General features: G+C 52.8%; 4 protein-coding genes across 4 annotated transcripts; 3 read left to right on the top strand and 1 right to left on the bottom strand.

Annotated features, from left to right (window-relative positions):
- Positions 1-4,485: 4,485 nt before the first annotated feature.
- On the top strand, positions 4,486-16,225 carry RP1L1 (RP1 like 1; the record flags this gene model as incomplete). Its single annotated transcript, XM_081269309.1, has 3 exons — positions 4,486-5,076; positions 9,608-9,749; positions 11,253-16,225. The coding sequence occupies 3 exons, from the start codon at positions 4,486-4,488 to the stop codon at positions 16,223-16,225; spliced, it is 5,706 nt and encodes a 1,901-aa protein (XP_081125435.1).
- Positions 16,226-28,641: 12,416 nt separating this feature from the next.
- PRSS55 (serine protease 55) lies at positions 28,642-83,687 on the bottom strand (the record flags this gene model as incomplete). The annotated part of the gene is made up of 7 exons (XM_081269308.1): positions 28,642-28,972; positions 66,350-66,609; positions 70,726-70,868; positions 71,487-71,737; positions 72,937-73,129; positions 79,021-79,137; positions 83,627-83,687. The coding sequence occupies 7 exons, from the start codon at positions 83,685-83,687 to the stop codon at positions 28,642-28,644; spliced, it is 1,356 nt and encodes a 451-aa protein (XP_081125434.1).
- A 6,808-nt stretch (positions 83,688-90,495) lies between these two features.
- Positions 90,496-92,251, top strand: PRSS51 (serine protease 51; the record flags this gene model as incomplete). Its single annotated transcript, XM_081269307.1, has 3 exons — positions 90,496-90,748; positions 91,597-91,739; positions 91,949-92,251. The coding sequence occupies 3 exons, from the start codon at positions 90,496-90,498 to the stop codon at positions 92,249-92,251; spliced, it is 699 nt and encodes a 232-aa protein (XP_081125433.1).
- Positions 92,252-99,412: 7,161 nt separating this feature from the next.
- Positions 99,413-104,792, top strand: LOC308635039 (serine protease 52-like; the record flags this gene model as incomplete). Its single annotated transcript, XM_081269306.1, has 5 exons — positions 99,413-99,594; positions 100,357-100,604; positions 100,778-100,844; positions 102,269-102,341; positions 104,526-104,792. 5 exons carry the CDS (start codon positions 99,413-99,415, stop codon positions 104,790-104,792), a joined length of 837 nt encoding a protein of 278 aa, XP_081125432.1.
- Positions 104,793-123,256: the final 18,464 nt, after the last annotated feature.

Here is a 123,256-nt window from a genome sequence, read left to right as displayed (position 1 = left end):
CCCGCCACGCCAGCGCTCCCTTCAGTGGCTGACTGCACTTGGCACAACATCCTGGAGGCCCGTCCATGCAGCACGTGGACAGGGTAGTCACCGTAGTCACCGGACGGTAGATCACGTTTCGCCCCTGGGCTCACCTGCTGGTCACCCTGGGTCTCTCCAGCCTTGGCTGCTGGGAACCTGCTGCTAGAGACGTTGATATGGAGACGTTCCTTTTGGTCCCTCCTTCCACGCTTTGCGGTTTACCCAGAAGTGTCATTGCTGGGTCGTGGGGTAATGGCCCAGGTGTTTTGAGGACCTGCATATCCTTGTCCTTAGTGGCTGGACCATTTTGCTGTCCCTTAATGGGTACAACTGGTGCAAAGCTCTTGGTCAGCCTGAAGGCACTAATGCACACGGGTTGGGGTTTGTGGCATTTTAATGTCTTTGAAAACGGGGTCACGCCTTGCCGTAAATGGCCTCCCTCCGTCTTGGTTGTCACTATTTTCCCTCTGGTTTTCTGATTGGTCCTTAAATTCATGGTGCTCCCGACAACCCGCAGCAAGTCTGCATGGCGGCAGGTGGTGCTGAGGACGTGCTGACCCACCCACACAGCGGTGGGGCCCCACGGAGGTCTTGGTGCCCCGCTGGTGATGGTGGCTCTTATTCCTCACCCAGGCGGTCCCCGGCCTCGAAGCCGTCCACGTCACTGTGGCTTCTCTCAGGGTCCACCTGTAACACCCACCTGCCTCGCACCGTCGCCCCTCCGTCCTGCTCGTCCTTTCGGTCTGGCCTTGGTGTCACTGTCCCTGGGCACTGCAGCTCCACCCTGCCTACGGACTTCTCTCACCCTCTGTCCCTTCCTGAATCTGCCATGCTTGCTGCCCGGCTGGCCCCTGGCCCCTAGCTCCAGCCTAGCCCCTCCCAGGACGGCTGCCAACTGAACCGTTTCCTCCGAGGTCCTGCCAGCTCCTACGCCGGGGCTGGCCACCTCTTGAGCGTTTCCTGTGACTTCTATTTTCTCTCCCTTTGCCCTCCCTCCAGCCAGCCAGGGGTCCTCCCAGCTCAGCTGTCTTCTCCTGTCCTGCTCCAGACAGGAGCCTTGAAGGGAGGAGTCCGGAGGGGAAGTAGATGGTGCCCTGTTCTGTTCGGCTGGTAGTTAGTGCTGTGTCCTGCAGCTGAAGGCCTGTCTGCTGGTAGGAATGGGCCAGTGGCCCCTGTGGACTCTGTGACGCACTGGAGATCTGGCAGGGGCCTGACCCCCAGCCCCAGCCCCTTCCTAACTCAGATCTGACTTCTGCCTCTGCGACAGGCCAGCGCTTGCTGCTGAGGCTTCCTGTGCCCACACTGTAGGCTCCTTCCCCCCCACATGGCAGCTTCCCAGTTCAGGTCCTTAAAGTGAAGGGAGCCAGACGCCTTGGGGCACGCCTGAAATCCCAGTGGCTCTGGAGGCTGAGGCAGGAGGATCACAAGTTCAAAGCCAGCCTCAGCAACAGCAAGGTGCTAAGGAATTCAGTGAGACCCTGTCTCTAAATAAAATACAAAATAGGGATGGAGATGTGGCTCAGTGGCTAAATGCTCCTGAGTTCAATCCCTGGTACCCCCCTCCAAAAAAAAAAAAAAAAAAAGTGAAAGTGAAGGGGAGTTTTGGCTCCTGTTCCTGGGAAGTTCACATGTAGGGTTGGTGCGCTTTGCTGCAGGTCTGCACCGAGTCTATTCAGTGGATCTGACTCTTGGGAACCTCAGACCTTCCCCCACCATCCCACCACCCACCCACCCCAGGCAGGCAGTGGTGGTGCCAAGGCCGTATCTGTGTGTCGAGCCTGTCCTAGCCTCTTCCACATTGTCCTGCAGTCCTCTCTGGAGCCTCCACGTGACCTCTTCCTAGAGGCCTCCCCAACTCACCTTCTCCCTGCTTTCTAACATGCCCTGCGTGTGGGGTCTGGATTGTTACAGTAGTGTGCATGAGCGTGTCCACTGTCACACTAGAATGTGGGGATGCTGCAGATGAAGCCATATCTTGTGGGTCACTCCTGTGACCCAGGGTAGAAGCTGAAGCTCAGTAGATACCTCATTGGCTGCGTGTGAGTGAATGACCACGTAACCCACAAGGCAGGTGGTCTCAGGGTGGAGGACTTGATTCCGTAAGCCTCTTCAGAGAGGAAAACCTTCCCCATTTGGTCTCCTGTCCCCTGGCTGCAAGAGAAGGCTGTACTTGCAGGTGACTCTGCAGGGACTAGGCTGTGCCTGTCTCTGTGTTGATGAGGCTGGAGGTCAGTGCCACCTCTGCCTGCCACCCGCAGTGTGTTGCTCGCGCATGCACAACCTCCCCAGGCCGGGGCCACCAGCCAGCCCTGCTCCTCCAGGCCTCCTGGGCCTGAAATCCCCTCTGAACACGTGTGCTTCTAAGTACATGGTGACCTGTGTGTGCATGTGTGTGTGGGGATAGGTATGAGTGTGCATGGCTGTGAGTGTGTGCAAGTGTGGATGGAGTCACCTCCATCCACATCCATGAGTGTGTGCCTGTGGGAGGAGTGAGTGTGTGTGAGTGAGTGTGGATGGGTGCGAGTGTGTAAGTCACACAAGTGCAGGCACATTGATCAGGAGGGCAGACAGGACTGCCCTCCACTCCTCAGGCTGCATGCTTGGTCACCTCTGTAGGGCACCCCAGCTGCTCTCAGCCTGATCTTGGCATTTAGGATCCCTTAGCTCACATGTCTCTTTTTATTCCCAAAATCCAGTTGAAGATCAGAAATTCCAGCTGGGAGAGAGATTATGCTCTAAAAGAATGCCAGAGGACAGGGTGGCTGGGACCTGGAGCGTCGAGGCCCACGGAGGGCCTTGGCCTCAGCCCCAGGCCAGCTCTGCCCTTGGATGCTCAGCAGAGCTGCTGTCCCCGAGGTCTCAGTCCAGGACCTCTGTGCAAGGCAGGGGTGGGCAGCAGGAGAAGTCCTGGCATCCTGGGGGACACGGTGGTGTTAGGGGACACAGCCTGCTGGAGGACATGATGATGCTGGGTGACATGATGGCATTTGGGACACTGTCATGCTTCCTTTCCCTCTGGGTCCCTTAGGAAGGGCCAAGAAGGATGCTCACAGTCACAAATAGAAGTGAAATCAAGTGGGAAGAAAAGCTGTCCCTGAGGGCTAATCCTCGAGGCACCTGATCAGCTGCAGGGACGTGAGGAGGCCTAGACAGAGCAGCTTGCAGGGATCAGTGGGGACACAGGAGGTGGAGGAAGCTAATTATAGAGCCGTGCCAGAGATGAGGGAGGGCTGCCAGGGGCCAGCTTGCCCATAGGGGCTCTCAGTGTGCATTTCCCGGGCCCCATCCTGGGCCAGCGCAGGGGTGAGTGCTGGGAAGAAGGCAGGTCCTGCCAAGGTGGAGTGGAACAGAGGGGTGCAGCTGGGAACGAGGACCTGCTGGGGGTTCCTAGGTGTGGGGGCCCAGGAGGGCTCACCCCATGGTGGGGCGCTAAAGGGTGGGCCACACAGAAGAACCCTGGGGTTGGAAGGAAACAAGGGGGCTGGGGGAGGTGGGCCCGTGGGAGAAGCCCTTGAAGTTGGGCAAGGCCTGGCCCTTTTCTGTAGATCCTGGGGAACCAGGAAGCTGGGTTTCAGGACAGCCTGGCTGCAGGTGCATGGAGCAGAGCACTGTGACCTGGGACAGGAGAGGCGTGCGGAAGGCTTTCTCAAGAGTCCTGTGTGAGGCACTGGGCTCCCCTGCCAGGGTGTGACGGGGCAGGGATGGCCTTGACCCTACACGGCTGGCCTGGCCTCTCTCCTTCCCAGTGGGCTGGGAAGTTCACCCCCAGGCCTCATCGGGCAGGTGCCAGGACTTGGTGGAGTGAGAGGCGGCAAGTGGCACTCTCCAGGGAGGGACACGCAGGGCTCCGAGGGTGCTTCTCTTGGGGTCGCAGAAAGAGCTCCAGGGCCCCTTGTCTACGCCACTGTCCCGAGGGACTGTCCCAGCACCTTCTGCTCCAGCCCTCCCACCTTGCAGCTGGACAGGGTCCAGGGAGGTGGGGTTCCAGGCCACAGGAGAGGGGGATGCCAGCTGGTCCCTGACTCCTCGCCCCGAGATCTTACTCTGTTTTAAGACCGCCGCTCTGTTTGCCCACCTCTTTAGAAGACAGACCACTAACCTGTTCAAAGTCCAGGGCTGGCAGAAGGGGGTGGAAAGGCTGCAAGAGGAAGGAAGGGAACAGAGACTTGGCACTCGCTCCAGGCCGGGTGCCGTGTCTGCATCAACTCAAGTTCACCATCGCGTTGCGCGAAACCGGAGCTGCAGTCACAGTAGGGGTGTCATTCCCCCCGGGCCACATGGGTGACCTGTCCAATGCCAAACCTTTGCCCTTTTGCCCAACCTGAAGGGGTTAGTCATCTCTGCCCGGTGGGGTGCCCAGTCTGGAGTGGGTAGGAAGCCCCTCGATAAAGAAGAGGAGACACAGACAACAAAATCCCTGACTCCCTCTACCTTTGCCATTCCAGCTGTCTGGGCCTCCGCGTCATGAGCAGCTCTCCAAGGGACACCCAGGGCCCAAGTCACCGGCAGTGCCTCCTGCCCTCTGTCACCCACGTCCCACCAGCCAAGAAGATAACCTTCCTCAAGCGCGGGGATGCGCGGTTCGCAGGAGTTCGCCTGGCTGTGCACCGGCGCAGCTTCAAGACCTTCAGTGCCCTGATGGACGAGCTCTCCCAGCGCGTGCCTCTCTCCTTTGGGGTGCGCTCCGTCACCACACCCCGGGGCCTGCATGGCCTCAGTGCCCTGGAGCAGCTACAAGATGGGGGCTGCTACCTTTGCTCGGATAGAAAGCCCCCCAAGACCCCCAGTGGGCCGGGCCAGCTGCGGGGGAGGAGCCCCTCTGCTCTGCAGTCCCAGGACTTGGACGGCGGGCGTGAGGTGCCAGGAACATCCTCTTCCTGGAAAGGACCTAGAGCCCCAAGGAGGATAACGCTGGTTAAGAACAGGGACCCCAGGTTGCAGGAGACGGTGGTTCTCAGCCACAGGAACACCAGGAGCCTGGCGGCCTTTCTCAGCAAAGCCTCGGATCTCCTGCGCTTCCCCGTGAGGCAGATATACACCACCAGTGGGAAGAAGGTAGGCTGTCGGGCCATACTTCCTTAACAAGGCCTCCGGACCTCAGGTCAGAGCCCAGATGGGACGGGAGGCTCCTCCTGACCAGCTCTACGCTACCCACAGATGGACAGCGGGAAGGCTCCGGCCAGGCCGCTGATGGAGCAGGAACTGCTCCCACATCTCCAGAGCCTACTCGCCGAGCACTTGGCAAGAGCCAGGCTCCTGCTTGGCACATTCTTTATTTTCTTCCCCAGTCCTCTCAGCAGCCTCCTTCCAGGAGAGTTCAGAGCCATCAAAATCATGTTTATATTCTCTCCTGAAGTCACCCCATACTGTACCCCTGTTTCGAATTCAACCACAACCCACATGGCATCCTTTATGTTAAGGTCTATTGAAGTCCATGCCCATCAAAATACCTTACTTAAAGTGGTGTTAAGAATTTGATAGCGAAAAGTAGGAAATTGGTTAATATAGATAGACCTAATATGGTTACTTGGCAGAGGTGGGGAGGAGATTGGCTTTGTCTCACGAGGCTGTTGTTGGTATTTAAAATCCCCTCCACTCCCCATCCTTGCTCCTTCTGCTCCCACCAGGGCCTACTTGGCAGAGGGAGCCACGCTCTGAGGCTGAGCCTTGGAGCTCCTGCCGGACGCGGCTGCCGCGGCTGTGTTGACTTCTCTCCCTGCCGGGGCAGCCAGACAGGCACCCCAACAGATTCTGTGTAACGGCGACCCACTTGCCCTTGACGATAACCACCCACCGCACCCCACACGGGAGCCCTCTAGTTGCCTGTCGGCTCATCGTCATGGGCAACTCCACACACCCAGGTGGCGGTCTCCACTTTCAGCTCATGGAGCCGCCATGTGACTCCAGGGGGGATTCTCCTGGGTCCTGGGGCCTCCCAGCCAGCAGATGCCCAAGTTGCTGGGATGGGAGCAAAATGTTTGCAGCCACAGGTGCAAAGAAGGGCACCTGATTCACAGGTGTACCAGGGCGGGGAGCCACTCTCACTTCCGGCCCGTAGTCCCCAGGTGTCTGCAGTTGGCTCTTGAAGCACTTGTCAACATCCTGTAAGGTAATAGTCAAGGGACGCTTCCTAGCTGTCTCCCAAATGGAGTCTTCCAGAAACTGTCCTGCTGTTCCCATGCTGCAGGTGCTCTGGGGCGGTGGCATATACCACCTGCCACACGGTGAATTCCACAGGGTGAAGCCCCTGTCCAAGTCTTTACTATAAAATCAGTTCTTTGGGAAGAAGTTTTCAAGAAGTCCACAGAAAGGGATACTGGAAGAATGATGGACAAGACACAAAACCTATCCAAAATAAGTGTCCATCTCAGTGATGACACGTGGCTGGCCATCTCCTAGACAGGAGCCCAGTGTCCTTAGCTCCCCACCAGGTGGCTGGCTGAGTCCCTCGGGGTACGATGCAGAGCATGAGGTTAGCCTGGGTCTCTGCTCCTGGCAGACCCAGCCCTGAGAGAATGTGGCAGCCAGATCTATGTGGACCAAGTGGAGCTGGCATCCTCTTTTGTGTGACTCAGCCACTCTGTGCAGGAGCTGACGGAGCATGCCTGGGGAGCTGAAGAAGGAGGGTGCCGGGCTCCACTGTGCAGGTCAACTTGTCCACGAGATGATCATCGCTCTTTGATGAACAAGCAGGACACCATGTTCTCTCCCTCTGGGCGGATCCTGAGAGATTCTTTCACAGATCCTTCTCTGCATTCCTCACCACCAGTTTTCCAGTCCTGATCCTCCCAAGTCCCTGATTGTCAGATTATATGGCCAACCACTGCCCATAAGTGGCAGAGAGCCTCTTGCCATTTCTCCTTCCAGGAAGATAGTCAACCAAATCACAGAGTCCCCTGCCTTTCCTTCCTCGTTGTCCTTCGTGAGGCTGCGCGGGTCTGTAATGCGGCCACACCACCTCCAGCCAGGTTGCCATATTCTGGGACCCAGAACCCAACCTGTTCTTCAGTGAACTGGTCCTAGGGAATTCCCCAGGAAGCCCCAGGTGTGTGCTGAGGGGGAGGCAGCTTTGCCACAGGTGAACTGCGAGTGGGAGCCACCTGCCCAAGCAACCTGGTCATGCCTCCATTCACTCTTCTTGAGCCTGACCTGGAATGTGTCTTTCTCCTGGTGAAGGAGCGCTGCCCCAACATCGGCTCTGCAGCTCCATGGGCTGCCTGGCCCTGGTCAGCTGTGTTCCAGCAGAATCAGTTTCTGCATCTGAGTTTTGGCTACAAGAGAAGAGAGATTCCTTGGCAGTGGTTGTGGAAGCTCCCAAGCCCTCGCGCTGTCCTCAGAGGAGGGTTTAGAGGTGGAGCTGCCAATTCTGAGGCTCGAGGCAGCATGCCCCCTGCTCAGTCCTGCTTAGTCTCCTGATGGGTCTGTTGTGGCAGCCAGGGCAGCCACAGTCCTGCTGTCAGTACACCACTTCTACCACTCAAGGTCACCACTTAAGTACCTACTTTGTCACTGTGTGCCAAGGGCTACCATGTCCCCTTGTCACCAGTTTATCATCACCTTCGAATCCAACCAGCCCAGATAACTAACCCCAGATTCTCTTCCTGAGGGCCTAGTCCCACGAACACCTCTGATAACACACTCTGTCAGCTGTGGCTCGGTATCTTACGTAGGGAGGAGTTCTGCACAGAAGAGTCACTGAAAGGCTGGAGGAGCCCAGGCTGCATTCCTGGAGAAGATTCCAGAATATCACCAAACTGATCTCTAACAGTCTGCATAATGGACCATTGGGCGACTGTCACTGGGATGACTGGGTTCAGTGTTACCCCTCCGTCTCTGGGGCCCAGCCTGGAGAAGGTGATCAGTGTCACAGTTGTCTGTCGATGCTCAGGAGTTGGTGAGTGGGCACTGAAATAATGAGTGTCACTTTTGCCATCTTTCGGCTCAGCCTCTCTGTGCCTATTGCTTGCCGGCAAGTCAAAAGGTGAAAGAAGGTGATCTCTGCTTTGCTGCCATGTTCCCTGTCTTGGGCATCCAGTGAGAGGGACCGATTCATGTGGAGAACCCTAGCTGCACGGGAGATCTGGAAATGGCTCCCAGCTTCTTGAGCATTCTGAGAAGCAGCCCAGAGAGGGTGTTTCAGAGATGGCCTGGTCCAGAGCCCAGCCTCTACCACACACACCCAGGGACAGCTAATGTTATTATCCCCTTTGGATAGAAAAGGAAAACGAGGCACAGAGGCTAAGTAATTTGTTTGTAGTTGCGCAGCTGTCAAAGGGCAGCACCGGCGTCCGTGGTTTCAAAGTCATAATGCAAAATGCTCTTGAATCATTGAGGACTTACTACGTCCTAGCATGTGCCACTTACAGAGACCACGAAAAATAGGTCCCTACCTTGGGTACCTTGGGTTAGCTCACACTCTGGAGGGTTTAGTGAGGGAGAGAACAGACTCAAAATACGTGAAAGAGATATTAGGATATGTTCAGCAGACTCCCGGCAGAGCTGTTAGCATTTCTGTAGACACCCCAGGGAAGGCTGTCATGACTTCACTTTGGGGTCCTCTGCTGGATGAGCTCCTGATAATGCCCTTTTGTTACAGACTCTAGATTCCACTCGCCCCCAGGGGTGAAAGCACCATTCAGATCTCAGTTGTCTGCTCTCCTGGAGAGTGTTTTCCTAGGTGTGAGGCTCCATCTATAAGCTGAAAGGCCTGGCTCCTGTTTGTAGTTTTGAGATGGACTAGAAATCTAAATCCAAGAAGAAATGCACCTAGAAGTTGAAAACACACGTCTAATTAACTGGGCTGAACCATCTGGAGTATAAGAAATTGGTGTCATTTGGGGGGAGACTAAGAGTTCTCTGCCATTTCCTTGCTAGTGAGAGTAAACTCTTCTAATTAGAGAAAATGAAAAAGAACACATTCTGCACTTTAAAGATGAAACAAGCCCCCTGACACAGCTAGTGCTGGCAGCAAGAGTGCAAACACTCAGGGGTGCAGGGCCCTCTGGGCCAGGTGAGGTTGTTTTCTAAAGCGGAGGCTGTTTCCAGCCTGCTCAGCTCTGACCCAGGCGTGGGCGGGGCACGCTGTGGTTGGTGCTGGGCCCAGTGGGGGTTAGGAGCCTGGACACCATTGCAGGACGGAGGCAGCGAGGGCTCCTCCACTACTTGGGCACAGGCAGAGGCAATGGGCTTGGATTACCCTAGAAAACTCAGGTCAGACACCAGAGAGGACTCTGCTTGGGAAAACGGGGGGATGTCGAGTCCAGGCTCTACTTGGGGCTGGAGGGCTTTCTGCCGCAGCCGCGTTAGGAAACACATTCTGGAGGGTGGACATGTGGGCAGGGTAGAAGCCTGAGGGCTCCGACCTTCTTTCCTTCCAAAGCAGGCTCACACCTGGTGGAGGGAGAGCTAGAGTGGAGGCCACGTGGGAGGAACCAGTGCTGGTCAGCAGGGAGCGTCTGGGGGTGGCAGGTGCTGCTCCGGTGTGATGTGAAATGTCAGGAAGGGCTGAAAGGCTGATCCTTCCCCCTTGTGCCCCCCGAGCAGGGGGTCTCTGCATCGAGGTCTCTGCTCACGCTGTCCTCTGCAGGTGGACTCTCTGCAGGCCCTGCTGCGCGGCCCCTCCATGCTGGTGTGTGCTGGGAACGAGGCCTTCAGACCTCCAGCTCTGGAAAGCGCCCAGAAAAACAAGACTGAGACTTTATCTGGGATGACTTCAAGGAACAAACACAGTGAGTTTGCTTTAGGCTCCAATCTGATTTGCACTGCGTGGTGGGCTGGCAGGGCTGGGCAGCTACCTCTAGGCACCTGGCCTCAGTTCTGAGGTGTTCCAGCCATGTGGAGGGTCTCTCCTGTGTCTTTCTCCTCCTCATAATCGCCAACCTTAACTGGGCTGAGCATTTTATGGGGATGGGAGAAGGCAGCATGAGGTATTTAAAGAAACGGGAATTAGGAAATCTTGAGCTGGAAGTTTCTAGGGTCTAAAGAACTTGCGGAGGGACACAGTGGGCCTGGCCTCACGGAGGCAAAGGGCCTGGTGTGTGCAGATACTCGAATCCTCTGAGAGCCCTGGCTGTCTTAGGCAGCGGGCGGCTGCAGCGGGGCCACTAGCACTGAAAAACCCTGACCAGAGGTCACACGCCTGCACTGGTCACGGCCGAGGCTCCGTTATCAAACATCACACCACTTAAAAGGCATGATGAATAGAGGTGAATAAAAAATCAAACCAAAATGACTGGTATGATGACGAGCAAACCTTAGCAAGTAAGCTAAGGAAACACCCACCCTGGTGCCATGCTTGGGCCAGAGGCACAAGGCATCAGCCCAGGCCCCTCTCAGAGGAGCCCTGGGCTTCCCTGATGTGCCCAGATGTGCTCACAGGGTCTGCCAGGCTGGCCATGGGCTCAGCCTCTGCCCGCCCTGCCCAGTCACCATGCCTAGCTCAGGAGATGAGAGGAAAAACCCCTCAGTGGCCCATTCTTCCCGGGGCCACTTTCTATCCTCACTGGCTCCTTCTTGTTTTCCTGGACGGGGTAAAGGCTGGGTGACCAGGGCCTGAGAGTGTGCATCGGGACCCTTCCTGGCCGTCATTTATCAGCCCAAGAGCTCGATAAGGGTGAAATCAATCACCACAAGTAATCGTGAGCCTTTTCCAGTGTGAGTCGGGTTGCCGGCAGCAGTGTGCTGAGGTGCCTCCTGGCCTGCAGCTGAGGAGCCCGGCACTGACCCCTGCAGCCCTGCTGGCTCCGTATTGGTAGCTTTAGATGCATGGCTAGCCACACGCACATCCTCAAAGCAAGCCTCTCGGACCTGTGCAGTTCTGCTTCTCTCACAGTTCAGGAAAGAGTTCTGCCCAAAGCCACCCAGCTGGTGGCCAGGAGCATGGAAGATGGACTCCTGGTGGTGGGTGCATCAGGGTTGCCGCTCAGGGAGGCTTTCTCTTGGGAAGTCCTGGCCTTTGCCTGGCTCAGGCAGCCCCCTCATGCTGACCACCCCCCTCTCTGGACTCCTCATGAGTCCAGCTCATGACTTCTCATGCTGCTGCCCCTCCTCTAGGGACCCTCTAGTGGTCCAACAGGCCACTGGGACCCTTCTCTGACGTTCTCCCTGCCGGGCTCTGCAGGCCCCTGTGGGCAGTCTGACTCCCTTCGTGCAGTGGGGAGGTGGCGGGTGCCCTCCGCGTTGTCCCCGCTGGCTCACTGCCCTCTCTCCTCTTACTCTCCACTGCACGCCAGGTTGCTGGGGGCCCAAGGCCAAGCAGAGCGTGATCCATTTGAGGTCCACGGCCAGCAGCAGACCGCCACAGTTCTCCGTGTCTGGTCTCAGAGACCCCTCAGCATCCTTGCATGGTGCCCCCCACAGGCACCCTCAGGACACATCTGGCCCGCTGCTGGCTGGTGACAACGTGGAGAAGAAGGTCTGCATGAACGAGGACGGCAGCCTGTCTGTGGAGATGAAGGTCCGCCTGCACCTCCTGGGCGAGGAGACGCTGCTGTGGTCCCACAGGGCAGGAAGGACCGGCACCCTCACGGCAGCCAGCGGGGAGGGCCCCGTCCTGGGGGAGGGGAGCCCCCTCTGCTGCCGATGGGGGGGCCACCCATGGGGCTTCTCAGAGTCAGGGGCACAGAGACCGGGTCCCTGCGAGGCAGGACATCAGGGAGCATTTGATGAAGGCCAGCAGCCACAGCCGAGCTTCGAGATCTGGAGGAACCCCCTGTATGTCCCCCAGGGTGAAGGGTCGGCTCCTTGGAGGAGGTCAGGGCTGGCCCAGCTCTCTCAATGCAGGGGCCGCTGGAGTAGAGGGGCCAGGAATAGGGAAAGACGAAGCAGGGACAGCGTCAGCCCTTCCTCTAGTGCCGGACATGGGGAAGGCTCCGAGCCAGACTCCTGCAGCCCCAGGACCCCCGAGGGTGGCGTGGGCAGTGACAGCCCGTGTCCAGCCTCCACAGCTGCTTCCCAGTGCGGAGATGAGAGGGAGGCTGGTGAGGGCTCCTGCCCAGGGGAAGCAGAGCTGGGTGGCCAAGGACAGCATGGCTGCCCGGGACCAAGGATCCCAGGTGCAAAGGGAGCCCTTTCTGACTCCTTGGCCAGTACCGGGCCTTGTGAGGAGACCAGCAAGTGGGATGGCCAGCGTGAGGGCTGCCTGAGCCCAGTGAGGGTCAGGAATTCCCGGGAGAAGGGCTCCCAGGGCAGTAGCACTGATGCTCCCACCAGGAGTCTCTCACCTCTGAGCATTGGGGACTCGCAAGCAGAGCAGTGTGAACAGGGCGCCACACAGCAGCAGGCTACGGAGGGACCCGTGGCGGGGCCACCGCTGGCTCTAGGCCGTTCCCACTCTTGGGATGCAGAGGGAGGCTGTCCCCGGCTTCTCACTCACGCCCCTGCCCAGCTGGGGAGGAGGAAGCGGCAGAGCCCATCTAGCGCAGTGTCCTCACCTGGTACTGCCGGCGTGGTCCAGAGAGGCCGTGCCAGGCGGTGTCACCACTGCAGGGACACCCACTGCCTGCCAGACTCCCCCACAGCCCTACAGATGCCCAGGACTGGCCCAGGTGGTCCAGGGCCACAGCTTTCTCAGAACTCATCCAGCACCAGAAAACAGGCCTCCAGGGACCTAGGACCCTCCGTCCCTGGCTCTCTGGATTCCCAGGACCTACCAGAGGCCAGCAGTGCCAGCACCACACTCCTGAGTAACTCAGACTGTGCTGCCGAACTGGCGGGGGACACCGAGGGCAAGGCGTGCTCCCCAGAGTCCCTGAAAGGGGGTGGCAGTCTGGGGGACCAGGCAGAGGACACCCTAGAGCCCTCCTTGCCCTTGGCTCTGCCAGTTGGATGTCCCGAGGGAGAAGAGCCAGGAGCCCACAAAAGCTGCTGCTGCCCACAGATGGGGTCCTCCCCTGTCCAGGGGAGCCCCAGTGATCCAGCGCAGGCTGCCTGGGGGCCCTTCTCTGAAGCCTGCTGGGTGTGCCGGGGCTACTGCCCGACTCCTCCCAGGGGCCGGCCCTGCGCCAGGAAGCACCCGACAAGTAGCAGTAGCATCAGCAGTGACCACCAAAGGGCTGACGACAGGGGGCCCAGCAGGAGCAGGCTGGGGGATGAAAAACTCCAGGTGGAGAGCAGGCTGTCCCCTGGCCCTGAGTCAGGGACCGTGGGGGCAACAGTCATGGTGGCAGGCGGGACCAGCCCTGGTTCTGGGCCCCAGCGTGTATTGCTGGGGACCAGCTCTGGCAATGGGGGTGGACTTGAGGAGCCTCAGGAAGATGGCACCGTGACGCCCAATGATCTGCCCCACTCCTCGCCGGACGCCATGGTCCGAGAATGGCTGGACAACATCCCAGAAGAGCCCCTGCACGTGAGGCATGAGATGGTGGCCGAGGCCACAGGTGTGGTCAGCACCATCCCAGAAGGCCCCCGGGAGGACCCTGAGGGGGATCACTCTTTGAGCAGCACTGGGGAACAGGCTCAGGCTGGACGGCAGGCCCTGGAAGGGGGTACCCATGAGCCAGACAGAACCCCTCCAGGAACCGGTGACGCGGGCTCCAAGCCAGGAGACGGTTCTCATCAAGGTACAGCTCCGGGCCAGGCATCCAAGGCTGCTTCGGAGGCTGGAGTGGGAGAAGGGGCTACTGTGGGCCCTGGCATGAGCCCGAGTGTCCTTCCGGGCAGAGATTCTGCCTCCATGCAGATCATGAAGGCCCTGATGGGCTCCAAGCACGGCCGACCCAGCAGCCTGCCAGAGGTGTCTAGTGCTGAGGCCAGGCGGCTCCGCCGCTTGGCGGGTGACCTCATTGCCTGTCTCGCCCAGCTCCACTTCTTTGATGAGGATCTTGGGTCTCCTGCTGGCAAAGTGAGACCTACACACTCAGCGCGCTACCAGGAGCTGCTGAACATCTCCCAGACCCTGTGGCCAGGGTGTGGCCTCGGGCGAGGCATGCTGGACTTGAGCCTTGGGGACCTCACTTCACTACAGGCCCCGCCGGTGACGGACAATTTCACACCCACCTCCTCCTCGGGTGTGGACGTCAGCAGTGGCTCCGGAGGCTCCGGGGAGGGTAGCGTGCCCTGTGCCACGCATGGTGCCCAGGTCCCCGAGAGGACGGAGCTGCCCCTGGAAACCTCCCAGAGGTCTGATTCCAGAACTTCGGGGCACCTCGAGGACCCGGGAACCCCGCAGCCAAGTGGTCTCCCAGCTTCTCCCAGCTCCCAGGTGTGCGCCTGTGCCACCAGCAGGGAAGGAGGAGGCGGCCCCGGGGAGCAGATGCTGGGCGATGGCCTGGAGCCATCAGGCAACAGCCCCGAAGGGTTTGTTGGAAACATGCTGCAGGAAGCGGAGGCCCAATCAGAAGAAACAGAAGAGACAGAAAGCCCCCCAGAAGAGGGCGTCGAGGAGGCGGGGCTCCTAGGAGAAGCGGGAGTCAGCGGGGAGGAGTCGCCAGGTGGGGAGGGCACGCTGGGAGACCCGGGGGTGCCAGAAGAGGAAGCAGGAGGGGACTCTGCTTCTGCAGGGCTGTGTCCCCCAGGAAGCGCAGAGGAACCCGCAGAATGCCCTCCTCGTCCTCGCAGTGAGAGGGACTCCAATGCCAGTGAGAGTCAGACTGGCCCCACATCAAAGTCCAGCTTGGAAGAGCTGTCCAGAGCAGATGCGCTGGGCTGTGAGCAAGCCCCGGCCAGGTTCACCCCAGGGACTGGGGAGTCCAGTGCATCTGCGGCCCACAGAGTGTTTCTGGAGCCTGACCCTGTCTGGGTGTCCAAGTTGCTGAGAAAGATAGAGAAGGCCTTCATGAAGCACTTGGCTACTGCCACTGCCGAGCTCCGCGCCCGCTGGGACCTGCAGGACGACCCCCTGCTGGACCAGATGGTGGCCGAGCTGGAGCAGGACATGGGCCTCCGGCTCCAAGAAAGCACTAACAAAGAGCTCCAGAAGATAGAGAGCCGGACTGGGAGGATGGCCCTGGGGCCACCCAGGGAGGTCATCAGGGGACAAGCGTCCCTGCAAACGGAGCAGCGCAGGCGTCGCCTCCAGGGTCTGCACAACCTCTTGGCCTTTTCTGAGCAGACCTATGCCCGGGCCCTCCACTCCCTCACCCTGGAGGACCGGCCCATCCTCCACGAAGCCCTAGGGGACCTGCCATGTGGGGAGACTGAGGAAGACGAGTTCTGTCCCTGTGAGGCCTGCATTAGGAAGAAAGTGGCCCCTGTGCCTCCAAAGGACACCCCAGGGGCCTCCAGTGCACCTATCAAAAAGGCCTTTGACCTACAGCAAATTCTGCAGAATCTGCAGAAGAAGAAAGAAGGGGGTACTGATGGAGAGGCGGAGGAGAGGGCCCCCGAGGGGACAGGGACAGAGCTGCCTCGGGACATCCCCGCAAGAGCCGGGTCTGTCCAGGGAGCTGATGGAAGTCAGGACCTGGGACCCACAGTGGGCAAGGAGAGTGAGGGTGAGGGGAGCCAGAGGCCCAGCAGAGACCAAGACGCTCAGCTAGAGGAGGCCGAGGAGGCTGGTTACCAGGAGAAGGCGGGGGACACAGAGGCCGGGAGAGCCCACAGCCGCCATGGCAGCACTGCGGAGGAGGCCGAGCAGCTGGAGCAGGCTGAGACTGAGAAGGAAGGAGCCATGGGTGAGCACTCTGGGGAGGGGGACGCCTCGGAGGCCGTAGGAGGACCTGGTGACGGTGTCGATGCCATAGAGGCCCAGGAAGCTGGAGGAGGCAGGCGGCTGGAGTCCACGGGAGGAAGTCAAGGTGAGGAAGAAGGTGGCCCTCTAGCTAGCCCAGGACAGGGACTGAGAAGGGAGGCTTCTGAAAACAGCATCACAGACCAAGAGGTGACCCCACCGTCACCTGCCCCAAGTGAGGACACCCCTCACCCAGGGCCAGACCCCCAAACCCATGACTGCTCCTCCAGAACCTTCACCCTGGGCAACTGCTCCCTGGTCTCCCAGAAAGGCTCAGAGGAGGTTCAAGCCAGCGGAGACCCGGGGGACGCTGGGGCCGAGTCAGAGCCACTTGCACAGGAAAAAGTCACCTCCATGTATCCAGAGAGTTCCACTTCTGAGCATGAGGAGCCCCCTTCAGACCCAGAGACTCTAGAGCAGGGGTCAGGCAGAGACCGTGGCGAAGGCAATGAGAAGGCCCCCCAAAGCTCCCCGAGTGCCCCGGCGGGTGCGGGGCCAGGGGCAGATGGCTTCCACCAAGAAGACCTGGACTTCTAGGCATGAAGCGGCAAGACGGCCTGAGAGTGGGCGCTGCTTTTATTCATCTTTTATCCTTAACCCTGAGCACGGCTCAGGCCTCAGGGGACTAAAAGGATCATGGGCAAAGATGGAGACTCAACAAGGAGGCAGCCTGGCCACACTGTCCCTGAGGTCTGCACTGAGGCTTCAGAGAGGAGCCCGGCCACACAGGGCGCAAGGAAGGCTTACCTGCTGCCCCTCTATTATCGGAGGCCCGGTTGTCTGCAGGGCCCAGAGGACGGCGCAGGCTGGAAATGTGCCAGGGTTTCGGTTGGCTTTCTGCTAGCCAGTGCTGCTGGGTCCCTTTCCCCATCGATCCCCCGTTAATTTTCTCCTTGGTCTCTCCTGGCACTAACCTTATTTGACTTTGAGAGGCTTTTTATTTTTCATAGTCTTGAATGTATTTGATGACTGCAGATGTAAATATTTGGGGAAAGCAGATAAATTTAGGGCATTGGATAAAGTTTGTTCTTAGCCCCAAAGTCCAAGTGTTTTTTCTTAATTCATATATTTTGTAAAAAAAAAAAAAAAAAAAAACCAGGAAGAAGTTCTTACTCCTGATCCCATCAACCAGAGGCAGCTTCTGTCAGTGGCTGGATATATCCCTTCTCATGTTTCCCAAGCATGTGTAGCTGAGATTGTTCTTCGTATAACATTTATATGCTGCTTTTAAAAAAAAGAAAAGGTAAGGTATGAATTTCCCTATTTGTCTCAAACATTGCATAAACCTACTTTTACACCTGAAAACCAGTGCATTGTGAGAACATGAAGTACCTCATCTTTACCTACTGATGTCCAATTTGGCTTCCATTATTATTTTCTTACAATATTTTTTTTCTGAGCTTCTGAGGCTTTCTTTAGGATAATCCCGAGCATAAAATCACTGGGCCAAATGATATCAATATTTCTAGGCTCTTGGAATACTTTAACCCAACTATTTTTCCAACAGTGGGTATATCACTGGCCTGGCGTGTGGTCATCAGGGTTGGCAGTGCCATTACAAATAAGAAGTCATTTGCTATTTTTATAGGCAAAGGCAATACTTCATTTTAATGGGGTACTATTTTAGATATACTTGATTACTAATAAAATAAAAAGCTTTAGGTTTAAAAATGTTTGTATATAGATTTTATGTGTATGCCTTTTACCTATTTTTCTATTGATGTTCTAGCCCCCCCTTTTTAAAATTTAATCACATGTACCCATCATCATTTTTTTTAAATTTACTTATTATTTTTGCGATTTAAAAAAAATGCCCTCTGTCCTCTTCTTCCATAGCAGGCCTTGGGCTGGGTCCTCTCTACGTAGGGAGCTCAGATGGGGCCCAATTTCTTTGACTAGTTCTCAACTGCTTCCATGTTCATAAGGACCATTTTTTGGTATCCAGATTCACAAAAAAAGGACATCTATGACATAGGAACAGGGTTTAGTCACTGATTTTTTAAACGTATCCACCAAAAGCAAAGATCTATGTGTGCTGTCTGTAGTCACCTACTCTGCAGACGGAGGAGATGTCTCAATAAAATGTGGCATGTTTTAAAATTTCTATGCAGGTGATTCCTTAAGGTTTTTGCAGTAAATAAAGACATAGCATGTGTCTACACACACATGAGTATTTATGTGTCTGGAGGGTGGAGTATTGAGCTGGTTTTCCAACAATCAATCAACATCGACTGACAGTGATACTGGCTGAGGGGCTGGTGGAGACCAGGGCCAGCCATCAGGCAGAGTGAAGCAGCAGCACCTTCTTAGATGGCCCAGTGGGACAGATGGCAGAGTGAGCTTGTCTGGATATGGTGATGTGCACAGCTGACCAGCTCTTGTCACTGTGAGTTGGCATGAAGCATCCAGCAGGCACCTCCTCTGTGATTTGAAGTCCCCAGTCATTCCCCGAGAGACTCTCCGGTGCCTTAGTTTCATTTCCTGCTGTCTCCCCTAATGCCAGAGTCCCTGCCACCCACTGACCAGGTGCTTCGTTGAAGTGGCACTGTCTCTAGCAGGAGAATGTGTGGAAAGAGCATGAAACATGGGGTTGGAGGGCCTGGGTCAAATCCTCAGGCCCAACACCTGTGCAATGGCTGAGGGAGGTTTTCCTCACTGCACTGTTGAGAAGCAGATGAAACCACACAAGAGACTGCGTTACCCACACATTGAGGAATATGGACATTTTAATTATCGATGCTCTGTGTTCAAAGCTCCAACTCTCTCAGGTACCATACTGGAATTGTCACAGAAATTATTCCGTTTCACCTTCCCAGCACATCTGCCAAGTAGGCACGTAGACGTTGTTAGGCCCATTTCACAAATGAATAAACGGGGGGTGGGAGGTGCATAGGAGATATAAACTTGCCTCCGCCCACACAGCTAGTTAGGGGCCAGGCCGACTCTATGCTCAGCTATTTCAGACTCTAAAGTACAAGTCCTTTTCTATTGTATCTTTTTTTTTTTTTTCATTGCAATTCAGGTCCTGTGAATAAGTAACTTAACTAAAGGGGGGTGACACTTTGTTGAATTGATTTACTGCAAAACAGTGAAGGCTTAGGAAAGTAAATTAGACGGGATTCTTTTGCTGATTGCATTGTCTTTAGTAGTGTTCTACTTCTGTACAGATATCAGGAGCAGGCGAAAGCCTGGGTTCATAAAGCCAAGGGTTGAACTGAAAACTTACCTATCTATCCACGGGATTCTCCTCTTAGTTACAAACTCACCTGCTTTAAGCCTCCAAATATTTCTGCCCTTTATGTTTTAAAAACCTGCTGTTAATGGACAACTCCGTGCTTTCTTCTGGCTTGGAGATAAGGAATCTCATGGCCATAGCTGAGGTGGGGATCTTGGTGTCCCCTCCCCGCCCCTCCCCACCCCTCCGCCACAGCAACTGTGCGGCTCATGCCTCTGCAATTCAGCATCTTTTGAAACGGTTTGTGATCCTGTGGTCTTAGCCAGCTCCTGAGTCAAAATTTGAGCCATTCATCCCTCCAAACTCTGCCCAAGTACTTACAGCATCAGTGGTGCAAAACCTCTTACCTGGTTGGGGAAAGAACCAACCCTTCCCCCCACCTTCATGTCCGGCTGGCAGAGAGCAGAAAGTCCAGGCTGTAAGAATCACCTTTCAGTGGCTGGGAACCTAAGACTCGTGTCCAGGCCCCACACCCAGAAACTGACTTTATTGACCTGGTTAGGTCTCTAGTTCTACTTCTTTTTAACACTTCCAGATGCGTTGGATAGCTGGTTGAGGTGGCTGGTCCCTGAGTTAGCCAACACATTCCTGACAGATCCACCTGGGAGAAGTGTCTGGCCAGAAAGGCCTTTCCCAGAGCTCCCTAGTACCCCTCAGCCAGAGGCAAGAGAGAAAAGCAGTAAAGAGCAAACTGCTCCCTGGTCCTCAGACCACGTGCCCAATTCTTGTGGGCCCCCACCTTCCTGCTCACCCAGATCCCTGCATCAATCTCCCCAAGGGCCCTTCTAAAATGACCAGAGTGAGGGGACCTGCCTCAGTCTGATAAAGCCCCCAACACAGTGCAGGCTTGGAGTGGGGTAGCCTGATGCAGGTTCCCAACAAATCATAAGCCAGCTGTCTTCCCCTCACTTTACCCTGCCTCGAGAAGCCTAGTAAACATACAGCTTGGCTCGTGCAAAATCCCTATCCAGGGAGTCTGAGGTGGGGCCCGAACATGCAGCTCAACAAGCACTGAGAGGAAACTGGCTTAAACACCAGATGCCTGCATTTATCAGTCAGACCCTCACCCCACCAGGACTGGGCATCCCCAAGGGGCTGAGCACCTCTCACCAGCCTCAGCCCCATCAACACACACACACACACACACACACACACACACACAGGCGCGTGCGCACACACACTCGAGGCACACACATGCACACAGGTTCCCATGCGCACACACACACATATGTGTGCACAATGCAAACATTCACACACCCATGCGCGATGCTCACCTGTGCACGCAGGCACACAGGCACTCACACACAGATGGTCTTACTGTCCCTCGTTACACAGTCTCCCCAGGGAATGCTGGTCAGCCCCAGTTGCCCTCTCTCTCCGCTCCGCCTCCTGAGAGGCAATTAGGTGGGTAAAGATCACCCTCCCTGACCCTCTCTCCCCGCCCCCACGTCCAGAGGCCCAGCAGGCAACATAGGCCCCTGGGACGTGTGTAAAGGGATGTCACCCAGGACACACAGACCTGGGCTGCCAGGTCCCTGGCTCAGTCCCCGTCACTGACCAGGCCAACCTCAACAAAGTGACTAATTTGTTTGTCTTGTGCCGCAGCCAGCCCTGGCCTCCTGGGGGAATTGGCATGGGGTCTTTAGGCTTCCTACCAGCAAAGTGCTGAGTCTGAACGGACCTGCACCCCAGGGTCGGGGCTGCTTTCTCATGGAGCGCCTCCTTGGGACCTGGCCCCCACCCTCCCCCTGCCTCCCCTCCACTCTGAGAGGCACCTACAGAGCCCACTAGGCCTGCATCCCTACAAGGCCTCACCAGGTCCACCTGGGTCTCCCTGCTCCCAGATTTTGAGGTCTGGTTGGGAATGAAGCGAGTCCAAGGCACTGGTCCTAGCTGAGCAGGTGGGTGAGGAGCCCCTCTGCTGCTGCCCCCGCCCCTTCCACGCAGTTCTTTACCTAGCTGCCCCATTGCACCCTGGGGGCAAGGACCCCTGATGGCTGCCATCCACTACCAGATGTTAGCTGCTTTCCTGCCACCACCACCGGGGACGAGTGGCTCCTAACAACTCCTGCCCCTGCTCTGGGACCATCTTCCCTTCTTGCCCCCTGCAGCCCAGTGCTGGCTCCTTGCAGGGCAAACACGGGTGTTCATTGCTGCCCCCTACCTGCAGCTCCCGGTGACTTCATCAACTCTATTGTTCTTCTACTACTTTGGGGCAGATGCTCCCCAGATCCAGGCTCCCACCAAGGCCCTTTCCAAGCTCCCAATCATCCTCCTTTGAAAGCCTGATCCTGACCCACTGCTCAGACCCAGCCCTGGCTGACCTGGCCTCTTCTGCCCACCACACACCTGCCAAAGCAGCCGGGGGCCTGGTGGTTCCTCCTCATGGTCACCCTCCCTGCTGCCCACGGGGTCTCCTCTGAGAATCTCACTCAACTTCATGCTCAGCCTGGGCCACTACCCTCTCGGAGAGGGACACCTCAGCACGTGGCATTTGTCTGTGACTTGCCCAGGGTGCCTCACCACACAGTCAAGGCCAGGTCCGGAAAGGTTGGGTGCAGCCCTCAGGCTCACTCTGGTGGGCTCCGTTTCCTCCCTTTCCTCTCCCTCTGCCGTGTCCCTCTCCCTTACCTTCCCTCTTCATTCCGCCATTGCATTTAGCAGCTGCAGAAGGCTGGGTTCCTGAGGAGCTGCCCTTGGAGGAGCACGTGTCTGAGCTACAGGCCTGAGGGGAGGACACCAGGTCCCTTCCTGGCCCACACCCAGAGGCTCACACTGGCTGGGCTTCAGGGCCTGGGCCCTGTGGAGCACCTAGCCCCATCCTGGATAAGTCTTCAAAGGCTAACTCGGGCTGTGGCTATGAAGCCTTTGCTCTGCAGACTACCTGGCCCCTGCCTGGACCTAAAATCCACAGACTCACACTGGCTGGGGTACAGGCCCTGGGTTCTAGGGAATACCTGGCCTTCTTCTGGGCCAGCACCCACTGGTTCACTTGGGACTGGGCTGGGAGGCCTTTCCCGCACCTTCCTGGGTGTGGAAACCTCAGGTTCACACTCACCTGACCCACGGAGCCTGCTCTCTGTCGAGTTCCCGACTTGATACTGGGCTCAGCATCCACAGGCTCACCCCGACCTGGGCTTCCAGGCTTCTCTCTGTGGAGTTCCCTGTCCTCTCCTGGGCATAGACATCATGGACTTTTACTGGACTAGGCTACCGTCCTGGCTCTGTGGAGTTCCCTGTTCCCTCCTGGGCCCAGGAAGCATGGGCTCCCTCTGGACTGGCTCACTCTGGCCTGAGCTGTGCGGCTCTCCCTGTGACAACCTAAACCTAGAAATGACAGGATCTCCCAGGGCTGGGCTACATACTGGCCTGTGGTCTAGGGAGCTCCTGGTCCAGTCCCAGGCCCAGTTCTCATGCTGGCTCTGGCCATAGGCCCTGTGCTCACTCAGTGGAGTACTGGCCCTTCTGCACCCAAGATCTCTCCCAGCCTGGGCCATGGGCCTTCCTGGCCATCTCTGGCCCACTCCAGTGCCTCGGCTGCTCTCACTGCCCCCTGCACAGCTGAAGAGGTGGAAGGTGGGAGCAGTGCATTTCTAGGGGTGCATGGCGGGGCAGAGGCAGGGATCCTCCCTCTTCAGATTTCTGACTCTTCCTGCAGCTTCCAGAAAGAACAGGATCACTTCCCAACATTCCAGGCTGGCTGGGAGCACCCTGCCTGGAGGCAAAGGGACAAGGGAGCAGGATGACTTCTCAAAGCTCCAACCATCATGCAGTTCCCGATGGCAAACCTGGGAGGGACAGCCACCTGCTGGGCCAGGGATGGGCAGGTGGGAAGACTGAGGGTTGGAGCATGACTCATTTTTGGGACAAGCCTGAGCCCCACATACTATTTCATTCTGCCCCAGCACAGCAGTGAGCTGTCCTTGCCTGGAGATCGGCAGGCCTGACTGGACAGGTGGCTCCAGTGCTGGTGACCTAGCCCATGTGTTCTGCCATGGGTAGCAGTTACCTGTCTCTCCTTGTCTCCTCAGCCTTCCAAGCTCACCTGAGTTCCCCAAGTGATACTGCAGTCCAACTCACAGGGACTTCTGAAGACTCTACAGGATAAACTGAGTCTGTTCCCACCTGGGCCCAGGCCTCTTCCCCCCAGACAGTGTCCGTTCATCCTGGTCTGCCAGGCCGCGTGGCAGGAGCTCAGGGTGCAGAGAGGAAGCCAGCACCCCCATGGTCCCCTGTATTGTATGTACCTGCAAAGAGCCCCACCAGGGGTTCACTGGCCTCCCCTTCCTGATGAGTAAGGGGTCCTGCTCCATGTGCCCACGAACCAGGGAAACTGAGGGACAGTAGACATGGCCTCAGCAGCAACCTCGGGTCAAGCAGAAAAGGTCAGGTGGTCCAGGGTCTCTGGGCAGCGGCAGTGGTGGAGTGCGGCTCCTCCAGGAGGCGTGAGTGGGGCTAGGGTGGGTCAGGGGTCATCAGCAAAGGCTGCGGGTCAGGGGTCACAGGATGGAGGTGATCCTAGTGAAGAGAAACTATAGGCAGGCTACGTGGCTTGTGTGTGTGTGCACACCCATGCCTGATGGGCCTGTTTGCATGTGTGTATGTGTCTGCATGTTTGTGTGTGTGCACATGGGGGTCAGGTGGCTCTGTGGGAGGCGGGTGTGGGCCAGAGGGAGCCACGTGACACAGGAGTGTTGCCTAGTTGAGGAGAGGGCTCTGGAAGGCAGAGTGAGGAGGGTGGGGGTGGGGACTCTCAAGAGCTTCAAAGAAGTAGGATGAGCTTCAGCAGACCCCCGGCAGGCCTGCAAGAGTCCTAGTGTGGCTTCTTCCTGGGCCATCAGCCAGCCCTGCTGGCAGCTGACCCTGGCCCAAGACCCACCAGGTCCCTAGGTGGGGGTGTGCAAGCCACCATGAGGGGTGTGGCCTCCTCTCCTCCAGATGTTTCTGCCTGAGGCCACACACTCTGCCAGCCACAATGGCTTTCCTCAATACACATGGCTTCCTGTCCTGTCTGTTCCCAGCCAGCAGAATGATCTGCAGGGCTGATGACCTTGGAGGACTCAGCCAGCCCTTCCCAGCTCTGAGAGCCAGGGTTCATGAGGTCCACCCTGTGGCTAGCAGCCAGGGCACAGGAGTCATAGTGAAGGACTCCCCACCTTACCCAGGAACACCTGCTCCCAGGCTGGTGACTGGAGCCTTGGGAATGCTCTGCTGCTTTCTCCCTGCTAGGAGAAGGAGCTTTCACACCAGGGGGCCACACCCCTGCTTCTGTCTCTCCTCTGTGGTCCACAGGCCCAGAGGGGTCATGCCCCTGCCCAAGGTCACACAGCAAGTCAATGTAGGAAACAGTTTTTCTCATGTGTAGGCTCCACCGGGCAAGAACATAGACCTCCCATCTGGCTCTCAGCGTGGAGCCCGGCGGGGAGGCAGCACCCCAGCCTAATTAGACGCTGTAGAGGAGCAGGGACATGGGGGCGTGCTCGGAGATTAGTGCCCCCTCCATAGATCATAGGCATGCCAAGGACATAATAAATAATCTGCCCAAAGGTTTTAAAGGTAAAAATCAGCAAACCATTAATAATGTCCCCGGAACCATACATCACGCTGAAATCTTCCCATTATGCGCTCCCGGAGCCGATGCGCATTTTCTCAGCCACAGTTTTTCTCCCCCTATCCAGTGTGTCTGCTGCAGCTCGAAGCCCCTCCCCCATGGCCCACTACTCCAGGAAGGGTGGGGTGTGAGTCCTTTTGGGGGGGGCATCTGTTGTCCCAGGCAGTTTGTGCAGGAGTGTGGTGGCGGCCGAGAGGTGGGGCCGGGGAGGTGCGCACCCCTTTTTTGGTACCCTCCACTCTGTTTCCTTCTAAGGTGGGATGTAGCCTGAAACCTCCGCCCCTCCCCCAGCTCCGAGCAGGAGTAACGCTGTGGCCTCCCTCCCAGTGACAAGGAGGTTTAATTAATTAACACAACAGGGTCACTTTAAATAGGAGAAGAGCTGACTGCTGCGTTTCCAGCCTGGGTGTGCGCTCTGCCTACAGCGAGGACAGAGGCGGGCAGCAGGCCCAGCCCTGGCTCCCCAGGCTTGCCAGAGCTGGACCTGTTTTAGAACTGAGGGTGACCCACGGTGACCAGCGAATCCCGAGCTGGAGGGAGGAGGGAGGAAAACCCGGGCAGAGCAGCTGGCCATGGGTCAGGCAGAACCAACTCTCCTGGCCAGCAGACCCAGAGCAGGTGGCTTGGCCGGCGACATGGGGGTGTGGTGACATCTGGTAGAGACCAGGCATCTCGTGGAGCCCCTCAGCACAGCTGGCGAGACCTGCCACACCACCCTGTCTGACTTCAGCTTCCTCCACGGGACGCAGGAGTGGCAGGCGGGCACAGGCGCAGTCTGAGAAGTCCGTCTTTGAGGGCCGAGGGCACAGTGCCGCTCTAACCTCCACGACGGGAGTGGTGGCCTGGAAGAAGAGTCCCACGGAGGCAGAGGAGGACTTCTGCACTCACTGGCTTGGCCTCCTGGGAAGCCCCCTGGGTTCCCTGGGAGCTTGGGAGGTGGCTTTTGGGGTCACTCTTTCGCACTAAGCCCGTGAGACAGTTCCCTCACCCTCCAGGCCGGTTTCCTCACCAGCTCTGAAGTGCTGGGTCCTGTCACCTCCCCGCACGTCCCTTGGGCTCCCTGGAGTAGAGCTGGCTGCATGCTGGGGGTCCTGCAGGAGCTCTGGGGTGGTCAGTGCAGAGCATGGGGACCGCCAGCAGTGGCCTGCCTCAACCCTGGCTGAGCGTGTCCCCTCCACTGCCTGGGGTTCTGTGCCACCCCTGCCCCAGATCAGAGGGATCCCCAGAGCCCACCTCTCACGTGCATTGTTGGCACATTTTAAAGACCCCCAGTTTCCACCGGCCTCTGAACAACCCAGAGAAGCCGCACACGGCCTCCCGTGCCATGTGCTGGGTGAAGACCGGAGAGATCCTCGAGGTGAAGGGTTTCTGGTAGAGATGCCAGCGAACCGGAGCCGTGGGGGCCCCAGTGACGGCGTGGGAGAGGAGGTTCTGAAAGCCCCCCTCCCCTGGCTGTTTCCGCCCGACTTCTCCTGAGGCTGGAAGACTTCCTGATCCAGGGCACCCCCTGCCCCCTTTCTTCACAGACCGTCCATCCAGCACCAGGTCCCCAGGCACAGAGTAGGTCTGAGGGGCTTGGCAGCTGGGCCCCCCGTCCTCCTTCCTTGGCCCCTGCTTTGCCCAGCCACAGCATCCTGCTTACCAGTGGCATGGTTGGGGCAGGTTACCCATTTCTCTGAGCCCCAGTTTATCCATCTTTCCACCTGGCCTCACCCCTGCTGGCCAAAGTGGCTGTGGGAACTCCCTGCTTTAGATACTCAACGCAGAAGCTATTTCTGTGACAGGCTGGAAGCCGTTTGACACAGAGGTGTCACAGAGGTGTGGAAAGCTGCTGGGTTCACCTGGGAGAGACGCACATGGCGTGGGGAGGCGAGTTTCAGCACAGGGCATGTGAGCGACCCTCAAGAAGGGAGGGCCTGAGAGGAGGACCCGGAGCTGGGGGCTCCAGGGCAGAGAACACTGGAGTCGCTGCAGAGGTCTGGGCACCAGCAAGGGTCCCCTGTGAGCAGAGCAGAGGCAGGCATGGGGACAGGATGGCTTTCTGGCTCCCAGGGCCCTGGCTGCGCTCCTCACAGAGGAATCAGTGCTGATGACAGAGTGCACTTTGTCCACCGCTGTCCTGAGAGACTCCAGCTTCCCTCAGTTCCCTGTCACTGTGACAGACCCTCAGCCCCCTCAGGACTTGATGGATGGCCCTGAGCTGGCTTTCATGCATCTCCGTCTTCCCCAGAAGCTGTGACACAAGTAATTGGTGTCACCTCTGTGATTGCCTGCCAAGTGCTGACAAAAGAGTCCTCCACGGGGGCGGCCGGACTCTGCCCTGGACTGTGTGGAGGAGGGGACTGCCGGGACCTGACCCAGTGCAACCCCAGCTCTAGAGGTGGGGGGTAGTCACCAAGGGAGTGGACACTGCCTTGTCCCAACCCAGAACAGAGCTGAATCCTCCACCGACGCAGCCCCATGTTGGGGATGGTGATTTGTCCCCCAGCTGCCCCGTGTCTGAGTGCCCGGGTCTGTGTGATTCAGTCACTAGCTCTTGGCATCCTGGGCACAAGGAGTTGGAGGGTCTTGAGAGCCACGGTCCCCTGACCCCTGCTAGCAAAGCAGCTGGTACTCCCCACTGTAGTGGATACGTCTAAGGCTGAATGAGTTTTGCCCCAAATAGATTGTGGTGTCGGAAGGGGAGGCTCAAGGGAAGGCCTGGCGGGTAAAGCCAGGTGACCACATAAACTTTGTGCGACGCTGGCCTGGACCTCCCGGACCTCCAGTGTGGAGAGGAGTGGGCTGGCCTCCGGGAGGCCTCATCTCCCACACAGAGGATGGCAGCCCCCACAGCTCAGCGCAGAGGCCTGCAGGAACCATGCACACGGCCCTGCCCACCGCTGCCCCGGCCTTGCCAGAGGAGCGCCTCCGACTCCACGCCACAGGACCTCCCCAGGGGCTGACCAGGGAACCAGGGCAGCTGCACACACCTCCACCTCCCCTGGTGCTCTGGTACCTGCCCCTCCCTGGAGCCCATCAGCAGAGAGCTGGACCACGAGCCGGTCCCAGCGATCCACCTGACTGGCTTCCACCTCAGCTGCTGCCTAATCCAGAGAAGCTGCCAGAAACAGCCCCAGGGCCACTGGCTGCTGTCACAGTGAGATGGCCCGGAGAAGACATCCACAACCTTACCCGAGGTCTCTTCATGAGGCCACTGAGAAACTTTTTCTGTTTGTTTCAGTATCAGAAATAATTTTTTGGGTTTTGCTCCTCCCATGGAGGTGTGCTGGATGGCGCTCTCTTCCCAGCCCCGGCGGGAGCTGGGCGTGCTGGCTGCACCATTTCGGACCCTTCCTCATGCCTGGCCCGCTTTGCCTCCCTTCCTCATTTCTGTTTCCCTCTCCCTTCCTTTGATTTACCTTGTCTTACATTGTATCCCTCGGGTTGCTTTAAGTCCTGTTGGGCATCCGCTGGGGCTTAGCAGAGAACCAACAGCACAGCCGTCTGGACAGGCACAGGAAGGGACCAGTGTTCCTCAGGGGCGCATCACTGCCCCCACCCTAGGGCCAACCCTCCTGTGGCCTCCAACTCTGACCAGGAAGAAGATCATACCCCCCCACCCCAGTTTACTCCAGACAGAGAGCAGAGGCACTCAGCAGGCAGCCTGGCCCCACAGAGGCAGCCCTCTTGGGGACCCCTCCACCAGCACCTGCAGGGCACTCACCCATGGGGACAACATGATCTAATTTATGGCCAAGCCCCCAGCCACCCAGCCTCCCTGTGCCCCCAAGGGCTAGCCTGCCTGAGTGGTTGGCAGGCCCCCACATCCCCGCCGTACTCCAAGGTGGGTGAAGGGTCCTCCTGCTGGGCAGGCAGCCCTGTGATGCCTGTGGCCTCCTGGGAACACTTGTCCTACTGTCTGTCCACTGGGGAGGCTGCCAGGGCCCTTCCTGGGTCAGTGGACTCTGACCTGCACCTGCCCCACTCATGGGGGAGGGGACCTGGGGGCTGGAGCAGTGACAGGGCTCCCTTACAGAGAGCCCTGCTCCCTGGGGAGTGGAGCCCTGGGCGCCCCCATGGAGCAGTCTCCGGCTTGGCCCCTGGGACCCGCAAATCCTTCCTCCCTCATCTGCCCAGCTTGGGAGAGTCCCTGCCGCCGCTCATTGTCCCACTGTTGCCACTTTTCCTCCGCCGCATTGTTCCCTTATCAGCATCCTCCACGCTGCAGCAGCGGCTGCACAGGAAAGCCAGGCTGTTGCCCAGGCGGGCGCGAGGCCGCACACCGGCCAGGTGTCCTGCCACACAATCGGTCCCTGCAGCCGCGTCCCTGGGTCCTGGCCGTCTGGGGTGCCAGGGTGGCGCAGTACCCAGCACAAGATCCTGCTGAACTGGGGGAGTACTGACCTCCATGCACAGGGTCAGGGCAGGAGCCTCAGGCCTGGGCCCCACCTTCTCGCTGTGACATAAGAAGGAGCGACAGCATCTCCAATCTCCCCACTGAGGCGACATCCTGCACAGCCTGGGGTCTCTGTATCTCAGTGTCTTTGATTAAGCATGGGCCTGCCAGTTCTTTTGAAAGGACCAAAGAAGGAGAGGCCGGAGGTGCTTTGGAGACTGTCCCTGTGGGGCCAGCAACAGGGTGGCTGGGTAGGAACGGCTCGCATCACCCACAACTTCTTCCTGATGTGAGGGGTTTAGACGGGGGCTGTTCCAAAAGGCAGCTTGTACTCAGGACTGGGAAACAGGGAAAGAGAGAAACAACCACTGGTGTCTCCACTGGGCACAGCGTTCTGGAGCCTCAAGGAGAGCGGGCGGCACAGAGGCACAAGATGCCTAGTTAAATTCGAATGCTTTTAAAAATGTGAATGTCTCATGTGATGTTTGTCACAGATATACTAAAAAAAATCTGCTCTTCATCCAAAATTCAGATGCGATTGGGTGTGTTTTATCTGGTCCAGATGTGGCAGGGGGGTCCTCAGGAGGTTCAGACAGGGTGGGGCCTGGGTGGGGCATCTTCCCAACTTGGCTTCAATTCCCTGGAGTTTCTCTGGAGCACTTTCCAGAATCTTCTCTGGGTTGGCTCTCCAGGGCCAGGGGTTGCTCCCAGGCCTCGGCCCTCAGAGCAGCCTGCTGCCTGCTGAGGTGGAGCCTCTTCATCAGCGCCTGTGAGGGTGGAAGGGGAAGTCTGCCCAGCTAGCAGAGGCCCAGGAAGGAACCAGACTGTGAGGCCCACAGGTGGGTGCATCTCGCCCCCTGCTGGCAATGGCAGATGTAACTGGGCCTGTCAATCAGGACAATCAGAGGCTGTCACCCACCAGAGAAGCTGGATTCAGGGGTCTGGTTCAACTATTTTTTAATCTGTTGAAAAACCTAAACTGTGGATTTTCTGTAAAGAAAAATTCACCCCACTGAGTCTTTATGACTGAAAAATTCCATTTCTTTCACTCCGATCCAGCAAGAATGTGGAGAAAAGAAAATGTAAAGTACGCTAGTTTTCTGTCCCAGATAGAATGAACTTGGAAAGTTCTAGAAACAAAAAAGGACATAGCAACCTTGAGGTAATGTCTCTCAGGTCCTTCAGAGGATGCAGCACAGGTTGGGAGGACACACAGATGCAGAAGGGCTTCCCATCTCTGGGGCAGGAAGCCAGTATCTCACTACTGAGAAGGAGATTCTGAGGCCCCGGCTGTGTTCCTGCCTGTGGAGGTGGGGAACTCTCTGCTTCTGTGATTCTCTTTGCTGTAACTCAAGACACTTCCAAGTGACCAGCCGTCTCAGTACCAGACTCTACACCCTGCTGGTTAGACCCTAGCCCACTCCCATCCATGAGGGTTGACATAATGTCCTGAAACAGGGAACTATGACACTTGCTCTCTCTGGGGACACTTACAATCTTGTTCCAAAGCTGGGGCCTTCCAAGAAACGGAGACCATGTGAAGACCCCCCTTCAAACCCTGATTCTTGAGATCAGGTCAGAAAGATTTCAGACATGTCACTCAGAAACCAGAATGAGCTTCTTGAAGGGATAGGAAAGGGGAAGGGGACACTTTCAAGGGGGAGAGAGGGTCCTCTCAGAGAGGAGAGTGACAGTGTGCCTCTCCTGCACTCCAGTTTTATTGGGGATCCCAGAGAAGTTTCCAGAGAATTCAGCTCAGGTCCACCTCTTGACTTTTAACTGACGGCAGGACAATTTCAGACTTTCAAGTCCCCACTGCCATGGTGACTATAGGTCACCTTGGCCCATGCTGACCAGCTCTAATTGGATTCTTAACCGTCCATTCTTACAGACTTTCTGGTTAGGAGAAACCATTCTTATCTCCTAGAGTTTCAGGATCTGGTCACAAAAGTGTCCTCCTTCAGGGCAACTTGGGGTCCTCTTATCAACATTATTTTGGGCCTGCATTTCTCCTGCAGTGAACAGGTAGTTTGCTGAAGAATGTGACATGTCCTGTCCACTGAGGCCAGGCAGGGCCTCAGGTAAATTGCTTCCTGGGAAAGAAAACCTGTGGGGCCAGCACCGTGGGCCCATGTATAGCACTATTCTCTCGACCGCCTGCTCCCACCGTCTGTTCCCTAATGGTCTGAGCAGGAAGATGGCAAAGTGGAAGTGCAGACCAACACATCCCGGCAGGCCATGCATCCTTGTGAGTAAATGAATCATAACAAATAGCACATTTAAACATAGACTTCAGGGGTGGGTTGTGGCTCAGTGGCAGAGCCTTGCACATGTGAGGCACTGGGTTCCATCCTCAGCACCACATAAAAATAAATAAACAAAGATATTGTGTTCCTCTATAACTAAAAAATGTTTAAGAGTAAATAAAAATAGAGTTCATGATTCAGGTCAGTTTTAGGTTCATGTCAAAGCGAAGCTAAAAGTAGAGATTTCCCACATACCCCCCACCAAAGACATGCACAGCCCTGCTCCACAAACCCAGCCAAGTGGTGCATTTGTCACAGCTGACCAACTTGCTCTGACATTGTTGGCACCGAGTTCACGGACCACACCAGGGTCCGCTCTGGGTAGGGTGCTTTTCCTGGGGTGGACAAATGCATTAACGGCACCTGTGCACCACGGTGGCGTCAGACAGATAGCTTCACTGCCCTGCAGGCTGTGCTCTGCTTAGCCATTCCTCCCTCCCTCCCCTGGCCCTTGGCAATTGCTGATCTTCTTACTGTGTCCATGGTTTTGCCAAACAGTGTATTGTTCAAAGCTGCAGACTCCACAGATGTCACCAGAGATCGGAAAAGCAATGGAGGCCAGCTTCTGGCTCTGTGCACTTTCCACTTGACACAAGCTGCCACTGCTGAAGCCCTTTGCTCTGCCACTGTCTCGCCAGCAACTCTTGCCCTGCACCTGCCTCAGGTGTGCCCAGGAGCCATTGCTACACCAGGGCAGTTAGCAAGTCTAACATCACACAGAAGCGACTGGGGTCTACACAACACCCCACTAAACCCAACTAAATAAAGCTTCAACTCAGCACCCCCCTATCCAGACCTTAAACATGCAGTCGCTCCTCCAATGCCAGCCAGCAACGGGCACCTCCACAGGAGGGGAATGGAGAATGGAAACAAACAGCAGGCTACTCCATTTGTGATCAGAAGAGCTTACTTTCGGAATCTCACAAACAAGTGTGCCTGGGAACAGGTTGCTAGGGTGCTCTGTCTAGCAACCAGGAGCCCCAGGGCTTAACCTCCACCAGCTTCACCATACACCTCCCAGTTCATGTGCACCAAGGCCAAGGGTCAACACAGGTAATGTTTATACAATCCACAACAATATGGCTGGATTTTAGAGAATGACATGATGGACATTTGAGTATTTAGGGGGCACTTCCAAGCAGCCTTATAAGAGGGACTTGTCTTCTGACTTGCAAGCCCAAGAAGCAATCAAATGCTCTTTAGCTACTGTCTGTAAAGTCTCTACATTCTGAACTCTCAGGCAATGTTACATTTAATCTGCCAATGTTCAACATAGGCCCAACCTGTACTGCCCCAACCTATCCCGTCCTCCACCCCAGAGATGCCTGGTAAACAGGAATAATAGAGGGAGGCATCTCAGGGAAGTAGCAGGATCTGCTGCACTGTGAAGGCGAGGTTCAAAGTGAGTGGAACAGAACAGGAGGAAATGTCACACAATGGATGCAGGTTGGTTTAAGGGTTTCCTGCGGGGGAGGATGGCTGCCCCCGGGCTGGGCTGGGTTCCTGGGCAAGGCAGGGGAGCTCTTTGTGAGCTGACAGCCTTCTCATCTACTCAGCTGACTTGGACATGGCGTGAAGACACGAGAAAGTAAGATGCCTACTCCAAGCAGCCGCAGAATTGTTTCTCTGCCCAGGTTCATGGTTGGACTTTAGGTAAACAGCGCCCTCTACTGCTAAATAGCTTTCATTACAGCTCAAATGGCAGCAGCTGTTCCCAAAGAGACTGAACCCGCAGAGGGACATGAAACAGGATGGAAATGATGGTACTAAGCATCTCCACCCAAAGCTGAGGTTCCATCCCAGCACCACACAGGCCTTCCATATCTGCAAGTTCAGTCCCCGAGGACTCAGCGAACTGCAGATTGCAAACACACTTAGGCCTACTGAATACACACAGACTTCTGTTGTCATTATTCCTTAAACACTGTACAGCAACTATCTAGGTAGCATTTATATTGTGTTAGGTATGATAATTAATGCAGAGATCATTTAAAGATTATGAGAAAATGCACAAATCCCACACCATTTTATATAAGGCACACAGTATCTTGGATTCGGAGATCCAAGGGGGATCATAGAACCTGCAGAGGATGACTATATTTAGAATTTAGCATCGGGCTGAGTTTTGACTTCATATCCCTTTAGAATTGTGTCAGCGTCAGGATACAAGAAAATTCAAATATCTGGATAACTCAAAAAGCAAAATACCCTTCCACCTGTTGAGGCTAGTGGGCCTACTCACCAGGTCAAGTTTTTGGAAGCAGAGTGGAAGGCTTTGTGATTCTGAGCCTATTCTAAGAATCAGAGTCAAGCACATGTATCCCTCCAGGGCCTCTGACTTGACGTAATCTGAGATCATTAAATCTCAGGCTTCATTAGAACTTGAAATAGCTCCCCGGGAAAGCCAGATCTTCTCCTAAACGTGTTTGTAGACTATAAAATACGTGGTGATCTAAAATAATCCAGGCTCGACCATTTGAGACTAAAGCTCTGAGACCACGTTCCCTTAGATCCTTGGCTTTCTGGGTTGGGGGGCAGCTGCTGCCTTCCTACCTAGGCCTTTGAGGGAGTTACTCTCTCCTCAGCTCCTCGCGGTGGCCTCTTCTGACTTCAGACACTTCCTGACTTCCCCACCTCCTCTCTTCTTGCCTGTAAAGTAGGGAGACAGATTGACCCAGATGGTGTTTCAGCGCCCTCTGAGATCTAGTAACCCCACTTTCTTCTCTCAGCTTCTGCCAGGCTCCTTCTGGGTGGAACAGTCACCTTCCTGGGACAGGGACAGAGGGTCCCAGTGGTGGACATCTAATGCCAGGAAGCCTCTGCACTCTGGGGTCCTGACCACTCTCTCCTGCGGTCACATCTGAAGGAAGATGTCGGCCCCCTCCCAGAGTGTATTCATGGGGTTAAGGAAAGCCTTCCAGGCACTAGGGAGGGAGGGTACGCACTCCACCTGACTGATGATCTGAGAGGTTGCGGCCTCACTGGCTCCAACAGGCAAGAATGCCTAGAGCCATCTGTGCGTATATTTCCAGGGCTTTAAAGTAGCTGGGGGGCTGTACGCTGAGGGCTCCAGGCTCATTTTCCGTGTAGACTTGTTTCTGAGGGGCTTCCTTCCGTGTACGAGCATCCTTCGGTCTCCAAGTTGGCAGCACCTGGTGCGCTTGCCCATGCCCAGGCCAGGCCTGGGGGCTGTGCCTGCTGAGCTCTGGGGAAGCTCTAACCACTGGGGTCTGCTGCCCAGTCTGTTCTGAAGGAGGAGACTCCACAGGGATCAGACTCTGCCAACTGCACCATTTGATTTCTTCTAGAAGCTCCCTGGCAAAGGGTGAACCAGATAAATTCAAAAAAGAAACCTGGGATCTCTAACCAGGTGCCTAGAGCGTCTGGAGAACTCCTCTGGGCACGGGAGACGCTTCAGAAGACAACAAACACCATCGACAGACAGAAACGGAGCCCAGCAGCTCCCCTTTGATCTGCTACTTCCTCCACAGGGTCTTGGCGCCTGGGTTCCACGGTGACTGGAGAGTTTTGTTCTCCTGTCTGTGAAAACAGAAGCCCCCACTTCCCCACTGCAAAGCAAGCAGAGGAGGACAGGAGGAAGCTCTCCAGGGACAGGTCCTGGTTGCCACCCTCTCCAGCTTCAGAAGTTCTGTCCGGGGAACCTGGAGCCCTCAACTGGGCTGAGGTTTGGGCGGAGAGCAAGGAAAGTGAAAAGCCAGGCTTGACCTTGATAAACACACACGCACACACACATGAGCGTACACACGCGCACACACATGAGCGTACACACACACACACACACACACACACACACACAACCACACACACCACCCTCTGACTGTAAATACAGGATTCAGCCTATAAATGAAACAATAAGAGCAGGATTCAATGGGGTTCCCCCAGCCAATGGTGTGTTTAAGGTTTTGTTGGGATTCTATTGTGTGGACTGGAGTTCCTTAATACAGTAGGACAGCAAGCAGCTTCCTGTTATGGAAACAGTCAAACACTGACATTCAGAAAGTCAATCTATATAGCAACTGGATAAACAACCAAGATAGCCATCAGCCATAAAGGGCACAATAGTCAAGAGGGCATTGCTCGGGGAAAGGGCTGGCGTGGCCCCAAGCAATTCAGAACGCAGCAGCGCAGGCCGGCTCTGGCTGACAATCCCCATTCACTGGACCCAGGCTTGTGCACCACCCTGGGCAGTGGATCAGAGGTCCATGCAGGGTCCCAGTGCTATTTATAGGCCCACTTGGAGCCATGTGTCTGGCTCCCTGGGTGAGGCTCTGCAGGACGTGGGGGGCACTGAGCTTTGCCAGCTCTGAGGTTGGAGCGAGCACGCCTGGACCTGCCACTCACGGGGCGAGCTTGACCACGCCCGGCCGCGAATCCCAGTCCTGGTTTCCCACCTCATAACCTGCTCACTTCTGCTCTGGTTCCCTCCAAGGGCTCCCAGAGGACAGTACCTTCTGTTACAGAAGGAGAACTGCAGACACTGCTTTGTCCTGTGAGGGGTTAGGTCATTGGTCTTTTGCAATTACAAGACTGGGCATAGCAAGACCCACCTTGAGCTCCCCAGCCACTCCAGCAGGAGCAGAGAGCCTGGCCCCCGTCAGCCCCTACTCTATGAAAGTCCAGCTGGCTAACCTGCCCGGGCATCGGCTTATCAGAGAATGACCCAGTCCTTTACTAGGTGATAGGCTCATCACCCGCGTCCTGTCCTTGAGGACTATAGAAGTTCTTTCAATTCCCAAGTCTTACTCCTAGCAGCCAACCTCTAGGTCTGAAATGAAGGGCCCAAACTTGACTCTCCAGGTTAAAATAAAATTGGGGGTTCATTCTGAGTGTGGCATCGTGTCAGGAGAGCCCTGTTGGAAGGAATGTCCTTCTTCAAGGGAGAGCCAGCCACTGGATGCCCCATGTCTAAATCTCCCTGTTAGGGGAGGGAGGGCAGATCAGACAAAGCCTGGGAAGTGGCCTTGACACTGTGGGCACTGACAGGTCCTGAAGGGATGGTCCAGAGTTGGAAGGGACAGAGAAGGCTATTCTTTCAGCCCCAGAGAGAGGCCTGCACAGTACCTCCCTTCAGCGCGCTCCTCGCCCGGCTCCCCCGCCTCCCAGGGGACCTTATCCAGTGCCTACGACAAGGCCACTCTCCAGGGGAAGAGTGGCCAGGCACTTTGCTGGAAGCTCCACCTCACGGACCACCCAGGGAGAGCAGGGGACAGCAGCCCAGGCCAGCAGTGATGACTTTGAGAAGGGGTTCTCCAGGCCAAGAACGCCAGCCCCAGAACTCACAGTGACATTTCCTCGCTACAGCACTTCACAGTATAAAAGCACTCCATCCAAAAACCCGACCTAGCATCCTAGTAGCCCAACTTACACACCCTCATGTGTCCCCAGGGCTCAGTGACAAAGTAAGTGGCATGCAGTGGCAGGAGGGAGGCCTGGGGACTCCACTCCTTCTCGTCTCACCTGGCCATTGCAGACTTACAGTAACACCGCTGTTCAGCTGCTGGGTCAGGCTGCAATCTCTGTTCCTGTTAAAGTTCTTAGAGTGGGCTGGGGATGTGGCTCAAGCGGTAGCGCGCTCGCCTGGCATGTGTGCGGCCCGGGTTCGATCCTCAGCACCACATACCAACAAAGATGTTGTGTCTGCCGAGAACTAAAATAAATAAATAAATAAATAAATTCTCTCTCTCTCTCTCTCTCTCTCTCTCTCTCTCTCTCTCTCTCTCTCTCTCCTTTCCTCTCTCTAAAAAAAATAAAAAATAAATAAATATTAAAAATTCTCTCTCTCTTCTCTCTTTAAAAAAAAAATAAAAAAATAAAGTTCTTAGAGTGAAACTCCTCTGGGCTCTGATTCTCAAACAGGTGGGTCTGGCATGGCCACTGCGATCCCAAACTCCCCATGGTGGAGAAATCAGCTGTCCACACCCACATAGAATAATGGAGACGTGGCCCAGTCAAGGACAGAGGCAAAGGAAAACCCCTGTCCACACAACTCCTCCAGAAACGGGTGGCTTTCTGGCCTCTGGCTTCTACTTGCTCTCGACCACGTCAGCTCTGGGGCTTCTGCACAGGCACCAAGCGCGACATGTGGTTCTTACAGGTCCCGGCCAGAGACCCCAAACTGTGCCATTCTCCTTGTGTTGCTGGTCATAGACTGGATGCTGGTGTCCCTTCAGGCCTGTTCTGGGGTCCACTGTGGCTCACATGGATCCAGAGCCTGCCATGGCCAACACCTGTGGCCATTCATATGTGGCCTCTGTTATGATGCAGGGTGAAAGCTAAGACAGGCTTCAGTGTGCGCCCTGATTCTGCAGCTCAGCAGGACTGACTGAGGCCGGCCTCTGACTGAGGCCTGCTCCATCTAGGGCACTCTCACCAGTCCTCAGACTCCGTGGATGTGAGGCCCTTCTGGGAAGGAAGCCCCAGCCCCCTGTCCTGGCCCTCTGCTCCTCTGCTGGCCTCCGAGACGGCCAGATCACCTGACTGAGGAATGCCGTTCCCACCTCCTCAACCCTCTCTGCACAGTCTCAGGGCAGAACTTTCCAGTGACTCTGTCCGTGCCTCTGCTTGCTTTGGTATTGGCATTGTGGTAGGAATAATTGGAGGAGCCCCTCATCAGTCAAGTCCACGTCTAAGCCACACAGACCTGGGGGATGTGTGCAAGGACGTGATGCTCCTAGGCTGCTCCAGGATCTGCCGCTGCTGGTGTTAAAGGTGGCTCTTGAACTTTCCAGGACCCACAGCATGGCCTGAGATCCCGTGAGGCCACTGCTAACTCAGGCCCAAAGGCTCAGAGCAGCCACCCCTAAGCTGCAGCTGCCCTCTTGCCTATCTGTCACCTAAGGGCCCCTTATCTGGCACACTGAGGCCTGCACCTCTGGGCTCTCCTTCCCCAGGCCTCTCCCCTTCTCTGTCCATGTCTGCAGGCCTTCCCCGTCCTTCCAGGACCAATCCCCGGGAGGACTCCTTTGGGAAACTTCCCTCATGATCCCATTTTGCAAACGAGGACCTTGGGGGTCAGGGGGCGTTGAATAACTTGCCCAGGGTCGCACGGCCAGTGAGTGGAGAACTATCTCCTGAGCCACGCCTGTGGGACCGGGGAACCAAGGGCCTTCCCTCACCCTCCCTCCCCATGAGGGGCTTGTGGGAAGGGCTTTGGGGCTCACTGTCAAGTGCTGGGTCCTGAAGCTGTTCCCTTTGCCCACAGCGCTCACTGTGACTCTGTCACCTGGAATAGGCCAGGCACATTTTGGATGCTCACGAAGTCTCCTCGAGGAAGACAGAGTCAATCAGGTGATAGCTGCCATTGACGGTCTTTATGGATGACACTAGCTTCCACTTACTGAGACCCAGCTGTGAGCGGTGCCCTCTGCTAACTTCTGAAACTCGTCCGCTCAGTGCCTGTCCCACTGGGGTATCGAGCACGGTCTGCACTCCCAGAGGTCTCGGCTCAGGAAGCTGCTAGAGCCTGCAGCCACCCCATCTTGTGCCACTTCTGGTGACAGCCGTGAGAGGTGTGGGCATGTAGGCATGTCCACAGTACCAGGGCAAAGCCCAGACCAGAGGACCACTCCTCCCTCGGGGCCACTCTACTGCCACAGACAGAGTCTGAGACAGTGGAGACCCTCTACACGGAGCCTGTGTGGCCCCGATGTGCACAAAGACCGTGGCCTTTGGATGACCTGAGTGGGGTTTCCATTGTTTAACGTAGTGGAGGAAAGGAGGTGGGAGGTGGGGGAGGGCACAGGCCCATTCACAAGAGAACAGAGCATCCCGAGGAAGACTTTGCGGAGCCTGTTGCTGCTTTCAAGGGACAATGAGGCAAATCCCATCTGATGCCCAAGACAATCAGCCCAGGGTCCCAAGACCTGGGACGGAGTCCTGGCTGTCTCTGCTGTGTGTCGTAGGCAGACACCCTCTGTGAGCCTCCCTTCCTTTAACTCTAACGTGGGAGGCCGATGGCAAGGACTTCTCTTTCACTGGTGCAGTAGGTCTGGTACCTGGTGGCTGGCAAGGCCAGCTCTCCCGGAGCCTCCCTGGGAGGAGACGCCAAGAGCCAATGACTCGCAGAACAGTGACCACTGGTAGAAGATCACAGGTGGAGAAGGAGAAAGGCAGGGGAGGGTGGGCCAGGTGAGCAGTGCCACCTGAGGGTGTCCCTCACCCTGCCCGGTGGGACCCAGGCAGAAGGCTCTCCACTGCCTCTTCCTCCTCCCTGGGCAGGACCGTCTCCATCCCGTGCCTCCTCTGGCTCTCTCCTTCCCTGCCCCCGAGCAGTGACAGCATGATCCTGATAGAGGTCCCTTCTCTCCCAAGGGGTGCCGTTATGGCTGGGATGATTGGCAGCTCTGGGAAGTGTGGTTTTGTGCTGGTTTACTCACAATGCAGTCCTGGCAGCAATGGCAGGTCCAGTCAGAAACCCAGGTGCCAGATTGTCACATCTGCACCTGTTCTCGGTGACCGGACCCTCCAGTTCTCCCTGTCTTCCTTCCCCCAGCTTTTGAAAGGCATAGGATCAGAAAGAAACTCACAACTAGCCCAGGCCGACCCACAGAGTGGCAGAGACTGGGCAGAGGAGCAGGGGGACTCTATGGTTGGCACCTGAAAAGTAGATCTGACCTCAATTTGGAAATTGCAGAGGTGCTGGAGGTGTGGTGTGCAATGCCAAGGTGGGGGGCAGCACCCTGGAGGGAGGGCGCAGAGGCAAGATGGGGTGGGGAAGGCTGGGCCCAGCTCCTAGGAGTTGGTCTTTCACAGCAGGGTCTTGCCCCAAAGGGTGGCTGGGATTTGGATAGGGAGCAGACGGAACACCTTCCGCACTCAGAGGGAGTCCTGCTTCTGGCTTCATTTCTTCTTCCCCATGAAGGGTGGCTTCAAAGCAGCCTCTGCTCTATGGCTTCTAGAAGGTGTTAGTGGTCCCCAGTGGCTGGGAGCCAGTCTAAACAAGTCAGGAAAAAACTGCCTCATCATGGAGGTCATTATGCATAACTCTGGCGATCACCTAAGGCCTTAGACCACTGACCAGCATGGGGACTGTCCACGGGCAGAACCTGCACGTGGATCAATTTCAGCAAGAGGCTGCGCTGCTCCCAGCAGGGTCTTGGTAAATATGGTTTCCTCGGCTTTCCACCCTCTCCTGAAGAGACTACCAAGAGAGGCCAAGGGTGGGGGGAATTTGGGGCTCACAGGTGGAGGTTCCTCCCCCTGCCACAGTGATGCTGTGACAGCAGATGGTCCCGGTCATGTTCCTGGTGACCATGGGGTCAGCTATCCATGCACACAAGGCAGTGTCTGCTGGAAGGGCGACAAGGCAGGGTGTCTGGGGGAGGGAGCCTTCTCACCTGGCTGGGGCAGGAGCCACCAGTCCTCTGAACAGGGCCAGGCCGTGGTGGCCCAGGATCTCTTATCAGCTCAGCTCCTGTGTATCATAAACCACCTGCCACATAACGGGCATGGAATTTGTGATGTATTTTCTATCTCAAGAGAAATGACTCCTCCCGCTTCAGAATGACAAAGCTCTCTGGCTGGTGCGGCACGTTTGTGAATCTGCTCGATTAAGACAGCTAAAACACACACTGACATCTGATCTGGCAGCTCTCCAGCACCTGATGATAAGGCTGGCAGGGGACAGGTGTGTGTTCTGTGGTCCATGTCATGCTGTGGTGGCCCTGTCCTCTCCAGTCCCCTCCCTCCCGTGGTCTTCACCAGGTGCAGTTTGCTCACCTGGGTGTTCTTCCTGGTTAGTTGGGCGTTTGGGGATGGGAGACTCCTTCACCCTTTGGTTAGGGTCACTCCTGGGTTAGAAGCTGGTTCCAGATCAGGGTATATGGCACAGGATGAGCACCCACTCCCGCCCTCTCACCTGGGAACTAACGGACAGCTTTGGTAGTGTCAGACACGCTCAAGGTCACAGGGCAAGTCAGAGGGGGACATCAGGCTTCTGACCCTGCTGTTGGGATGCGAACCTTGGCCCTCCTAGAGGATGGAGGGTCCTCCTCAGCTTCCAACACCTGTCCTCTCTGCTGCTGGGAGTCTGCTGGCTCCTGTGTCTCTGCCACTCATAGCTTGACACCACCGTGTCCGTGTGCACCTGGGTTTCCTCTTGTAAGTCCCCCCTGTGGAACCCAAGGGGACAGCAGACCTTCTGGGGGAGCAGTAATCTGTGACCCCCTTCTCCACCCCTAACCATCTCCTTGGCTCTAGAACAAGTTCCACAGAGTTGGGGCCACAGGGATCAGAACATGTCTATCACAGGGTCCCACGATCCCAGGCCCAGTGGCCTGTAGTGGCTGTGGTGAGGTCAGGGGCGTGGAGCAAGGGGCCAGGGTCGGGTAGGGAAGATCTGGCCATAGTGGTCATCCCCAGGCCTGAATGAATGGAAATCCCGGCGGAAACACCTGGTGGTAACGGAAATCCAGGACAACTTTTATTATCCCTGTTCACAGGTCCATTCAGCCTACATTGGGGGCTTCCTATTTCCTCTGCTAGCACTTCACACTCATTCATAACAAGAAAAGCCATTGTGCTCCTGAGTTATGGGCCAAGGATCCCCACGGGGCGGGCACTAAACACATTGGCCCTAAGATTATTTTTAAAATTGCATTCCCCACTGAGTTGCAGCTTCTCATTTCTACCTCCTTCCACAGTGAAAACCACAGAGAGTGGTTTTCTCCAACTGCAAGAACTAACCATGAGCAACCACCGCAGTCCCCTCCGACTCCCTCTCCACGGTCCTCGGGGATCCTGGGATTGGGAAGGGAGGTCCCCTCAGCTCCAGCTCCATCCCAGCAGGGCTCTGCTACACCCTGAGGCTTGGTGTGAAGAGAGGGATTCAGCCCGTTGGTTCAGTTCCCAACTGTCGGGGGAAGGAGTGGGCCAGAGCCCCGGGATGGCCCGGGCTGATGCCTGGAGCTGCTGGGTTCAACATGGTGGTGATCTCCTCCTGGATTGTGCCCTTAAGTCACCACGAGCTGGGCAGCAAGTAAAACTCAGAAGCAAACACCTGTGTTCACAGATCTCCCACAGAGCAGAGGATCATCTTGTTTTTTGTTTGATCTTATGACATGATAAAGAACAAGCTCTCCGGATACCTGTTGGGATGATAAGGAGCAGTTTCCTCAGGTCCCTCCTGGTGGGCGTCAAGATGATCACAACAGGGAGGAGCCGCCAGGATCAGCTCCAAGTGCAAGAACTAGGGGGTCTTAGAGCCAGGAGCGGGTTAGGGGGTTGGGGCTGGAGGCTTGCTAAGAGGAGGCTGAGCCCACCTTCAGGGGTTCCTGCCCCAGGCAGCCCAGGAGCGCAGACGTGGCCTGGGGATGGCGGGTCAGGGGTTGGACCAGCTGTCGAGGTGGGCAGATAGGAAGGGAGGGAAGATGGTCTCTAAACTGACCTCGTAGGACTCCTAATGAAGCTGGACTCAAGGACAGACCCAGAAGCCCACAATAGGCCTAGTCAAGAAGAGGGCTCAGAAGAGTCCACCCAAAGTTTGGTGAAGACAGGGTCTTCGCTTTCCCCTACCCTGAGTGTGGCAGTGGGCCCCAGGGAAGGCCAGGACTCCCGGGTCTCCACCCTGAGTGGACCGGCTCTTCTCTCCCACCTTTTCCTGGCAGGGGGAGCACCCTTGCCTTGCTGGGAGTGGGGTCTAGGTCCCAACCCAGTTGTCCTCTGAGTCAGAGCCCATGATTGGAGAAGTGCTTCCGGAAGGATCTGGAGCCCCAGGGCTGCTGGCCTCCTTTTCCTCCTTGGTCTTGGGCCACTTCAGGATGCTGGCTCTCCTTCCTTTGTCTCTTTTTCTTACCCTGTTGCTTTATCTGAGGGGCAGGGGGCCCCTGGCTTTCAGCAGGAGGACGGGCTGGCAGAGACAGTGCCCAGCCGTGTGCCCTGCAGCTCATCCATGCTGGCCCCGTCCAGAGTGACTCCTGAGTGGGCGGCTGAGGGAGAGGAGCAGGAGGGGAGATGCTGGGTGCCTCTCGCGCACCTGAGCTCCAGGGGTGGAGCTGGGAGGCTGTGATGCCCTCCACCCCCACACCCCACACTCTGAGAAGGGTTCAAGTTATCCTTCTCTGACTTCTTAGTTCTCATCTTAGTGGCCGGTTTAGGAACCACTAAAAGGGAAAAATGGAAACGAAACTATCTGGCAACCTTAACTTCCTGTTAGTCTCAGACCCCAGAAGGTCAGATTGAGACCAACCTTGGGTAGGACAGCCCAGCAGAGGTGCTTCTTGTCCCCACCCAGCTCTGCCGTCCATGGCCCTGGCTGGAGGGGAGCAGAGACAAGAAGGCTCACCCACCCCTCGGGGAGCTGCGCTTGAGCTTGACCCACTTCACCAACTTCCAGGGAAGTTCTTCAGTGGGCACTCATGCCACCATCGTGTCTGGGGACCTGGGGGTTCAGAGAGGCTCGCGTCACCCAAAGTCACGCAATTGCAAAGCCAGGACCCCAGCCTTGTGCCCCACCAAAGCTGTGCAAGGGGACAACACTGTTTCTGGCCTTGATGCCCCTGTAAGAGGCTTTGGGATGACCCATGGCACTCCAGCTCAGAGAACCCCTGCTCCCTCAAGCTGTGACGATCCCTGTCACTATAAAGCGAGGGGCTTCCTGGAGAAAAGTGAGCAGTCCAGTCACAAGCTGGAAGGAAGCCCTTGAAGAAGCTGGCTGTGGGAACGGGTCCACCTTGAGTGGACCCTGCAGTATGATCTGCGACTCCCTCTCCTGGGAGTCCACCTCCCGTATCCACCTCATCCGGGCACTCAACCCCTCACTGTGCACAAAGGCAACTTGCAAACCCACATGCACGTGTACAGGCACACATGTGCACACGTCCATTCATCCACGCATACGTACACGTGCCCACACATTTGAGTGTGGTGGGGTGTTGGGGTGCATGCTGCACCCATCAGGGGGCACAGCATTCCTATGAAAGCTTTTGCTGTTTTTTGAGTGGTCTCTAAGGGATGAGATTAGCAGTATTTCTGGGCATCATGGACCCCTAAACATCCAATCTCATGCACACTCCCTGCCCAGCTGGACCTCTCTTCCCAAAGCACCATCCATTCTCCAGAGTGGACCCAAACTCCATATAACATATTTCCATTAGTGTCACAAATGTCATGGTGCCCAGGCCTAACTGAGACCATAACCAAAAGTCCATGGATGGCCATCCCTCTCCTGGGAGTCCACCTCCCGTATCCACCTCATCCGGGCACTCAACCCCTCACTGTGCACAAAGGCAACTTGCAAACCCACATGCACGTGTACAGGCACACATGTGCACACGTCCATTCATCCACGCATACGTACACGTGCCCACACATTTGAGTGTGGTGGGGTGTTGGGGTGCATGCTGCACCCATCAGGGGGCACAGCATTCCTATGAAAGCTTTTGCTGTTTTTTGAGTGGTCTCTAAGGGATGAGATTAGCAGTCTTTCTGGGCATCATGGACCCCTAAACATCCAATCTCATGCACACTCCCTGCCCAGCTGGACCTCTCTTCCCAAAGCACCATCCATTCTCCAGAGTGGACCCAAACTCCATATAACATATTTCCATTAGTGTCACAAATGTCATGGTGCCCAGGCCTAACTGAGACCATAACCAAAAGTCCATGGATGGCCATCCCTCTCCTGGGAGTCCACCTCCCGTATCCACCTCATCCGGGCACTCAACCCCTCACTGTGCACAAAGGCAACTTGCAAACCCACATGCACGTGTACAGGCACACATGTGCACACGTCCATTCATCCATGCATACGTACACGCGCCCACACATTTGAGTGTGGTGGGGTGTTGGGGTGCATGCTGCACCCATCAGGGGGCACAGCATTCCTATGAAAGCTTTTGCTGTTTTTTGAGTGGTCTCTAAGGGATGAGATTAGCAGTATTTCTGGGCATCATGGACCCCTAAACATCCAATCTCATGCACACTCCCTGCCCAGCTGGACCTCTCTTCCCAAAGCACCATCCATTCTCCAGAGTGGACCCAAACTCCATATAACATATTTCCATTAGTGTCACAAATGTCATGGTGCCCAGGCCTGACTGAGACCATAACCAAAAGTCCATGGATGGCCATGGATGGGCTTCAGACACCCCAAGTGCCACCAGGTTGGGCCCTGAAGACACCCAAGGTGGGATGGGAGCAGCTCTTCCAGTGGATAGTGGGGCTCTAGGCCTCAGCCCCCACTCTCAGGCCTCACTGCCCTTCCCCCTGTAGATGCTCTACCTCTCTGTAGAACAGAAGCTCCTGGAGGTCCTCTTGAAGACAGCAGCTAGGTCCTCTGTTAAGGGCTGAATTGTGTCCTTCCCAATTCGCGTATCGGAGTCCTGACCCCAGCACCTCGGGAGACTGTGTTGGAAGATTGGGCCTTTCAAGAGTTGACGGAGGTAAGTGGGGTCATCAGGAAGGCTCTCATCCATAGGACTGCTGTCCTCACCAGAAGAGTCAGGTCCCAGTTACACCCAGAGGGAGAGGACACACCTGCAGCCAAGGAGAGAGGCTCAGGAAGACCTGCCCCTAGTCCCACCTGAGCTGGTCTTCCAGCCTCCAGAGCGGTGGGGGGTCTCCCAGACTCTGCTGCTGGAGCCAGGTGGGGTCTCTGAAGGGGCCTGAGCACGCTCACATGTCCCCTGTGCATGGACCACTCAGGGGATGCCTCATGAGGACCTGGGCCACCGAGGATGCTCCTGTTGTGGTGGCTTCTGTGAACATCTTGGAGGCCTGTGGCTCCTTGGGGCAGGGCCACCGTCCTCCCCATACCCGGTCACAGCTCCAGAGTGCACAGGTGAGGTGAGGCTCTGTCTTTACAAACTTCTAGCTCACGACCTGGTGTAAACCTAACGTTGGACAGTGCTCGGGAACGCTGGGGCGTGAAAGGTGTGGGCAGAGGGCTGTGCCTGCTGCAGAGGACAGGGGAGGGCTCCAGAGGTCAGAACCCCTCCTGGGCAAGTGGCTGAGACAAGTTTGCCTGGTGGGCTCATGGGTAGTGGGGCATGAGTGGGGGCAGAGAAGAGGTGGACACCTCCAGGACAGGACACCTCCACCTCCAGAGACAGGGACTCAGGGTCCAGGAGCCCAGGAAGCCCATGGATTTTCTGAGCAAGGGAAGAGCAGGAGGCGTGAGGGGCCAGTGAGGGGAAGCATCCCAGGAGCAGGGTGTGAAGGGGGAGGGCGAGGGGGGGCCTGAGCTGTCCTGGGCGTCCTGCAACCTGAAGCTCCTGGATCTGCTTCCTTGAAGCTCTCCTGGAGGGGCTCCCAGGCTGGCAGCCAGCCTCTGGGTGAGTGCCTGAGGGAGGAGGCTGCTCCGGGGTCCAGGCTCCTGGGTGCCCTGGCCTCCCTGGGCAGTCTGAGCTGGTCCCAGGATGAGGCTGGATGAACCTGAGCTCAGCCTGTGAAGCTGGTCTCCACGGTTCCTTCTCAGTGGAGCTCCCTGCTTTCCCAGGGTGCGGTGGGCCTGACACTGGCAGGAGCTGGGCCTCCAGGACCTTCCATCCAGCTCCTAGTCCTGCCCTTGAGCTATTGGGATTAAACTGCCCTGATGTTCCTGACAGCTCCCATCCATCAGGAGCCCCCATCTCGGTCCCTGGTCTTCCTCAGGTCGGGCCTCAGCTGCTCGGATTTTTACAGAGCTTCCAGACCTTTCCATGCTGGCAGCCCCCCCACTCCCTGAGGTGGCAATGTGCCTCTTAAAGTGTGTGTGTGTGCACGCATGTGCGTGCGTGCATGTGTGTGTTTGTGTGTGTGTGTGTGCATGCCCATGTGCACTCACATATCCCTGTTGCTGCTCAAAGTCCGCTTTCTATGGTCACCCCAGCCCCTGACACTACCTTCCTGCCCCTGCACCCCCTCCCATGTCCCCGCAGGCTGCCTTTCAATATCTCAACCCGTGATTCCCCCCAGACCTCCTGCCCATGCCCTCCTGGAACCCTGTGCTTCTGTCCCCACCAAATTCCAGAAGATGGGAACCGGTTCTCAGGCTGCCAGCCAGGGTGGAGGGGAGCCCGCGACTCCTGCTCTCCTAAGGGTTAACAGGCCAGGGTAGGAAGCTGGCTCCAGGGAAAGGGGAAGGATATCTTGCCTTTTATCCGGGTTACAATGTTGACAGTGAGCCAGTGGGGGCAGGGACGCAGGCCAGAGAACGGCCACCCCCAATAAAATCATGAATGGGCCGCTCACAACAATAAGGCTGCAGGAGGGGCAGCCTGTTGACAAGCAGCAAGGTCAGGGCCAGCGCCTGTAAACAAGGGCTCACAATGCCCCTTTCCTCCGGAGAGGCAGCTCCTCTCCAGCGCTGTCTCCTGGGCCCAGCCTCCCTGTCCCTCGTCCCTGGGCAGTCTGTCACTGCAGAGCCCCTGCTGCTTCCTCAGGGAAAAGCCCGGCTTTGTAAGCCCGCACTTCCTCCCCCGGTGGGAACCGCTCCTGGGCGGACATCTGCCTCCCAGCGGCTTTCTCAGGGGCCCAAGGTGGGAAAGAGGAGGGCCTGGCGGCAGGGGAGGGGGCTGCAACCTGGCGGCTGTGATTGTCATCAGGGGCTTGGAGAGAACAATGGGGGACCCGGCTCCCCCTGCCGGAGCTTTCCTCTTCCCACACGCTGGCTCTTTTGTGTGTCTGGGGGGGCTGGGGATTCCTTTGTTTGCTCTGGTTTCCCCGTTTTTCCTTTGGCCTTTGGCTAGCCCCTGGGGTCCAGGAGTCTGGGAGGGGGTGGTGTGCCAGCAGGGGAGGGCTGGCCGGCAGGGGCAGTGTGGGATTTGGGCCATCTCCTGATTCCTCTGTGGGGTGCTCTGGGCGCTGAGAGGAGAGGAGGGTTTGGGCAGGGCTGGGCTCGGCTCCATCTTACCTTTTTCCTTTTACCTCTCACTTGAGAGGGGCGTCCCCAAGCCTGGGCAGATGCGACACAAATGGCAGGTGCCTGTGGCTCTTGGAAGGCAGGTGGGGGCGCAGGGCCAGGAGCACTACCTGGGGGAATTGGGAACAGCTGGAACGTAAGAGGTCCACTGCTCCTGGCTGCTGTTCCACGACTGGTCAGACCTGGGACAGACCCGCACCTTGTCCCAGAACACCGAGGGAGCCAGAGAGGCCACCCCCAGGAGAGAAGCTGCCTGGACTTTGGTTCTCTAAGCACTCCAGGGTGAGGCCCAGAGATGAGGAGAGGGCTCCCTTCTGTAAAAACCCACAGGTCCCCAAGGGTCCAGAATCAGTGGTGCGATGGGGACACTGTCCTGGCTGCACAGCTCGGCCGGGTGCTCCAGCCAGCTGGACTCAGGCCCCACGGCTACCATTAGCTAAACCCCACGCAGATGCCAGGCAAGTGCCCTGGCTCCCTGGAGCTCATACCCCAGAGGACCAAGTCCTTCAGTGCCGCAGTCTTGGCTGGGCACAGAATCACGAGCCACCACACAGCTTTGTAGATTCAAACAGCAATTCTTTATTCCCGAACTCACACCGGCCTCCACACACGTTCTGGGGCAATCCCGTTCTGCTGCCACCCAATTCACCTCCTCCACGAGGCTTTTTTCCCAAAAAATGCTCTCTGAATCTCACGAGAACTCCAAGGGAGCTCAGGCAGCAGGAACGCCCTATTTCCAGCAGCAATAATCCTCAACATCGAACTTCCCTAAAACCCAAGGTCTTAAACTGGGAACGCCCTAAACCCAAGGACCGGGATACTATACTTCCTCAAACTGTAGGATACACCCTAATCCTGGATCCACCCTGGTCATTTAGCAGGGTCACCTTTCTCAAACACACATGCAAGGTCAACAGCGAAATTAACATGGGGTACGCTGGCAAGGCAATTTCGATGCGTCATTTCTACTTGGTAATGGCCCTCAGCACTTCAGGAAGTTGAGGCGAGGGTCTGCTTCAGCACCTGGGCAATGATTCTGGAAGACCTTGACAAACTGAGCTCTTGAAGTCCCACCTGGATGAGGGGAGGCCCTCAGCTCAGGGGCTGAGGTTCCGCGGCACCTGGAATCCCTCCCTTGGCCTCCAGAGCAGCACTCGGAACTCACCTGGGGCACTGGGAGTTACAAGGAGTGTTAGGACAATGGTGAGCGGCCACCCTGGCACGGTTTGGCAGCTCCTTATAAAACTTCACGTGCAGTTACCATGCGACCCGGCCTTTGCCCTCAGGGACATTTATTCCAGGGGATCAAACAGTGATGTTCACGTGAAAACCTCCCCGTGAAGGTTCATGGCCCCTTTATTTGTCATAGATCCAAACAAAACAGGTCAGGTGTCCTTTGAGAGGTGGATGGTCAAGCCATGGCAGCTGTCCAGCCCACTGAGGACCGGTCAGCAATGGAAACGAGGTAGTTTGGATGCATGAAGTAACTCAGGGAGATCTGAAGGGAATTGGGCTGAGTTAAAGTAGTCAGCCTCAAAGGTCACAATTCATGGCTCCATTCATAGGACGTTCTTGAAATACCAAAATTTTAGCGATGCAAGACTAGGGGTGACGGGGGCTAGGAATGGGGTAGTAGGAGGGGCTAAAGGATTAGCTGGAGGGATCCCGGGGGAGATGGAACAGTTGTGCATCTCATATCTTGTGGTGTCTCCATAAAGCCACATGGGACAAAGTTGCACAAGGCCACGCACATCCACACCCCTGCCACCAGAGTGAGGATTGTACCAACATCTCAGTTTTGGTGTTGTGCTGTCGTTATACATTATGTTCCCCTGATGTCACCTCTTGCATCTTGTTCTGCAGTTTTGGTGATTTATAATGATTTAAAATAGAAAGTGAAGACTCACACCCAGCACCCCAGGTTTCATCCATCGAGTCAGAAGTTCGTAAAGCACACAGTGAGACAAGGCGGGGCTCAACACAAGGGCCACTGTTAGGGACAGCGAGAAGACACCTCAGGTCCAGCTCCTGGCGAGCCTTGTCCCACCTACCAGGAACACCACCAGGATGCCACCAAAACTGCGGCATGGCTGCGGGACGCCCCGCTGCTGAGGGGTCAGCTCCAGGTGGTAGGAGGGTGGTATGGACACTGTGTCTCTTCTGAGTGAAACATGGAGGACTTCCCACACTTCACCAGACCCAGGAGACAGGGAGGACGGCGGGCCTGGCCTCGCAATGGCTCCGCCTGGGTTCCCTCGGGCCACAGGCTGCTCTGCCAGGACCCAGGCCAGCTGTGTAGGCTTCCGTGAAGCCGGGGAGGATCTGTGGAGGTGGCCGGGGGCTGTGACAGAGCTGTTCCCCTAGCACTCTCTCAGAACCTAGGCACTGATATTTTTGAAAGCCTGCCTGGTGATTCTGCTGGAAGCTAGGGTGGAGATGTCCCGTCCAGCGAGGAGGAGGGGCCAGGGGTTTGCCCAGCGGCAGGCCCTCCAGGAATCCAGCACCCTGGGTGGTTCTACTTGCCTTTTTTTTTTTTTTTTTGAGGATCCTCCCTAGTCTTTTCCACAATTGTCGTACTAATTTACATTCCGACCCATAGTGTACAAGCCTCCCCTTTCCTCCCGCCCTCGCCAACACTCGTGATCTGTGATAGTAGCCACCCCAACAGGGGGTACGAGGTGGTATTTCACTGGGGTCTGGATTGGCATTTCCCTGCTCATGGTAATGCTGAGCATTTTTTCATAAACCTGTTGGCAGTTTATGTCTTCTTTTGAGAAATGTCTCTTTGGGTCCTTTCCCCCTCCCCCTTTCCCCTTTCTGGGTGTGAACCCCTTGTTGACGTGTGGTTTGCAGATAGCCCCCCCCCCATTCTGGAACCCGCCTTCTCATTCTGCTGAGGCTTGTCCTGGCTCTGCAGCTTTTCAGTTTGTCTATTTTGCCTGCTGCTCTTTGGGGTCCTCTCTGAGCCCCCCGCAGAGAAGCAGGAAGGCCTTCCTGGAGCCCTCTAGCTGTCCTCGGTTTTGTCCTCGTCACCTTTGCAGGATTTCTCTCTTAAGCGAGTTCCAGAGGGCGTCAGCCAGTCCGAAGCCGGCTCCCAGGGGGTTCCAGCCTTTTCCCAGTGGATCACAGCAGCCAGGCGCTCCCAAAGCACAAAAAGACAGCGCACACACTCAGGTGGGGAATGGAGCCCTTTCCTGGGCATCTCCTGCCTCTTCTGCAGCCCTTGTCACCACATGGTGGCTCTGTGCTGCTGTGACCCCAGTGTGTGACAGTTCTGTTACTTAGGTGCCCCTTTGAACAGCAATGGTCGAAGGCTGGGTTTCATAGGTTTTGCTTTTGGAAATGGGCATCCGGAGATGGCCACAGAGAGGACAGTGTGGGCTTGACACAGGGTGAGGGGCAGATAATCTTCTGTTTGCCAAAAGGACCAGGTGGGGATTCTCCTGAGCCCGAGTCCCTGGCCAGTGCAGGGTGAGGAGATGCTGTTCCATTGTCCCTGCTTTTGCCCTCCTCGTTGAACATTGGTGGGTGTCACCAGGGCTGGAAGTGAAGCCCACTGTGGAGCACCCCAATCTAATCTGAGTGACCCAGCAAACATGTAGTCACAGGGCAGCATGAACCCTCAGTTCACCCCTCCAAGTGCACTGACCCATCAGCCCGTGCAGTCGTGGGTAGAGCTCACCAAGTGCCACCTGTCTGCGCCACCCAGAATGTGACTCACTCTGATTCAACAAGGGCAGGAGGAATGAATGAGTGGTGGGCGAACAAGTGCATTTTAAAGCCAAGGACTCCTCTACCTCAGAAGACCGCCTCTCAGACAGCAAGAAGGCGCCCGAGGCCAGACAGAAGCCCCAAGGGCCGGATTGCTTCCCGTGCCTTTCGACCTTCGGCTGTGAGGCACGACCTTTGCAGCTTGTCGAGCACAGATGGCTTTTCAAGGATATCCTTCCACAGCCCCCCCCCCCCCAAGGAAGGGACCTTCAGGGGCTCCCAAGCAAGCTCTGAAAGAGGAAGAGCTCCTGGAGGGTGGCCATGGGAGGGCGTTTCAAGGCAGCCCTGGGAGGAGGCAGGGCCCATTTTGGCTGCGAGAGCAGGAAAAGTGTCAGTGGGAATAACCAGCTTGAGAGCCGTCTGAATGTGGGAGACGAGGCACATGCCCCCCCTCACGCCTCCCACCCCGTACCAACACGTCCACCCACGACGCTCTGCACACACAGGTATGCACACACACGCCCTTTGGAGGTGAATTCTGTGCTCATCACAGGTACCAAGTGGGAAACAGAAGGGAACCAATGTAGGTAGGAGAGCTGAAGGGAGTGGCCCCGGAGCCACCAGATGACGCATCCCACACGGTCCTCACCCAATATCCTCCTGGGGCAGACAGTGGGGGGGAAGGCAGGCGGGTGAAAACCTCGGGAAATCCTGCTCAGAAAGGGTGGGGCAGGGCTGGGTCCCCGGGCCTCAGTGTCCTCTCACAAGGCTGATAGGGGCCTGGAGTCCTGGAACCCACGTGGGTATGTGACATCCCAGCAAAGTCCCAGGACCTAGCCTGGGGTGATGACACATGACTGTACTCCTAATGACCCGGGAGGCTGAAGCAAGACTGTGAACTTGAGGATAGCTGGACAACTCAGTGAGACCCTGACTCAAAATGAACGATGAAAAGGGCTGGGGTATAGCTCAGTGGTAGAGTGCCCCTGGGTTCAACCCCCAGTACAGCAGCAAAACAAAAACTTCCTAGGTCCCAGAATGTCCTTGATGTTCAAAACACAGCAGGCAACTGCCATGAGGTGGCGTGGAGCTGAGCCCTGGGCAGGGACCTGAGGATGGATGGGCGCCCACTGTCTGCTGAGGGCCATTACGAAGTAGGAATGACGCATCGAAATTTCCTTGCCAGCGTACCCCATGTTAAATTCGCTGTTGACCTTGCATGTGTGTTTGAGAAAGGTGACCCTGCTCAACAACCAGGGAGGATCCAGGATTAGGGTGTGTCCTGCAGTTTGAGGAAGTATCCCGGTCCTTGGGTTTAGGGCGTTCCCAATTTAAGACCTTGGGTTTTAGGGAAGTTCGATGTTGAGGATTATTGCTGCTGGAAATAGGGCGTTCCTGCTACCTGAGCTCCCGTTGAGCTCTCGTGAGATTCAGAGAGCATTTTGGGAAGAAAGCCTCGTGGAGTAGGTGAATTGGGTGGCAGCAGAACTGGGATTGCCCCAGAACGTGTGTGGAGGCCGGTGTGAGTTCGGGAATAAAGATTTGCTGTTTGAATCTACAAAGCTGTGTGGTGGCTCGTGATTCTGTGCCCAGCCAAGACTTCGGCAACTGTCCATTCTCTCGAGGACTTTGCCAGGCCCCAGCCTTGCATTCAGGAGCATGGATTTCTTATTTCCAAACCTGGTGCTAAGGTGAGTTTGACCCGAGAGATTCTCTCTAGTGCGAAGAGCGTCTGGCCATCTGAGATGCCGTGGGTTAGGCACTGCTCCCCTGCGTTCTCTCACTGCAGCCAAGTGACGGGGAGGTGGCTGCCTCCATCTTGCAGGATGAGGCTGTGGCTTAGGGGTGTGCAGAGAGGGAGCTCCTGCCGTGTTTTGCTGTTCCGGGCCCTGAGTGTTCAATCTTGCTCCTATTAATCTGAGACATACTCGTGATGTGTACAGGCTTGGTGTCAGGGACTTCAAGGACCCAGAGGTGCAAAGGCCTGCCGCTGGGTGCCCCCTGCACTGTCACATCAGGGCTCCTCCTCCAAAGGGGCTTCTCTCTGCTCTCAGGGAGGCCAAGCGCAGGGCTGCACTGTGGGCTCAGACTGGAGGGCAGAGGAGGGCCTACAAGGACCCCAGCTCAGAGCCAAGAAATGCCTTTCCAGCTCCCAGGACACAGGCCAAGCCCCAGGACACCAAGCTCCTCCCTTAGGGATACCCATCAGTTGTCACCGCGCTGGCCTTTATTCCAAGGAGGTGGGGGTTGGGGGGCAGCCGTGGGCTGACTGGGGGTGCACCGTGGCTTCTGGAAAGCTCCATCCATTTGCCAGCACAGGATCTCTTCTCCCCTTTGACCCTTCATGGCAGCGTCTGCCACTCCCTGGGTGCTCTGGCATCCTCTCTGGGAGCAGCAAAGAGCTTTCTTCCCAGACACCAGCAAGACCTTCTGCCTGGAGTCGCTCTGCCACCTGGTGGCAGTATTTGGGAATTGCATGTCCACCTTGGCCATCCACCTTGGTGACTTACAGGGTTAGGCTTAGGGTTAAGTTTAGGTTCCTTACCTCCAAAGCCCCCTGGGGCTGCCTGAGGAAGCCCCTTTCATCCTTTAAAGCTCTGCGAAGCTCTGTTCCCGGTGCCATCAAATGTTCTTTCCCCATGTACAGCAAGGTCTGCCCCTGCTTCCTGTCAGTGAATTCTTCTCTAAGGACCACCATCAGCCGACCCAGCCTCCTCCCACCGCGCTGTCTCCACCTGTCATATTTGGCAATGTCTGTCCCTCCAGGAGAAAGCCAGCCTTCGAGGGCATTTTGCTCCTGCTTCCTCCCTCTAGAGCAGCTTGGGTGTATGCTAGACTCTTGGCAAATGTTTGATGCATGAATGGACATCACCAAAACCCCGCCAATCCACCATGACTTTTGCATTCTCTAGCCACTTAATGTCTGTACGGCATCACTGTATTTACCAACATGCCACCTTGCACACAGCTTTACATGGGTAAATTTCCTGTTCCCTCCTGGATTGCAAATCCACAGTGGATTATGTTTGCATTGTCTTGCTGGAACAGAAGCTCAACAAATAAATCTGTGTTGTGAGTGCCATGACACCACCAGCACTGTTACTCCCTCCTGTTGACGGGCGGCATCGTCGTTTTCCAGCTGTCACGTTTGTTCTTCTCGACAAGCCATGAAAGGTTCGAGGCAGGAGTCATGCATCCCATATTTATATAAGGACACTGGGTCCCAGGATCACACAGCTCCTGCTGGATGTGCTTGGGACTCCTGAGTCCAGTCGAAGCATCTGTCTCCTGCTTTTCCTGGTTGACGTCCAAAAGAGGGCTGACATATGCCTTAGGGGGAGGTGTGGGCAGAGGGGTCAGTGCCAAGGGCCTGTGATGGGCAGGAACACCACCTCTCCAGCGTATTCACCGGGGCATCTCCTTTGCCGCATCTTCTAGTGCCGGTCTTCCAATAGTGACTCTTCTCCAGGAGGCTGTCCTCACCCCAGTGCTTCCCCCACACGTTCCTCCTCACTGGCATCTTCCTGTGCTCATCCTCTCTACACTGGAGACCTGGCGCAGAAGGATGGCTGTGTGACGTCGCCTCAGAGAGATGCCCATCCTTGGAGAGTGCCCTCGTGATGTCCTCAGTGGAGTCCACTCCTCTAAGGCGTGGGGTTAGCGAGATGTGCCTGGCCTGCCTGGTGTGGTTCCTGGTGGACAGGCTGACCTGTGGCTCGGAGGCGTGGTGCTCTGGAAAACGTCATGTGAACTCTGTGCTGAACCTTTCCCCAGCCTTCCTGCAGAGACCGCCCGTGTTAAACCAAGCCGGGGCAGTCTCTTCACAGCCTCAACGGCCCTGGCCAGCAGCCTCGGCAGCCCCAGACCTGGTCATGCATTGACTGAGACTTTTGATCATTTGTATCCTCGAGGTCACTGGGAAGACTTGACACCAGGAAGAGGCCCGGTTGGCATCATGCCCTGGGCTCCATACCCTCTTAGGGGGAGGGACTCTAATGTTTACCTCCCCCAGCCCAGCCTTCTCACCTGGGCTCCAGACCAAAGATGCAATGTCCACTCAATGTCTCCACTGTGTGTTCTGTGGAGAACTTAACCTTCACAACATCTGAGCTCTTCACCAACAGGGAAGATCCTCCTTGACTCTCAGTGGGACAGAGCCTCTACACCAAGATGTTCCCCCCACGGGCACCTGGTGATGTGCTGGCTCAGAATTAAAGTACCGCTCACTCATGAGCCTCCCAAGGCTATTTATCCACCCACTGCCAGGCTCTGAGGGCCCTGGGGTCTTTCCTGCCTGCAGCTGAGAGCCATGGGGAGACCCTCGAGTTCAGTGTCCAGGAGTGACGGGACCCTGTGTTTCCATCAGAACTCATCTACTTGCAGGTTGTGGAGGACAAACATTAAAAAGGAGAATTTCACTGGCTCACAATAAAAAAAAAATATATGTTTCTTGAAGCACCTGGTAGTGCCAGACAGTAAGGAAAGCTCAAAAATAAGACAGACACCACAGTGACGTGGCTTTGTCCGGGGGCACAGGAGGCCCCTGAGAGAGCTCCCCTGGCCAAAGCTGGAACCATCAGAGAAATAAGATTACTTAATAGCATCGGTTTGTAACTTCAAATAAACAATAAATACCTACAAGTCTACACTTATGTAAAATAAGCATTGAACGATGTAATAAATGGGAAAGAGCCAAATTCCCCGAAGAAATAATTTCCAAGTAATTTCTGTGCATACTCGACCCTAAGAGGGGGCATGGCTCCCCACTCCTTCGTGCTGGCTGAGGACGGTGACTTCCTCCCAAAGAGGGCAGGTGGAGGGAGGAAGTGGCAGCTCACAGTGGAGACTCCGGCAGCACCGTCTCTACCCGGAGGTCAAGGTCAACACCAGTGGTCACAGATCCCCGTGGTGGTAAGAGCCCTCCACAGGATGGGACAAGAAGGCACTTCCACTCCATGGTCTCCTGCGCAGCCTGTGACCCAAGTCCTATCATGAGATGAGAGGGCATCCTGCAAGGGCCTGACCAGTACAGCCCAAGACTGCCAAGGTCACCAAGCCCCCCCAAGTCTGAGAACCTGTCACAGCCGAGAGGAACCAAGGACATGTGACCACCGAATGTCATGTGGGAGCCTAGACTGCAAGTGGACATTAAGGAAAATTGATGAAACAAGTGAACATGGACTTCGGTTGGTAATAGTGCCCATCGATGGTTGGCTGGCCAACAGAACCGCCTGAAGGGGGGGGCGACAGAAGCGGGGAGCAGCGGCACATGGACACTTGGCAATATCTCCTCAGTTCTTTGTGAATCTAAAACTGTTCTTTTAAAAAGCCCATCAACTCGAAAGAAGGAAAAGAAACCCATGCTTCAAGCATCAGGGGCCCAGAGTGACAAGGCTGCCACCAGGTTGGCTGTGCTCAGGCCTTGGCCTCCCACCTGACATCAGGCAGGTGAAGCAGAGAGTGTGATCAAAAACCAAGAGTGGGGAAGGGGTCTCCCAAACACGCCAGGCCCCTGGGGGCAGCGCAAAGAGCCAATGTGCACCTCAGCCAGGACTTGATGTCCCTGCATCAAAGGGAGGAATTTGGGCTATTTTCAAATTGCCCCCCACGAAACTACCTCACGACCCAAACTCCTCCTTCAACACAAACTACCACACAACCCAACCTCCTCCTTCAACACTAACTACCTCACGACCCAACCTCATCCTTCAACACAAACTACCTCACGACCCAACCTCCTCCTTCAACACTAACTACCTCACGACCCAACCTCCTCCTTCAACACTAACTACCACACAACCCAACCTCCTCCTTCAACACTAACTACCTCACGACCCAACCTCCTCCTTCAACACTAACTACCACACGACCCAACCTCCTCCTTCAACACTAACTACCACACCACCCAACCTCCTCCTTCAACACAAACTACCTCACGACCCAACCTCCACCTTCAACACTAACTACCTCACGACCCAACCTCCTCCTTCAACACTAACTACCACACCACCCAACCTCCTCCTTCAACACAAACTACCACACAACCCAACCTCCTCCTTCAACACTAACTACCACACCACCCAACCTCCTCCTTCAACACTAACTACCTCACGACCCAACCTCCTCCTTCAACACTAACTACCTCACGACCCAACCTCATCCTTCAACACTAACTACCTCACAACCCAACCTCCTCCTTCAACACAAACTACCACACAACCCAACCTCCTCCTTCAACACTAACTACCTCACGACCCAACCTCCTCCTTTAACACAAACTACCACACAACCCAACCTCCTCCTTCAACACTAACTACCTCACCACCCAACCTCCTCCTTCAACACTAACTACCTCACGACCCAACCTCACCCTTCAACACTAACTACCACAAAACCCAACCTCCTCCTTCAACACAAACTACCACACAACCAAACCTCCTCCTTCAACACAAACTACCACACAACCCAACCTCCTCCTTCAACACTAACTACCTCACGACCCAACCTCCTCCTTTAACACAAACTACCACACAACCCAAACTCCTCCTTCAACACTAACTACCACACAACCCAACCTCCTCCTTCAACACTAACTACCTCACGACCCAACCTCACCCTTCAACACTACCACAAAACCCAACCTCAACGTTCAACACTAACTACCTCACGACCCAACCTCCTCCTTCAACACTAACTACCTCACGACCCAACCTCATCCTTCAACACTAACTACCTCACAACCCAACCTCCTCCTTCAACACAAACTACCACACAACCCAACCTCCTCCTTCAACACTAACTACCTCACGACCCAACCTCCTCCTTTAACACAAACTACCACACAACCCAACCTCCTCCTTCAACACTAACTACCTCACCACCCAACCTCCTCCTTCAACACTAACTACCTCACGACCCAACCTCACCCTTCAACACTAACTACCACAAAACCCAACCTCCTCCTTCAACACAAACTACCACACAACCAAACCTCCTCCTTCAACACAAACTACCACACAACCCAACCTCCTCCTTCAACACTAACTACCTCACGACCCAACCTCCTCCTTTAACACAAACTACCACACAACCCAAACTCCTCCTTCAACACTAACTACCACACAACCCAACCTCCTCCTTCAACACTAACTACCTCACGACCCAACCTCACCCTTCAACACTACCACAAAACCCAACCTCAACGTTCAACACTAACTACCTCACGACCCAACCTCCTCCTTCAACACTAACTACCTCACGACCCAACCTCCTCCTTCAACACTAACTACCTCACAACCCAACCTCCTCCTTCAACACAAACTACCACACAACCCAACCTCCTCCTTCAACACTAACTACCTCACCACCCAACCTCATCCTTCAACACTAACTACCTCACAACCCAACCTCCTCCTTTAACACAAACTACCACACAACCCAACCTCACCCTTCAACACTAACTATCTCACGACCCAACCTCCTCCTTTAACACAAACTACCACACAACCCAACCTCCTCCTTCAACACTAACTACCTCACCACCCAACCTCCTCCTTCAACACAAACTACCACACAACCCAACCTCCTCCTTCAACACAAACTACCACACAACCCAACCTCCTCCTTCAACACTAACTACCTCACGACCCAACCTCCTCCTTTAACATAAACTACCACACAACCCAACCTCCTCCTTCAACACTAACTACCTCACCACCCAACCTCCTCCTTCAACACTAACTACCTCACGACCCAACCACCTCCTTCAACACTAACTACCTCACGACCCAACCTCCTCCTTCAACACTAACTACCTCACGACCCAACCTCCTCCTTCAACACTAACTACCACACCACCCAACCTCACCCTTCAACACTAACTACCTCACCACCCAACCTCCTCCTTCAACACTAACTACCACACAACCCAACCTCACCCTTCAACACTAACTACCTCACGACCCAACCTCCTCCTTCAACACTACCTACCTCACGACCCAACCTCCTCCTTCAACACTAACTACCACACCACCCAACCTCACCCTTCAACACTAACTACCTCACCACCCAACCTCCTCCTTCAACACTAACTACCACACAACCCAACCTCACCCTTCAACACTAACTACCTCACGACCCAACCTCCTCCTTCAACACTACCTACCTCACGACCCAACCTCCTCCTTCAACACTAACTACCACACCACCCAACCTCACCCTTCAACACTAACTACCTCACGACCCAACCTCCTCCTTCAACACTAACTACCTCACCACCCAACCTCCTCCTTCAACACAAACTACCTCATGACCCAACTTCCTCCTTCAACACTAACTACCACACAACCCAACCTCACCCTTCAACACTAACTACCTCACCACCCAACCTCCTCCTTCAACACTAACTACCACACAACCCAACCTCCTCCTTCAACACTAACTACCTCACCACCCAACCTCCTTCAACACTAACTACCACACAACCCAACCTCCTCCTTCAACACTAACTACCTCACGACCCAACCTCCTCCTTCAACACTAACTACCACACAACCCAACCTCCTCCTTCAACACTAACTACCTCACCACCCAACCTCCTCCTTCAACACTAACTACCACACAACCCAACCTCACCCTTCAACACAAACTACCTCACGACCCAACCTCCTCCTTCAACACTAACTACCACACAACCCAACCTCCTCCTTCAACACAAACTACCTCACGACCCAACCTCCTCCTTCAACACTAACTACCTCACGACCCAATCTCCTCCTTCAACACTAACTACCACACAACCCAACCTCCTCCTTCAACACAAACTACCACACAACCCAACCTCACCCTTCAACACTAACTACCTCACCACCCAACCTCCTCCTTTAACACAAACTACCACACAACCCAACCTCCTCCTTCAACACTAACTACCTCACCACCCAACCTCCTCCTTCAACACTAACTACCTCACGACCCAACCTCACCCTTCAACACTAACTACCACAAAACCCAACCTCCTCCTTCAACACAAACTACCACACAACCAAACCTCCTCCTTCAACACAAACTACCACACAACCCAACCTCCTCCTTCAACACTAACTACCTCACGACCCAACCTCCTCCTTTAACACAAACTACCACACAACCCAAACTCCTCCTTCAACACTAACTACCACACAACCCAACCTCCTCCTTCAACACTAACTACCTCACGACCCAACCTCACCCTTCAACACTACCACAAAACCCAACCTCAACGTTCAACACTAACTACCTCACGACCCAACCTCCTCCTTCAACACTAACTACCTCACGACCCAACCTCCTCCTTCAACACTAACTACCTCACAACCCAACCTCCTCCTTCAACACAAACTACCACACAACCCAACCTCCTCCTTCAACACTAACTACCTCACCACCCAACCTCATCCTTCAACACTAACTACCTCACAACCCAACCTCCTCCTTTAACACAAACTACCACACAACCCAACCTCACCCTTCAACACTAACTATCTCACGACCCAACCTCCTCCTTTAACACAAACTACCACACAACCCAACCTCCTCCTTCAACACTAACTACCTCACCACCCAACCTCCTCCTTCAACACAAACTACCACACAACCCAACCTCCTCCTTCAACACAAACTACCACACAACCCAACCTCCTCCTTCAACACTAACTACCTCACGACCCAACCTCCTCCTTTAACATAAACTACCACACAACCCAACCTCCTCCTTCAACACTAACTACCTCACCACCCAACCTCCTCCTTCAACACTAACTACCTCACGACCCAACCTCCTCCTTCAACACTAACTACCTCACGACCCAACCTCCTCCTTCAACACTAACTACCTCACGACCCAACCTCCTCCTTCAACACTAACTACCACACCACCCAACCTCACCCTTCAACACTAACTACCTCACCACCCAACCTCCTCCTTCAACACTAACTACCACACAACCCAACCTCACCCTTCAACACTAACTACCTCACGACCCAACCTCCTCCTTCAACACTACCTACCTCACGACCCAACCTCCTCCTTCAACACTAACTACCACACCACCCAACCTCACCCTTCAACACTAACTACCTCACGACCCAACCTCCTCCTTCAACACTAACTACCTCACCACCCAACCTCCTCCTTCAACACAAACTACCTCATGACCCAACTTCCTCCTTCAACACTAACTACCACACAACCCAACCTCACCCTTCAACACTAACTACCTCACCACCCAACCTCCTCCTTCAACACTAACTACCACACAACCCAACCTCCTCCTTCAACACTAACTACCTCACCACCCAACCTCCTTCAACACTAACTACCACACAACCCAACCTCCTCCTTCAACACTAACTACCTCACGACCCAACCTCCTCCTTCAACACTAACTACCACACAACCCAACCTCCTCCTTCAACACTAACTACCTCACCACCCAACCTCCTCCTTCAACACTAACTACCACACAACCCAACCTCACCCTTCAACACAAACTACCTCACGACCCAACCTCCTCCTTCAACACTAACTACCACACAACCCAACCTCACCCTTCAACACTAACTACCTCACCACCCAACCTCCTCCTTCAACACAAACTACCTCACGACTCAACCTCCTCCTTCAACACTAACTACCACACGACCCAACCTCCTCCTTCAACACTAACTACCTCACGACCCAACCTCAACCTTCAACACAAACTACCACACAACCCAACCTCACCCTTCAACACAAACTACCTCACGACCCAACCTCCTCCTTCAACACTAACTACCACACCACCCAACCTCACCCTTCAACACTAACTACCACACAACCCAACCTCCTCCTTCAACACTAACTACCACACCACCCAACCTCACCCTTCAACACTAACTACCACACAACCCAACCTCACCCTTCAACACAAACTACCTCACGACCCAACCTCCTCCTTCAACACTAACTACCACACAACCCAACCTCCTCCTTCAACACTAACTACCTCACGACCCAACCTCCTCCTTCAACACAAACTACCTCACGACCCAACCTCCTCCTTCAACACTAACTACCACACGACCCAACCTCCTCCTTCAACACTAACTACCACACGACCCAACCTCAACCTTCAACACAAACTACCACACAACCCAACCTCACCCTTCAACACAAACTACCTCACGACCCAACCTCCTCCTTCAACACTAACTACCACACCACCCAACCTCACCCTTCAACACTAACTACCACACAACCCAACCTCCTCCTTCAACACTAACTACCACACCACCCAACCTCACCCTTCAACACTAACTACCACACAACCCAACCTCCTCCTTCAACACTAACTACCACACCACCCAACCTCCTCCTTCAACACAAACTACCTCACCATCCAACCTCACCCTCAACACTAACTACCTCACGACCCAACCTCCTCCTTCAACACTAACTACCACACAACCCAACCTCACCCTTCAACACTAACTACCTCACGACCCAACCTCCTCCTTCAACACTAAATACCTCACGACCCAACGTCACCCTTCAACACTAACTACCACACAACCCAACCTCCTCCTTCAACACTAACTACCACACAACCCAACCTCACCCTTCAACACTAACTACCTCACGACCCAACCTCCTCCTTCAACACTAAATACCTCACGACCCAACGTCACCCTTCAACACTAACTACCACACCACCCAACCTCCTCCTTCAACACTAACTACCACACAACCCAACCTCCTCCTTCAACGCTAACTACCACACAACCCAACCTCCTCCTTCAACACTAACTACCTCACGACCCAACCTCACCCTTCAACACTAACTACCTCACGACCCAACCTCATCCTTCAACACTAACTACCTCACAACCCAACCTCCTCCTTCAACACAAACTACCACACAACCCAACCTCCTCCTTCAACACTAACTACCTCACGACCCAACCTCCTCCTTCAACACTAACTACCTCACAACCCAACCTCCTCCTTCAACACAAACTACCTCACGACCCAACCTCCTCCTTCAACACAAACTACCTCACGACCCAACCTCCTCCTTCAACACTAACTACCACACCACCCAACCTCCTCCTTCAACACTAACTACCTCACCACCCAACCTCCTCCTTCAACACTAACTACCTCACGACCCAACCTCCTCCTTCAACACTAACTACCTCACCACCCAACCTCCTCCTTCAACACTAACTACCTCACGACCCAACCTCCTCCTTCAACACTAACTACCTCACCACCCAACCTCCTCCTTCAACACTAACTACCTCACGACCCAACCTCCTCCTTCAACACTAACTACCTCACGACCCAACCTCCTCCTTCAACACTAAATACCTCATGACCCAACCTCCTCCTTCAACACTAACTACCACACAACCCAACCTCCTCCTTCAACGCTAACTACCACACAACCCAACCTCCTCCTTCAACACTAACTACCTCACGACCCAACCTCACCCTTCAACACTACCTCCCGACCCAACCTCCTCCTTCAACACTAACTACCACACCACCCAACCTCCTCCTTCAACACAAACATCAACACCAGCAGTTTTCCATGATGTCGGAGCCTCCTAGACTTGCCCAGTTCATGGACCCTTAACACCCCAGACATGTGTGTGTGTGTGGGTGTGTGTGTGCACGCGTGTGTGGTGCTGGGAATTGAATACATGCTAGGCAAGCACTCTGGGTTCCTAGACCAAAAGAAATTCCAAAAGGTTGCATTTATTGAGTTGTTGGGCCAAACAACTTAACCGTGGTAGGTGCTTGATGTCCCATATGTATTGTGGCTCCCCTCACGTCCATCAGAGGTCCCTGTGCATCCATTGTCACACAGGTATCTATAGAGGTACACAGGGTAGGAGCTGCTACTCTAGCCAGGAAAACCGACAGGACATACCTGATGACCATGTGCCCAAACCAGGGACAGACACGAGGACCATGAGCCACAGCGTTGACAATCAATTGGCAGGAGGGTGATTAATGTGCAAGGGCCACCTGGCTCCCTGGTCGTCTTCGCAGCCCCGTGGCTGTGGAGTGTGGAAGGGCCACGTGGCCTCCGTGGTTGTCTTGGTTGTGTGCAAGGGCCACGTGGTCTCTGTGGTTGCCTCAGTGGCCTTGTGGCTGTGCCAAGGACACGTCTCGCCTATCAGTCAGCTTCTCCAGAGCAGCAGAACTACTGGGTTGTGTGTATGTATAGAGAGGGATTAATGTGAGCAGTTGGTTCCCCTGAGGTGGAGACGTGGCTGGCAGCTGGGAGACCAGCATGGCGGTGTGGAGGAAGCCCAAGGCAGCTGGCTAAGGAGTCCAATTGCTCTGGGAGGCAGAACTTTTTGTTCTATTTGGATTTTCAACTGATTGGATGAGGCCCACCCTCGTTATAGAAGGAAGTCCGCTTACTCAGAGTGAAACATTAATCTCATCTAAAGACCCTCTAAGTGGACATCAAATTAATCCTCAACTCCCTGGGCACCCTTCACATGGTATTTTATGTCCTCACATTCTGCTCATCGAGATTGGGACCTGACTGGCCATGGGCCTCTTTCCTCTGGGCCTGGATTTCCTGGGTCCCCACCAAAGATGCAGTGACATCAGGGAATGCAAAGCTTTATGTGAAGCTTTTCCCCACGACCCCCGGCAGGGCGACTGGTGTTCAGGAACGGACCGTGGGGAGGATGATAAAACAAACGCTTCCTCCTCCTCCAGTGGCCCGGGAGCAGCAAGCCCAGATGTCAATGTCACAGCGGTTCCTGAGGACTTGGGACGTGGCTGTTCATGCACACCAGCTGGACAGGCCAGAGACCACCAGTGGCCAGCATGTCCACTGACAGCTCAGTGGCCGCTGCCCTGACTGTCCACAGCACTCTGAGTGCCAGTTGAGGACCAGCCTGTCACTGGCTGTCCGTTCACGTGATTCTGGAGGCTGGTCCCTTGTTGGGCCCTGGGTGGGCGTGGAACTTGGCCTAGCCTAGGAGAGGGCCACTTTGGGCCTTTAGTGACCTGAGTGTCAAAGGGCTGAGGAGAGAGGGTCATCACAAGGCGCTGGAGTCCGGGGAGTCACTTACATGGGGGAGGTCAAGAGCAGGTGCGGGGGCATCATGGCCACACTTAGCAGCCCTGCCTGGGGGACATGGCACGGAACGACTGTCCCTGGAAACTTCCTTTCAGCCAGGAGGTCAGGCACGCCTGCATCTTCACACCACCCCAAGTGTGTGTTGTTCACACACACTCACACTCACACACACACACCCTCTGTTTGGGTCCAGCCAATCTGAATTGGGTGATGGTCACCAGGAATGGAGGGGGTTCTGATAACAGAGACCCAAATCCCACCCGGAACCCCGCCCCAGCCTGGTTTGGGCTGACTCTTCCGGGCCCTGGTTCCTTGCCTTCTCCTCGTCCTGCGTGGTCCCTCCCGGTCACACCCACCTTTGGTTAAGGACTTTTATTACAGGTTGAAAACGGCCCTGAGCAAGAGGCAGGACAGAAGCCCCCGCAGGAGCCAGCACCTGGGGCTGCCCAGCTCCGAGCACCCCGAGGACCTGGAGTCCCTGGACTTGTGTTTCAGGGTGGACCTCGTGTGCTCGGTGTCAAAGGGCCTCCCCTCCACCTGGGTGACGTTCTTGATCCAGAGCTGGTAGTTGGCCAGCGAGGTGTATATTCCTGGGGTGTTCTTCTGCCCACAGCTCCTGCCCCAGCTGATGATGCCCACCTGGTACCACTTCTTGCTTCCTTCTGTTGTGCAGACCAGGGGCCCCCCGCTGTCGCCCTGCAGGCAGAGAACAGAGTTCATGGCGGGTCCTGTTCTAAGCTGCCCACTGAGGCTGGACTCAGCTTGTTCAAGGGAAGGGGCTTCCCTGGCTCCCCGACTCCGGGCTGCCAAAGGAATCCCATCCATGCTCCCCTGGGGGGCGCCCTGCGGTCAGCCAGGAGCTGTGGGGAGAGGCATGCATGGCCAGGCAGGGCAGAGCCGGGGAGGAGGATGCAGTGGTCAGTGAGAAGAGCGAAGAGCGCGCCTCTGCAGCTCAGAGAGGGGCGGGAAGGAGGCAGAGGGGGGAGGGAGGCCAGCGTTGAGGATTCTCAGATCAGAGGCTCTGGAGAGGGAGAATAGGAAGTGGGCGTGAGAGGCGTCGTCAGCGGCACCATGAGCGTCTCCTCTGGTGTCCTCCAGAGCTGTGGAGAGGACGGCATTCCGTTGAACACTCTGGAGTGGTGCTGGGGGGCACAGGAGCTAAGTCTCCCTGGATGCACTGCCCCCGCTGTGGGTCTGTGACTTGTGTGGTTGTGCCCACACATGATGCAGATGTGCCCAGTACCCACTGAGGACCTCGTGTACACATGGCTTCCTCTCACCCCTTCTCCTGGAGGACCAGCCTCGAGGAGGGAAAGCGCTGGCTGAGGGTCACCTGGCCAGAGCCGGAAGCCAGGGTCTCCTGATGCCAACGTCCCCGGCTCCCAGTTGTATCCTTCTGTCACACACTGCTGGTGGCCTTTCCTCAGTCCCGCAGGCTGGCTGGACAGTGCAGCATGGGGTGGACTCCGCCGGGCAGGAGCCTCCTGCTGAGCTGTACATGTGGCCTGGCTCTGTGGCTGCCTCTCGTCAGCCCCACAGCCTCCTCTCGGTGAGCAGGGATTTTGATTCCCATTTTGTAAGTAGGAAGTTCGAGGGCCACGAGAGGGCTGACCTCTGCTGGACAAACCCTCACCGAGGAAACGCGTCATGCCTGGTCTGGGGGTCCGAGACCTCCTGGCCTGGCAGAGAAGATGCACTTGTGGGCCCTCAGGAGACTCGTGTGGCGTGAGACAGAAGAGGGAGCAGGCACCAAGGGGCGCACTCTGGCTCTGGGAGGGCGAAGGCAGGACAACTGGGGAGCATGTGACTCGCAGGACACCCAGTGGCTTGACGGGCTGGGCGGGGTGGCTGGAGGGGGCTCAGGCAGAGGGCGGCAAGAGGAGGTGAAATATGAGGGTCCAAACCAGGGCAGGTCACGTGGGGGATGGGCAGGAGACACCACCAGGTGTCTGGCCCCAGATGGACACTGGACATAGGCTGTGACTCATTCAGGGTCAGAGGCTGCAGGTGACAACGTACAGGGGAAGGTCAGGAGTAAACGTGTCCCTGTGGAACTTGGTCTTGCTGCAGAAGCCTCACTGGGCAGGGGACGTGCAGCCCCTCACTGTGACTCCACAGAGTTGGGGGTCATGACTGCCTGAAGACAGCCAGCAACTTGGGCCCAAACCAAGTGGCCTTCTCCAGGACAGAGTGTTCCCCTGGCACCTGCCTCTTGCCCCGGTGCTGGCTGGTGAGTTACAGGGCAGAACCCGCTCAACAGCTTCTATTCCAATCGCTCCTTCTGCAAATGTTGTCTTAAGTGATCTTCTTTGTTTTATGAAGGATACTGGTGGAACAATGTTGCCTGGATTACTTATTTCCTTACACAACAGGGTGAGGGTGTCCTGGGCAGGAAGCTTTAGTCTTGAGCTTCCATGTCCATCATTTTGTAGGAACGGAGAGACGCCCGCCTGCTCTCTAGGACGGTGGCCCGTGAACTGCAAAAACCTGTGAATCGTTGGGACGAGCCTGTTACTCTGTGCATTGCCCACCAGCTGCCTTCAGGGAACAGTTGTCCCTTCCTGGTGGCTGGGCCCAGGGGCATCCGTAAGTGAATGTCCTTCTATGTTGGTTTTTTCTCTTCCTCTTGGGAAGCAAGCAGCACCAGAGGAGCCACCGAAAGGGGCCTTCCTGCAGGGCTCAGCCTGTAGCCGGGGTCTCTGCTGAAAAACGCTGGCCGAGAGCTTCCCGAGTTTGCCACCAGGAGATGAAGGTCCCACTGCTGTCCTGTTTGGCGTAGAAGCAGGTGCCAGGGCTGCAGGCCTGGCCTCATCACTGATGTCGGACTTTGGGAAAACCACTTAGATTCTGAATCCCTGTTCTTTCACCTTCCAGCCACCTCACAGAGCCCAGGGAAGACACAATTGCTGCTAAGGTGCTGAAGAGCTTTAAGTGACCGCAGGTCTGTCCAGGTGGTCAAGGGAGTCATGAGTGATCTGTAAAATGGCGTTTTCTCATCTGTAAAACGGCCTTCTGGTTAAATGTGTTCAGACTCCTTCTCGGCTCCAAACGCCCGTGGTTCTGAAGGCCTGAGCGCCTGCAGAGTGAGAGATGAGGTGGGACGCAGCCTGGAGAGCAGCCCAGCTCTAAGCCGGGGTCCATGGCAGCCCCACAACCAGACTGGCCCACGCCCAGCGCTGCCCGCTGGGACCCCTCCTCCACCGGCAGACTCCAGGGCCCTTCGGGGTTCCCCAGGGGACCTCTCCTCAGGGGCACCGGCTGGCAGCTGGGCCTATCTGACAAACATTTCTTGGGCATTTGTCATGGGCAGAGCACGGGGTGCGGCCCTGGGAATTCACCCCTGAATAGACAGGTGTGTGCAGGGCGGGGAGTGGGCAGGAGCCGAGAGCTGGGCTCACCGGGATGGCTGCTGCCCAGGAGACGCCACCGACGCTTCATCTTCTTAGCTGGGGAGAAGTTCCAGTTTATATTTTGCTTGATTGTGCCACTTTAAAATTATTTTTAAAAGTTGAGCGTTTTGAGATAATTAAAGACTTTATTGCAAGAAGTAATGCAGAGATTTCCCGACCCCTCAGTTTCCCCAGTACTATCTGGCAAAGCGGTAGAGCCTGATGGGTACCGACAAGAGGCAGGACTTCTCTGTGCTGAGGAGGCTTCTGCCGCCCTCAATAGCTGCGCCCACTGCCCCTCCTACAGCCAGCCCCGCCTTGCAGCCACCAATACTGGCTTTCCGCTGGACTTAGTGGGCGGGATCGAAGGAGGTTATTTGCTCTGCTGTGTCTGGGTCCCGGTTCTTTGTCATGTTAGGTTTGGTGATCTTGTACATCATCCAGGACCGGAAAGGAACAGGGTGCGCTAGGCGTTCAGTCTGGCTGTCCCTTGGCTGTCTCCTTGGTCCTCTGCTGGTGGAGTCTCCTCCTCCTGGCACACACTGCTGGCCTCCACCTCTGCTGAGCTCAGAGGCCTCGCTCCTTCCTCTTCTGCCTGCCCAAACCCTGACCCAGCAGGCCCTTCCCAAGGTGCCATCTCGTGGTCTACCTGGGGAAACTACCAGTCTCCTCTGTTATCAAGCAACACTAGAGAAGGCTGTCCTTCCACCAGCTGTCTGTCTGTCCTTCACTGCTTGGAGGGGTTACATCTGCACCTGGAGATTTGCACCCCGAACAAAGCCAGTACCCGGCTTGCAGGTGGGCCTTAATGGGTTCATCAGAGGGAGCCCCCCAGGACAAATAGAGGGTCTTTGAGCTTTAAACACAACTCCTGTCACTCCTTGGAACCAGAAGGAGCCATGCTCTGAATGTTTTGTTTTTGTTTTCCATTTTTCATTATCCTCAACATCAACGTCAATCAAATGTGTTTTTCTTTTAAAAGTTTCATGTCTGTTTTATTAAAGAGAACCTAAGAGATCAGACTTTGGTTCACGGTAAAGAAACCTGCATCACCCACTCTATTACTTATTGCTTATTGACTCAACTGTCTGTCCAAGAGGCTAGGGGCAGGGACCACACCTCATTCCAGCCACCAGGGCCTGGCGTGCTCGGTAGAGGTTGCTAAATGATGAATGATGATGACTCCTGGTATGGGCTTCAAATTCTCCTTGACTTTGTCTTTTTAGGAATTTCTACAAGTGGAAGCCTTGGGGTCCCTTGTACCTAGCGTCCACTGCATGTCTGCACTCGCACAGCCAAAGACCCTGACCCCCACGCATTTCCCAGACCCTCAGCTGTCTCTTCCCAGCAGAGAGAGGATACCCTTGCATGGCAGCCCCCCGGGGTGCGGGCCTGTAAGTGGAGGAGACGGGGCCTCGGTTACCTGGCAGGCATCGTAGCTCTCGTTCATGAATCCTGCGCACAGCATATTTTTGGTAAGTTTTGTAAACGTTTTTGCACATTCATTCCAATCTATGATGACCATTGGCACTTTCAACAGATCGGTTTTCATAGACCCTTTGTCAGCTGCCCAGGGAGAGAGCATGTTAGAAAAGTCACCAGGCAGCAGACATTGCAACGGCCGGCGGTGCCCTAGAGACCGCCAGCCCCGCCCACCATCCCGCATGCTGCTCATGCCCTGGCCATCCACCTTCTTCAGATCATCTGTGCCCAAAGGGGATCCTGCCCAAGCTCTCCCAAGAGACCACCATCTGCTGGGATCATTCATTTGATGGACAAACTTCTAGCCCTGCTCCAGCCAGCCCGAGAGCTCGACATCTGGGGAACGGGCCAGTGGACAGCCCAGCATGGTCCTGCCTCCTCCGCTTGCTGCCCTGTTACCAGTTTGTCACGTGGGCACAGCCCTTTCCTCCCACAGGGCCACGGACAGCAATTTGCACCCCATAAAGAAGCGTTAGGTCCCAGGCGTGGAGAGGGCGCTAAGTCTTCAGAGGGTTTAGAGGGCACTTGAGCCCCGGGCCTCCAGGTTTCCTGGGCTCCTTCTCCTTCACGCTGACCACACATGCATCTCATGATTCCTCCCCTCACCCAGTGTTCCTCATGCCCATCAGTTCCTGCCCTCCTCCTGCCGCCCTGTGGGGCCCTGGCCTGAGCAGCTCTCCAGGACGCCAGGCAGTCACGCACCTGAAGTGGTCTGGCCCCACCCTGCCACCCAGCACTTGTGCCACTTGGAAGGCATGGGCTCTGGGGGCATGCAGATGGGCACTATCAGGCTACTGAACTCGATGGGCGAGGCCACCATCAGCAAGGCGATGTCGTTGTCCATACTTTGTCTCTTAAATGTATTGTGATAAACTATGCTGCTGACCGGCTTTATTTCCAGACGTGGGCTGGTCAAGTCGTTGGTCCCCAGCACGACACTCAGTTCCTCTGTGCTGGTGAAATAGAACCAGAGAGGGGAGGGGAAGGAGGGTCACAAAAGCACACAGAGCTCACTGTGCCCCAAATACCAGTCCTCATAGAGTTTTGGGGGCCTTTAAGATGGACCTTTTGTTGCTCAGAAAGTTTGAGGATTTAGAAACTAAAGAGAGGACAGAATCGTCAGAGAACAGACCCGAGTCCTCAGGGGTCCTGAGGTTGAATGTGACCCTTGCATGCAACAGAGCAGCGGCAGGGCTCAGTTTGGAGCACTCTAAAGAGCCCACAAAGGACAAGTTGGCCCAGACCAAGCCAGTCTTCAGACAGGTAAGGCCTGGTGACATGTGCCAATGACTGCACATTCTGCTCACGGCAGTGGTTCCAACAACCATTTAGAGACTGAGGAGCTGAGTTTAATTTGACCTTCCACTGGCCAAGCTGAAAAGACCCTGAGTAATCAGACAGCAGGCAGGGCCCTTCCAGCAGATGGCCAAGAACTTTCTGGTAGCCAGCTCTGAAGTGCCCCCCAAGAGCAGATGCCGCAGTGTACTCGGCTTTGCCCAGAGGAAACGTTGCACGCGGTTTCACGGGGTTTACCCAGATCTGTCAGCCTTTCTGGGTACCTTCCAAAGCTCTTGAGGTGGTGAAGCAGGGTGCCCAAGTGCCGGAGCATTCAGGACTGCCTTCCACTGTGAGCTGTGGTCCCTGGCGGGGTCACATAGCTTTATTGGACCTTAGTTTCCTTATCTATAAAATAGAGTAATTTATTCTGCCTGCCTCAGAGGGTCATTGTACAGGTAAGTAATTTAATACAGGTAAAGTCTTAATGGGGTCCCAGAGCATGGTTCATGATCAGGAAATGCCAGAAGTCAACCGTCAGCTGAGCAGAGAGCACCCTACAAGGAGCAGGAAGGAGGCACTCAGGTGGCCAGAGACCAGACGTCCAGGATTTCCAAGAAGCACTTGGATGTCCTAGGACAGATGGATGGACTGAGCGCTCCACCTCCATAGGCCACAGGTATGCCTGGAAAGGACAGTGTGTGACTTTGCAGCACAGAGCCACTGGCCCTGGCACAGCTTGGGGTCCACTGTGCAGTTCCCACAGGCTGGAGGGTGGACATTCATGTCTGCATCAGGATACAACGGTGCCAGGACCCCTTCACCATCAGGTCTGGCCACGCGTGCGGCTGCCGGGGGGCTGGCCCTGGGTACTTACGGTAACTCGCCGATCACGCAGTGAGCAGCTGTGAGGATCCACCACGAGTTGAGGATGGTGCCGCCACAGAAATGTTGATTCGTTGCCTGGATACTCACCTGCCACGGAAACTCACCCACCTCAGCCTCCAGCCCCCCGACGATTCTGGAATACCGCAGCTTCCGGTCCTCGAAAGTGGGCCTCTCGCCACATCCTGCTGGGATGGAAGAGAGCAGGAGGGAAACATGAAACACCTTGTCACCTCCACATGGGCCAGGTGTGCTGGGGGAGACGCTCGCAGACAGATCTCCTTGGCCCTGTCCTGGAGATGAGGACACTGGGCCGGCCCCCGAGGCTCCGGTGTGACAGGAGCAAGCTGACAGGTTCTTTTCTGTTGAGCAGAGCTCAGGATGTGGTCCAGAACATTGGCTCTGACTCTGCCAGCTCCGGGGTGTCAGGCAACCACGTCTGCCCAGAGAAATTGGAGGAAATAATGTCCAAAGTCAACCCCACAGGACCCCCTCAAAGACACCCCAGTCCTCCAGGGCCGTAATCTGGGACCTGCAAATATTTTCCCTTACAAGGCAACAGGGAATTTGGAGATGGAATTGATCAGCTGACCCCAGCATGCCCCACTGAATGGACCCAGTGCAATCACAAGACCCTAAGAGTGGTGGGGAGCTGGGGCAGTGGAGCAGGCACTTGGGAGGCTGAGGCAGGGGGATTGCAAGTTCTAGATCAGCCTGAGCAACTTAGCAAGAAGTCATCTCAAAATAAAGAGGCTGGGCGCAGCTCTGGGGTGAAGTGCTTGCTTAGCATGCCTGAGGCCCTGAGTTTAACCCCCAGCACCACCAAAAAGAGAAATGGTAGGAGGAAGGCAGAAGGGAGTCCATGCTGGGTGGAGGTGAGTACAGGAAGGCCCCGGGAGATCAAGCCTGCGGCTCCACAGATGGACACAGAGGCCCCAGACTAGCTCCAGGAGCTGGGGAAGCTGAGGATCCAAGGCCGGCGTATCTGCAGGAATACCGTCCTGCCTTGGAAATAGCCCTGGAGGCTGAGCTGCCTTCTGCCCTACAGGACGGCAAGGTGAGGAATTGCTGTTTAAGCCTCTCAGTTTGTGGCTGCTACTCATAGCAACGCTGGGAAAGGAAAAGATGTTTCCAGAACAAGGTGGGAGGGTTGACGTTAGAAAGCCCAAGACCCCCTTGACCCTGTCTTTATTTTAATTGTCCAGTCATTGGCTCAACGGTGGCTTTGAGGATGTCATAGTCTGGTTTGGAATGAGGAAGTCATGGTCATTTTTGGTCCAAGAAAATGGGGAATTCAGCAACATTGTATCTAGAGGCTCCAGCTGTCAATAATCCATGAATGTCTGTTCAGGACTTTTGGACTTGCACTTCCTGTATCTGACTTATCAGACACACTCTAGTGCTAGATGTGTGTCCGATGCTGTTCCAAACACCTTACAAAGACCAATCCACTGTGACTTTTACAACCACCCTACGAAGTAGGTACTGTTTTTCCATCCCCATTTTATAGTTAGGACAAATGAGGCACAGAAAGGTTAAGTATTTGCCCAAGGGCACACAGCTAGTCCATGGCCCAACCAGGATTTGAAGCTGGGCAATCTGGCGTTGGAGTTGACCTCCTACCATTCCCAGAGCTGCTGTCTGCCTGTAAGGTTCTCTTCACGGGTGCCTGGCTCACTCCCTCACCTCATCCCCGCCTTGGCCTAAGAGTTGCTCCTTTAAGGAGGCCAAGCCAACCCCTCCGTCCTGGCTACTCTGTCTCCTGCCCAGCATTACATTTCTTCATGTACCATCATGGCGTTGGGTCACTGGGGTCCCCTGGCCTGACTGATGCCAGAGCTTAAGCTCTGCCTGGAGACAGCAGCAGGCCTGCCGTGGTGACGCTGGTCCCAGGGCGGGAAGAGGATGTCCCAACGATGAGGGAGCCTTGGCTCCAGGAGCCCTCATGGACACTCACCCCCGGGGCCAGACCCTCCGTGTTGGACGATGTGCACTGCCGTGACCTAACAGTGACAAACTGAAAGCGACCCGTGTTAGGTGGATAACCCGCATGTTCACCCGTGTCATCCGCGACTCCTCGGCTGGAAGGTCGCACTCGTGGGGGATTTTAATGATGTGGGGAAAGGCTTGGGATAAACAGTTGAATAGAAAAGTCAGGGTCAAAATCATATTTAGAACTTGTGATTTTACCGTATTAAAAATCTGGACATCCACGCGTGGGAGGAACCAGAGTCAGGATCCCTGAGTGGGGTGAGCTCGAGGGCCCATGGGTGACTGCAGGGGGCTCCTCTTTCTGAGACGAGGCTGCGGCACCTCCTGAGAGCGTGGCCCTGGGGCAGACCCCCGAGTCTGACGCTGGCCCTGTCATACATGATCTGAGGGAAGCAGCTGTCCCTTCTTATCCCCTCTCCACTCCTGAAATGGGCACGAGAATCTCTCCACCTGCGAGATGGACACTCAGATGGAGCCAGGTTGATGAAGCGCCCACAGGGCTGGAGTGGAGGGAGGAGTCCTTGAGCCATCTTAGCTGTCAGAATTTCTCCTCTCCTGTGCACCCAGTCCCCAGGGACTGGCAGCTGGGCCCATCCTCCACTCTCTTGGTCCTGAGAACAGCAGCACCAGGGTCCAACCGTCCAACCCAAGTTCTTTGGGTTAAAGCAAAGCATAAGGCTGGGTGGCAGTGAAGGCAGCAGAGGGGGAGCAGGGCTGGGAATGAGCATGCACTTGGGGTGCTCTTCAGAGGATCTGCCCACACCCCCTCTCCCCCACGCTCCTCCCTGTGCCCACCTCAGGACAGCTGGCAGGAGGCCAGGTGTGCAAGAGCTAGTGGGCAGAGGGAGGGAGGGACTGGCACAGCAGGCTGGCTGCTGCCATCAGCCCTACCAAGTTCCTGCAGAGTGACCTTGGGCGGATCCTCGACCTTGGAGGCTCGGCTCCCTCCCACACTTAGGCTGAGAGCAGAAACTCCCCCACGGTGGGCAGCTTCCACCTAGTACTTGGCCTAGAGCTGCTGCTGCTAAGTAACCCAGGTTCCTTCCAGCCCTGGCCACCTCTCGGAGGGGGAGCCACCCCTCTGGAGCCGTGAGGAGCACACTGAGACCAGAAGCAGCCCTAGCTTGACGTGCTGAGCCCCTCTTCCATTCTGCGGGCAGGTCCCGGGAAGCTCCTCACCCTGGTCTGAAACAGGCTCAGTTACTTTCGGGCACATGCTTCTGGGCTCTCCATTATGCTTTCTGGGGTAAAGTCTTGGGTTTCAAAACCAAAGCTAAGGGTCAGATCGTCAAACTCTGGGCTGGGGAACAGGAAGAAAGACACGTGGCCCCACGGAGGGTGACTCTTGGGCTCTCCTGGAAGGGCCTCCCTGACGCCCGTGTCCGGCTCTTTCCTGCCCCTGATGCTCACTGGGACTGGATGAGGAGGTGAGGAGGGCACTTGTCCCCACCCCAGTGCCCGCTGGGTCGGCTGCTCTGGCCGGGGGGAGGAGCCCACATACCTGGGTCCGCCCCCGTGGCGTGGGTAATGAGCAGCACAACTGAGAAGAGAAGCATGGGCCTGGGCGGGCTGTGGGCTGGGAGGGGGAGGAGGCCAGGGCGGAGGTCGGGCGGTGGCACTGACCCTGGGGGGACCAGCCCAGCTGGCGACGTCACAATGGGCTGAGGCTGAGGTCAGGAGGCTTCTCGCTACCTGTCTGGGTTCTAAAGTGGTTCACAGAGGGCTCTCTGGTCTGAGCCTCCCTCCCAGCCCGCTGGGCTCCCTGCTGACCTGGCGTCCTACCTCCCCCAGCCCACCCTGGGCACTTTGGGCCGTCACACCCAATCCTTCTTTCAGGCTCCCAGGCTTCCCCTCCACGAGCCTGTCAGTGGGCCCCTGGTGGAGGCCAGATCAGCCCTGCCGGCTGGGCCTCTCCAGCACGAGGCCCGCGGGGTCCAGTGACCCTCTTCCTTTCTGCTCAGGACTCTGGCCAGCGCCCAGGCTGGGCCTCATGCTGGTGCAGGGTGCCCGTCTCCTCCAGACCCGCCCAGAGGGCAATACCCCCTGCCCCCAGCACTTTGTGGTTTATTCCACAGGAAGCTGAAGCAGAGTGTGACCAGGGTGGAGTGCCACCGGGTTTGGACCCAGTGACTGCAGGACTGTTACCTCAGAGTGATCAGAGAAGCCTCTGTCCAGCCGGACCTCAGAGGAGCCAGGAGTCCAAGTGAAGAGGGAAATAGCACTCCGTGGCTGGGTCTTCCTAGGAGTTACTTAATTGCTGGTCTCTGTGAGACTGTTGTTTCAACACTGGCTTAAACTGTAACATTTCTATGCTATAATTCACACCCTGGGGAGTGTATTCTCCTGTGACCTTGAGAAACACCTCCCTGTGACAAAGGCCACTTCCCGACATCCCTTGCAGATTCTCCTCTGCCTTTGTTCTGCTTCAATAAATAAGATTTTCTGCTCATGGTCTGTGGTCATGTGGCCCAAGAATTAAACCTGCCAATACTGTCCTAGTCAAGGAATGACATCAGATTTCCTCTGAAAGCCCCATGTGACCTCAGCTCCGGGCCCAGAACTTCAGAACCCACTACTGGCTCATCTGGATCCAGCGGCACCATAAACCTGAGTTCTCCAACCCTCCAAGTGGTGCTGGGTCTCTTGCTGAGCACGATTTCCACAGCACAAGCCGACCTGGGCAGGACAAACTATCTTATTGGGTGGCAAAGGTCAGCAGGAGATGACCAAGCCGGGTCTGATCACGGTACCATGCCCATCCGCTGTCCCCATCCCTGCCCTGCCACCCCCTGGGAAGAGTCTGACTTGCAGCTAGCAGTTTGCTGAGTAGCACTGTGGCAGCCTGCCGAGCTGTGCCCCACCCAACTCAGCCGAGTGTCACTGTCTCAGGGGCAGATGCCACGTCTCACTCCTGGCTCCTCCTGGTCCCCAGCAGGGGTTCTCATGATAGTCACAGTCAGTGGCTATAACAGCTTCTTGCTGAGCTCGGGACTGGATGCAAATCTCGTCCAACAGAGCAGGCTGGGCAGAGCCGACAAGAGGAAAAGCCCTTGCCCTTGCCTTAGTCGAGTGGAAGAGACAGAAAATGAATCAGTACTGAGGACCGATTCTCCCTCGGCCTCCGCACAGCCTGGCCCTGGGCCTCTCCTCCATCTCGTGTCCTCAGAGACAGATGACTGTCCAGTTCATGCTGCTCTGACAGTGTCTGCTCACTGTCCTGCACAGCCGGCGGCCACCTCTGTCTCGGCCTCTCCCTTCTCTCCCCATCCCACTGTTTCCGACCTCAAGCCAACAGCGTCTCTTCTTAGCTGCATCACTAGAGCCAGGTTGTCACCACATGATATCCTCCTTTCTCATTTCACCCTCCCTAACATACTCCTCATGTTATGCCCAATCTTTTAATGCAAGCTCTACCAAACAACCCCCTTTAATTCTATCCCTTCCCCTCCACTGAACCTCAGATGAGTCTGAGATCTCCTAACAAGGTGTATTGGCATTTGACACCTGGTTTCAGAGAAAATAAAAACTTGTCCAATGACCCAAAGCTCTTTACTATCACAGCACAGAGCAGAACCAATGGCTCCTTAAGTTGATCAGAATCGGGGGGCGAGAGAACGGAGCACGCAGATGAATTTGGCCCCACCTGGCCTCCTGGGGCTCTCCTCCAGCCCCTGCTGGGGAGGGAGCGCTGGACAGGGGAGCATGGGGCTGGGCTGAGCCCAACTGACCCGCACCTGAAGCTGCTGCCTCCACCCTAGCCCAGTGTTTACTGTGACGTCACCAGGGTTAGCTCTGCCATGCATTTGTGATGCCCACTTGCAGCTGCCACCGCTGACTTGGTATCAGCCTGGCCTGGAGGTGAAGTTGGATAGTTCTGGGCTGGAATGACAAGAAGATGCTCCAGCTTCTAACAGCACTGCTCATGGCACTCAAGGGACATGCCCAGGACGAGTCAGGTGGGTGCCAGGCTTGCCCCAAGCAGAGGGGTGGGAGGGCACTGAGCCCGAGCCTGCTGCTGCGGAAACAAGGAGACTGTACTGACCGATCACAATGTTGTAGCCAGCTGGATGGAGACACCGCCTACCGTCACCCCCAGGCACCCGGCCCAGGGTACAGAAGCGGAGGGGAGGAGAGCTAGGATCCAGCATCTGGCTGGGTGTCTCCGAGCTCTGTCTTGAGCACTCGGATGCTTCAGGATACCCTAGGAGGAGGGGGACATGGAATAGGCCATATTTAATTCAGGACACCTGTATTAGGCAGTCTCATTAAATGGGGGCCTTAGAAGGCCACCATGGGTTAATTCAGCTCGTGAGTTAAAGAAGTTTGTTCTGTCCCTCAGGCCTGTGACAAACTCTGTAGGAAAAAGTTCTATGGTTAGATGAGATTTGGAACGTTCCATTCCGAGTTCTTCCTGTAGAACCCAGTGGCTCTCCACATACTAATGGTTCTGACATGCCTTAGGGTGTACAGCCAGCTTCATTTTACTTAATCTGGCGTTTCTGAGATGTCTCTGACCATAGAACCCCTCCCCTGCAGGCCCACCGCAGCCTGAAGACCACTCCCTGGTTTATTTCTAACATTTTCTACTTTTTCTTTAGAGAGTTGCCTGTCCCTTAGTGCTCTGTGATTCTCTTATTCAGGGGAGTTTCTAAAGTTGATTTGCAGGACCGTATTGAGCTGTAGTGACATTAACCCTTTGTCTCTTACATGTGTCATGAACTCATTCCTCCTAACTCTTCAGTGCTCTTCCGACTTATTTTGGACCGAACAGAAATTTAAGTTTATGAAAACTTTACTGATATTTTTCACTACCGTTCTTGGGTTTTATTTCATGCATCAGAAGGGATTTTTGGTCCCAAGCTCACAAGTGCAATCAGCACTCTGGGCTCTGCGGTCAGACAGGGCTCTACCCACTGGGGACAACTGGCTTACTGGCTCTGTGGTCCTGTTTCCCCACCTGTAAAATGGGCACATGAGGGTCCCTGTAAGGAGAGAATCTGCAGAAAGCTCTGAGAGCAGGCCTGCCTCTGTCAGGGCTCAAAACCCTTAGCTCTTATTCCAGAGTTCTGTGACTTCACTTCTGTTTTTTAGAAAAAAATTTTCTTTTATTCTAATTTGTTATATATGACAGCAGAATGCATTACAATTCATATTGCACGTATAGAGCACAATTTTCATATCTCTGGATGTATATGAAGTATATTCACACCATTCGTGTCTTCAGAGATATTGGTCTAAAGTCTTCTTTCTTTAATGTGTCTTTGCCTGGTTTTGGAATCAAGGTGATATTGGAAGTGCTCCCTCTTTTTCTATATCACAAAATAATTTGTAGAGTATTGGTATGAGTTCTTCTTTATAGGTCTTGTAGAACTTGGCTGTGTATCCATCTGGTGCGGGGCTTTTCTTTGTCAGTAGGTTTCTGATGGTGTCTTCTATTTTCTTGCTTGAAATTGATCTGTTAAAATTGTGTATATCATCCTGATTCAATTTGGCCAACTCATATGCCTCCAGAAATTTGTTGATGCCTTCAATATTCTCTATTTTATTAGAGTAAAAGTTTTCAAAATAATTTCTAAGTATCTTATGCATTTCTGTAGTGTCTGTTGTGATATTGCCTTTTTCATCACGTGTGTTAGTAATTTGAGTTTTCTCTCTCCTCTTTGTTAGGATGGCTAAAGGTTTGTCAATTTTATTTAATTTTTTTGAAGAACCAACTTTTTGTTTTGTCAACTTTTTTCAAATGTTTCTTTTGTTTCAATTTCATTGATTTCAGCTCTGATTTTAATTATTTTCTGTCTTCTACTGCTTTTGGTGTTCATGTGTTCTTCTTTTTCTAGGGCTTTGAGATGTAATGTTAGGTCATTTATTTGTTGACTTTTTCTTCTTTGAAGAAATGAACTCCATGCAATGAACTTTCCTCTCAGTACTGTCTTCATAGAGTTCCAGAGATTTCGATATGTTATATTAGTGTTCTCATTTTACCTCCATTTTTAATCTCTTCCTTGATATCTTCTACAACCCATTGTTCATTCAGTAGCATATTATTTAGTCTCCAGGTGTAGGAGTAGTTTTTATTTTATCATTGATTCTAATTTCATTCCATTGTTTTCTGATATAATGTTGGGTAGTATCTCTACTTTTTTTGTATTTGTTAAGAATTGCTTTGTGGCATAATATGTGGTCTACTTTAGAGAAGGATCCACGAGCTGCTGAGAAGAAAGTGTGTTCACTTGTGGAAGGATGAAGATCAGTTAAGTCTAAGTTATTGGTTGCATTATTGAGTTCTATAAGTTTTTTTGTTCAGCTTTTGTTTGGAAGATCTATCCAGTGGTGAAAGAGGTGTTTTAAAGTCACCCAGAATTATTGTGTTGTGGTCTATTTGACTCTTGAACTTGAGAAGAATTTGTTTGATGAACACAGATGCTCCATTGTTTGGGGGATATATATATATATATATATATATATATATATATATATATATATATATATATCTTTACAAATATATATATATATATATATATATATATATTTGTTAACTCTTGTTGGTGTATGGATCGCTTGAGCAGTATGAAATGTCCTTCTTTGTCCTTTTTGATTAACTTTAGCTTAAAGTCTACTTTGTTTGATACGAGGATGGAAACCCTGCTTGTTTCCGCAGTCCATGTGAGTGGTATGATTTTTCCCAACCTTTCACCTTCAGTCTCTGTGTGTCTTTTCCTATGAAATGAGTCTCTTGGAGACAGCATATTGTTTTTTAATCCAATCAGCTAGCCTATGTCTTTTGATTGATGAGTTTAGGCCATTAACATTCAGGGTTATTATTGAGACATGATTTATATTCCCAGAAATTTTTGTTATTTAATTTGACTTGGTTTCTCCTTTGATTAGCTTTTCCTTTAGTGTAATACCTCCTTCTGCTGATTTTCATTGTTGTTTTTTTCATTTCCTCTTCAAAGGATATTTTTGCAAGGATATTCTGCAGTGCAGGTTTTCTAGCTGTAAATTCTTTTAACTTTTGTGTATCATGGAAGGTTTTTATTTCATCTTCAAATCTAAAGCTTAATTTGGCTAGATACAGTGTTCTTGGTTGGCACCCATTTTCTTTCAGAGCTTGATATATGTTGTTCCAGGATCTTGTAGCTTTCAGGGTCCAGGTTGAAAAATCTGCACATAACCTAATTGGTTTTCCCCTATATGTGATCTGATTCCTTTCTCTTGTGGCTTTTAATATTCTCTCCTTATTCTGTATGTTAGGCATTTTCATTATTGTGCCTTGGTGTGAATCTGTTGTGATTTTGAACACTTGGTGTCCTGTAAGGCTCTTGAATTTGGTTTTCCAATTTGTTCTTCCTGTTTGGAAAATTTTCTGATAATATTTCATTGTTCATCCTTTGGTTTGGAACTCTATTCCCTCCTCTATCCCAATAATTCTTAAATTTGGTCTTTTTATGCTATCCTAAATTTCTTGAATGTTCTGCTTATGTTTTCTTACCATTTCACTGTGCTGTCTACATTCTTTTCAAGATTATATATTTTGTCTTCATTGTCTGAGGTCCAGTCTTCCAAGTGGTCTGATCTGTTGGTGATGCTTTCAATTAAACTTTTAATTCTGTTTATTGTTTCTTTCATTTCAAGGATTTGTTTGTTTTTTCTTTAGAACCCCTGTCTCCCTATTGAAGGAATCTTTTGCTTCTTGTTTTTGTGTATGTAGCTCTTTGTCGAAATGATCTTTTGATGCCTGTATTTACTCTCTTATTCCATCCTTAATTCACAGAACATTTTAATCATGTATGTCCTGAACGCCTTCTCTGTAATTTCATCTGCTGTGCTGGCCATGGATTCTAATAATGTGGTATCTTGACTTGTTTGGCGCACTTTCTTCCCTTGTCTTTTCATGTTGTTTGTGTGTCTTCCCTTCTAGCTCTGTGGATCCGAGGCATGACCGTTTTTACCCTATAGGATTATAGTGCCCCTATAGGGATCCAATACTTCTCCTTTGAGGTGAAGGACAGTGTTATCAGATCCCAATATAAACAATATACCACCTAAAAACAAATAGTTGTTATTAAGATGTTTACAGTTTGGTCAATGTACAGAAATGGAGAATTCAGTTATTATCTATAATATAATCAGTAGATTTGTAAAAGAGTTTACAATTTCTGATGGTGGACTAAGAACCGGGGATGAGGTGTGGGAAGATATGCTGAGGAGGTAGGAGGTGAGGATACAGAGCTACTGTACCTTAGGAAGTATGATGGAGGAGTCTAAAGAAGAAGGTTAGTAGCAGGAGAATAGAGAAGTCGTAATTTTGGGTAGGCAAGTAAGAGGGAAGACAGTAGAGTACATAAACCAAACACACAATATATTAATAAAAATTAAAAAGGTTAAATAGTAAAAATTGGAAAGAAAAAATAGAAAAAAAACAATAAAAGGAAAAAAGGTATGTACAACACAAGTGCTCCTCAGTTGTCTCAGTCCTCAATATCCTCATCCATGCAAAGTACCTGATTTCTCATGTTGGGGATGTGAGAGGGGCGAATAAAGAGGAAGAAGAAAGAAAAAAAAGTCTAGAAGGAAGGAACAAGGATTGTTTTGGTTGGAGATCAGTGTCTTTCCTCTTCCCTCTCATCCAACAGGTGGGGTCATCTGTTGTTAACAGGTATCTCTGCCCTCAGGATGGTGGGGGTTACCAGGGTGTGAGCGTTGGTCTTGGGTGCAGGGCGCCTGGAATGGGGTATGGCCCCCGCCCATCTCGTTGGGAGACTGCACCTCCAGGATTTCCTTTGGGGTCAGCTCCTGTGATGTGGGCACAGGGTCTTCTCCTCATCTGGCCTGTAGACCTCACAGTTCCTGCCCTCTACACCCTTTCCCTTTCTCCTTCCTAATCAGGAACCTTTCTCTCTGGGGGTCTTGGGTGTTATACTCTGGTGGCTGCGCACCTGCCATGGAGGACTGTTTTGAATTGGGCAGTCACTCTGCAGAGTTTTTCCATGGAATTTTCTAGAAATTTTGTTTTTTTCACTTTTTATAGGTTTACAACTCACTCAGTATCAATTTTGTGTACAATGTAAGCTACAGACCAAGTCAGATGTGGCAAAATAGCTGGTCTGGAGGCCATTAAGGGAACTAAGCCAGGCATGGGAAGACAGTCACCCAATGTCAATCACACACGTGGGGGGAGGCTGAAGAAGGGGATCTCAGGAGAGAGTAGAAGAGTGACCAGAGCCCCAGGAGGGTCAGAGAGGGGAGGGCGGGGACAACAGGCACAAAACACAGCAGGAGTGAGGCTGGGGTTCCACAGCATAGGAGAGCGACTGCAGTTGACAACACCCCGTTACAGATTTTATGCAGAACTAGAAGAGAGGTCAGAGAGTCCAGACACAGAGCAAGGACAGGGGAATGAAAAGCCAATTACCCTGACTGCTCCTCACACATCACGTGCACACACTGGATCGTCCCACGGTCTCCCCTGAACATGCACAGTCATTGTGTGTTGTGTCTTTCTGCATGGATGTCCACCTAGGCCGGCCTCAGCGCCCATCTCCCCCTGTATGGATGTCCAACTAGGCCAGCCTCAACGTCCATCTCCTCCTTAGTGAGGAATCACGTCTCCATCCACACGCCTGCAGCCCCCCCCACCCCATCTTAGTTCACATGGTTTTATAATAAGTCACGAGATGTGACAGGTCGAGTCCTTTAGTGCAGGGCTGCCTGCCCGGTTGTGTTGCTCTTCATGGCCAATGGCATTCCTAACCTCAGAGCAGGGTCATCAGATTCCACAAAGCCGTCGAGGTCTTGATGGGACGTATTAGGTCTGCAGGGCAACCCAGGACGCGACATGCCACACCCTTCCTGATTTATCTCAGTATGAAATAAAAAGTTCCTTGAACAAAAGTTGGTACATATTTGTTTCCCTTTATTTCCAGATAGTTTATGATTCTGAAGCTAATATAAACAATATTATTTTTGTATTTATTTTTAATTTGATGCTGGTGTATAGTTTTACATTTTATCTAATGATTTTGCTTAATCCGTCTATTAGTTACAGTGGTTTATATGTCCATTCTTTTGCGTTTTCTGTACCCACACCCTGTCATCTGTGAATAACAGCAGTGTTATTTCTTTCTTTCCCAAGCTTCTCTGTTTTATTTTTCCAATTCACTGTTGGGTGGCTGCCCTAACGTGTGTTAGTGAAGGTCTGTGCTCCAACCATTGACGTACTCCTAAAGTTTTTAGTTTTATTTAAAAACAAGCTTATAGTTTTAAAATCCATGTAATTTAGTTCATTGCTGATATATTTGGGTTTGAATCTAGCAGCTTACTCCTGACTTTCCATTTATGGACTCTCTTAAAACTTTAAAAAATTTTTTTCTTTTAGATGAAATTTTTTAATCAAAACAAAGATCCCCTCTATTATCTGTGCCCATATGATAATGTTGTCATTAGAGTACCCAGTAGGCTTCTCCACCTCCTCCCGTCTTACAGTGCCAGAGCGCTGTGTGGGGGTGTTGTCTCTGTGTGTTGGGGGGTGTTGTCTGTGTGGGGGGGTGTTGTCTGTGTGGGGGTGTTGTCTGTGTGTGTGGGTGTTGTGTTGGGGGTGTTGTCTGTGTGTATGGGTGTTGTCTCTGGGGGGTATTGTCTGTGTTGGGGAGTGTTGTCTCTGGGGGGTATTGTCTGTGTTGGGGGGTGTTGTCTGTGTGGGGAATGTTGTCTGTGGGGGTGTTGTCTGTGTGGGGAATGTTGTCTGTGTGTGGGGTATTATCTGTGTTGGGGGGTGTTGTCTGTGTGGGGGGTATTATCTGTGTGGGGGGTATTATCTGTGTTGGGGGTGTTGTCTGTGGGGGTGTTGTCTGTGTGTTGGGGGTGTTGTCTGTGTGTGGGTGTTGTCTGTGTGTGTGGGTGTTGTCTTGTGTTGGGGGTGTTGTCTGTGTGTATGGGTGTTGTCTCTGGGGGGTATTGTCTGTGTTGGGGGTGTTGTCTGTGTGGGGAATGTTGTCTGTGGGGGTGTTGTCTGTGTGGGGAATGTTGTCTGTGGGGGTGTTGTCTGTGTGGGGAATGTTGTCTGTGTGGGGGTTTGTCTGTGGGGGTATTATCTGTGTTGGGCGGTGTTGTCTGTGTGGGTGTTGTCTGTGGGGGTATTGTCTGTGTGTTAGGGGGTGTTGTCTGTGGGGGTTTTGTCTGTGTGTTGGGGGGTGTTGTCTGTGTGGGGGGTGTTGTCTGTGTGTGGGGGGTATTGTCTGTGGGGGTGTTGTCTGTGTGTTGGGGGTGTTGTCTGTGTGGGGGTGTTGTCTGTGTGTTGGGGGGTGTTGTCTGTGTGTGGGGGTATTGTCTGTGTGTTGGGGGTGTTGTCTGTGAGGGTGTTGTCTGTGTGGGGGGGTATCGTCTGTGTGTGGGGGTGTTGTCTGTGGGGTGTTGTCTGTGTGTTGGGGATGTTGTCTGTGTGGAGCTGTTGTCTGTGTGGGGGTGTTGTCTGTGTGTGTGGGTGTTGTCTCTGGGGGGTATTGTCTGTGTGGGGAATGTTGTCTGTGTGTGGGTGTTGTCTCTGGGGGGTATTGTCTGTGTTGGGGGGTGTTGTCTGTGTGGGGAATGTTGTCTGTGTGGGGGTTTGTCTGTGGGGGTGTTGTCTGTGTGGGGGTGTTGTCTGTGTGTTTGGGGGTGTTGTCTGTGTGTGGTTCAGCTGGGTGCCTTGGGCTCTTGTGGGCTTCTGTGCAGTTGAAGTTGCTACACGGCTGTTTCCACCTGCAACATGATGGCAGCCTCTGGTGAGATTCTGCTTGCTATTCCTCTGGTGCCGTGCAGCCTGGTTGGCTTCTGATGCACCCTTAGGGTTAGGGTGCAGACCACTCTGTGCCTGGCCAATGTGGGGAGTTTATGAGGCCGTCACTGTCACTGGGGCCTGGAGCCCAGCCCATCGCAATCTGCAGGTGTGCCCGGCGCTCCTGTTCCTGGCTGCCCTCTCTCTTCGTCCTCTTCCCAGGTATCTGCCAGGAACTGCACTGACCTCACGGGGCTTCTCATGGCCCCTGCTGTGGTTGTCACACAAGAAGGTCCCGCGTCACATCCCAGCTCTTTGGGGTTTCACTTTCAAGTCTATCATTTCCCCTTATTTTTCTTTGTTTCTGTCTTTTTCCTTTTTAAATCCTTTCCTCTTATGAGCTCTTATTCTATAATACTCCATGTTTTCTTTATACTTTGCTTTTAGCCTGGGGCCAGTTCCGACAGACCCCCCTTTTGGGGCAGGTGGTCTGGAGGAATCTCATTGCTGTCTCCCCCTCTCCCCTTCAGCCTGGCCCTCATCACCACCACCTTGATCAGTCTGTCTGACAGGGATGGGGCTGGGTCACGACTGTCTGGAGTATTGCCCTGGAACCCCTTCCCTCTGAAGAAGGCGGACAGGGATGAGATCCCAGGCCTAGGGGGACCCTTGGGCTTCGGGAGCTTCCTCCCTCTTGGAGGTGGTCCTCTTGGGAGGCTGGGAGCCTCTTCCCTGGACACCCCTGTACTCTTCTCTGCACAGCTGACTCTAGTTCCTGGCTCAGTTGTGTCCTCATCTCGACCTTTAAAGAGGCCACATCAAAGGTGGAGATGTCAGTGTGCCTGACCCGAGAGGACAAGTGGCCCTGTCCTTCCTACGGCCTGTCTGGGCCATGGCAATGCCCCCTGAGCTGCAAATGGTTATAGGAATCTATGGTTTTGTTTTTTCATTTAGTTTCTAGAACTCTATGCTGTGAGAACCTCTGGAGTAGCAAGACTGTGTGCTGAACGTCATTGTCACTTTCGTCCTGTTGAAACAACACAATAGTTGGAAAATCCTCAAAGTTCAGCATGACCTTGGTTTTAGTGATTTTGGCATAAATGACTTTTTTCTTTTTTAAAAAATGATGTTTGTTGGCCAGTTTCAGTGGGCATCGAGGACCTGTTCTGTATGCGTTGGGTAGGAGTGTTTATGAGTTCATCAGCCACCTTTTCTTAAGGTCATTTATACTTGTCTTGCAATTCCAACATGTAATGGGTAGCAATGGGTGACAACATAGCAAGTGACAAGCCCAGGCCTGGATGTAAAATGAACTCTAAGGACACTGTCGTGAGAACTGTGCCTGGGAAAGGGAGAGGTCCCCTCCCTGTTTTGTCAGCCTTCCCAGGAAACCTGACCAGCACCATCCACTCCCTCCCCCTGGGACTGACTACTCCCCTTGAAGTGTAGGCGCCCTGTGGGGGCTCAGGCCCGGGGTACAGGTTTATCAAAGGCCTGAGAGAGGAGGCAGTTCTTCCTCTGATCACGCTCTGCCCCTCTAAGCTTGCTTTCTGTTAGGAACCCTGTGCACAGGAGTATATCAGGTAACATTCCCGACACCAGAGAGTCTATAAATGTCGTGAAAAACTGATGCTGGGCGCTCAGAATCTAGAGTCTGATCTCCACCAGGCCCGCAGGTGTAAAATAAAGTTTGCGTTGTCCCACTCTTCCAGTGCCATTTGCCACTCTTACCTGATTTCCATAAAAAGCAAGAGCCAGGTTTTATCTGATAAATTTTGCTGCTTTTTCCTACTCTTCTCCCCTTTGGAGAAACAGAACACATATTTATTATTTCTGTGCCAAAGCCCTTTTCAATAATTCATTCTTCTGGGCCAGCCATTTTTAGGATTCCTTCAAGGAGTGTAGATTTACTGAAGGTCAGTGGCCACGGGGCCTGTCTACTCACACGTGTTCTTTGGATCCCTCACTGCCTACTCTGCAGCGATGGAACTGCAGCCCGTGAGCACGTGAAACTTTCTCACAGAAGAGGCAGGAGGGATACTGCAGAAGGAAGCGGATGCTCCTGTTTGTGCTCCTTCCTCCTATGGCACGGTCCCTTTATTTGGTGACCCTTGCGAAATACTGAGGCCGTGGGCGCTTTGCCTACTGTCAGCAGGCTGACACCTCTTAGCACAAACTCTTGCAGGTGCTAAGCTCCCTTTTTACGTCCAGTGTTTAGAACAGTGCAAAGAAGAGTCCAGCCATCCAGGGCCTGCCTGCTTTGCACACTCCACAGACCTGCACCCAACATCAGCCACCGACAGGTGAAGCTTGGGGCTCCAGAGACCTCAGGCCACAATGCTGCCTCTGGAGCTCTCTGACCCAGACTCTGTTAAGCAGTGTCCCTAGCAGGGAGCCCCCCTCTCTGATTGCCCTTCCTCTGGAGTTTCCTCTTCTCCTCCCCCTGCACCCCAAACCTGCCTTAGCCTCTGAATGGTCTCCTGCCATAAAAGCTGTCCCTGCCTTCACATCTGTCAATCACCCAGATACAGTGTGTGGTCTGTTGATCAGATCAACATCAGCTCTGGCCAGGAAACCCGAGTTCTGACCCGCAGCCGTGGGAGGGCTCCCCTGCAGGCCTGTCCCTCATGGCCTTCTCCCCGAGCCCTGCAGCCTTCCTAGAGGCCTGGACTCCACTTCCTCCAGTTACAGCTGGTGATCCCGAAGTAACTTTTCCTCTGTCTCCTGCATGTCTTTGGCTTGTCCCCATTGCTGTCCCAACTCCATGTACTCTCTAGTGGAGCTCCACACGGCCCTGGGGGTCTCTCAGCTCCCTTTGGGGGTGAGGACCAGACCCTGAAGGAGGTGTGATTGCTGGTGTTTTCCGAGATCTGTCCCTTCCTGGCCTGCTCACTCTACTTCCCTCCACTTGGGCCACGTCCTTGGCTGGACGGGCACCAGGAATACGAGACAAGGCTTTCTCCGTGCTTCTCGGGTGCGAGTCAGTGTTCTGTCTCTTCCAGAAGTGATTCAGTGTGGCTACAGACCTGCCTTTCCAAACTCATCATGGCTGCCCTTCCGCGAATTGCTTCAGGTCCAGAATGGTGAATTCCCGTGGCAAGTGAGTATCCAGATGTCTGGGCAGCACCTCTGTGGAGGCGCCATCATACACCAGTGGTGGGTCCTGACGGCCGCACACTGCTTCCCAAGAACCCTGTAAGTGCCCAGGGCGTCGCCTTGGTTTACAACCTGTCTAGTCCCCTAGTGGTCGGCTGGTGGGTTGGTGCACAAGGCCTGGAGGCCATGGGTTCTGTCCCCAGTACATTCACTCCTGTTGGCTTGGGACCAAAGTCACTGTACACCTACTCTCTCCACTTCCTTCAGCCAACCATACCCACAGGCGAGCGGCTCCTCGCGGCTGCACCCTAGTGTTGGAAGACCTGCCCAGGCCTCTCGCCCCGCCCCCGGCCTGCCCTCTGTATATGAAGACAACACGGTGGATTCATTCATTGTACACACATGCATTGAGCACCTACCGTGTGCTATTCCAAGTGCTGGGGATGCACCAGACGATAAGCCAGCCACGCTGTCTCTTCTCTCGTGGCCCTCCTGGTGCTCGGAGTTTCTCTGGGCTGATGGGTCATTGGCTCAGAGATTTGCTGAAGTGGGACCCCTGTCCCCTACCTACCTGATCTCCACTCTCCAGCACTCCCCATGCCACGGTGGCATGCCCAGTGCTCTGAACCTCTCAGTATTTAGTTGTGAACTCTATTGTTCACAAATGTGTTTGTGAGGGTGTTTTTGTATTCATTCTTCAGATTAGAAATGGCAGTAGTAAATGTCACTGTGGTCATAGGAGCCAAAACACTCCGCAGCACCCACTTGGAGAGAAAGCAAGTGCAGAAGATCGTTATTCACAAAGACTACAAGCCACCCTCCCTTGACAGCGACCTCTGCTTACTCCTGCTCGCCACGCCAGTGGAGTTCACCAGCTTAAAAATGCCCATCTGCCTGCAGGAGAAGGAGAGGGTCTGGGATAGGTGCTGGATGGCAGAGTGGGTGCCAACTGCTGTGCACGGTGGGTGCCTTCCCTGGGAACCCGGGAGGCTGGTGTTAGGTAGCCCTGGGCTGATGCAGGAAGACTCAGGTCTGAACTGGGGCAAGATCCTTCACCCTCTCCACCTTCTCATAGAATAACAGTAATTGATATCTCCCTCAAACACATCATGGAGGTTAAATTAGTGAAATTATATAGGTAAGATCCTGATTAAAAGCCTGGACATAGAAGAATTCCAAAGTATGAGAACAATGATAATTGTTCATCAGATTGTTTGATTCTCCCTTGAAGGGCCTGTTTTACAATGTCCATCTCCATCAGCTGACCACGTGCTATAGACTACCCCCCCCCATAACTCCAAGCCAGTGATCCTCTGGTCCAGTGGCCACTCCTGACTCCAGCACTTTCCTGCAGGGCTCCAGGCCTGGTCAGTCAGGGAGGATTTCTGGGAGGGAGGGAGCAGGTGGGGAGAAGACCGAGAGCTCCTCTAGCCTCCTGGTCATTTCCTTCCTGCAAAATAGCCCCTCCAGGTGCGTCCTGTGCCTGGTTTCTCTGTTTGGCTTGGCAAAGACACCATGCACCCCATTTCAGAGGGTTGCCCACTGCAGGTCGTCCTGCCAGGGACTGGGGCTCTCGTGGGCTGCTTCTGGAAGAAGTGAGCTTTCTTCAGGGAGACGGTTCCGCAGAGGAACCACCCGCGAGAGCTGAAAGGAGACCGCGGGCCTTGCCCTAGGTCTTCACTAAGGCCCCCACCCTCTGAACTGGAGATTTGAGGAAATGTGAGGCCCCAGAACTTCCACCCTGATGGGCTGTGGCTGCCAGTGGCCCACGCCATGCACCGTCTCACGTGGACGTCCTCACTTTGCCAGGCCCACCCGAGAACGCCAACATGCACCTGAAGAAGCTGCGGGTGAGCCAGATCAGCTGGAGGGAGTGCAGCAAGCGGGTGCGGCAGCTCCCCAGGGCCACACTCTGTGCCTGGCAGGAACAGGACACCAATGGCAACAGCCAGGTAGGGACCCTGCCCGCCTTCCTCCTCCGCCACCTTCCAGGCCCCCAGCAGAGGCCAGGAGGGAGGCCCCAGGAGGGAGGCCCCAGCTGAGCCCAGGAGGGAGGCCCCAGCAGAGGCCAGGAGGGAGGCCCCAGCCCACACCTCCAGGACCCTCTGGCCCCGGGGCCCTGGCTGAGGCCCTGAGACCAGTGCTCTTTTCTCCTTCCCAGGGGGACAGCGGGGTGCCCATGGTCTGTGCTGACCACGGATCCCAGAGGCTCTTCCAGGCGGGCGTCTTCATCTGGGGCCAGAGCTCTGGCTCCAGGGGAAGGCCTGGCGTGTTTGTGTCTGTGGCTCAGTTCATCCCATGGATCCAGGAGGAGACCCAGAAGGAGGGGCGAGTCTACTCCTTTGTAGGGGCCCCGGGAAGCTCCCTGGCTTGTGCTCCACAGTACCCCTTGGTGCTGGGCGTGGGGTGGCAACTGCTGCTCACTGCCATGCTCACCGGTGATAAATCGAGTCACTGGGCTTGACCCCGTCTCCTTCTCTTTCTCCCCCTCCATCCCCCCGCCCGTCCTGCCCCAGCCTCTGGGAATATCTCTGGAGGTTAGGCACAGAATCAGTTCTCCTGAAACTCTAGGGGTGAAATATCAAATGTGGTGCGCTCAGGGGGCTCGGCAGTGCCTGGGGGACCCCAGATGCTAGGAATCCCTGACAAGGAGGACGGTTGAGAAACCGACCCTGGGACGAAGCTTGGACCAAGGAGCTGAAGCCCCCCCCCCCCCCCCCCCCCCCGTCACCGTTTTCTGGGTCTTATGGAACACACTCTGACGCAGCCGCTGACCAGTGCCTGAACCTCCCGTGGAGGAATCTGAGGTCGGGTTGGAGTCAGGGGGTTTGGGTCCAGCTTGGAGCTGGAAGTAGGAGATTGTGACTTGGGACTTAGGGACCACACTTCTCCTTCTCTTAATGGAGCCCCAAGTTAAGGTAATTAACTGGAGCCACAGCTGTGTCTGCCACCCCATGTGGGAGGGCCATGGTCAAGAACCCATGGCCATCACTCACCGCCCGAGGAAGGACAAGGCCAGGACCCGAGCAGGTCATCCCACTGAGAGAAACAACAGCTGCCAGGCACGAGGGGTCTGAAGATAGTGTGGGATGGTGCACACGCCCAGGAGGAGGGTCTTTTCTGAATCTTTTCTTGGTTCAATCACCTGACCCCACAGGAAAGAAAAACATTGATTTAGACCCTTTGCAGACACTGCATGGGTTTGGGCTCTGGAAGGATACAGGACTAGTTCAAGGCTTCAAATGTGTCTGTCCTGTCCAGCCTTGGACATCTTCTCACAGGGGCCCCTAGCAATTAGTTTTATTTTATTTGTGTATTAGTAGATACTTATTTTCAGGAATTGGCCTGTGGGCTTGGTATGAGATCTGCAGAGCAGACTGGCAAGCTGGAGACCCAGGCAGGACCCATCTGGAAACAAAATTCCTTCTTCCAGGGACCCCTTTTCACTTAAGACCTTCGCCTGATTGGACCCACCCACACATGGAGGGTAATCTCCTTTAGTCAGTCTACTGATCTGTTACTTCACAGAAATATCCAGATTGGTGTCCATCAGGTGACTGGGTACCAGAGCCCAGCCAGGTTGACAGGTAAAATTAACCATCACACTGACATTCCCATCTCTTGGAACTCCTGGGAATAACATGAAATACAGGTCTGCCCTCTTTGGAATCTAATGGGATATGATACACACCAAACATTAAATGGTGACCAGAAGCCACAGCCCCCTGCCCTTCTTGGCCCGTAACCACTGAGACAGGGCTTCCTGTTCTCATCTGGACCTCCAGCTCCTCTGCTTGCCTGGCCAGTCCTCAGGTATTGCTTCCCACCTGGGGAACTTCAAATCCTGCCCATGTCACAGATGATCTGTGTTTGAAGACATGCCTTAGAATTGCCTGGAAGCCAGTTCAAAGTGCAGGCTTACAGAATCGGGAGAGCAGGAGTGAGTCTGTTTATTTTTTAACATATAATGACATATAAATTAGCTAGTCAAGAGCATGAACACATCTTTGTTTCGTGACTTTCGGGCATGAAAGTGCGTAATTTTGATAAAGTCCAATTGAAGTTTTTCCTTTTATGGTTTTTTATGGTTCTTAACTCTTGGTGTTACAACTAAGAAACTAAAAACATCAATCTTTGTGACTTGGGATTAGGCAAAGATTTCTAAGGTTGATGTTTTTAGTTTTCGGTGGACACATCTTTATGTGGTGCTGAGGATCACACCCAGCGCCCCGCTTGAGCCACCTCCCTAGCCCAGGACGTACAAGTCCCTTCCGGCTGGCCTTCCCATGCGCTTGTCCCTGGACGGCGTTCCCATCTTCCTCAGCTACCTCCTGCCTGAGGAGGCGCCTTCCGGCTTCCTGGCTAAAGTGGCTCCCACCGTCCCCAGCCTTTGTTCCCCCGCTGTGTTTCCTGTGTGGACTGGATTATTGGCCCGGTCTTCACCCTTTCCTGTGTCAGCACCCCAGGGAGAAGAGGATAGACTTTGGGAGAGCTGTTGGAAAAGACACTTGGGACCCAGGAAGCCACTGGGGTCCCTGTTCGAGCCCTGGCCCAAGCCCCACACAGTGGCTGCAACAGGTTGCTGGGCCAAACCTGAGGTCACTTTCCTGTTCCAGGGTGCAGGCAAGGACAGCTGTACTTAGTAGCCAGAAGGACCCTCCTGTCCATTCTCTGACTATTTAGAAAGGCCCTGGAGATGTCCCTGGTGGCCAAGACAGCTGTCAGGTGGCCGTGTGGGAGGTTTTTCTGGCAACCCCTGGGCGAGCACCAGAACAGGGAGGACAGGACCAAATGAGAAGTCGGGCCATGACGACGGTCCACGGAGGCTCAGCCAATCTGGGGGGCCTTCCAGAGTTGTCCCAAATTGGGGCGAGGGGCTAGAGTGGGACACTCCCTGCACTGGGCAGTCAGTTGGTGTGTGCTTACCTGGACAGGCAGCCATGGCCTGGGCTAAAGGAAGCCTCTGATTCCCAAAGAGAGCCGAGTCAGGGATTCCTGAAGGAAGACCTGAGCCCCGCGCCCGATGCCCCCACTGCTGGCTGAGCAGAAGCGATCCGTCCCCCTGCCATGCACCTGCCAGTGTTAGTGCTACCATGAAAGGTTTAAAGGGTGGAGGAGGGGGCCATTGAATCCACGGGTAGGACCCCTGCAAAGATCCTGGTGTGCCCCAGCTGTCACCACGGTCGGGCCATCCATTCTAGCACGTGGCAGCCCCCGCGGTGATGTCACTGGACACACTCTGGCCCACGGCAGCAGGTGTGGTCTGATCTGGGAAATGCACTCTCATGTCCTCAAAGACAGAAGAAGCCAGTCGGGTGCGTTGCCTGGAGAGCGTCGTGGCTCCCTCCACTGCCTTGCCAAGGCCTGGGTGCACCCTCCCGCTCTCTGCAACAGCCCACGTATTGATAATGCTCATCACACTTGGGGAATGGGGAGTGGTACATACTTGGAATTCCCTGCTAAGGTGCTTCGCTTCAGAGATGGAAGGTAAAGCTACGGAGATTCAGGGTCCTGATGCATTGGTAGGAATCCAATGGTGTGGACATCTTCAGAACATCCCCTTTAAGGTAAAGGACAAATTACTGCCCATGTGCCTGATATCACTAGGAAAGAGGCCCAGGAACTGGTAGGTCCACTGGATTTTGAAGCTAGCATGTAATAAGTGGGAAAATACTCCCACCAGGTAGGGTGGCTGTCAGGTTTCCAGTAGAGTCTGTGGCGCAAAGCAAGAGGGCTTTGTGCTGAGTTCGGGCTGCAGTACGAGGTCCTGCCCCTTTAGCCATGCGACCCACAGGTCCAGTGCACTAAGAATCTGTGTAAGGACAGAAATGCTGGTGCTCCATAGGCTCATCTCCCTCCCATTTCGGTGCTGAGCAGACAGCTGGCTTGGTATGTCCGGGCGAGCTCAGCACAAGGAGGGGCTGGCACTGGGCGCTTGGGCCCAGAGCTCCTGGGGCTCCCCCTGGGAGGCCATTTCCCACCCCAGGAGGCCGCCACTGTTATGTGACTTCAGAGATGCGCCTGTTGTTCCTCTAATAAATCTGCTGGACGTGAAGGGGGCAGGTCCGCTCTGTCCTGGAATGCTGGTCATGGCACTTGCCGACTGCCTGTGCCCAGCTTACAGTGACGAGCGCCAGGGCCTTGCCGATGCCGTGTTTTCCAGTTAACCCTGGCACCTGTCTGTGATGCCATCATGGGAATGGCTGCCCGGCGAGGCAGAATGTGTCACCCTAGCTGGTTGGGGGTCTGAGCAGGAAGGACTATGAGACGATCCCTGCTGTGCCGCCGAGCACTAGAGGACAGCAGCACTTAGTCCTGGGACCCCAGGAGACTGTGGCTGCAGCCTCAGCTCAAACCAAGCCTGTTGTCATTGCAGTTGTATTTCCTGGAACCATTTTCAGTACCAAGTACCATATCAGCCAGATTCTGCCAGGAAAATACATCATGGTCCACGCACCTCACGCAGAAATGGACATGATACATGGCACGGGCTTCCAGAGCCATGAGAGGCCCGTGGGCACAGCAGGAAAGCTGCTTGCTCTCGGGAGCTCAGTGAGCCACAGGCCTCACAGCAACCCACTGTGAACGGTCTTGGGATGCTCCTCAGCATCAGGGTGACGGTGGCAGGAGTGTCCCAGAGCTCATGGCAGAACCGGCCAGCTGCCACGCGCTGAGGTCTGCATGCCTGCTACAGCTGCCACGGGGAATTACGTCCTCTGCCCCCTAAAACGTGGCTGGGAATCTCAGCTGCTCAGCGTACAGTCTCTGCCACCCGGGGAGCGGGCAGAGAGGGGGCCAAATGTCAGTGAACACTCCCTGGCGCGGTGGCCTACCAAGGGCAGAAAGCTAGAGAACAGTCCTTCTGCAGAAGCCCCAGGGCTACCACGTCGCCAGCAAAGCCCCAGCACGTGGCGTCCCTTCAAGGCTCCATCGCGGCAGCCGGGCGTCTTCTCAGCCCTAAAATCAGAATGATCGCAGCAGCCGCCCCGTCCTCTGTGCTGATGATGCTCACTGAGCTGCTCCAGTCCCACCCCAGGTCCATGGGCAGTTCCCCTGGGTCCTGGGGGCTGGCACCTAGGGCTGGTGCCTTCAGATCCTGGGAGTGCCGGGTCCCCTGGTGGGTAACGGCAAGGATACAAGAGCAGGAAGTGAGCGCGTTTGCAGTGATGCTTCCCGTCCCGTTCCTGCTTGGCCACTGTGCTGCAGGGGCTGGGTCCCCTCTTGACCCAGTCCACACTGGCAGCCCTCCTGCACCCCTGCTGCTCTCCTGAGTTCCAGGGGCATGAGGTCACCTGCCTCCTTGGGGTGGGGGCTTACTGATGCTGGGCCTCCTTTACCACATCCCCTCACCACACTTTCAGCGCTTCCTTAAAGTATCTTCATTTGAACCTTCAAAGTGGAATCCCAGTTCCTTCTGGACCCTCCCTAATTGGCACGCTGGGGCCGTCCACCTTAACACACAGCCTGTGGTTACAGAGCCCTTGGCCTCCTTGGTTCTACCTCAGAGACTGGATGGAAATCCAGAGCTCTCACTGCTTAGAGGGGCGAGTGGCCTGTCCCTGAGGGTGGACCCCCTTCTCGGCTGAAGGCCTCCCTCTCCAGGACAACCGCGGCTAGCCCGGGTCTCACCAGCACCCCTGTCCCAAACACAGCCACTAAATCTGGGGGTGGACCTCTGGCAATGCCACAGTGACCCAACTGGCCTTGAACGAGAAAGAGCAAGGGCACAGCTGAGTGGGAAGGGGAAGCGATGGTTGAATCCACAGGGAGCAGTGTCTCTTTCCTGATCCGTCTCCTGCCCCAGATATAGCTCCCTCTCCTCCCCTGGCTTGTGTTGACATCAACACAGACGCCACCAGGACTTACACTGGGTCACAGAGGGCAGCGGTGGCTGACACAGGCCCTCGGGCCACGTCCTGCCCTGGCCTGGCTCCCCTGCCCGGCTGGCCTGGAGCTCGGAGCCAGACCCCACAGGTCCTGGGCTCCCAGGGACCTGAGCAGGGGTCCTGCTCCCAGAACCTGCAGAGTGGGGACATTCTGCGCCACTGTCTGAGGGTGTATGGAGCCTGACCCTGGGCTGTGGGCAGATAGCAGTCCCGCTGGCCCGTCCCTCCCCTGCCCACCACCTCGCCCTGCTTGAGTCCTCCGGGGCAGCCCATCCTTCCTCAGGAGCAGCCAGGGAGCCCCATGTATCGCTGTTGCCCTGGGGGCGTTTTGGAGCCGACTTCCTGAGGCCTCCAAACTAGGGCCCAGCACCACTGGCTGTGGGGGGCAGTGGGTAGCGCCTGAATAGAGTCAAAAACCCAATTTACACCTGATTTCAAATCCCCATCCACCCAGGCAGAGCAGAGTAGTGCCTACCCAGAATGGCCCAGCTGAGAAGGGCGGAACCGTCCAGGAAGACCATGGCTTATCCTAGCCACAGGCCCGCTGCCCTCTGCACCTCCCTGCCCCTCCTCCCAAGTTCCCTGCCAAGTTCCATGTCTTGAGGTCCCCCTCAATCTTCTCCCACCATGAGGACAAACTTTCTACTGCTCCAGACCTACCACCAGTCACACCTGGTGCCCACCTGCTGCTCCCCCTGGTGCCTACCCAGCTGTCCCCCTGGTACCCACCTTCTGTTCCATCTGGTGCCCACCTTCTGTTCCATCTGGTGCCCACCTGCTGCTCCCCCTGGTGCCCACCTGCTGTTCCCCCTGGTGCCCACCTGCTGTTCCACCTGGTGCCCACTGCTGTTCCCCCTGGTGCCCACTGCTGTTCCCCCTGGTGCCCACCTGCTGCTCCACCTGGTGCCCACCTGCTGTTCCACCTGATCTGTCTGGACCAGGAGCTTCAGTGCCTTGTGATGGACAAGGCCACTCCTGGAGGCTGACTTCCGCCATCTTGTCCTGTCACACTCGTGGACTGGTGGGAGAGCTCCTGGCCTGGAGTCCACTCCTGCCTCTCGCTCCTCCCCAGGGGGCTCAGATGCCACACTGCCTTGGACCATGAGCTCCACCCAGGGCCCCATTGTGACCCTGGCAGCCAGGCTGGGCTGAGCTGGCCGCACGGAGAGGGAGCCCTCCCTTCGTCCCCGCGGCCTCCACCAAGTCCTCCCACCTCTGATGAAGGCCTGGGCCCATGACAGGATGGAGGAGAGGAGGAGCAGGGCTGCTGCTGTCCGCCGCCCTGCTGCTGCCCTGGGCCCACAGCTCCCTGGCATGTAGGTGTCCGAGGTCCCTCACTCTGTGTCCTGCCCGTCCTTGGTCCACAGTGGGCAGGAGAATCACTGGGAACTAGTTCCAAAGGCTGTTCCCAGGGATGCAGTTGGGAGTCCTGGGAGGGATCCTGAGCCCTACCTCTCCTCCCGTAGCCCCGTCCTCCACTCTCAGGGGACTCAGAAGCCACACTGCTTGGACCATGAGCTCCACTCAGGGCCCCATTGAGAAACGCTACCCGTGAGCACACCCCACACCTGCCCTTGGCCTCCGGACCGGGCTTTGGGTGCGTGAGGGGTCCGCCTGGCTTAGCCCCACTGTGCGGGCTGGGGAGCAGCGAGCTCACTGGGCTCTCTCCCAAACTCAGCTCATGATTCCTGATACTTTCTCCCTCTTTCTCCTTTCTCTTAGTAACATGTGGCAGAAAAATGAGTTCCAATGAGTCAAACATAGCTACAATCATAGGTGGGGAACCTGTAGACATTGCAGACTTTCCTTGGCAGGTGGGTATTCTTAACCAAGGCCATCATGTCTGTGGAGGAACCATTCTCAATGAGTGGTGGATTCTTACTGCCTCCCACTGCTTCATTAAAATCAATCACCATCCTCCGTAAGTATCGCCTACAGAAACTTTTTTTTTTTAAACCAGCATGGTAGAATATTTTCCCCAGGTGCTCTGGGACCTCAACCAGGTTTGTCAGCCACAGAACAAAGTGTCAGGAGGTCAAACATAGGCCTGCATGGCTGGGTGTCCCCAGCAGGTGCTAGGTGAGCTGCTCTCCTCCCCGCGTGTTACATCTTATCATGTGTCCTAAACTGAAGAACAAATGTTCCTCAGACTGTATCTTGCTGACCTTCCGGCCTGACCTCCAGGAAGTGCTTCACTAAGTAATTACTCCCACTCGGAGAGGAGAGCTTATGGGCTGACATGACCGCAGGGTCACAGAGTCCTGCAGGCTTTAGACCTGAGGCACAGTTCCATCCCTGGCAGCTGATCAGAAGCTTCTTGTTTGTGCCAAGTTCAAGAATCATGATTTTCAAGCAGCTTCCCAGGTGCTTGCGCTATAGCCTGTCCTGGGCTTCTTGCAAGTCAAGGCCAAGCCCTTGGTGACCTGAGCAGCGATCGGTTGATGACATGTACTAGTGAGTTTGCTCAAGGCCAAGAGCTGGGCAGCAGAGCACAGGCCTAGAGCCCAGATCTGCTCCTGCTGCCTGCTTGGCCTTCTTTCTTGGCTTGGTAGCACCTGCACGGCCCCGATGCCTCCATTCCCACTCCTTACACCATAGCCACAGACTGGCGGGATTATTTTATATAAAATTTGGTCTTTTGCCCTCCATCACTTACTGCTTTTCCTCCTTCTTTTCTTGAAAGCACTGAGTGGACAATTGTACACCGCACAGATGACTTAAGTGACAAGAACATGACGATGATGGCAGTGGATAAGATCATCACTCACCCTTATTTCGATTCCTGGATCATGGATAATGACATAGCCTTGCTCCTGCTCACATCCCCACTGAACTTCAGTGTCGAAAGTGTACCCATTTGCCTTTCGGATGTCACGGACCTAAAGGCTTGGAGCAGCTGCTTGGTGGCTGGATGGGGCACTACCAACGCCAGTGAGTTACTCAGAGCCAGCTGGTGTTTGGGATGGGAACTCCAGAGGCCCCGCTGGCCCTGGAAATTCTCTCTGGTAGATCTGGGACCTTCAGATTTCCTTGAAGGCCCATGATGAGCCCTGTCCCTCTCAACTGGGGAACCGGCCTTCATGGGCCTTTCTGGGCTCCTGTAGCAAGCTGCATGCCCTCATGGTGGAACCTGAGTCCTCCAGAGGAGCTCAGGGACAACCCAAGTCCAAGGTGGGACTCAGAGGAATTCTGAGGGACTTACGGAGGGGCCCAGGGGTAGCCTCCACACCACTGCCAGTCACAACAGTTTTGTAGCAATGATGGATTGGCTCTGCTGCCCTGTGACAAAGGACTCTTTGAACACCATAGGACCCGGTCAGACGCAGGGCATTGGCCGGATATAAAATGCCCTTCAGAATTGGCCCCATGTGGGCCTCTCCCCAGACAACTTGCAAAATGGCCCCTTTCATCTTCGCTCTCGGTAAATGGTAGCTACGCCCTAATCCACAGAATGGAATCCACACATGGCAGGCAGCACCACTCTTTCAAGTAGGCACACAAATGGCTGGACCTATATTCTAGTGTGATCCTAAAGCTCAGAGCTTGTTGGGACTTGCCCTTATCATGAGCTTCAAAAAATGGCCACCTTCTCAAGTTAGAATTTCCCAACCTTCCTCCAGCGCACCCATGGCCCTCTCTGGTGGGCCGTGTTGTAGGCCGTGGGGATGCAGCAGCATGCAGAACGGAAAGCACCCCCATCTGGGAGTGAAGAAAGCCCAGGTGTGGGTTTACCTCCTGCCTAGGGAACACTGTGAGGGACCCGGCATGGCTCAAGCCTGTCCACGTGTCCTGGGCCCTGGCACGGGCTTGCCATCCTGGACTCCGATTTGTTCCCGTGGGAGCCTGGCACCTTCTGCAGGGTGGCTGAGAGCGAGCAGGGATCCAGTCCCGGAGAGCTCCAGATTCTTGTGTGGGAGGGCTCAAGAACCTTCTAAGCACCCTCCCTTCTCCTCCCCCTCCACAGTCCCAATCTTGACTGTTCTTTGGGCTACAGGGAAGTTCCCTTGTCACTGAAGTGAAAAGACAACTTGGGTGGTGCTTGCCTCAAGCTGACGGAACCCCTTCCAGCTCAGGCTTTTCTCCATGTGCTTCTCCTCTGGGTCAGGTTCTGTCAAGTTTTTACCTTCAGTGCTGCACCAAGTCCACCTCGACCTGCTCACATGGGACAGGTGCTTCTATGTCTTCCCTGTACTCACCAGGAACATGATGTGTGCTAACGGTTCTCACGGAGGAGACGCCTGCCAGGTAATGGGCTGTGCCTGCTGGAGACAGGGTGAGTGGCTCCCTTTCCCTCCTCCACGGGAGAGGCCACTGTGGTTTCCCAGGGCTGCCCTGACAAATCGTCACATGCTGAGTGGCTTGAAACAACAGAAATGATTCTCTCCTAGTTCTGGAGGCCAGATGCCTGAAACCCAGACACCAGCTGGACTCTGCCGCTCCCCAGGCAACGGGGGACGATCCCTCCTTGTCTCTTCCAGCTCCTGGGCCTCCTGGCAATCCTTGGGGTTCCTTTGGCTTGTAGATGCCCCACTCAAACTTCTGCCTATCTTCATGAGGACTTCTCTCCATGTGCCTGACACCTCTGTTCTTTACAGGACACTAGTCAATGCACTAGGGCCCACTCTAAGTCAGCATGACCTTGTCATCTGCAACAACCCTATATCCAAAGTAGGTAAATTCGGAGATTCTGGGTGCATGTGAGTTTGGGGAGGATCCTTTCCACCCAGCACAGAGGCTCCATAAGATCTTTTTAAGAACAAGTACTCTGTAACCAAAGTGAGGCAGGAGCAGGGCCCAGGCTCTGAAGTCAGACAACATGGCTTCCCTCCTGGCTCCTCTTCTTACCACCTGTGTGACCGGGGCAAGTGACCTCCCCAGTTTCTGTGCCTCTTCTGATTTGCTTACCTCTAAAATGGGAATACCAAGAATGCCTGCCTTTGGGGATCCTTGTGAGGATTTGCTAGGGGTGCACAAAGGCACTGGGCGAGGAGAGCAAATTATACCTGTGGTTTTTCTCATCTTCTCTCCTTACACTGGCTCGTCCCCACTAGAACGTACACTGCCTCTGAAAATGTGAATGAGTTCCCTGAGATGGGCACATTTTAGATGAGGAAACCAAGGATCGAAGAAATGCAACGTTCTGTTGAGGACAGCCCAGTAGAATAAATCACAGACCCTGAATTCTAACAAAAGCACACTGACATTTGGGTTAGATCTCTCTTTTGGGTCCCCATTTTCACAGGGGACCCAGCCTGGCCATGCCCAGACTTGCCTGGTCCCACAGCCACGTGGAGAATGGGAGCTCCCCTGAGCAAATGCTTGTCCCCTGCAGGAGAGATTCCGTCCTCAGCACACCCTCCCAGCCTTAGCACACTCAAGAAAGGCTCCAGATTCACTCAGCTCAGTACTCACACCGGGCTTGGAACCAAAGTTTGTTTGGCTGCACAAATGTAAAATCCTAAGGGCCCACTGATCTGCCTGACTTCTTTCATATAGAAGTCATGGATTACAGAAGCAATTCTAATTTTTCATTAAAAAAAAAAAAAAAAGATCGTGTGACTTCCCAATGACTTCAAGGCATTTGGCAAAGAACAGTTTATTCAAAGTGAGTCAAGTAAGGACAAGAGTTTGTGATAACAATCTGGTTTTAAAAATTGAAAAATACCCATATCTTGTTGGTTGGTTTTTGGTTTTACTGTGGATTTAGATTCAAATTTTTAACACATCCTTGAGGGATTTTTAAAAAATCAACTTTCTCAGCATCATGGACATTTTCAAAATAAAGCTTTGTAAACTCTGAAACAATATCTACAACCTGATCCTATTTCTATAAAACAATAGTGATATATGTACACATGCAAGCAAGGATCTGGAAAGTTACATTTGAAGGTATTAAGAAGGAGCCACCTTTACATGGGTGGAACTACTGATTTCACTTATTTGAAAATATGGTGAAAAAAAAGCTCTAGTTCCCCAGGTGGGCATGCAGTGGAGAGCAAGTTGACCTCCTCCCCATCCCTTCCCAAACACTGCCACATGGGGGGTGTGTTCTTGAAATAGTCTCTTCATACATAATCATGTGTGTGTGTTCATAAAATTCCTTCTTTATATAATCATGGGTATTTTTCCAATTTTTTCTTGATGATTGTGCATGACTCTTTACTAGAATTTTTTTTAATGGTCTAAAAGGTGTGGAAGAAGGGAAATTACCATATTCTTCCATTTTCATGACCATTATGTCTGCTCTGCTTACTTGTGCTAATTTGAAAATCTTTTCTACGATGTTCTAAAATTTGTAAGTTGTTTAAAATTTAATGCTTTGAGCCATAACATGACACTTTGACATAATATGGATCTTTTTTCATTTGTTATTTATCAGTTTGTATATCTAATGTGTTCAACCCATGGCCTATTAAAAGGCAAAATGGATTCTTGTTTTTTTCTTTTTCTGTTTGTGAAAGAGGAAAATGGGCCAGCAGAAAATGGATTTGAGGTGAAAAGGCAGGGAGAGAGTTGGAGAATTCTTTAAAAAATGAAAGTGCTAAAGGCAACATGGAGTGGAGATCCATTTCTTGGCACATCAGAGCTAAGGCTTGAGTCTGTGATGAGGGTGGGATCCCTTTTGACCACGCGGCCGTTCATTCATCACGAGGCTGCTGAAAAACCACGTGCACCTCTCCCACAGTCGGAGAGCACAGTCCGAATCTGGAGAGCAGAAGCAGCCTCCACAGTTTCCATCAAAAGAGCCCCAAGTCCAGGGTTTTTGACCTACGCGAGCTGCCTGCACGTCGGTAGGTTGTAGGAGGGACTTGCTACTGTCCCCTCCACTCCCAAACAACTTTTCTCTCCTAGGGTGACAGTGGGGGCCCTCTGATTTGCCACAAAAAGAACAACAAAACCAAATGGTACCAGCTGGGCATCGTCAGCTGGGGTGTGAACTGCGGCAAAAAGGACATCCCTGGGGTGTACACGAAGGTGTCCAATTACCTTCTGTGGATCAAGAGGATGACGAAGAAGGCAGGGAAACCTTATGTGTACCAGCCAGACTCTGGGTACAGCTTGCTTCTCTCCCCCTGGGTCATCGTGCTCCTGTGCTTTGTGATGCTCCTGTTATCCTGATGATTAAACACTGTCTTATCACCAAACCCAAATGTCCTTCTCAGTGTGTGAAATAAGGCTCAGGGTGGGCACAGATAGGAGAGGAGATGCTCAGCTGACTCGCTCTGCCTGAGCTTGCTGGTAGCAGGCCTTCCCTGGCCCCCGGGGCCTAGCCCCCAGTTCCTTGTTCTGCATGTCAAAGTGGCCAGCTCACAGGGTCGTGATGCAGGCTTGCGGTTTCATGTTTATCTGCCTCAGACATATGTGCCTTTTTGGGAACATCTTGGCCTTCTCGGAGCTTCCTGATAAGGGACGGTCATGGTTACCCAAGAGTAGCAGGTGTTATTCCTCCCCTGCTTTGGCTAAATTTCCACTGCAGTTATAGAAAGTATATAAGGGAACAAACTTGGATAATAAAGCGGCACACATGCCTCCTCCTGGATGAAGAACCTTGGTGTCCTGTGAATTCTTTTAACCCCGACGTCTCCCGCTGGACTCGGTCCATTCGCCGGACGCGGCAAGTGGAGGTTCCACCGAGATCGGAAAGCAGAGGTAAACGGACGGGGCTCCCTCCACGGAGAGGGAGGATTGGAAGGCTTCCATAAGAGAAGGGGAAAAGAAGCCTTCCATAAGAGAAGGGGAAAAGAGACCTTCCATAAGAGAAGGGGAAAAAATTGAAACTTACATAAGGAACAGGTAACTACCATGGGTAACTCAGCAGCCAAAGTTTGTCTGGCCAACGAACTCAGAGAGCTATTGAATACACAAGGAACCGGAATAAAAACAAAAATTGCAACAGAATTCATTGAAGTTACTGCCCAGGCATGTCCTTGGTTTCTGACAGGAGGATTTCTTAATAACAGTGATTGGGATTTAGTAAAGCAGGATCCCCAAAAGTTGTTGAGGGACCAAAGTCCAGATAGAGTCCCCATTGCTACTTTCTCTCTATGGAGATTGGTAAAGGATGCCTTTTTAACTGATAAAGTGAAGATTAAAGAGCAGCTTGCTGAATGCGAACAGGCCCTTAATCAGGTCCAGGAAGAGCAAATGGCAGAGTCCTTACCCCTTTCCCATTATTCTTTCACATCTCCTTCTTCATTCTTAGATCCACCCTAGCTGCTCTCAACCCCGCCTTCTCATCTTCCCCCTCCCTACCAGGCCCACAGAAAAGTCTTAACTGACCTTCTCCAGAATATTCACCATGGCTGATTTTAGGACTTTCAGCAAAAGAATCTCTACAAAAAAAAAAAAATTCAATATAGATAAATTTCCTATTTTCATGTTGCCCTGTTTCATTTGGCTACTGTCTGAAAAAATCAGCACTCCAGGCGCTGGACACTCCCTTACTAGTTTTTCACAAAAATATGTAAACAAGGCCTCTAGCCTTGAGCTGGGCTTCACAGTGCTGAGTACATTTCTAAGATAAGGGAGTTACTAACTGGGCTCCATGGTAACAGCTGGCAGGAGGAGGAACTGGAAAGGGAGATAAAGGAACTGGAAGGTCGAATGAAGAAGTCAAGATTTAAAGCACCTACGGCCCCAATCCCTGTTGCGCTCCCTCCTTACAACCCCGATTGGGACGAGGACAACCCCAGAAAGCAGGGGGTGGGGAAATGTTCAGTGGCAGCCTAAGATAGCCCAAACTTTTCCAGTAATTGAAAACCTGGATGCCGATGGACAGCCGGCCAGAGTGTATGTTTCTTTAGCCTTTAAGGATATTAAACAACTAAAGGAGGCAATTACTAATTACGGACCCCATGCCCCCTTTACATTGACTCTCTTCGAGTCTTTCTCTGCCAATCAGCTGACACCTAGTGACTGGCAACAGCTTTGCAGGGCTGTGTTATCCGGAGGAGATTTTTTGTTGTGGAAAAGTGAAAATCAAGAGAGGTGTCGCGAGCTAGCCTGAGTCAATCAGGACGCCGGCTTCCCACAGCGTAACCTTAAAATGTTAACAGGCTCGGGACAATATGCTATCATAAATCAGCAAATTAATTATGATCCTGGGGTCTATGCTCAGATAGCTACAGCAGCCGTTCAGGCTTGGAAGGCTCTACCTATTTCAAATGCTGAAACAAAAATTTCAAAATTTGCTCAAGGACCCTCTAAGCCTTATTCTGACTTCATAGCCCGATTGATGCAGATAGCAGGAAAAATATTCCCTAACTTGGAACAAGCCATGCCGGTCATTAAGCAATTGGCTCTTGAAAATGCAAATTCCTATTGCCAAAATGCCATTAAATCTACCAGAGCAAAGAGTGTTGATGACATGATTCGAGCTTGTAAGGATATTGATGGAGCTCATATTACTGGACAGATTTTGGCCGCTGCCCTCAAAACGGGATTGTCAGGGTTTAATGGTAAAGGGGCCCAACCCAAAGGCTACTCCCGATGTGGGAAAGAGGAACATATTAAATGAAATTGTCCCGAGGGGGATAAACGGGGTCGGGAAGGCATGATCACCCCTGTTGTTACCGGAAAGCAGAGTGTACGGGGCGGTCCAGAGACAGAACAAGCTGCTACTGCAATAAGATCTTGGCCAGGCGGGGAAAAATGCATAGGAAGTGGCATTCTCCTCTGAGGCAAACCAACATATTCATGAGGAGAAGGGAAAGAGCTCTGTTTTACAGCAATGTGAGGGTGGTTACATGACTTTGCCTTAAGTGGAATTCCTTGAGCTGTGAACAGCAAAGAAGAAAGAAAAAAGGAAAAGGGAAACCCTCCCTGCTCGTGCACACACACTCTGAGGACAGAAAACCAGGCTGCAGTGAAGCCAAAGCCGCCATCATAGGCCCACCAAGGAAGCCCAGGACCAGACGGGCTCCCAGCTGAGTCTACCGACCTTCCCAGGAGAACTAGCTCCAGTCCTCCTCAAGTTATTCCACAAATAGAAAAGGAGGTGCCCTTCCAAACTCATTCTATGAAGTTATTATCACCCTGATACCAAAACCAGACAAAGACACATCAAGGAAAGAAAATTTCAGACCAATATCCCTGATGAACACAGATGCAAAATTTCTTAACAAAATACTGGCAAACCACACACAGAAACATATTTAAAGGACAGTGCACCACAATTAAGTGGGGTTCATCCCAGGGATGCAAGGTTGGTTTAACACATGGAAACCAATAACCGTAATTCATCACATCATTGGACTTAAAGACAACAATCTCATGATTATCTCAATAGAGAAAAAGCATGTGTCAAAATACAGCATCCATTCATGTTAAAAACACTAGAAAAACTAGGGATAGTAGTTACAAACCTCAACATTGTAAAAGCTGTACACATTAAATCCAAGGCCAGCATCATTCTAAATGGAGAAAAACTGAAAACATTCCTGCTAAAAACTGAAACAAGACAGAGATATTCTCTTTCACCACTTCTATTCAACAGAGTCCTGGAAACTCTAGCCAGAGCAGTTAGACAGAGGAAGAAATAAAGGGATACAAATAGGAAAAGAAGAACTCAAACTATCCCTATTTGCTGATGGCATGATTCTATATTTAGAAGACCCAGAAAAACTCTACCAGGAAACTTCTAGAACTCTTAAATGAATTCAGCAAAGTAGCAGGATATAAAATCAACACCCATAAAGCAATCACATTCTTATACATCAGTGATGAATCAACTGTAAGAGAAAATAGGAAAACTACCCAATTCACAACAGCCTCGAAGAAAATAAAATATGTGGGAATCAATTTAACAAAAGAGGTAAAAGACCCCTACAATGAAAACTATAGAAAACTAAAGGAAGAAATTGAAGAAGCCTTAGAAGATGGAACGGTCTCTCCTGCTCTTGGATAGGCAAAATTAATATTGTCAAAATGGCCATACAACTGAAAGCACAATACAGGTTTAATGCCATTCCCATCAAGGTTCCAATGATATTCTTCACAGAAATAGAAAAAGCAGTCACGAAATTCATTTGGAAAAATAAGAGGCCCAGGATAGCTAAAGAAATCCTCAGCAAGAAAAGTGAAGCAGGAGGCATGACAATACCAGAGCTTAGATTATACGACAGAGGTATAGTAACCAAAATGGCATGGTATTGGCACCAAACAGACATGAAGACCAATGGCACAGAATAGAGGACACAGAGACAAACCCACACAAATACAGTTATCTCCTAGTAGACAAAGGTGCCAAAACATACATTGGAGAAAAGAGAGCCTCTTCAACAAATGATGCTGGGAAAACTGGAACTACTTAGGCAGCAAAATGATACTAAACCTCTATTTCTCACCCTGCACAAAACTCAACTTAAAGTGGGTCAAGAACCTAGAAATTAGACTGAAGACCTGCACCTAATAGAGGAAAAAGTAGGCCCAAATCTCCATCATGTCGGATTAGGCCCCAACTTCCTTAACAAGACTCCTAAAGCACAAGAAATAAAATCAAGAATCAACAAATGAGATGGATTCAGACTAAAATCTTCTCCTCAGCAAAACAAACAAACAAAAAACAATTAGTGAAGTGAAGAAAGACCCTATATTTTGGGAGGAAATTTTTGCCACATGCACGTCAGAGCACTCATCTTCAGGATATATAAACCCTCAAAAAACTTAACACCCAAAAATCAGACGACCCAATCAATAAGTGGGTCAGGAGCTGAACAGACACTTGTTTGTCTTCTGATTATTGGGTCCCAGGAGTCGCGTACATATGGAGGTGTGAATCCCTTGTCAGAAGTGTGCAAATGTTTCCTCCTTGGCTGTGTCTTGCTGGTTCATTTTCTTACTGGGGTCACGAAATGAGCAGAAAAATTTGATTTTTATTAAGTCCATTTAATCAATTTCTTCTTTCCTGGCTAGTATGGGCTGAATCCTGTTTAGGAAGTTTTTGCCTGTTTCAGTATTGAGGAGACACTGAACTGTTTACTTCTAGCAGCTTTTCACTTTAGCTCTAATATTTAGACCTGTGATCCATCCTGAAATAGTTTCGGTGCATGGTGGGATATGGTTTGAAATTCATCTCTTCCGTACACACAGCAGTTGAGTTGGGAAGGCCTTGCTTTCCCGCTGACTGCTCTATCTTGGTCTAGACAGGCTGACCACATGAGCATGGCTCCACTGTGGAGACCACCTTTCCTTTGGCTGCCCTGGGTCCTCTGGGATGGCACGTCTACTCTGACTTTGGTTTGGTGTCTGACCAGGATGGCTTCGTTTCCACTTGAAAGAAGGAGACAGGTAGCTGTGGCAGGGAGTAATTTCCTGCCCGCTGTGGTAGCTTGGAACGCAGCGGCTGGTGAAGGCTGTGGCAGCGGAGTCCCACAGGAGAACAAGGACACAGGACGGGGTAGGCTGACTGCGTAGAAGAGGGCGTCCTCACAGAAAGAGCAAGCTCAGCCGTTTGGGTTGTTGGTTTAAGTCCTGGTGAAAGAGCCAGAAAACTCCCATGTCTGCCACACCCAGCAGTCCCTCCCCTCGGGTAGCTGTGGAGACAATTTGGCAGAACTCGGTACCCCAATTCCAATCCTATTGATGGCATAAGTACCACATAAGTCAACTTTAAATTCACAGCCTTTCCAGGTCTCTCGGGTGAAGGGCAGAATTTCCCAACTTTGTGATGGTGGAAAGCAGCACGCGTCTCCTGGACTGGTGATGCGCAGAGCGGTGCCCTCCTGAGCAACTGGGCACCAGCAGACCACAGTCCCCGTCAGCCATGAGCTCTGACCACGACGGGGAACTCACTAGCCTGGTTCTCCAGTCTCCGGTCACCTCCTCTCAACTCTGCTGATTCCCCCTCTTTCCCCCACAGCTAACTGAGGAAGGCTGTCCCCCCACCCCGGGTTGATCTCACCATAGTCACTGTGACAAACGCCATGTCTGCCCTTGTGCATGTCCTGGACCTCTCCCCTGAGCTCCAGAACACAGATCCAACTGCCCTAAGGTTGTCTCCTCTAGGATTCAGCCACTCACCCACCACAGCCCTCGGCAGTGCTGCGAATGGCTTGACCCAGCCTCCAGCTGCCCCGTGGGAACTCTCCAGGCGCTCGCTCGGGCCACTCTTTCCTCTCACCCTGCGTCTGATCCGTCAGCTCAGCTCATCAGCACTGATCTCAAGCCAGAGCCAGAATCCATTACCTCCCCCCTTGCACTGCTACCCAATTGCCCTCCTCTCTTACCTCCTGCCCAGTCCCTGCACCCGTTACCACGGTCCAGCCCCTACCCTACAGTCCTCGGGCACCTTCTAGCAATCCTGTTTTTTCTTCTTTATACTATTTATCAGGTGTCTCCACTATTTATTGTTAACCTGTATGTTACTTTGGCACCCAACTCATGGGGGGGCGTGTTTAAGGGAAGATTGATATTCTCTCCTGCCCCTCTCAGGAGCTACAGCATCTCTGTGTGCTCCTGGGCATCCAGTAAACACCGGGCAGTTGAGAGGTAAGGTAAACGGCAGCTCAGGAAAGAGGTAGAGAAGATGTACTTTCAGTGCTAGCTGGTTTGTTTACATCATGACCTTGTTATATTTTTAGCTTATTATGACTTTGACCTAGAATATTAATGCCCCAATAAAACCTGCTGAGGTCATTAAAGTTCAAGATCTGAACCCAGAAGATCAGAAGCATCCATCAGTTTGTTTTTGTTTTGTTTTGTTTTTTTAGTTGCGGTGGACACAATACCTTTATTTTATTTATTTATTTTTTATGTGGTGCTGAGGATCAAACCCAGGGCCTCACACATGCTGGGAGAGCTCTCTACTGCTGAGCCACAGCCACAGCCCCCATCAGTGTGTTTATGAGATGAAAACAGTAAGTTTTAGGAAGTCTGTAGGAACACACAGGACCCTCCGAAGTTCATTGCAAGACTTCTTGGCATTTCTGGACACCTGGGTTTATCCTAGTTTCTAAGGCCTCATTATTTGCACTGACAATTCACTCTGGAAAAATTTTGATACAGAAGACATACACACACACACACACACACACACACACACACACACAAATACACACACCAAGGTCATACCCAGCAAAACTCCTCCCCATGGTGACTTGAAATTTTTACATGTGGCTACAGGAATTTTTTATAAACTGTTGTCCCAGACACCACCAGAAATCTTCACCAAACACAAGGGTCATGAAAATACTATATTTTCCTCCAAAATATTTATTAGCTTCTTACTTTTCACAGTAAATTTGAAATCAGCACGGAACTGACTTCTGAGCCCAGTGTGGAGGTAAAGGCCAGGGCCTTTTGAACACCGGTGGCCTTGCCTGGCATCTCGAGTCTGCCCTCACTGCTTATCAGGGGGCCCTTTTCAAATAGGTTGAACTTCTAATTTTCTCTCATTAGCATCTCATGTGCACAGACATACTGACATACTGACTTCCGGTGTGTGTATGGGAAACTGTGTCATGAGCTTACGGAACTCACTAATTCAAACCATTTGTATTTAGATTCTTTCAGGTTTTCCAGTTATAGAATCATGTTATTCCTTGAAAGTGACAGTTTTAGCTCTTCTTTTCCAATCTTTATGCTGTGGATTTCTTTTCTTGCCTGATTGCGCTGGCCAGGCCTCCAGTGCAGTGCTGGACAGAAAAAGAGAAAGATACACAGAATTTGCCTTTCCCTCATCTTTTGAGAAAAGTTTACAAAATCTGACCATTGAGTATGATGTTTCCTGTGGGAGATTTGGAACAGGAGTGCTTTTTTTTCATTTATTGAGATCATTATGATTCTCTCTTTTCCTATAAATGCTGTGAAAACGTTATTGATATAACTACTAATTTCTTATTTTTAAACCATCTGTGACGGATGGCTAATTTTAAGTGTCAGCTTGACTAGACCACAGGATACCCCGATTAAACATTTGTGGGTGTGTCTGGGAGGATGTTTCTGGGTAGGATTAGCATTTGAATCAGCAGACTACCTAACCTAGGTTTCTCTGCCCAGTGTGGGAGGGCATCCTCCACCATCTGTGCCAGGCCCTGAATAGGATACAAAGGGGAGGAAATGAGGATTCAGCCCCTTCCTGCCGGCCTGCTTGAGCTGATGGTGACCCTCTCCTGCCCTGGGCTGGGAATGTACCACTGGTTCCCTGTTCTCAGGCCTCTGGACTGGCATGGAATTCCAAGTCTGCAGGTTGCAAATGGAGGATTATGGTACTTCTCAGCCTCCAGAATCATGTGAGCCAATTATTCAAAAATCTCTTTTCATACATCTCTCTCTATATGTGATCATGAGGCAGATGGACCTGTCCTTGTTCATTCTTATAACACCCATAGTTTGTAATCAAGGCTCTGCTGGCTTCACACGAAGACTGGAGAAGAGTCTCCACCTTTCCTGGAAGAGCTTGCCACTGGGTCTAGGGATTGTTTTGAGGGAAAGGTCTCAATTCATACTTGTATTTTTGTTTTGTTTTGTTTTAATGGTGCTGGGGATTGAACCCAGGGCCTTGTCCATGCAAGGCAAGCACTCTATCAATTGAGCTGTATTCCAGCCTTATACTCAATTTTTTTTTTAATCACAAAAGGACAATTAGGGTTTCTATTTTTTCTTCTTTTGGATTTGTTAAGTTGTATTTTTTGAGGCATTTTGTGCATTCTTCCAACTCATTAAGTTAATTGTAAAATATATAGTCATAAATTCTCTTATGTTTTGATGTCTGTAAGATTTATAGCTCTCTAATCTTTGTATTCCTGTTATTATTTCTTTTTCTTTCTTTTGATTATAAATATTGTAATTGACATTTCACAAAGCAAATAATAATTTTTTTTTCTTAAAAAACCATTTGATCCCTGTCACTCCTGACCTCATTTTGCATTTTAAAGATAACTGGTTCCTATAATTATTTTCTTTTTTCTACTTTTCTTATATTTGCCTTTTTTCTTTTTGCTATGAAAACTTATTCCAAAATGTGGACCTCCATCCTACAAGTTTTGATGTGTGTTAATAAAAATTTATTATCAAGCTTCTATCTTTATCTTCAACCTTTGAGTTATGTAGAACTGCACTGTTTAATTTCTAGACAGGAGGGTTGTTTTTCTAGTTATCATTTTATTATTAATTTCTACCTTAATACTATTACAGCCAGATAAATTACTCTGAATGATGTCAATCACTTATATACAAATGCTTTCTTAATGGCCCAGGCAATGGTTGATTTTGATAAGTGTTCCATGTCTTTGTTGGGTGTCAAATACAGTGTTTATTAACTGTGTTGTTCAGATATACATATCTATTGATCCTTTAAATGTTTTTTTTTCTATCAGTTATTGAGAAATGTGGATTACTGCCTCTTTCTTATGATTGTGGAATTGTCTATCCTTTGATTTTAATGTTTTTGTTTTATATATTTGGAAGCTATGTTATTTAGAGCATACAGATTTAGTACTATGATATCAACCTGTCACATAGCCCCTTTATTTTCATTAAATGAACCTCTTTCTTTCTAATAATGCTCCTTGACTTGAAGGATTCTTAGTCTAATATTAGTATAGACGATAACCCAGCTTTTTCAGTGAGTGTTTATGTGGTGTGTGTGTTTTAATCCCTTACTGTCAGCCTCTTGAGTGTTCCTGTACATCATGTACTGCATGACAATGCTCTGGTCAGGGATGGACCACACACACACAGGTCCATAAGACCATAGCGGAGCTGGGAGATCCCTGTCACTCCTGAACTCATGACCATCACAGCACCACAGTGCAATGCTTTACTCATGTGGCTGTGGTGAGGCTGATATAGACAACCCACTGCACTGCCGGCCATATAAAAGCACAGCACAATCACACACAGAACAGAATGCTTCATGTGCCAGGCAAGTCCTCTACGTCTGAGCTACACAGGCACACATGTGCATGCCCACACACCCAACAGCCTGGGTACATAGCAGACTACACCATCTAGTTTTGTGTAAGTACATACCATGATGTTCACAGATGCATTTCTTAGAACATATCTATCCCTGAAATTATTAAGCAGTACATGCCTTCATTTTAATTGTGACTCTGGTCACCATCTTTTTTATCCAGTCTGTCAATCCTATACTAATTATATCATCAGCATATCAGTAATGATGGATGTAATGTGGTCTCTATATAAGTTTACTATTGATTTTTCTTTTTCCTATTCCCCCCACTCCTCCCATGCTGGGGATTGAACCCAGGGTCTTGTGCATGCTTGGCAAGTCCTCTACCACTAAGCTATATTCTCAGCCACAAGTACTGATTTTCTACCTGTCCCACATATGTTTTGTTTTTTTTCTTTCTGTTCTTTCTTTCTTTTAGAATGCTAGAATAATGTTTATTTACCCATATTTTCCATCTCTTAAATTATACTTTATATTTTTCAGTGACTAAAACAAGCATCATTGATGTATTTAAGTCTAATGACAGGCATCACCTTACCACGTGCTCAACACTGGCAGAAGTTAGAATCTCAATTCTATTTACCAACCCCTGCCCTTTGTGTTTATGCTTATGCATTTTAGTTCTATTACCTTTAAATCCCACAAGACATTATAGTTCCTGCTCTGTACAATAAATACTCATCTGTATTTACTCCCACACCTACTCTATTCTCTCTCTCTCTCCAGTCTCCAGGTTATATTTCCATCCAAGATCATCTTTCTTCTGCCAGAATTCTCTCCGTTATTCTCTTAATGTGGGCCTATGGCAACAAATCCCCTCCGTTCTCATTTACTTCTTAACATGGTTATTTCAACATCATTTTGAAGGATATCTTGCTGGGCTAGATTTCTAGGTTGTCTCATTTTTTCTTTCATCGTTTTAAAGGTGTCATTACATTATCTTCTAGCTTTCATCATGTCTGCTAGGAAGTCGGCTGTCATCTTTATTGCTGTCCCTTGAAGGTAATGTGCCACCCCCCTTTCTGGCTGCTCTTAAGAATTGTTCTGTCTTTGGTTTTCATCAGTTTTATTATGACATGCCTAGTTGGAGTTTTCTTTGTATCTCTATTGCTTGAGGTTTTGAGATTTCTTAATATAGGAATTGATGTTCATAAGTTTTAAAAAATGCTCATTCAATAGTTTTCGAATGTTGATTTTGTCTTGTTATCTTTCTGAAATTGTAATTATATATGAAACCCATTAGGAATATGTCCCATGTACTCCTGTACTCATCATGTTTCCTCTTAGTTTCATAGAAATTGATCCGTCTCCCAGTTAAAATGATTCTGTCTGCTGCATCTATTCTGTTGTTGAGACTACCCATTTGGTGGATGCAGTTGGAGAAGATAATGCTAAGTGAAGTCAGCCAATCCCCAAAAAACAAATGGCGAATGTTTTCTCTGATATAAGGTGACTGACTCATAGTGGGGCAGAGAGAGGGAGCATGGGAGGAATTGACAAACTCAACTCTAGATAGGGCAGAGGTGGGAAGGGAAGGGAGAAGGCAGGGGGTTAGCAATGATGAAGGAATGTGATGGACATCATTTTCCAAAGTACATATATGAAGACATGAATTGTTGTGAACATACTTTATATACAAACAGGGATATGAAAAATTGTATTCTATATGTGTAATAAGAATTGTGATGCATTCCGTTGTCATGTATTTAAAAAATAAAAGCAACTAAAAAAAAGAGAGAGAGACTATCCATTTGGATAATTCAAGGTATTATATTTTCTCAGTTTTACAAAGTCCATTGAACTTTGTCATTTAAAATTCTTTATTTAGGTTGTTAATCTTCATTCATTCTATCTTCTTTGCCTCGATTTTATGTGACATATTATGTTATTCAAAGCCTTGTGTGATTCTTTCTTCACGAATTAAAGTGTACTTTGAAATTAATAAAGTGTCACCAGTTTTCTTTTGGTTATTGTTCACATCATTTCTTTCCTATTATTTTTACTTTCAACCTTTCTGTGGTCTTATTTTTAAAATATATAAATAATATATGTTTGGCTTTCTTTTTAAATCCATACTGGCAATGTTAATGTCTAGACCGTGGGGGTATCTTTTCTTGTTTCATTGTATGGTTAGCAATTTTTAACATTTTAACTTGAATTAAATTTAAGTAAGTATTTGGCATTGCTTATTTAGAAAAAGAAAAATAACAAAGGATCTACATGCTATTGTCTTCTTCCACTGAGGATCCCTCTGTCCTCTGTGGGGCAGATACATTGAAGAACAAGAACTGGTTATCTCAATGCAATCAGACATTTGGCTAGGTTTTTAAATAACGGTTTTTTCAGTCTATGTCTCTCTAATACTTAATTTTTGGGCATAGCCCTTTTGGACTTCCCTGACAGGACTCAGACCCCCTGCCTTGGATGGTGCAGGAGGTATGGGAATCCCAGCCTAGACCTTCCACCTACCACTCTGGGCAGCTTCAGCCTGGTACCTGTCTGGAGAAGGAGGGGACTGGTGATTTTGAGGCAGGTCCCTCTCATGGATGGTCTTCATTCTGTAGGCATGGAAACAGATATTTTCCTCTGATTTTCAGAAGATATCAGCCTAGCTTTCCAGGATCTACATTTGGAGCCTCTCAAATTCTTAGGGTCTCCTCCAGACCCACACAACTGGTTTCTCTCTGCCCCTGTGGTTAGTGTTCACGTGTCTGGACCATGTCTGATTCTCAGCTTGGGGATCAGCAAACTGGATGTCCCCCAGGAGAGAGGAAGAACAACAACAAATCCTGTTGGTAATGTCAGTTACCTAACTGTGCCGGTTCTTTGAAATGTCGATTCGTCGAGTCCTCATTGTTACCCCAGATGTCCTGTGCTGTCATTTTAGAGCATCTATCCAGCTTTTCACTGGCACAGTGGAACACTGGTCTGCCAACATGGCATCTATGCAGAGGTGAAGACCAACCAATTATCTTTAAACACGGATTGGAAAGGCAAAGCCTCTGACCCCTAAGTCCATGGGACCTATCAGAATTTTTGCTTCAATACTCCTGATGGTAATCTTTTGTGTAACATAATTTCCCCTCTCAAACACTGGTCACCCGCATGCCATATCTATTCTTTTGAAGGGCATCTCAAGGAAAAATTTGGACCTAGATTCTTTTTTTTTTTTTAGTTATAGATGGACACAATATCTTTATTTTTGTTTATTTTTTTATGTGGGTGCTAAGGATCGAACCCAGTACCTCATGCTTACAAGGCAAGCACTCTACCGCTGAGCTACAACCCCAGCCCTGGACCTAGATTCTTAACAGAGGACATCAAGAAAAGAGCTAGACTCTCAGTAGTGCATGCTTTAAATGAAGCAGCAAAACGTAGACTACAGTGTGCACTGGAGTAGGAATGGTCAGTGGGAGTGTGACCCTGGACTCTGCCCTTTACTGCGTTACGTTGGGCAATCCACTGATTTCTTTGGTCTCTGTTCCATGGAGTTTGAAACATGGCTGATTTGATTCTCCACCCAGTGCGGCATTGCTGCCACACTACACCAGGGGCGGCCTGGCTGTGGGAAACAGGCCCCAGGGCAGGCAGGGCGCTGTCCAGAAGGCAGTGTGGTTACCTGGCTGCTGTGGCAAGTGGGTGAGAGTTCTCTGAAATCATTTATCAGTGAGATGAAACGAGAAGCTAGGGACCCTGGAGAAGCAAAGAGTTGAGGACAGTCAAGGATGCCTTCCTGTCTCCCAGCTACGAGCGCTGAGGTCCTGGAGTGGCAGGAAACTCCCCGAGTCCCTGTGGTTCTGGGGACAGGGACCACCCTGAGATGCCACGGAAAGCAGGCTGGGGGACTGGTGGAGGAGTGAGGACACAGGAAGACACCGCCGGAGGGACTGTGTCGATGCACCACCACTCTCTGACCCAGTTCAGACAGTCAGCCCAGTGGTATCTGCTGCAAGAGAAGGAAACGTGACACATAAACACAAATGGGGGAGGAGAGAGAGCTATTTGGGACAGCAGACAGATAAGGAAATGGAGAGTCCTCCCTGGGGGCTTTCGCCCGTTTCTTTTTCCACTGTTGTGTTTGAGCTATGCCCTAATTCTTTCTTGTCACAAGCCAGCTAGGGTCTGTGAGCACAAGATGACAAAGACGCAATCCAATTCCATTAATTCCATCTGGGACGGAGGCCTAAGGGCGGGCCCTGGGCCTGTGCCGCGTGGTTCTGCGCAGCATGAAGAAGGAGCCTCCCAAGGACGTCCGGCTTGTCTCAGCCCACAGTGCTCCCGGCGCCCTCTGGGCTGGGGTTCAGAGACTGATGGTCCTGAAACCAGGGAACAAGGACAGTTATCCTAATCAAGGCCCAGACAGATGGGACCAAACCAGCCAGTCCCCTAAAAAGGAGAGAAAGAGATTGAGGAGCAGGTCAGTCTATGTCTGGTAAAATTTGCTCTATAAATTAGCACATTTCCGGGCTTAGCATGTGCCTGATCACCCTGGGCTGAGGACTTCCCAGCTGCTGTCACTGATAGCTGCCGCAGTCTTGGCTGGGCACAGAATCACGAGCCACCACACAGCTTTGTAGATTCAAACAGCAATCTTTATTCCCGAACTCACACCGGCCTCCACACACGTTCTGGGGCAATCCCAGTTCTGCTGCCACCCAATTCACCTACTCCACGAGGCTTTCTTCCCAAAAAATGCTCTCTGAGTCTCACGAGAGCTCAATGGGAGCTCAGGCAGCAGGAACGCCCTAATCCCGGCAGCAATAATCTTCAACCTCCAACTTCCCTAAAACCCTTGTCTTAAACCGGGAACGCCCTAAACCCAAGGACCGGGATACTTCCTCAAACCTGATCAGCTCTAAACCCGGATCCGCCTTGGTCTTTGAGCAAGGTCACCTTACATGCAATGTCAACAGCGAAATCCATTTAACATGGGGTACGCTAGCAAGGAAATTTTGATGCGTCATTTCTACTTGGTAATGGCCCTCAGCAGATAGCCACACTGGATGTACCATTACCATCACCCACATGTAGTACCACATGACAGAAGGGGTTTAGATACCCAGCACCTCCCCAGCTCTCAGGATCACATGGCTGAAATCTGGAGACTTTAGTTCCCCGACTCTGGGGCGTGAGTGTCAGGTGAGTCCTCACCTGTGGTCTCCTGTGATTGAGGGCCTCAAAGTCTTTGCTGCCTTGATTTCTTCCTGTGGGAAAGCAGGATGAGGCAGCCCCACAATCTTTCCCAGTCTCATTCATGCTGTGACCCTAATGCCACCCTTCTCTGTGCCTTGGTTTCCATTACTCAGGGCCTTCTCGTTTGCCTAATAACTAAACTTGAGAGAGGGGTGTCCATCCCACAAAGCTTCCACACGGGGCTCCCCTGCAAGGCAGTTAGCACCAAATCCCTTTTAGAGGCCAGGAAACTTGGGTGTGCCAGCCTCAAACACCTGCTCCACGCTCTACTCCACTGGGCAGGGCCTCTTGACTGCTTTAGTCCCTTGGGCCACCGCTCATCCTCTTTCTCTTGCCACCATTGTGAGCCAAACCCAGGGCTCAGGCTTTACTCTTGGCTCAATTTCTGGAAAATCAGGTTCTTCACCTGCTGAGAGAGGCTGTCTTCACCATGATGCTCTCCCTGGCCACCTGCATTACAATTCTACAGGCCCCTCAGCCACACAGCCACACATTCCCGAGTCCACTGCCGTGAAGACACACATATGATCAGATCTTAAAACATATTTTGTCTTTTATCTTCAAATAACAAAATAAATTTAAATGTTTTTGTGAGTCCCCTGAAAGTAGTGTCAGAGTGCTATGGCTATTCCACCCGTGGGCAGGAGGGACTGCCCACCTGATTCTTCCACAGCCTCAGAATGGAGACAGAATCAAGGATCCCAAGGGTTGGAGGGGCAAGCTTCAGAGTGCCCACAGGCTCAGAAAGGCTTCTCCTTCCACCAACAAGACAGCAACCTGATCCCCAGGGCATGGGCAGAGTGCTCCTACGAGGTTAAGTCCCAGTCCCAGATTGAACTCTGTGCTGGCCCACCTCAGAAAGCTGGAAGGATTGAGTCCACCCTGGAAGGACCAAATGATTTCCAAGGAACAGTTAACTATGTTGCAGAACAAATCTCAGGAAAACTCACAGGAAGGCAAAACCACCTAGCACCCCAAAGATAAAAATTAACAATGTCTTACATGTCTAATGAAAACTTACCAGATACACAAAGAAGTGATTCCATAAGGCCCATAATGAAAATAATCAGTCAGTCAAAGAGACCCAGAAGTGACACTGATGACAGAATTAGTAGACAAGGACATTTAAACAATTACTGTAAATGCATTGAATGTGTTCAAGAAGCCAGAGGAAAGATTGAACATGTCAGTAGATTCATAGAAGATGTATCAAAGCCTCCAAGCAAACACCAAGAGGTGGAAAAAAAAGAGAGATGAAAACCACAACATCCAAGATGAAATAGCTTTGGATGGGGTAATGGCAGATTGAACATTGCAAAAGAAAAGCCTGGAAGACTTGAAAACATAGAAATAGAACAACTGAAACTATCTAAAATAAAACTTGGAGATTTAAAAAAGGCTGAAAAAATGATCAGAATATAAATGGGACATTTATTGGGGGTCCCCAAAGAAAGGGAGAGGATTAAAAAATAATTGAAGATTAATGGCAGAAAGCTTCAGAGCCTGATGAAAACTACAAGCAGATTCAAAAAGCTTAACAAAATCCAAGCCCAAGAAACCCAAAGAACACCCCATCAAGTCACATCAGAGCTGTATTAGTTTCTGAGGGCTGCTGTAACAAACTACCATGAACTGGGAGCTCACAATAACAGAAATTTATTATCTTGGAATTTAGGAGACCACAAGTCCAAAACCAGGATGTTGCCAGGGCTGTGTTCTCTCTAAAGTCACCAAGGAAAAAATCCTTCCCTGCCTCTTCACAGACTCTGGTGGTCGCCAACAACCTTGGTGTTCCCTGGTGTGAAGCTATACACTTCTCTCTCTCTCCCACCTTCATGTGGTCTTCTTTCTGTGTGTCTCTGTCTTCACATGACGTTCTCATGCGTATATATGGGTGTGTGTGTCCAAATTTCTCTCATTTCCTAAAGGTGCTAGTCATGGATCAGGACTTACCCCAACCCAGTGTAACAGCTTGATGTGATTGTCCCTGCAAAGACCCAATTTCCAAATAAGGCCATGTTCACAGGTACCAGAGGCTGGAACTTGGATGTATTATTTTGTGACAATACGATTACGCAAAACTGTTAAGAGAAAATCATAAAAGCAGCCAAAAGGGTGAAAAATATATTCCTTGTGTACAAAGGAATAAAGATAAGGATAACAGCAGATTTTCCACTGGACACTATGGAAACATTGGAACAACATCTCCAAATTACTGAAAGAAAAAAGACAGAGTTGGAATTTTATATCCAACAAAAACATGTTTGATAAACTAAGGTGGGATAAAGACTTTCTGAGAGGTACCAAAGCAGAAAGAATCCATCACTAGAAAAACTACCACAAGAAACACATCCTCCAAGTGGAAGGAGTGTGATGCAGATGGAAATGCAAATCATCAAAGGAAGGAAGAACATAGAAATGTCAGCTCTCTGGGTATATATAAGATTATTCTCTTATTATTTAAATGTAAAATAGTAAATTATAAAATGACTATTAAAAGCAAAAATAATAACAATTATAATGTGGAGTTTGTAATGAGGATAGAATCAAATGTATGATAAAAACAGCAGAATGATCAGGAGGAGAGAAATGGAATACACTATTTTCAGGAACTCACGGTACACGGTAAGTGAGGTGATGTCGATTGAAGTAGATAATAAGTTAAAGATGTAGCTGATAAACCGGAAAGTTACCACGAAAATAACACAGCAAAGAGGGATTATATAAACCCGTGTAGAAGAGAATCATGAAATACATTATTACCCTAGAAGAAGAGAGGAAAACCCAGAGAGTGAATAGAGTCTGAGGAGGACAAGAAGAAAACAAAGAGCCACGGGAAGGTTCCCACAGCCTCCACCACCCAGTTAAGGTCAGGCACCGTCAGATTAGCTGCAAAGGCATAGCTCAACCACGTGCTGCCTACAAACTCACTTCAAATGTCAAGACACAAGCTGGTTAAATGTAAAAAGACGGAAAATCATATATTTTGTAAGCACTAACCTAAAGAAAGCTGGAGTGCTGTATCAATATAAGAGAGGACTTCAGAACAAAGAATATTACTAGGGATGAAGAGGGTCATTTCATAACAGTTCCGTTCATGAAGAGGACATGAAATCTTAAACATTTATGTACCTGGTGACAGAATTTCCAAATACATGCAGCAACAACTAAAAAAAACTATTATGAAGTAGACAATCCACAATTATAGTTGGAGAATTCAACATCTCTCTTCATAACTGATAAAGCCGACAGGGCATCACTGAGGGCAGAAGGGACGTGAATAACACCACTCACCAACTGGACTTGATTGGCACCTAGAGAACACTCTCCCTGACAACAGCACAAGGCGCATTTGTCTCAAGTACACACAAAACACTGACCCAAAGGGACTGTATTCTGGCCCGTGGAAAATGTCTCAGTAAATTAAAAAACTTCCAAGACATGTCTTTGGTAAGGATGGAATTACATTCAAAAC

This window comes from Spermophilus citellus (genome assembly GCF_964194105.1).
Source record: "Spermophilus citellus genome assembly, chromosome: 16".
NCBI classification, from domain to species: domain Eukaryota; kingdom Metazoa; phylum Chordata; class Mammalia; order Rodentia; family Sciuridae; genus Spermophilus; species Spermophilus citellus.
This window is presented reverse-complemented; position numbering and strand designations above follow the sequence as displayed.